At 40.8% G+C, this 141,365-nt stretch overlaps 13 protein-coding genes across 17 annotated transcripts in view; 4 read left to right on the forward strand and 9 right to left on the reverse strand.

Moving 5' to 3' along the window:
- Positions 1-23,662: 23,662 nt before the first annotated feature.
- On the forward strand, positions 23,663-26,436 carry LOC115743334 (receptor like protein kinase S.2). The gene has a single exon (XM_030678066.2). The coding sequence runs from the start codon at positions 23,855-23,857 to the stop codon at positions 26,390-26,392; it is 2,538 nt and encodes an 845-aa protein (XP_030533926.1). The 5' UTR covers positions 23,663-23,854; the 3' UTR covers positions 26,393-26,436.
- Positions 26,437-28,095: 1,659 nt separating this feature from the next.
- LOC115743335 (protein PHR1-LIKE 2) lies at positions 28,096-45,229 on the reverse strand. 2 transcript variants are annotated; one of them, XM_030678068.2, is made up of 7 exons: positions 45,189-45,229; positions 33,195-33,496; positions 30,357-30,433; positions 30,039-30,093; positions 29,459-29,537; positions 29,305-29,374; positions 28,096-28,724 (listed from the first exon to the last, which is right to left on the reverse strand). In XM_030678068.2, exons 2-7 carry the CDS (start codon positions 33,397-33,399, stop codon positions 28,278-28,280), a joined length of 933 nt encoding a protein of 310 aa, XP_030533928.1. In that variant the 5' UTR covers positions 33,400-33,496; positions 45,189-45,229; the 3' UTR covers positions 28,096-28,277. The 2 variants fall into 2 exon arrangements, with proteins under 2 accessions (XP_030533928.1, XP_030533929.1); XM_030678069.2 differs by lacking the exon at positions 45,189-45,229 and having other exon boundaries at positions 29,305-29,371; positions 33,195-33,608.
- On the reverse strand, positions 38,277-41,093 carry LOC115743293 (probable pectinesterase 29). The gene is made up of 5 exons (XM_030678016.2): positions 40,819-41,093; positions 40,559-40,718; positions 40,238-40,444; positions 38,573-38,820; positions 38,277-38,436 (listed from the first exon to the last, which is right to left on the reverse strand). The coding sequence occupies exons 1-5, from the start codon at positions 41,091-41,093 to the stop codon at positions 38,277-38,279; spliced, it is 1,050 nt and encodes a 349-aa protein (XP_030533876.2).
- Positions 42,589-49,365, reverse strand: LOC115743336 (60S ribosomal protein L13a-3). 2 transcript variants are annotated; one of them, XM_030678071.2, is made up of 5 exons: positions 49,355-49,365; positions 44,597-44,887; positions 43,666-43,782; positions 43,441-43,528; positions 42,589-42,927 (listed from the first exon to the last, which is right to left on the reverse strand). In XM_030678071.2, the coding sequence occupies exons 2-5, from the start codon at positions 44,866-44,868 to the stop codon at positions 42,784-42,786; spliced, it is 621 nt and encodes a 206-aa protein (XP_030533931.1). In that variant the 5' UTR covers positions 44,869-44,887; positions 49,355-49,365; the 3' UTR covers positions 42,589-42,783. The 2 variants fall into 2 exon arrangements, with proteins under 2 accessions (XP_030533931.1, XP_030533930.1); XM_030678070.2 differs by lacking the exon at positions 49,355-49,365 and having other exon boundaries at positions 44,597-44,952.
- Positions 49,366-54,348: 4,983 nt separating this feature from the next.
- On the reverse strand, positions 54,349-62,432 carry LOC115743333 (26S proteasome non-ATPase regulatory subunit 1 homolog A). The gene is made up of 13 exons (XM_030678065.2): positions 62,080-62,432; positions 61,121-61,190; positions 59,983-60,088; positions 59,641-59,752; positions 59,393-59,561; positions 57,893-58,365; positions 57,636-57,771; positions 57,295-57,543; positions 56,997-57,217; positions 56,663-56,921; positions 56,320-56,552; positions 55,696-56,221; positions 54,349-55,114 (listed from the first exon to the last, which is right to left on the reverse strand). The coding sequence occupies exons 1-13, from the start codon at positions 62,226-62,228 to the stop codon at positions 54,791-54,793; spliced, it is 3,027 nt and encodes a 1,008-aa protein (XP_030533925.1). The 5' UTR covers positions 62,229-62,432; the 3' UTR covers positions 54,349-54,790.
- Positions 62,433-68,383: 5,951 nt separating this feature from the next.
- LOC115743332 (cytochrome b5) lies at positions 68,384-72,100 on the forward strand. Its single transcript, XM_030678063.2, has 3 exons — positions 68,384-68,731; positions 71,356-71,422; positions 71,679-72,100. The coding sequence occupies exons 1-3, from the start codon at positions 68,645-68,647 to the stop codon at positions 71,927-71,929; spliced, it is 405 nt and encodes a 134-aa protein (XP_030533923.1). The 5' UTR covers positions 68,384-68,644; the 3' UTR covers positions 71,930-72,100.
- A 154-nt stretch (positions 72,101-72,254) lies between these two features.
- On the reverse strand, positions 72,255-74,706 carry LOC115743331 (L-type lectin-domain containing receptor kinase IX.1-like). The gene has a single exon (XM_048284966.1). It carries the CDS (start codon positions 74,405-74,407, stop codon positions 72,413-72,415), a length of 1,995 nt encoding a protein of 664 aa, XP_048140923.1. The 5' UTR covers positions 74,408-74,706; the 3' UTR covers positions 72,255-72,412.
- Positions 74,707-86,443: 11,737 nt separating this feature from the next.
- On the reverse strand, positions 86,444-88,666 carry LOC125316518 (L-type lectin-domain containing receptor kinase IX.1-like). 2 transcript variants are annotated; one of them, XM_048284962.1, is made up of 2 exons: positions 87,708-88,666; positions 86,444-87,665 (listed from the first exon to the last, which is right to left on the reverse strand). In XM_048284962.1, exons 1-2 carry the CDS (start codon positions 88,512-88,514, stop codon positions 86,487-86,489), a joined length of 1,986 nt encoding a protein of 661 aa, XP_048140919.1. In that variant the 5' UTR covers positions 88,515-88,666; the 3' UTR covers positions 86,444-86,486. The 2 variants fall into 2 exon arrangements, with proteins under 2 accessions (XP_048140919.1, XP_048140915.1); XM_048284958.1 differs by having other exon boundaries at positions 86,444-88,666.
- A 4,133-nt stretch (positions 88,667-92,799) lies between these two features.
- Positions 92,800-94,954, reverse strand: LOC115743329 (L-type lectin-domain containing receptor kinase IX.1-like). Its single transcript, XM_030678060.2, has one exon. It carries the CDS (start codon positions 94,825-94,827, stop codon positions 92,800-92,802), a length of 2,028 nt encoding a protein of 675 aa, XP_030533920.1. The 5' UTR covers positions 94,828-94,954.
- A 6,497-nt stretch (positions 94,955-101,451) lies between these two features.
- Positions 101,452-105,501, reverse strand: LOC115743323 (cyclin-dependent kinase inhibitor 5-like). The gene is made up of 3 exons (XM_030678049.2): positions 104,766-105,501; positions 102,328-102,531; positions 101,452-102,218 (listed from the first exon to the last, which is right to left on the reverse strand). Exons 1-3 carry the CDS (start codon positions 105,332-105,334, stop codon positions 102,149-102,151), a joined length of 843 nt encoding a protein of 280 aa, XP_030533909.1. The 5' UTR covers positions 105,335-105,501; the 3' UTR covers positions 101,452-102,148.
- Positions 105,502-112,803: 7,302 nt separating this feature from the next.
- Positions 112,804-121,800, reverse strand: LOC115743321 (transcriptional corepressor LEUNIG_HOMOLOG). Of its 2 annotated transcripts, XM_030678047.2 has the most exons (18): positions 121,547-121,800; positions 121,361-121,436; positions 121,139-121,236; positions 120,225-120,334; positions 119,849-120,144; positions 119,703-119,757; positions 119,495-119,606; positions 118,829-118,878; positions 118,467-118,739; positions 116,207-116,275; positions 115,766-115,993; positions 115,168-115,309; positions 114,990-115,099; positions 114,559-114,708; positions 114,310-114,465; positions 114,111-114,227; positions 113,775-113,972; positions 112,804-113,380 (listed from the first exon to the last, which is right to left on the reverse strand). In XM_030678047.2, the coding sequence occupies exons 2-18, from the start codon at positions 121,396-121,398 to the stop codon at positions 113,237-113,239; spliced, it is 2,346 nt and encodes a 781-aa protein (XP_030533907.1). In that variant the 5' UTR covers positions 121,399-121,436; positions 121,547-121,800; the 3' UTR covers positions 112,804-113,236. The 2 variants fall into 2 exon arrangements, with proteins under 2 accessions (XP_030533907.1, XP_030533908.1); XM_030678048.2 differs by having other exon boundaries at positions 121,361-121,800.
- Positions 121,801-129,717: 7,917 nt separating this feature from the next.
- LOC115743381 (glycine-rich protein 23-like) lies at positions 129,718-131,053 on the forward strand. Its single transcript, XM_030678132.2, has 2 exons — positions 129,718-130,260; positions 130,723-131,053. The coding sequence occupies exons 1-2, from the start codon at positions 129,855-129,857 to the stop codon at positions 130,809-130,811; spliced, it is 495 nt and encodes a 164-aa protein (XP_030533992.1). The 5' UTR covers positions 129,718-129,854; the 3' UTR covers positions 130,812-131,053.
- Positions 131,054-138,184: 7,131 nt separating this feature from the next.
- LOC115743292 (histidine kinase CKI1-like) overlaps positions 138,185-141,365 on the forward strand; it is a 3,876-nt gene continuing 695 nt past the window's right edge. The window contains exons 1-5 of the mRNA XM_030678015.1: positions 138,185-138,427; positions 138,521-139,207; positions 139,329-139,701; positions 139,813-140,387; positions 140,540-141,365. The exon at positions 140,540-141,365 is cut by the window's right edge and continues 305 nt beyond it. Of these exons, the coding sequence (XP_030533875.1) occupies positions 138,185-138,427; positions 138,521-139,207; positions 139,329-139,701; positions 139,813-140,387; positions 140,540-141,365 (2,704 nt within the window). The remainder of the gene's footprint in view (positions 138,428-138,520; positions 139,208-139,328; positions 139,702-139,812; positions 140,388-140,539) is intronic.

Raw genomic sequence — 141,365 nt, forward strand, 5'->3', positions numbered from 1 at the left:
CCCGCGCTCTAGTGTGAGAAAGGAATCTAGTTGCTTGATGGAGGGAAAAGACCCTACAAACTCGATCGGAACCGGAATTCATCCGGATATTCCTCAAAAGGATAACACATTGTCTCCTCGTTCGAAAGAGAAAACTTCTGAAATTTTTCAAAGGCCAGAATTCATCAAGAAGTACGATGGCATTGGATGTTCGCAAACTCATATCAATTACTTTTTGGGAGAGATGACTGATTATGTTTATGATGATGTACTCCTCATTCAGAATTTTCAGTATAGCTTGATTGGTCCCGCTTTATCTTGGTTTCTGTTACTTGACACTGGGAGTATCCAAGAATGGGAAGATCTCACCGACCGGTTTCTGCAACGATATAGATACAACATGAAGGCTAGGCCTACCGGAATGAATCCGAATGATATGAACATGAGAAGAAATGAGACTTTTAGAGAATTCGCACCGAGGTGGAGAGCGAAAGCTGCTCAAGTTCAACCCGCATTGAACGAGGATGAGTTGATGGGATACTTTCTGAAAGCTCTTCCGTACAAGTTCTTTGATCGATTGTATACATCTGGTCGTCAATCATTCTCGCATCCGGTAGACGTTGGTGAAAAGGTAGAATGGGCCATGCGGAATGACAAGTGCAGAAATAAGCAAGGTTATAGAGGATACTCTCAAGCAAATGAAGGATCAACTAACAAGATGAAGATCACATATCAAGGAAAGGCAACCATAACTCAAACTTCTGAATCAAACAAATCCTCTAAAAAGGCATCAAAAATCGTTGAGCATAAGAAAAAGCCACCCCCAAAGCAATTCACTCCACTTTCATATTCACTCTCGGAGCTTTTACCTGTACTTCTTGAGAAACGAATGGTTGCCATGGTGCCATCAAGGAATAATCCTCCTAAATTTGTTGGATATAATGAAGTCAAATCATGCATCTACCATATGGGAGAAAAAGGACACAGTGTTAATAATTGTCGGGCTCTTCAACACAAAGTTCAAGCCCTTATAGACAGTGAGATGTTGAAGTTTGATGAGGTGAGGCCAAGTGTGCGGGAGAACTTCTTATTTGATTAGCAAAGACTAAACTTCATATGGGGTGCCAAAGAAGAGAGGAGATTGGATTTCTTAGTTCGCATCAACAAATTACAAGGTCCGGACGTGAAGCCATCAAGTCTTGGAGGGATCGTTGAAGGAGGTGACCAATTGATATGAGGAAGATATCATATTGGAGCGTGAAGAAACCGGGTCATCTGAGGCTGTCATTCACTTTTCGGAATAAAGCGGTTTATGCTAGTTGTTTGCTTTGTGATTGTTTTCATTCGGTCTTCAAATTCATTACGTAAGAAAGACTCTTTGACACCTTGGATCTTGAGCCGTTGGTCCAAGGTGATCCGCCCTGTAAAACGGCCTTATCATTTGAATTTCGATAAATGCATGTGCACGTTTTATTAAGGACATGCGGGAATATTCCAAACCAGCCCGATGATGATAATTGTCTTTGATTTTTGAAGACTTGAGGCCTGGGTTCCCGCATGCTTCCTAATTTTCAAACGAATTTTAGAGGAACGAGGATATCCGATGACACGAGGATTAGTTCCTATTTCTTGATTTTCTTTTGGGAAATTGCCTTTCATATTCGGATCAAAGGAATGAAAATGTCCGGTGATAGGAAGATTTCATTTTCCTTCATTTTCTTTCATTGAAAACATCTTTCAAAAGGGTTTTTCAAAATTGCATGCATAAACTTTGATGATACTCACATGATGATTTGTGCAGAAGCTACGGAAGAACGATTCTTCAAGACGGTAAACATGATCGTTCCAATAAAAATACCTCATATATGATTTAACTTGCCAACCTATTCCTTTTGACCAAGGTTGAAGATGGTCAATCATTCAAGCTCTTGGAAGAGATGTTTGAAGATTGACAAGAAGGGTTCATTGAAGCAAATCATTCTTGTTCTACCAAAGGAGCATATATGTAAAATGTGTGGGGCAAGCTACCCAAGCGCGACTATGCTCCCAACCAAGAAAAGGAGCAAAACCGGATCATCCGTTTTGGTAAAAAAAGGACGTATCGTTCCTAAATAATTTTCAATCGGATGTGGAAATAATGTTTCCTATCTTTTTTCTCCCAGGCGATAAACAGGGGCAAGGCACCCAAGAAATGATGCATTCAAATGACAAAACAGGGAGTACCCTCTTCATGGCATATCGAACATGCATTTAGGATAAAATGATTTTAAGAGCATTTTTATGGCTCATTTGTGGACAAAATCCTCGAGAAAATCTGAAAAAGTTTTATTTGTCAATTAGAAGCCTCTTTGAAAAGAGCAGTTGAGAAAAAAGAATTCAAACTTTGAAGATTGGCAAACATAGTAAAGAGATGCTTTTTATGAATAGAGTGAAGACTACAAAGCCACCCTTTCGTTGTAAACATGAATTAGCTTAGGTCACTTGCATCACGCATGCATCATTTTTATCCATATTCTTTCTTGAAAGATGTCGACAAGTCAAAGCAGAAGGATCCAAAAGAAAAGGAAAATGCGTAGACTCAAAGGACAAATGCGAAGGGTAAATTGTATCGATTCCTATGGTCCATTTTTTGTGCCATTTAAGACATGAGGTTTCTTTTTTGTGATAGGGAAACGTCAAACACTTCAAGGGCAACTATGATTGAGAGAGTTACCAAGTTGCAATTCCCAAGGTTGCCAAGCTACCAAAGGATAGATGAAAATAATCGGTGACTCGGATGACCGATATAGATAACCGGAATCAACAAAGAAGATCATTGGGAGCAAATCATTCCCTTCCTATTAAGAGATCAAGCTGGAGGCAAAATTCTCATATGACCAAGAGAGCATATTGGAGTAAAGCTATCAAGTCCAAGAGGAGACAAGTATCAAGACACACCCTACTGGGGCAAAAAGTGACGGAAAGGATAATTTCCTCAATCATCGAGAATGCAACAACTCAAAGGGGGTATCATGTTCCTAAAATAGTTCAAATGAAATCGGATATGCGGCGACATTCGTTCCTTCATGTGTAGGTACAAAGACATCCTCAAATTGGATAGGAAATTGCGAGAGAATATGGAAAAGTACTAGACCATTTTGCCAAGACAGACATCGCCCAACCGGGGCAAATGGATTGTTGATGCATGCGAATGTTTTCTCGTGGTCAATACCTTCGAGCATGGATGGAAGGATTTGATAGAGATTGTCAATATCAGCATACAACATTGAAATTGACTCAATAAAAAGGGAAACGTCAACAATCGACGAACGAAGGGTAGTTGGGTATCGTGTCCAATTTACTTCTTTTCCTTACATTTGCTAATACTTCATTTTTTGGCGGAATGTGCCAATAAGATATCATCATGTGTCCAATAAAGGGAAGACGTCATAAGGGAGATGACAAGCGACAAGACACCAGTGGAGGATAATTTTCTCAAACATTGAAGATATAATACCCCAAAGGGAGGTAAACAAGAATAAAGAAATCAAAACTCCAAACAAGGGGTATTCCAAATTGGACAGAAAATGTGGAAAAAAATTAAACCATTTAGTCGGGGCAAGTGTCGCCTAGCTGGGGCAAGTGTCGACTAGCCAGAGCAAGTGAATCGTTTGAGCAACCGGGTGTGAAAGAGAGACATTTCGTTTCTATCAAGTCAATGGATGCGAGAGAAATACATATCCATCAAGCAAACCCGATATAAGTCTTCTCGTATGTAACACCTCTAAAAAGTAGAATGGCTGGATTCAACGGAGGTCGTACACATCAGAGCAAAGTCTCAAAATTGTCAACATATTGACTCAAGTGAATGGATATTATTGGCACTCAAGACAACTCAAAAGAAAGGAACTCGCCGACATGGGCTCAAGGCGAAAAGAAATACTAGTTTCAAAAATCAAGCATTCAAGAAACGATCTTTGATTATAATATTGAGTGGAGGAACTCCGAAGAATGGCATGGAACATGTTCAAAGGGATTCACAACCATCGAGCAGATATAGAACATGCCAAAGGAGTTGCTAAGATGAAAAAGCGACATGCAGTTCCTAACACAACCTGATGAAGGGATCTTTTCCAGATTCATAAGAAAGATTCATTGCCGAACTAAGCAAAGCAATCATCTCCATAGCGGTAAAATAGCAGAAACCCGCCATCATGGTGGACTGATTTCCACAACTCATGCATTCTCCTTTAAATTGGAGCACATAATCAAGAGTAAGGCCGTATCGTTCCAACTTGTTTTGAATTTGGGAACACGAACCGACATTTAATGTTTGAACTTGACGGGGACTCGCCATCACGGTGGACGGGTAAGTGTCATGTTCCTCTAAAATTCGAAAACTTCAAGAAGTTTTAGAATACTTAACAATCCTATCTTGTTGAGTAAATTACAGATTTTCATAATCCATGCATTCTCCTTTAAATTGGAGCGCATAACCGAGGGTGAGTTGTATCGTTCCAATTTTTTTCAAAAATTCATGAACATACACCGACATGTTCCTTTTATATCCCTAGGGATGTTCAGCCATGACAGGCGGGTAAGTATCCACTTCCCCAATCTCTTAAGGTTTAAAGCTTTCAAAGTCTTTTTAGAATGCTAAGACTTCTAGGAATCTATGATGTATTCAATTCTCATATCTAGAAAAGGTATAGAATTCTCGCAATCACTTCATTAGCATTCATGTTTAAAAATTGGAGGTTATTTGAACATGACTGGAGCATGCACTGTGCATCACAAATCCCAATGGGAGGTAAAATTTTGGAGAAAATGAAATGAGCTATTTCAAGAAGAGTTGTTTAAACTATTCATTGGATGTTTCCTCGGACGAGAGGCAAACCCTATCCCAAACACGTCCTATACACACTTGAGAGATGAGTGGAGTGGAAGGGATAGCGAAACCTTGACCTGTGGACATAGGGGTTATTCGCAGCGATTACATAGATTGAGATGACGGAGGCATTCATTTCTCTATCTTAAACACTACAGGTGACCATTGATAACCCCTTTGAACGGCGGTTTCATTCTTTATCCCTGTCAAGAACCACCCCACATTGGGGTTAAATGGAGGTAAATCCGGCAGTATCGGGAGGAAAATGGTTAGAAATTTTCTTGCTTGGACTAACATCAATCTTCGTGTGTTGCTTATACGATAATTCAAGTGCTTTAGGATGACGAAAAGCATTCGTTTCTCTATCCTATACACTTTTATCCTTTGTATAGCCCAATTGAGCCTGCATATTCGTTTCATGAACCCTGTTGGTGATCATTGCATATCTCAATGTGTGAGCGACAACACTCCAAAAACGGAAGAGTTCAAGAGATAGGATTTACGAGAAATTCTAAAACCAATCTTGGGGCATGCTAGAACTCTCAATTGAATATCTAGCACAACCATTGAAAAATCATATTCCCAAAAAGAAAGGAAAAGGCGGGATTTTGAAAAAAGAGCGAGAAAGAAGAAAAAGCCGATCTCGGACATCAAGAAAAAGCAAAGTGCCTGGTAAAAGCAAGGCCAATGCCCATTCAAATACTCGTACACTGGTAAATCATGTGTTCGATCTTGTAAGCATCAAAAGATTCCATAATCTCCAATGAGATTTGGTTGTAAAAGAAAACCCCCGGTGGAGATAGATCACTCTGTAGTTATGTCATTCTCGGATGACCAAAACAGAGATAAAAGTTTGCACCATTCTGATGTGATAGAGGTGCTATCTGAAGACAAATGTATACTTTGAAGACGGCGGATGCTCTCCAAAGAATTTTGGGTATACCTTCAAGATTGAAAACATTCTTCGAGGGATAATCCCTAAGGGCCAGTATCGGTGGTAAAGCTGCAATGATCACCAACGACACACCCATTTACATGTTCTGGGCCAAAAAATAAGCCTTTTTTTCGGTCCCCGATCCATACCTGCGTTATAACCCCGAAAAGTCTTTTCCGATTAAAGCACTTGGATTAACGTAGAAGCTTAGCTCGAAGAAGTACGAGCAAGGTCATTTCTTTCTCATTTTGCAGGTTTCTTGACTTGTAAACCTGGAGCGGATGTTGAAGATTTTCGTTCAAATAGCCTTGACTCACTTATGAGTCCCACTTGGAAACCATTGTCCAAGCCCAACATTACGGTCCTTCAGAAGACCTCCCGATCGATCAAGATGTATGCGCTGCGAATGATCCCGAATCCTAGGCATAGGTTCGATAGGAAATTTGAGCGCTTTCAAAATGAAAAACCATTATCTCAAAATGGTGAGAAGCCCTCCTTGATGAGAATACTCCAATGGATGTTTTAACCAAACTCTTTTGGTAGTTTCGGATCATTGGATTCAAACTTTCCTCACAAGGAATTTTTGATCACTTTAGCATGTTGCAAGATGTTTTGGATAACCTCCGACATCATAATGCATCCATTCAGACTTTTTCATGACTTGGGTTTAAGTCATAAAAATTTTTGTCGGTTCGATAACAGATACCCCATAAAAGATTGATAATCTTCTCTTGTGGAGAAAAATTTTCAGGTGTGAACTTCTGCGGGACTCATGGTAACCCCGGATCCCGGAAGGACATTTCTCTTGTGGAGAAAAATTTTCAGGTTTGAACTTCTGTAGGACTCATGGTAACCCCGGATCCCGGAAGGATATCTCTCTTGATGAGAAAGAGTTTTCGGGTTTGAACTTCTGCAGAATTCCCGGTAACCCCGGATCCCAGAAGAATACCTCTCTTGGTAGGAAAGAGTTTGCGGGTTAAAGCTTCTGCGGGATTCCCGGTATCCCCGGATCTCAGAACGCTACCTCTCGTGGTAAGAAAGAATTTCCATTGCTTGATAAAGAGAAATTTTTAGGTCCAAACTTCTGCAGGATTCATGGTAACCCCAAATCCTAGAAGGACATCTCTCTTGATGAGAAAGAATTTACATGTTTAAACTTCTGCAGGATTCTTGGTAACCCCCGGATCCCGGAATGACACCTCTTTTGATAAGAAAAATTTTCGGGTTTGAACTTCTGCAGGATTCATGGTAACCCCGGATCCGAGAAGGACATTTCTCTTGTGGAGAAAAATTTTTAGGTTTGAACTTCTGCGGGACTCATGGTAACCCCGGATCCCGGAAGGACATCTCTCTTGATGAGAAAGAGTTTTCGGGTTTGAGCTTCTGCGGGACTCATGGTAACCCCGGATCCCGGAAGGACGTCTCTCTTGATGAGAAAGAATTTTCAAGTTTAAATTTCTGCGGGACTCGGGTATCCCCTAAATCCCAGAATAGTCATCATTTAGGTAAACCTTTTAGTAGGTAAGCCTTTCCTAAAGTTTTTCGGCGAGTCCCAAAAGTGGGATAAGTCATCGTTTAGGTAAACCTTTTAGTAGGTGAGCCTTTTCTAAAAATTTTGGGCGAGTCCCGAAAGTGGGATAAGTTATCGTTTAGGTAAACCTTTTAGTAGGTGAACCTTTTCTAAAGATTTTTGACGAGTCCCGAAAGTGGGATAAGTCATCTTACGGGTAAAACCTTTTAGTAGGTGAGCCTTTTTTTCGGACTGATCCACCGGACAGATTAGATCCTCTGACGAATCCCACGGGCGGGATAGGTCGTCTTTAGAATCCCTTTAAGTAGGAATTCTTTTTCCGGATTGATCCACCGGACGGATCGGATCCTTCGACGAATCCCACAGGCGGGATAGGTCGTCTTTAGAATCCCTTTAAGTAGGAATTCTTTTTCTGGGCTGATCCACCATACGGTTCAAATCTCCTGACGAATCCCACAGGCGGGATAGGTCGTCTTTAGAATCCCTTTAAGTAGGAATTCTTTTTCTGGGCTGATCCACCATACGGATCAAATCTCTCGACGAATCCCACGGGCGGGATAGGTCGTCTTTAGAATCCCTTTGAATAGGAATTCTTTTTCTAGGCCGATCCACCATACGGATCAAATCTCCCGACGAATCCCATAGGCGGGATAGGTCGTCTTTAGAATCCTTTTGAATAGGAATTCTTTTTATGGGCTGATCCACCATACGGATCAAATCCTCGGACGAATCCCACAGACGGGATAAGTCACCTTCACATTCCTCTAGTTAGGAATTCCATCATGGTTAGACCTACCATACGGGTCAGAGCTTAACCTCCCTAGGACATTCTGATGATGAATCCCTAGGTATATTCTAGAATTCGTTCACATTCACGGGAAAGCCTCTCGAGTTTCGAGCTGGTGAGTGTCAGGTAAAGCTCTTCCTCCGATCTCTCTCATATCCTTAACAACACAGAATCTGTCTTTTGGAGTTGCCTTGAAACGTAGAGGTGTGGATCAAATGTCATGACTCTTTCTTTTACTTTTTCCCAGTCGAGTCGATTGAAATTCAGGTGTCACCTTATCTTTGGAAGCAACCTCTAACGAGATCACTTCCAAAGAGGGGCAATTGTTGACACTTGATTTTGATCGGTTTTTCTTTTGAAAAAATCTTTAAAAATCCATAAAAATTCATAAAATCGAAAAATCAATTTTGGAAGCCTTGGCCAAGCTTAAGGATCCATTTTTGAACAAAAAATATTTTTCGATATTTTTCACATTTTTTAGTATTTTCCGTATATTAGAAAAATACACAAAATTACGAAAAATAGTATTTTTGGCCTAAAAAATATGGGAAAACATCCAATATTTTTATTTTAATTCCCTCTTCATTTTGGCCATTGAAAAATTGGAAAATTCAACTTGGGGTCACATGAGTCTTCACAAATGTGGACCTAAATTGAGCCAAAAAAAATCATTTGAGGTCTTTCTTTTATTTTTCTTACTTTGAGTCAGTTATGACATTTGATTCTTACACCTTTAATTGCATTTTAGTCCAATCAATTTCAATTTTTGAGCAGATTGCAAATTGTGCTTCTTTGCATTTCCAATTTAGTCCTTGATTTTCAATTAGGGTCAAATTGGTCATTTTAAAGGCGAACCCATACAGAAATGAACGTTGACCCACAAGTTTTTTGGTGTTCTAAACACATTGGTGAGGTTAGATTGACAAAAAATGGTCAATTAGGGCCCTAATTGAGCAGATTTTATGTTCGGGTCGAATTTGAAATTTGGGGCTTTTGCATGAAATTGTACCAATTTGTTTCGAAATTGACATTCATAAAGGGTATCCATATTCTAATGTTCAATTTTGACATTAATTTCATGTGAATTGGTCAAATGGACAGTTAATTGGACCAAAAACTTGAAATCGGGTTGGATTGACCAACCCGGTCAACCCATTGACTTTGTTGACTAAGAGCCAAAGAACTCATTTTGCAGAGTCTTCTTGGCACGCCCAGTTGTTGCAGAAGGAAGACCCAAGCCACAATTTTTCACCAACGGATTACCCATTGACTTTGACGCCGTTGACCGAGAACCACGGAAGCAGCTTTGTTCTGCAAATCTCTCGCGCACACGGGGACAGGAGAGAAAAAACGAAAAAAAATCTGTTGAGGGGGGGTTCACATTTCAGTTGCAACAGATCCACAAGAAAGACAAAAAGGAGAAGATTCGAGGAGAGCTCGGAGACCATGGACGTTCATCAGAGGTCCTTCGCGGACTTTCACTCGAGAACTTCATCGAGAAAGGAAATACGAGACAGAGATCAAGAGGACGGATCATCGTCGCCGTCGCTCGGATGAACACAGATTGGTATTTGGGTGGAGTTAACAGAACAAGGAGGGACTCCAACAACCAGGACATAACAGAAAAGGGGATAAAAAGGGAGCTCGCAAATAAAAGAAAGGGGGAGGACTTCAAGGAGGGGGGAAAAAGAAGACGAGAGAGGGAGTAGTCGCCAGCGAGGGTGGACGGCTCTGCTCAAAGGCGAAGAAGAAGGAGCTCGTCGCTGTCGGGGGACGATCGGCACGAGTTCGAGCAATAAGACCGCTTCTTTCGAGTTCATAGGAAACGCCGGGATCACCGTCGATCGTCGTCAAGCACCGCCATCGCCGCCGTGAAGGTCCGTTCCTTTTGATCTCATCATGCTCTGTTTTTTGTTGGATTTACTGTTCAAATCTGGCCATGAGTTGTTAGATTTGTTTTGGCGTATCTCGCACTTCGTTTAGCATCTAGAACGGCCGCTAAGCTTCTCTATGTCTTCCTTGTTCATTTTTCTTGCATTGAAATGAACCGAACGTCGAGATTGACCTCCGTACGGACTTCGCGGGAGTCGCGATTCGTGAACGTCGATGGACGATAGTCGCTGGCCGAGATCGCTCAGGTAAGTCCTCAAACTCTTTTGTGATGTTAGTTAAGGCTAAAAATTGCGAAACGAACGGTTGAAATGCGAAAACTAGAGCTCGCCGGAAAAGTGCATTCTGGCCGGACCTGTTTGGCCTCTTTTAGGATAGTTCCTACCGTTAGATCCCGCTGATTTTCGGATATGTTATAGATGACGTCGAGACGATTCCGTCGATACCTAGATCGCCCAAATCGGACGAGATTTCACCATTGGATCGTGCCGGGAAGTCGTCGGCCGTCAATCTCGTCGGAGTCTAGAGGTAGGAGACGAGCTGACGTGGCGGTCAGCGGGTCAACGGGCCTATGTGGCACTGACGTGGCGCACACGTGGCGACCACGTCAGCGGGTGGTTACAACAGAAATAACAAAAAAAAACGAAATTGATCCGACGGGTGAAATGATGCCACGTGTCGCGATCTCTTTTTTTTTGAAAAATAAAAATGATTTTTCAAAATATTCAGATTTCAAAATAAAATAAAAAAATCATTTTTGTGATCGCGCGGCCCAGGTTTGGCCACGTGTCACCATTCCGATCGTTGGATCATATTTTTCGAAAATCTGAATAATGAATAAATCATTTTCGGAAAATAAAAAATGCTTAGATCTAACGGTTGATTTTAGTCGCGCTACTTAATCTAGACCGTTGATCTTGGTGTTGAGAACGTGCGGTGGTGATCAAGTCTCCCTTCAATCTAAGCCGTCGATTTTAGTCAACAAATCTGACTGTCATCCTCTCGCCACGTGGCGAATTCCTAAGCGTCGATGGGTTTTTGGGCGGGATTTTGATAATTCGCGCGCGCCGAGACCCAAACGGCGCCGTTTTGGGGAACGCCGGTCCGGGTGCAGGCCCGAACCGGGCGGAGTGTCCGTGGACCGGGTTGACCGGTCCGTTGACCGGGTTGACCCGGTCCGATTAATAAATAAAAAAATAAAAAAATGGAAAAATCATAGAAAATCCAAAATAAATTAGAAAAATTGTAGAAAATTCCCAAAAATTCCAAAAATTCTCAAAAATTGAGGAATGGCTACAATCAACTAGCCAATCCTATTTTTGAGATTTCTTCTCCCGATCTTTCCAAAAATGACAATTTTACCCCTCAAAGGGTAAATTGTCCCCAAAAAATTTCATAAAAAAAAATTTTCCAGAAAATTCCAATAAATGTCGGAAATTAGGAAATGGGTCAGTTTAGGTGGCCAATCCTATTTTCAACATTTCTCACCCCAAATATTTTTCGAAATGACGATTTTGCCCTTTTTGGCAAATCGTCCCCAGATTTTCTCAAAATTACGATTTTGCCCCTCATGGGTGAATCGCTTCCAAATCACTCATGACCCCCTCTTATACTTTGAATACTCTTTCTCTAAGCCAATAGGGCTATATTAGGAATTCTATGCCGATTTGATGCGCTTTATCCGCATGTTTTGGATTCTCCGATTTGCGCATTTACTTTAATTGATTGTGATTTGCTAGGGTAGTCACTCCCATCCGCATGAACTCCTAGATTAGGATCCGTACCCCACTCGTCTGCATGAAATCTAAGGTTAGAAAATTCAGTCAACTTAGGTACCGAAAGGGCGTCAATTAGGATAATTGACGTAACTAAGTCCCCGAACCCACTTCTGCGGTTCTCGCAGAATCGAATAGAAACTCCCGACTATTCGATAGGGTTTCCAATCGTACCTTCCACGAAACGATTGGTGGCGACTCCGAGGCATGCACACGTAGCACATGTCACTAGACCGCACCGTAGGTCGATCACGTTATCCTCCGTTGCGATTTGGGTAATGGGCCTTGGGAGAGGCCCGCGTCCGAAGGTCCACACGCAACGGGGCCGGAAGGGCGACCCATTAGCCCACGATCTCCCGCCGACGAGATCGAGGGTCGCGACAACGGCTTGCCCAAGCCCGAGACTTCTGTGGATTGTTGCCATACTCGTCTCTTGCCGTTGATGGTGAGTTAACCTCTAATCCTTGGTTAGGTCCCTAATTACGTTCGGATTAGTTTATTTAGATTATTAGGTGTTTAGATAGTTCGATTATGGCCGGTTTAGGTTAGAAACTTGGTTTAGGTTCAATTGCTCTAATTGGTTAAGTTAGTCCAATCAACTAGGATTACGTGACTAATTGAAATAAATTGATTGATTGATTGAATGATTGTTATTGCTTGATTGTGAGTGAGCAATAGGTTAGAGACGAGTGTGCGTTCGATTGACGATCGAATTGAGTAATAATAAATTGATGTGTGAATCAAGCCTAAATAAGCGAGATTGGATTGAATTTTCGTATTGATACGCTTGGCCTTTCTTGAATCGATCATCTATATTGGCCGTTTGATTGAATGGGTTGATTATCTATTGACCGATTGGATATTCGATTTGGGGGTTAATCACTTCGCTATGCATGCAAAGTTAAGTGGATAATTCTGCGAACTCGTATGATGACATCCGGCATCAATTGCATGTATTGGCATGAAAACAACTTTAGGCCGAGTCACGAGCATATTGTGTGAGCATATGGCTAAAAATGGAATTATAAAATGATGGATTGCCAAGTGTGCTTGAGTGGTCACATAATGGGTTTCCCGACAATATCGTGTTGTGCCGACCGGAATTCCACGACTTGTTAGATCCACGCTTTTCCGTGACATCGGATTGAGCGGATGCCGGTCGTAGCTTATGACGGATTGAAACCCTTACGGGGATTCCTAGTAGTTCCGTGTCGTGCCGATCGGAATCACACGGATTATTAGATACCGTCGTTGGAAGTAAGGGACAAAGCCTGGTCCCGCTAGTAGACACTGCTAGTCGTAGTGTAAAGTCACACCGGACGTGTGCATTGGGCCTAATGGCCGTTAATAATTGGATTGTATGCAATTGTAACTAGTCATGAGCGAGTGTGTGTGCATCTCAACTACAAAATTTGGTATGGGACGAATTGAGTAGAACAACGGAAGCACATATTCACACATATTCGAGTTATCATTGCATTTTGTGTGGTATTCTAGTTGACAAGTTGCATATGATTGAGATATCTACATTGAGATATGTGATTGATTGATAGGACGTTGTGAACGAGTTGATGTGATCTCTCGCCTATGAACCGATTGATATGACCGTTACGTCATATTTTGCATTACATCATGTGTAGCTTCTAGCGGGTAAGCTCGCATGTAACTGAAATATTCATATTATGATTCTATGATTACTTAGTAGGGGTTTTGGACGAATCATCGCCCTAGTCGGGCTTAGGTGTTGACTCACCGAGATTTATTTCTCACCCCTACGTTATTAAACCATTTTCGGGTTCTAAGTAATAGAGCTAGTAGTTCTTTGAGAAGGCGATGATGACGAGGGTCACGTAGCTTTGTTTGGAGTAGATACAAAGTTGATCCTACCCGCCCCGAAGTGTGGGGCTGATTAGCGTGTTGTTTCAGTTGGCCTAAGACATGTCCGTAAATGAAATGATATTTTTGAATTGACGTGTTCTTGCTTTTCTATCCCCGAGATATGTTACTGTCTGGGAGTATTATACGTTTCCGCATATGCAGTTAATCTCAAGGGTCGGTAGCGTGCCTAGGATGCTATCCTTTATGACTTGAGAGATGGGTTGGCGGGAATGCCGCGTGCTCGAGGATCGGGGCGTGACAGTCACCCCCCGCCGCTAATCATCGACCATCGCGTTGGCCGCCGCCATCAAGTTGTCGTCTCCGACTACCGGAGTAAAAAAATAAATAATAATTTTTATTTTTAAAGATTAAATAATATTTTAATAATTATTATTATTTTTAAAGAAATTTAAAAAGTTCAAAAAATGAAGTAGAATTTCTTAAGCCGCCAATAATAATTTTTCATAGAATATTTTATATTAATAATATTTCAGAAGTAGAAATTTTCAACCATTACCAAATGAATTTCTACGATCAGAAATAATTTTTGGAGTAGGAGTAGAAAAATCAACTTTCGGTCAGAAGTTGATTTTTGAAGCAAAAGTGTTACCATGTGCGCTCTAAGGCGCTCTTTTCTTCCAATTAACTTACCAAAATACCATCCCATCTCTCTCTCTCTCTCTTCAATTTATTATTTCTATTTTTATCTGGCTATTCTACAAAACTTTCTTTATTTCTATTATCTCTCTTAATTTCATAATATAAATACTCCATTACACCAATCAATATATTAATTTACCATATTTCATTATCTTTTTTACTAGGGAATATGTTCAACTGTAATTTGTGGTTTCATATTTTTATTCACAATAAATTTTTATGTATGGTAGCTCATAAACACACAATTAAGTGCATTTTTTCTAGCTAGTGTGAGTGAAACTATGTTTCAAAGTTAAAAATTAAACTCAATTTCATTATTTATCTAATCTTGATAAAAAGATCGAAAAGAACAATTAATTTGTTAAAAGCGTGTTCAAATGTCAAATATACTTATTTTTAGACCATATCTGAATATTAACAAAGGATAAATGCATAATGGAAATAACATGAAACTTCTTATTGCTCAACCCCTAAAGAAAGTAATAAGTAAAGGTAACTCTCTTATTTTTAGAGAGTGCTTCAAGAAATGAAGTATTCCCCAATTGAGATGAAACTTGGTCCCTGATTCTAATCAGTATTATTCTTATTAGAAATTTCCAATTGAAAAAAAATCCATTTCTAAATCAACTATATTTTTATTTTATTTTATTTAGAAACAAGGAAATTAAGTAAATAAGAATTCAATATATTTAAATATATAAAATAGATTGAATAAAGAAAAAAAACAAAAAAAAAGAAATAAAGAATAAATAGAAAAAATGTGAAGTGATACCAAAAAATAAAATAAAATGAACTCTATTCGATTTTTTTTTTTGTTTGTATTTTATCTATAAGAGGAGATCATAATAGTAAGTGGATCAAAACTTTAAACTATGCTTAAAGTTTTCCGCTAAAAAAATCTAACACGAGTTTAAAAGTGTAAAATATGTAAATAATTTTTCAACCCCATATTGCAATTTACATTAAAATGCAAAAAACTCAAAAGAAAGCACAAATCAACGATGTTTAACTTTAAAAACCTACAAATTTATTTCGAAAAATTATCCACAAGGTCAAAATCTTCTATATAATTAGATTGAGTTTGTAATTTTTAACTTTAAAATAAAGTTTCGCTCAAACTATTTCATGAAAAAATAAGCAATTAATCGTGTGTTGATAAGCCGATATAACTAAACATTTCTAACCTTTCATATAAATTTTATAATTTAAAAAATGAGACCATAATTAAAAATAACTAATGTTTCTAGGCAGAGTGATAACATGATGTATGATAAGATAATATTTTGTTGGGTGTAATTTGGCATTTCTATTGTGAAATTGATAATTTAAGAGAGAAAGTAAAAATAAAGGCAGTTATGTTGGTTAGGATGATAAAAAAAAAACAATAAATGGAAGAGAGAAAAGGGTATTTTCGATCTGTTGATTGGAAAAATGAGTGGTTTAGCCAAAATGGGGTGGAAATAGTGCCACCCTTCTTTTATCCATAATTTTCTTTTCGCCTAACTCTAAAATTATTAACTTGTATTTGTATTTAATATTTCAGTACAAACAGAAGGGTGGTGAAGTAATAATGACGAGTACAACAACAATAGGGTGATGTCTTCTTGGGGACTTCTAATGATTTTTTTTCCTTCCTATATATTTTTATTTACCAAATCTGGTTAGATCAATAGAAAATGAAAAAGTAAACTTAGACTCCGTCTATTTTACGAAAAAATGAATATTTTGATAAATATTTTTTTGAAATTAATATTTGGTATCGCTTTAGATAATCGGTGAGCGACAAATGCGTTCGTTATTGACAGCAATTTATGTCTCCAGACCGAACCAACAAATCATTGCGTAGAATCAACCTTCCGCACTTATGGTTTTTACAAAACCTTCGAAGTGAGAGACAACTTTTTAGCGCCAACATTTTTCGTGCTACTTGCTTAGATCGACTATCATGCTACACTAAATTAAAAATAAATTTATCATTTTTTACTTTCATTACTGTTCGCAATGTCATTCACATTGTTCGAGAAATGATCAAATTCTGGGACCCTTCGTGTCCAGGAACTTTTACAAGTTTCTCCATCAGCAGCAATTGAATCTAAGTTCGTCTTCGCTCGGCATAAAGAGCTCTTACCGATCGAAGGCCGCCACGCTGATGGCCTCACATGACAAACGCAGCAACTGCATCAATGATAGTCGACAAGGCTGTCGATTGGCGATCCAAAACAGCGGAGATTCCATACAGACTAGCCTGTGAATTGTCCAGTACACACAGTTCTTCATGGCCGACGGCGACATTCCCAAGATCTGGGCATCCCTGAGGAGGGCACAGAACTCAGGAAATCCGAAATGAGGCCGACAAGGACGGTGCGCGTGCCCGAACAACCGGAGAGAAGGAGCTTGTTGAGGAGCACCGTGAGGGAAGCGCGTGGCTTCTCAATGGTAAAGTAAGGAGGGAAGGATATCTGGAAAGTGGCCGAAGAAGAGCGCCAATTGAGATGGAGGCGAAGACGCGAGACGATCGCGCGCCGACGAGTGAACACGCAACCGAGCAGTGCCGGCAGATGGTGCGTGTACTGAGGAGGCAGAGAGGGAGGAACTCTTTGCTCCCAACGTCACCGTGTCGGCGGTGGTTCCACTGGCGTCAGCCATTGCAAGAGCAGGGAGAGAGCGGAGGGATCCCACAAGGAGTTGTGGCTGGAGCACTGGCATTGCACGGAAATTTTAGAACTTGGAACTCAAGTCAGTTGAAAAACGCGGGAAAAGTGTCGTAAAGAAAAAAAAAAAGTTCTAAATTTACTTTTTTGTATTTGTATTGATTGAGTCAATCCGGCAAATTTTAACCGAAAATCGCTGACATGGATGTCGATTGTCCTACGTGGCACAACCGGCGCTTACCTGGATATTTTTTAATTTTATTTTTAATGTGTTTAAATATTTTTTCATTTTTTTCATTTTTCTCTCTTTTTTGAATAATAATTACCAAAACTATTATTAAAAATATTTTAAAAATATCCAGGTCGGCGTCGGCCATGCCATGTAGGACAACCGACGTACACGTCGGCGATTTCCAGCCAAAATTGGCCGGATTAACTCAATTAACACAAATATAAAAAGGTTCATAACTCGAGTGGCACAAATGCAAAAGATTTATGACCGAATCGACATCAATATAATGTTTATGACTGAATTGACATCAATGCAATAAGTTTAAGACTTTTTTTTGACAATTTTCCTATTATTGTCTAACGAAGCCACGTTTTAATACTCATGGTGGTATTCGATGCGCTTTTACTTTTTTTTATCTATCTCCACAACATTAGTAACGAACAAAAATAACTAGAGTCTAAAATAATAATGAAAAAAAAATTACAGATGAAACAGATGAATCGATGAATCATTGAAAGGTTATAGGCTTTTCGTATTAAATAAAAATAATACCACAAATTTCAATTAATTTTTCTATCTCGAGTGTAATTTATGAAATTCCCCATGTAATTACTTGGGACTAGACAAGTATTTCCTATTGGACCGACTAAAGCTCAAGCTCAACCAAGCTCGGCCCTCTTTGAAACGAGCTATATTCAGTAACGGGAAGGACAAGCCAGGCCCAAAATTCGCGACGACCACTCAATCACTATCTATAAATTATTAAAACAAAGTGGTTAAGCATGTTTAATGAAAATGATTGCTCGTATCGCTTGCAAAAATGACTGAACCAGAGATGTTTTCATCGTCCATCGAAATATTTAGATAGAAGTTTTGCTGTCGATAGTGAGAAAACATTTTCTGTCGGCTAATTATTTTAAGCGATATAAGCAATCGTTTTTTGAAAAATATTTTCCGAATCTTCCGTTTCAACGAAACAAATGGGAGCCTTCGCGTATAAATGATTTCCAACTTAGCAAAGAAAATAACGGGAACGAGTTTCTTGAAACGAGATCGAAGCCCGATCGATAAGAAACGATTTTTACAATTACATTGCCGGCCGCAGAATGACACCCCGTGCTATTATGCTGCTAAACCTAACATTTTTTTTTTCTTTTAAGGAGAGATATGAGTTGCCCGTGAAACTACGCTCTCGCTTACTGATATCGTATATAAGCCAAGTTTGTCAACAAAAACAACGTTTTTTTTTTTCCTATGAAATCGACAAGAAACGATCAACCTTAGCTCCCTAGATAAGTTCTACAATAAGAAAAATTCTTCATTGATTTCATCGTTTACGTTTGATTCCGATGGAGACAACCTTAAAATACTGAGGTTTCGGCATGTCAAGCGCCGCGTGGACCTTTTCATGATTCAGAAGAAAGTTCACACGACGAAGTTGCAAATTGTTGACTTTATAGGGAACTATGGGTGCAATGACTCGATCTTATATAGAACAAAGTTTGAGAATGAATGTCTTCTTCGTCACCAAGTCTTTTTTCTATTTTCTCGCTTTCGAGGGGTTGGAAAGCAAGCAATCATTTTGCATCACTCGTGGGGCCCGACGGCAGGTTTCAATATCACTTGTCGATGTTTCCGATTTCAACTCCGTCTGTTTCGCGAAAATTAAATAATTTGTAAAATATTTGTATAAAATAATCGCTTGTATTGTGTTAATAATTAGCGAACGAAAGATATTTTCATTATCGGCAACAATTTAAATATTCTTATGGACGATGATTTTTTTTTTCTTTCGGATCACTTTTATATGCAATACAAACAATGATTTTTAGGAAAATATTTTTTCAAATTTATTTATTTTTTACAAAATAAACGAAACCTTGTTATCATCTTAATTGAAATTCGGGATTTATGGATGAAAAGTTTGGAACTTAGGCTAGCCTAAGACCAAAGTACATTAATAGCATTCAATGTTATTTATCAACTTCAACAAGAAAAGGTCAAACCCTACTGGAACCAACCAGAGGGGCGCCATAAAGTCTAAGCAGGTGCACGGGCTCACATGACACACACACATATATAGATATATCAGTATGTCATGTGTACTATAGATTAAAAATAGGATCGATTAAATACATAATGTAGAGTGTATAATTGTGTTTCAACTGTATAGTCAATTCTCTTCCTAATTCGCTCCTACTTTCGTCCATTTAAGTTTCCGATATCGATGGTCACTATACTTTATCAATTAAGGTCACTAATGTTTTAGTTCCAATCGGCATGAGATCAGCATCACACATGTTATCGAAAAAAGGTTCGGGCCAAAATTCAACCTTAAATATTATCGTTCTCCGATGCACAAATTGTGAAAAGATCATTGTTCAGGGGCATTTAATGTTTGAAATCGAAATTTGGTGATTCGAGAAATTCAAACTAACAAAACCCTTAACCCAATTCAACTATTTGGAGGAGAAGTCGTAAAAAAAAAAAAAAAACACTTGTAAAAAATAGCAATGATTCATTTGTTTCACAGACAACGAATTATTTGAAAATATTTTTCAAAATATTGATTGCTTGCATCATTTATAAATAAGAATGAATTGAAAATATATTCATCATCCAGGTAAGCCTAAATATTTTGAAAAATAGAATCGGAAACTCTTAAAAAAATCGCAAAAAGTACCATATCAATATCCAAAGATGGAATTTCCAATTTTCTCTATTAATTTATCAGCTCGAGGGTGCCCCAGGGACCCAACTTTTGACATCTCTCTTCTGAGCCGACAACAACGTATTTGATTACCAAACTTTTCTTATGTCCGCACATATAAGCACTGAGGTTTAGGTGATATAAATTATGATTTTGCATGTCAAACTTTCACACACCAAACACCAAAGATAATTTCAACCCCACAAGTCAACATTTTGATAGGGTTCTGGTGCACAGATAGCACGTCTCCATCTCAAAATTTCTGTGGACGATCTCCAACCGTGACCAAAAGTCAAGATTAGAACTGCCCCGGCCTTCATTCGTTAGACCCTAATTCCACTTATCTATCTAGATGGGGTGGGTTTAATTTTCTTTTTGTCGAGTTAATCGCGTTTTGATAAGATGGAAGCTCGCCGCACAAAGAGTTTTAGAGATTCGCACAAGACTTTTTTGGAAGTTGTACGAGATAAAAAAAAAAGTATTTGTGTATATGTATCCAATAAACGTCATACACCACGCCATCACTTGGCATGAGATATAACTTATATTAATAATCACCATAAGCGCGGCAAATAAACATGATCAACACGAATCATAATCAACGGGGTAGGCTTGGCTGGCCTGGCTAGGCCTAGTGACGGGCACGAAAATCCTTCTTAGGCTCTTAAGCCTACATATGCTTAAAAACTATTGACATCTTTACACCATATTGATTGAGACTTAGGCGAATCAAGGTCGGTAGGCAGGGCTAAAGAGGGAAATCGCTAGCCAAGCCAAACCCCTCCAATTTTACCCTCCAAGCATACCTAGCATGGATAGACTTGGCAAGCCGCTCATCCGTGTGATGAAGTTCTAATGTTGATAGGATAGAAGCATATCAAACTTTGGCTACGTAATCTCCGACGCCACGTCGGCCTTTCTTCTCTTTTGAGGGCTTATTCGAAAGCGAATGCAATGCTTATTGATCGTGAAATCTCGGAGTAATACGGAACGAACCGTTCCGTTCGAGAGAGGGCGCGCGTTTTTCAAATTTACCCTCCTTTTCCATAAAACAAAGAGGGGTGGGCAGACCAAATTTACCAAACTCCTGTCCTAGAATTTGGAGGCTACATTAAATATCTCTTGTATCTCAACAACTGTTCCCTCATAATTTCTGGCTACCAAATAAGTGAGTCCCAATCACAGAGAGAGTCCCCGGTCCCCGTCTGCAAGGACTTTGGGGTTTTCTTCTGGCGTTGCCTCTAGAGGATCCATTCAATCTCATTTGATTTCTGATGGGTGTGACATGACATCGCATCATAAATGCATTTTTGTCCTATCCTAAGATTCCCATCTTCATATGAGCCTCATAGAATCATTTCGCCCGTGGGAATAAAACATTAAATCTTGTCTTCCAATTGGGTCGTTTTCAAAATATCAATTCAAATCAGATGCGTTGCCAATGAGGACATCCTAGTGTCCCATCCTGTTCCTCTTCTAATGCCGTTTGGAAAGGGTTGAGGAAAAAAAGAAAAAGACTTTATTTTGGAGTTAAATGTCTTTATTTTTTCCTCTTCATTGAATGATAACGTTAAATTAGTACCTAGCGGAAGAGGGGGTGTGAACACTTTGAGCACGAATAATAATCGTTATGTTTCTCTATGTTTTTATTTTATTTTTATGTTCTCGAGAACATGCTTGAAATAGAAATTCATTTGATAAAATAATTTCATTTTTTTATTTTGGAGATGATCTTTTAGCTCAGAAATAGGTTTGAAACAGAAATGAAAAGTATGAATTTTCTACTTTTCTCTTTCTGGAATAGAAATGGAAATATTTTTTTTTATCATCGCTCGCTTCATCTCTCTCGCGTGTGATCTATGTCTCTCTCTCTCTCTCTCTTTGTCTCTCTCTCTCTCTCTCATGTCCTAGGCTGCCAATCGAGGTCCGATGACCGATAACCGTAGAAATTTTATACTATTATTAATTTTATTTCATTATCAAACACGTTTCTCTGCTCAGAAACTCGTCCGGAGAGTGAGAAAAATAGCTTTTTGGAACAAAATGGTTATCATTCATGCCTTTAAGAGTGGGGGAAGAGAGCATGGAAGGAAAGTTGGTGAACTATTATCATTGATGAAGATGTATAGCGATGGAGGAAGTGTTTGATATTGATATTTATATTTATGATGATGACCTCAAATAATTTCGTCCTCAGAGAATAATCGATCAAATGCAATTGTCAACTTAAATCAAGAGAAGGCCAACAACTTTTGATAACGATTGTTAATGTTGATGCGCACACATTTGGATGTGCTAGGATAGAAAGAGATAGGTAGGAGTTGCTCTGCTTGTTCAGCGAGAGAGAGAGGGAGGGAGTAGGAGGTGGGTAGTGGACTCACTCTTACTAGAGGGTAAAATTTGATAAAGATTGCTAATTAGTGAGTTTTGTGTTTTGTTCAAACTTAGAAAATGGGATGGGATCCTCCCTAGGCGGTCCGTGGACTTTTGTGGCTCTCCACGGCGCTTTCGGACAAATAGGTTTCAATGTGATGTAAATTAAAGGCAAAGAGGAAAGATTACGCGAGACTTTGCTTGGCAAACCAATCGATTGTTTTGGCCGGTGAGTCGAAATATCGAGCATATGATTGACTATTATTAATGCTCTTAGTCAGCAAATTTTTTTTACTATCTCTGTTTTTTTTTTTTGGGTAACACAAATATTTCGAAAACCACTTTTTTTTTTAAAAACTTTTGGTGTCTAAGCCACGTAAAGCAGCCGACGATCTGATCGGAACACGGTGGCCCTTTTACCTACCCTAATCGGATAATTACCGAGGATGGAAGTTCATGGGTTAGCCCAAGAGAAAGGGAACTGGATCCCCTAACATTGCCAAGGGGTGACATGATCGATCCGGGCCGTTCAAATAAAAAATGGACGGTCCGGATTGATCTACATCACTTTTTTAAAAATTTTGAAATTTCCCACCAAAAAATTTCTCCCTTTTTAAAAGATGATGTGGATGAATCCAAATCGTCCATTTTGAAATGGACGGTCCGGATTTCTCAATGTCACCCCTACCTTTGTGGTAGGGGATCCGTATCCAAAAGGAAGTGCCTCCATAAAGATTCAAATCGAGTACAACATTAATTAAATTTGGCTTAAAATTTGACAACCCTTAATTTTTTTTTTTGGGTGCAAATAACAATCCTTAATTAAGAGCCGAAAGAAGAGAGAGATTTCCCAAATCCCAAAAGGGCAATAAATTCAATGAAACTCCATGTAGATGGACCAATCCATCCTAATTCTTCTTTGTAACCTCGTCCAAAGGAAAAGCAAAGAGAAGAAAAGCAAGACGAGAAACGAACAACATTCTTTCCTCGTCCTATCTTGACCTGCCGGATGTCGAAAAGCTAAGACGGCGTTCGCACCGGACCCCTTGATTTCGATCGGCCACGATCGAAGTTCACGTGATCGAACGATCGCGGTGCATTGAGCTCACATGTAATCAGTACGTCAGATGATAGCCGGTGCGGCCAATCACACGTAAAGAAGAATTTTATTTGCAATGCCTCCACGGAATTTTACGTTGTTCTAGAAGCAAATAGGGACAATTCGCAAGGAAAAATATCCTCTCTCTCTCTCTCTCTCTCTAGAGTGACGTCACGTCCGGGCAGGTTCAGATTGGGCCGGTGGCTACCATACAATTCAACCCATGCAAACCTAACAACGTTGAATTGGAACCCAAGCGCACCCTTTTATGCATTTAAACCACACATGATGCGCTCACGCCCGAAAGAAAAATTAAGAAAACGAAGTTCCAAAGTACATTTCAAATTCTCCTTCTGCAGCCGCTTTGTTGTTCTTCTTCTTCTTCAATGTTCACGATACATATCTCATAACCCCGAAAAGGCGGCGACCAGGACCAGGACCAGGACGATAGTAAGGAGCCCAGCGTCTTCCCACTTGACGACGCAGCCATGATGAACCGGGTCTGCTTCGTTCTGCCCGCGGATCAGTCCGGCGAGATCTATCGAAAGCCCGCGAAAGAAGGGCTCGAGAAACAGCGCCATCGGTATTGTGGAGGTCCGGTTCTTGGTTTAATTCGCAAGCAGTTGCATAGGCTGCATGACTCCAGATGGGCGGTGAAGTTTTGCCATCGTCAAGAAGAGGACGGCGGCGATCGGGAAGAAAAGCCCAAGAAGCAACAGTCTGGTGTCTTCTTTGACATGGAAGGAGTCCAATTAGCTGACAAGGTTGGGAAGGAGAATCCCAGGATCTTCAGCTACTCGGAGCTCTACATTGGCTCTAATGGATTCAGTGAGAATGAGGTTCTTGGAAGTGGAGGCTTCGGAAGGGTGTACCGCGCGGTCTTGCCGAGCGATGGAACGGTGGTCGCGGTGAAATGCGTGGTGGAGAGAGGGGAGAGGTTCGAGAAGACCTTCGAGGCGGAGCTCCTGGCAGTGGCCCATCTCCGGCACCGGAATTTGGTCCGGCTCAGAGGGTGGTGTGTCCATGAGGATCAGCTGCTACTTGTCTATGACTACATGCCGAACCGGAGCTTGGACCGAATTCTGTTCCAACGGGCCGCGGAGAGCCCAGCCCCTTCGCCTCTCAGCTGGGAGAGGCGACGGGAGATCGTCCGAGGATTGGCAGCCGCTCTGCATTACCTCCATGAGCAGCTAGAGACGCAGATCATCCACCGTGATGTCAAGACGAGCAACGTGATGCTCGATTCTCACTTCAACGCCCGGCTTGGGGACTTCGGGTTGGCCCGGTGGCTCGAGCACGAGCTCGAGTACCGTGCCGAGGCGGCGCCACCGCCGTCCAAGATCCACAGCCGGTTCCATTTGGCGGAGACCACCAGGATCGGTGGCACTATCGGGTACATGCCACCTGAGAGCTTCCAGAGGCGGAGCGCTGCGACGTCCAAGTCAGATGTCTTCAGCTTCGGGATCGTAGTGCTGGAGGTGACCTCCGGGAGGCGGGCAGTCGACCTCGCGTGCCCGGACGAGCAAATCGTGTTGCTTGATTGGGTCAGGAGGCTATCTGACGAAGGCAGGCTGCTAAAAGCAGGGGACAGTAGGCTATCCGACGGCTCGCACCGCCTCTCAGACATGGAAAACATGATCCATCTCGGCCTGCTCTGCACGCTCCATGACCCGCAGTGGCGGCCGAGCATGAAATGGGTGGTTGAGGTGCTTTCCGGCGACGTTCCGGGGAAGCTGCCCGCCCTCCCTTCCTTCCAGTCATACCCCTTGTACATCTCTCTGGCCTCCCCGACAAGCACAAGTATGAGCAGCACGACCACGGGACTAGGCCGGTCCGGCACCACGTCGACCACCACTACCACGAATGGCACCGCATTTAGCCCGTCCCACTATGTCACTGCTGATGCCGAAACCATATATGCGACAGCCGAAAGAGGAGAGACCAATAGCAATACTGACAATTCCTCCTCCGCTAACGGCGGTGGCCGTCCCCGAGCGAATGCTTTCTTCTCGGTCGAAACCCCGCGCGAGATATCATACAAAGAGCTCGTCGCTGCCACAGAAAATTTCTCCGAGTCGCGGAGGGTTGCAGAGCTAGACTTTGGGACGGCTTACCGCGGGTTCCTCGATAACCGGCAGCACATCCTGGTCAAGAGGCTCGGCATGAACAAGTGCCCTGCACTACGAGCCCGGTTCTCGAATGAGTTGCACAATTTGGGCAGGCTCCGGCATCGCAACCTAGTGCAGCTCCGTGGATGGTGCACCGAGCAAGGAGAGATGCTCGTAGTGTACGACTACTCGACGAACTGCCTCCTGAGCCATCTCCTGTTCCATCATGAGGATCCACGGAGGGGCCGCCCCGTCTTGCGATGGCGTCAAAGGTACAACATCATCAGGTCGCTCGCTTCTGCGATTCTTTACCTTCATGAAGATTGGGACGAGCAAGTGATTCACAGAAACATCACCTCTTCCGCCATCGTTCTCGATCCAGACATGAACCCGCGGCTTAGCTGTTTTGCCCTTGCCGAATTCTTGACAAGAAACGATCAAGGGCATCGCGCAGCGCAAAGTGCAAACAGATCGGTTCGAGGGATCTTCGGCTACATGTCGCCTGAGTATATTGAATCAGGGGAAGCAAACACGATGACAGACATATACAGCTTCGGTGTCGTGATACTTGAGGTGGTCACAGGATGTATGGCGGTCGATTTTCGGAGGCCTGAAGCGTTCCTAGTGAGAAGGGTGTCTGAATTAGAGGCACAGATGAAAGCAATAGACGAATTGGTTGACATGAGACTGAACGGCGAGTATGATCCTAGAGAACTGATGAGATTGGTCAAATTGGGAATGGCATGCACGAGATCCGACCCGGGATCAAGACCGAGCATCAGGCAGATTGTGAGCATCCTCGACGGGAATGATCGGTGCTTCTTACGATGTCAGAACGAGAGCGTGAATGAGTGGAAGCAAAGGAATGCCACTTCTTTGTCAATGATTAGAAGTATGCAAGCTCTAGGAATTCAATAGGATCTGCCAAACCAGTATGAGATTTTATAAGAGAAGAAACTTGACACCGTCATCAAATCGTCGAGAGCGATCTGCGGATCATTCCTTGCGCTATAGAGTACGGAGAGAATGTAATAGGATGAATGGTAGTATGCATGTACGGAGATTATTATAGTCACTGGAGTGTCACTATGGACTGTATACAGTACCTCCACATTGCAATTTTTATGAGTGCTTGTGTATGTATTCGGTTCAGCGCACGCATGTATAGACATTGCCCGAGTTTCGGTTCTTATGCGAAGTTCTGTCCATCTCTATGTGTGGCAGAATAAGCAGACACTTCCTCAAGGAATGTTTGACATGTCCTAGGGATGGAGAGACTGTATAGGTCCACTACTAGCTAATCTCTACGACAGAGGAAGCAAACACTTTTGGAAGAAAAAGACTTGGAAAACGAAAGATCCTGCAGAGCGCTTCTCTCAACTATCTGTCCATTATAAACAAGAAGATATGTCTGTTTGAGCTTCTAATAGATATGCATACTCGATGTGCAAGAAGTAAGTGCCGTGATCCTATTCAGGCAAATATAGTGTTAGCAAGTGCAGCTCTGAACTAAAATGAGAAGAGAAACAGACTCACAGTAGAACCTTTCGTCTCTGCAAAGCTTGCCGTAGTTTCTCGAAGGAGCTTTAGCATGAAATTCCGGAGAGCTTCTGCAGCATAACATCAATTCTGAGCTGCAAGTGAAAACAGAGTAGAGGTAAAAGCAGAATATTAGAAGGAAAGTCATCAATGTTAGTCTGCCCTGCAAATTCTTCCATCCATTTACAACAGGACAAAAGCTTCATACTGAGCTTGAGTTGGAGATATCACAGATCTGCCTAGTTCCAACCGAGAATCGCCAGAACTCGGTATAAAACTGGGTATGCCACCATAAATAGGAACAAAGTTTGATTGATTCTTTGTAAGACACTTGCAGCTTTGACCGGTTATTGGATGGAATAATGGACCAAACACAGGGCTAATGCCACTATGCATATTCATAAGACAAAAAACAGTGATAATGAAGTCGGTATTTCCGATACACCAAATATATTCTGTTCCTAATAAGATCGATCCCCAAATGACAAGCGGGTTGCTGGTTTTAGAGGTTGATTAATTATAACCAATAATGAACAAATTGCATCATGTTATGGTTAGATAATAATACGGACGATGAAGGAACAATCAAAGAGACGAGGAAGATGGTAGGGAAGAAATCATGATACTTTCAAGCCAGTTTTCAGGTGGCTAAACATGATGTATGCACCCAAGGCAAACCATACCATGAGTACACCATTTTGTCACCAAACGCCAAAGGGTAGCGTTATAGCAGTTGAGCCTATTAAATTAATCCCACTTTGGCATTAGTTCCAGTATTCTGCCCTTATAACAAAACCAAGACAAGGTAAATCTTTTTAACAAGAGAAAAGACAACGTAAAGTCTTGCTACGGGCTGCTGACAGTAAATAGCGTGCGAGGCCATTACCACTGAAGGCCTTATCCAGATAGTATCAACTTCTCCTCCAATGTCGAAGTAGATTTCAGAAACTCTACCGTGAAGCATTTGGTAAATGGTAGGCAAATCGAAACAGTTTTTGATGGTTTAAGTATTGTGTTAATGATATATCCCATCGGTGATGGATCTCCACATAGGTAGTGCAAGCTTTCCATCAACACAAGAATTATGCTAGAAACCTCAATTATACCATTAATGTGCGCCAATTCCGAATATCTACTTTCAAGATATACAGACTACAGTTTCTACAATTGACATTGCCAGTTGGATCAACCAAACAGGAAACCATGATGTCAAGGACAAATAATGATGATGGTGTTATGTTCGCTGGAGGCACATGCTCATACTTCATCCAATATTATTCATCGTCCAGTCTACTTGCTTTTGTGTGCTGCTTTCCATTGGCAATAGTTCCCGGTTATCAAACACCGGCCTTAGTCTCTTCTTCATGGAAATAACATGCAAACCTAAAGTATTTGGCGAAATTGAGCTGTCCAATGATGTCAAGCAGCTTTTCGCTGACGGGTCACCAAACCGAGATGGCAAACCAGATTGTGAGTTGCTATCTAGAGCAGCTGCTAGTTCGGAGAAACAAGGCATCTTCAGAGTTTCAACAGGCTTTAGTGCAGGACAGTCATTAGAGACCTTAATAGCTAGTTCAGAGAGCTCATCTCTGGCTTCTTCAAGCCCAGCAGGGACAGCAACTTGATCATTGAGAACTTTACAAGCTTTCTCAAGTATTGATTGTAGATACTTCCCTTGGGCTTCAATCCGCAGTTGGAGATGGCGCTGGACCTGGGCAGCACAAATGCTTTAACAAAGTATAGTCGTAATTCCACAAGAGCATCCTATAACGGTCAAGACCAATGATGGTTTATTCCTTCTAATGCGCCATGAGTTTGCACCTTTAATTCTTTTGTGCTAGGATATGAGATATTTATATTTTATTGGTCCTTAAAGAATTTGAATCTTGAGTGTTGATAATACTGGCGTTGGATAAAAAGATTAGTAAATGATTGAAGGAAAAAGTATAAAGAAATTTTCTCTGATGTGATGAATGGTTTAAATATTCTCTTTTCATTATACCATCATCAGCTAAAAGCATAAATCAAGCACATCTCTCACTTTTTGTTATCAAGAAAGAACTTTCCACCAGCAAAGTTTATTCGATGCATGAGAACCAGGTTCATTCAGTACCACTTTCTCCTCTAAGCATACAGCAGCTAAGCCGAACATTTACTAGTTTCTGTCCGCACATACTTGGTAATGCATCTTAATGACCAAAAGCTGATATGTAGGAACAGATCTGCTATTTCCCGAGAGTTTAAACATTTGATGCCATTTCTATTCACACCAAATAAGAAAAGAAACCAACCTCCAGCTGCTCATGAAGCCTTCGTTGGACTTCCATTTGGACACGCAAAGCTTCGGTAACTCCGTAACTGCTGTTTGAAAGATAAAAAACAGCCATCACTTAAAAGCAGATGGGCACGAAAAGCTTTATTATCATGAAAGGAATAGAAACATACTCATTAAGTTCCTGGGAGAGGATTCTTGATGAAGACGTAGCCGATGAGCCTGTGTTCAGACTCTCCGTATCACCTGGGGCTGCAGCATCAACAATAAACAGTTAGTGCGGCTAGTTGCTACTCTTTCTGTGCACATATATGTATGCAAAAAAAAAAAAAAAAAAACAAAACCTAAACAGAAAACTTTCTGCCAACATCTTAATAAGGGCATGGTTTTGCCAATGCAAATAGAACTTGCTTCTCTAAATGAAAAGATATAAAGGATGTGGTAACTAATTTAGTAATGTACATCGAAGGTGCAAGCGAACCTTCCTACTGAAGATGGAATGCCCACTAGATCCAAAGGGGATGTTAATTTCATTTGAGGAGATATTGATTTAACTGGGAGGATATAAAACATAATGAACAAGAATGCATGTAGAAATGCCCCATTTCCTTGCATTTCTAATTCTATATTATCCTAGTCTAGGATCATCCAGCGAAGTTTCAGAGCGGAGGTTCTTTTCAAACTAGTCTAGCCATGAATCTACACTATCTTTGCGAGGAAAAATAGAAGTAGTCAAGGTGATAGAGAGCAGACCATCCTTGGAGTTGCCACTTGAATCTTTGCCCGACTGTTTCCCTAAACGGTATTTCTGCAAGAACGAGATACCAATTTGACGTGCAGAGTACATGGAGCAATAATTACATGATAAAAGCTGGCTTAGAAAACTCCAACCCTTTCAAGTCTCTCATATGATTGTTTCTGTACCTCTTGACTTCAAATTTCTGAAGCTCTCGACTTCAAATTACATTAAAAAAAATAAAGGACCGTAGAACAAGACAAAACCAGACAACTATGCAGTGGAAGTAAAAATTGGTAAAAGCAACCAAATTATGCTTCACTTTAGCAACAAACCTGAAGATGAGACTTCAAGTGATACAAAGTAAGGCCTTTTACACCCATGGTTCTCAAAATAGTCTTTGGGGTTGCTTCTGCAAAGTCATATGAAGGCAGACATGAAAAAGTAAGATACAAAACCTCAAGTACGAAATTCAGTAAAAAGGCATCAATAAAACACAAAAGAAAACTGAAATTTCCAGATGAGAAAAATCAGTGACGAAACTAGTTATTGCCTTCAAAAGAACATTTCTGCCCTCATAAGTCACCATTCTGGAGAAAATTGTCAGGATGGATGGCCAGTGCTTTTAACCACTACATAAAAAGAATTGATAACTGCTAAAATGCATTTACGTTGGAGAGTTGGTTCATTATGCTGAAACAAAATCATGCGGCATGAATGCATAATAAGTATTTAAATGAGTTCACTAGTCATAGTAGTTACACTAAAAAAAGATTCGGAATTATCACGAAACAAACTTCCTTTAGCTTCCACAAGAATTAAATCACCCGAAGTTTCTGGCAGGCCAGAACATAGAAAAGTAGCAGCAAAAGAGAAAAAGAAGAAGGAAGCAATGACAGAAAGTAAAACCAACTAAACTTGTGACAATCAAATGCATCACTGCATATTGAGATCCTTGTCGATGAAAGACAACATCAGATCTGGCAATATGATCAGGGGAAAGAAGTTATTCACAGATCGAAGAAAAAACAAGCAAATGTCTCAGAGAAAGACATTGCAGCTTTAGCATTCAAGAAAGCAATTCTTCATTGGAGAGTCTGGAGATTAAAGGAAAGAAGAGAGTTGCAACGAATGGCCGTGATTCACAAGTAAAAGCATTCTTCAATGACAGCTGTCCATGAGCATGGTCATGACCCTGCACTTGTAACATGCATGTTGTCTTCCGAAGTCTTACACTAGTTTGGGTTAAGAAGAACTAATGTCAACCACACTGTCACTACTTTCAGTCAAATCCAAAAGTTTATGATCGGATCAATTGCATAAAGCCCGCTGTAAGGCTTAAGTTTAGAAGAAAGCAAACTCTACCCATCTCTTCAACAACAAGCAGGTACATGGTTATACAAAATAAGTGCATACGTATCTATATAAAATATGCCCATACGTCAGAACAAGCTAGAGCAAATGGTTGCAAGCTAAATAAAACCCAATTTCAGCTCCTAAAACTTCAAGATTTAGACATCACAAACCAACTTATATTGGCGCCTTCAGTTTGTTTCTCTCAACATGCACACCAAAACTCATGAACTAAACTTGGGAAACAAAGTACCAGTAGTTGCAAATGACATGAAGTAGGTATAGGAAGAGCAATTAAGCAACACAGAAAGCTTTAGAACATGGTCGAAGATAATTGTTTGATGGCTCTAACAGTAGAGTGCCTACGATCCTTTTAATTCCTGGGAGTCACCTTGCTGTAAATTAAGATTCAAACTATTTGAAAGTTTAGAAATGGCCCTCTATTCGCAAATTTGTGGAAATATTTGGAAACAGAAAACTATAGTGTTAAGAATTGATTTGATAGTTACATTTCCATCAATATAGTCAACCTTGTTCTCTTGCCATATCTTCTATTTGATTTGTTCATTGGAAACATGAAATTATCATGAAGATTATAAACCGATCAGACTATTTGAAATTGCAGTGCATACAAAAATTTTGCGCTGTACAAAGTCTAATTGACTGCTTGAAAACTAGGTTCTTATTTCCTATTGGACGTCAGTATAACAGGTTTCACTCTTTTAATTATTGCATTTTTCTCAAGCTTCTTAATTATTCAAACTGATAGGGAGAACTCGGGATAAAGTAAGCCTGACAGGAAGGAAATCCTCGCTGTTCATTGTGGACATTCTCAACATCTATGTAAAAATTGTCCAGCAAATTATTCTTCTCTCTCATGGTACATTAGGTTCCAACAACACAACTGATAAAGATGGTATTCTAAGTAGTGCAATGATTCGGCATCTGATAATTTATTAAAAACTCAATAACTTGTAAGTAAACAGCAGGTTCTCACTTGCACAAGCGGAGGATCCAGATAATTGAATTGACGTTCACTCCTGAAAGCAGGCAACGAAGCCGACGAGAAGCTTACTTCCATAACAAACCCAGGAAGCCCTCTTAAGAAGATGAGGTTCCCAATTTTCTGAGTCTAGGGATTGATCATAGTCTACCTAGTATCAGAGTATAGGATTCAGTATCCGAATCTTCAAACCCTTCATTTGTCACCCTATTAAAATCGATCCCCACAGTCCAGATTTATGAAGAGTGCTAGCCAACACGGGAGAGAGAGGGGAGTGTTGAACAGCTTGGAAATTCACATGTCCGAATTGTTTACTTTTTGCAAGGAAGTCGCCCCGAATGCAGAGACCAATAGTTCTTTTGAGTGTGGAATCTCCCTCCTGATTGCAAATAATTTGCTAGATCTACATGGAGCACAAATAAGTAGTCTGCCCTTGTCGTACAGAGTTTCAAATAGGGCAGTCATCTCCTTGAAAGAGAAGATTTTTCCGCTCTTCCCCTACTAAAAATCGGCTACCGGGTAGCTCGAGACAGTTAACAAGCTTCATCAGCATGAATTTTCTATTGATTAATTAAATCTTGCGTATTATTAGGAATGACATTAAGAGGCAAGCGTTTAGTGAAACAACGAATAGTACATCGTGCTGTAATTCAGTCCAGTTGGGCTTGCATTTCAGAATCCGACACTAGAATCATCCAGAACTCCACAGAAACAGGAACTAACACAACCAAATCAAGTCAAACGAGAAACCTACATCCACTCAGGACCTGGGAAACCTCAAGAACCACAAAGTGAGGCACACAAAATCAGGACTTACTGTCGGAACCACCTAGCTGGGCGACGGCATCGACGAAGCGCTCGTGGAGCTCGGCGGTCCAGCGGAGGCGGGGCTTGGGGTCGGCGGTGAGTACGAGGCAGGAGTCGCCGGGCAGACTGGCGCCGTCGAGGGAGCCGTGGAAGTCGCCGCTGCTCTGGCTGACGCACCCGCCGTCGAGCGGCAGCGAGTGAAGCGCCGAGTACATTATGCCCTCTGAAACGGCGAACGGAAATGGCGGGTCTTGGGCAGCGAGGACGGCGAGCGCTTGCGTGTTAGAGAATCGATCGCGGGTCGAGAATGTGTTAGAGAGAGAGAGAGAGAGAGAGCATGTGAAGGAGAGAGAGAGAGAGGAGAGATATTTGAGTTCTATTCAGACAGAGAAAGGCATGCAGCAACCCAACACACTCGATCCGGAGAAGTGACAGCTCGGCTTTTTGTCCCGTCTCTGTCGCGAGCAAGTATTGCGTACGCGCAGGCGTACATGAGCTCGAACGTCGCGTGGTGCCCACGCTAACGATACGATTACGATGGAATGAGCTCACATGCGTCGCCATCGCCGGCCCCATCGGAGCACGACTAGAAATTCAAGCCTAGTCAATCCATTCTCGAGCTTGATTCTATCGATGCTCAAGATCGAACCGATCCTGTCAAGTCGAGCTCAAACTCGCCCCAATGCCAGTATTCATAGTACTTGTGTGATCTGCTCGCCATGTAGAGAGAACCCTCGAATGCTTAAGTTAGAAGCTAGGAAAACGTAAGAGAACAAAAAAAAATTTGCGAAAGTGAGCCGGAGTTTGTAGGACACATTGGTGTTAGGGATATGGTCATGTTACTAGCAAACTAGGCACGTTAGAAGTTTGCCATGACCATCCTAGGGCAAAGTGCTCTGCTCATCAGGTGGCACAAGAAATTGTCTAAACTTTCCCTTTTCCACATGCCAAATTTGGTATGGTTTCTCCCTCTTTGTAATCCATGGTCGCAAAATAAAAAAAATTAGAAAAAAAAGGTGAAGTCTCATTAAGCAACTTAGCTATAATGGGGGGGCAAAGCCCATAGTTTCATCATCAAATACATGAGGTTAGAAAAGAAAAAAAGAAACAGAGTAGACTTGAAGATTATCCTTGAACCATTGATTGGACTTATGTGTCTTGGACTCATCTATCTTTTTGATTTGTCATGTTATGGTACTTTCATAGTCACATAAAATAATGTTCACGCGTATGCGCCTTCTCGTTGTCGTGACGTTAATTTGTTGTGCAATTTATCTTTGGTTCGTGTTCGTAGGCCATGCAGATAGATCAAATCGATGTCCGAAACCTTTTTCTGATTCCACCGTAACTTAAACCTACATTTTACCGATTTTTACCCATTTAAATGAATTGACTAGCCATACTTGAAACTTTCGTGAAACTTTTGACCTAAAATCTCACATTTCGATAAGTAATGATCATCACCATTATGTCACATTCCACAAAAAAGAACAAGAAGAGGAAAAAAAAAAAAGGAGAGAGAGAGACATCAGGTATTTCATCAATTTTAAAAATCCAAAATTCATTATTTTGTAACGGTTTTGAAATTTTGGATTTGATTTATTTTCTCTTTTTCATTAATCCGCTCCTTCATTTACCTATAAAGAGAATCTCCAATTCACAATTAATTTATTAAAAATAAGAAAATCTCTCTCTCTCTCTCTCTCTCTCTCTCTCTCTCTCTTCTTTCTATTTATTTGTTGGGCTTTATATATAATGCTTTTCTTATTCTCTATTTTTATTCCGTGCGGAGAAAAGAGAAAAATATGTTGTATCGTGAGAGAATAGCTGTTAGATTCTGTCGCACTGAGTTTGGTATTTCGAGATTTTCCTAACAAGTGTGGCACACGGGACGATATTGTCATGTCAATTATCAGGACCAATGGGTACATGAATTGATGACCAATATTCAGAGAGAATAGAAATAGGTGGATAAGGACTGGAGGTAGACAAAGCCAGTCCAATGAGATAGGAGGCCATCAAGTCTCAAGACAAGGTCGGCCACTTACCACCACCACCACCACCTTGCCTCTTACATATTTTTATGCTAAAAATTATTGCCCAACAGGAAAAAAAAAAAACAACTTTTTTGTTAAAAATTAATAAATTAAAGTACATTAAAAATTGAGAAGCTGACACTGAACTCCCAGACAAAGTGTCTTCCAATTTTGCAGCCCTGGTCCTGCTAAACAGTAAGTGTTTGATTCTGTTTTTGACAAGACTCTGCCCATTGTTGGAAATGCATTTACCGTAGCAGAAGGAAAAGACCTTCACTTTCTTTCTTCCTTATTTGATTACACTTGTATTGTTATTTAACTTCGAATTTCTAATCATGTCATCCACACACGTTTCGCGTTTGTTATAGTTGCTTTTCTTATTCTTCTATTCTTTCGAAGATCTCATAATCTTAAGCGATACATTAGTACGAGCGTGATTTCCATAATATTATTAACATACGATCCAAATCAAAGTTGGAGTTGTTACTTGCTTGATAACAATTTTCATCGTGCTTGTATTATATCGAGTCATGTCACGCCACGTTAAAATAAATCAGAAACTACTCCACTAAAGCGAAGGAAGAGCCGCTAGCTTTGGTTAAGAAAATCAGTTGGAATAAGTCAATAGTTCATAGAAGTAATTAAGCTTATGTTATATTCTAAAATGGGCCGATATTTATTTTCTAATAGGAGCATGGCAATTAATTAACTACTTGTGCTCTTCTTGAGATATGACTGGAAAACACCGAAATAAAAAAAAAAAAATCCTTGTTATTAGTTTAATGTGTTTATTGGCAGATGGGGTTGGAAAGTCACATGGCACGTAATAAGAAAAACAAGTCCTTGCTGGCAAGCGCATGTAAACCAAGCCCTAATCACCGTTTTTGAATGATTAGACCTTGACTAATTCACTTCTAGTTCTTTCCCAAGGGAGTGATAGGGGAAAACCCAATATGAAAAGAAAAATCATGACAATTAATATGGACAAACCACTACTTTACCGCGAGGAAAAGCAAGGCATTGAGATAATCCAAACGGGTTCTTTTAGTAAAAAAAATAGACGAGAAGTAAAGACATCCTACCATAAAATCTCACAAGTTCGATCGATGTGATACATGTCTATATGATCATGGGAAAAGATCGACAAAGCTCGTAATCAGAACCCATAGAGCTTTATTACGTAATCGATTTCTTGAACACGGTTCCCGACTACCTGGTCACAAACATCATCACGTAGCTGTATAAACCCAATTCGACAAAAAAAGTTAGTTCATTTTATTTGCTAATAGTTGTTCCTAACCTATCATCACATGCATATTTTTAACATGGAGATGTGATCTTCATGGAGATACTGTCTGGAATAATGCATCTAAAGTCAAACTATTGTCTCGAAATGTGCATTTCCTTTTCTCAAAGTGTTGGCCCCTTCACCTAATAATAATTCAAACCATGTTAACTCAAGGGGAAAAAATAGAATAATAAACCAAATGTAAATAAACATTATCTTTTTTCTAATCAAAATTTGAAAAAAGAAAAGACATATTGCATTAGGTCCCCTCCACTCAATCAAATTCTCTCTCATGAACATGACATCAAGCAATATGAATGGACATTGCCTTCTTCTTTTCCTTGCCAATTGCACTTAAAATAAAGACATAAATAAGGTTTTTGCCTTTCATCTATTGGGCAGGTCAACACCAACAAATTGCAAGGACCACCTTTTTAAAAGCTAAAGTAATCTTTGGCCCAACTCAGCATGCCTTCCCAAAAGCAGAATCGCATTCAATTGAAATCCAACCTTAAGAGAGTCAACCACATGCCATAACCAATCAGCCATATTGATAAACACAACAATGATTGATCAAAAACATCAATTTAATCATGACCGTGGTCTTGGAATTTTGTTTTATTACTTCATATTTGAGATAACATGAACTCACCACCAACCATTCCTTCCATTGGTCACCATCATCTACCACATCATTGTCATGGTCTTTTTGATTTTATAATATTTACTCCTTGTTTTTATATATGGCAGGATTCCACTCAAAACAATTACCGCTTTTTTTTTTGGTGGGGGAAAACAATCATCTTTACAAAGTGATTTTCTCACAAAAATTTCCCCAACACCCACTTAGCAAATAAAAACATATACAAATTTCGTGTTAAAATATCATTGAATTTTCTTTGCGTCCGCGTCAACAATTTTTGGTCAAAATTAGTCGAATGGACTCAATTGGTAAAACATGAAAACCTTTACAACGCAATTGGCAAAATAAATATTTATGACTACTACATTGATAAAACTGTAATGGATTTACAATTTTCCGGACAAATTTACCTATAAAAAGGAAAAAAAGGAGCACCCCATTTGACCATTCAATTTAGACGAGCGTGGATTTTAGTCTCCACACATTTGCAATTCTGAGTCTCTTATTGCTTCGGCACCCCTTTATTCCCATCTCAAATTTGATTTGAAGGTGAACAGCAAACGAATCTCCCTCCAAAAACATGATTTTTCAAGTAGAGAGGACCGCAGTGACATCCCATAACAAGAACACAAGGATCAAAACACGAGGATTAAATCGAGGGACGCCTAATGAGTAATGACAACGAATGGCCTTAGGCGGCACCGAAATCACATCCCATGGACTAAAATGCGCAATTTCGCGAAAATTCGAGGACAAAGGTAAAATTCAGCCCCAAAATCACATAGACCAAAAGAATAATCCTTCTCCCATAAAATTAAGAAAAAAAAAAAAAAAGATACAAGGGGCATTAAATAGTTGACAAATAAAGAGAGACTAAAATCCAACATTGCCAAAAGGAGATCTTGGCCCAATGGGCCCTGAAAAAAGTTGGGTTATTTGCGCAAACCTTTTTTTTAGCATTTTGATTGTGAAATTTCATCACCACCGATTGGAAAACAACTCTACCTAGGGTAAAAAAAGACCTAAGAGCTTGGGGGTAAAAAAAGGAAGAAGAAATGACAGTGCGCATAATAAGATGGGACTCAATTGAAAAATAACAAATTTTCTCAATTTCTCAAACTTCTTCTAAAACGGGGCGCTTGCGATCCATCCTTGAGAATCAACGAAGCTTAAGCTTGTCAAGCGCTCCACCGACAACACATCGAGGTTCCTCAGCCAGCTCACCCGGCCGTTCACGGCGGCGCCAGGTCCGTAGCAGCCATACTCGGCAAAAGTCAACTGCTCCCTATTGACATAACATTGCACTTTCATTTGTCATTCGAACTCTCTATGATAGGCAGAGATTTACAAATTATAACAAATTAAAGTCGGATATGCGTTTCCGGGACGAAAAAAAAGAGAGAGGGTGTATGGGAACTTACTCGTGGCCGGTGGCAAGCCAGGCGTCCCACCCCTGGGGATTGACGACGTCGGTGAAGTTGGAATAGTAGAACAAGACTCGTGCGTACTCCCGCCATGGCCTTCCCAAGTAGGCTGAGCCGTAGCCGAACACGTTGCAGTTCTTGAACACGAACCCGTTCATGTCGTGCTGGTTATTCCTCCCCTGCGCCGTGATGAACCCCGGCAGCCCCGGCGCCAGGGCATTCCCCAACACCGATATGGAGCAACCCTAAACATGTACAACCATCAAGACGAAAGGCGAATAATCGAGTTTTTCTTAATTAGAAAATTAAAGAAAGGGTTATGTCAGTCATAACAGAGTGACCAAATCCATTGAGTGTCAATGTTCATTCTCTATAAAATTTCACCTCTTTCATTTGTTTCGCGAAAAATAAAATGTTTGAGAAATATTTTCTTAAAATATTGCTTGTATCGTTTGGAATAATTAGTGAATGAAAAATATTTTACTATCGAAAATAATTTATATATAAATATTATTATATATAATAAAAATATTTTTCACTTATTCATTCTTGTAAGCAATATAAAGGAAGGATTCTCCAAATCATTAATCTATGCAAAACAAATGTATTACATTTTTTCACGTTTGCAAAAAGAAATGACATAGTTTTTGTTAGGGGTGTATAAGAATTGATAACTACTCGAAATCGGACCGGAACGGCCTAGAACCGGTGGTTCCTAGTTCCAAGTGTGGAACCGTCCACCTGTCCACTCGGACCGGATCATTAATGTATATTAATTTATAATTTTTTTAAAAAAAATGAAAAATGAAAAATTCTTAATCTGAAAGCCACTTATCTATGTCTCAAACTTTCACTCCCATCTTGGTCCCCACTCTCTCTCGTCTCAGACTCTCAATGCCTCAATCTCACCTCAGTCTATTCAGCTTCGTCTCCGTCTCCTTCTCTCGACTCCCATTGACAAATGGCCTCGACTCCCATCGACACCTTGCCTTGACTCCTCGCGGCCACGCCTTCGGCCGTTCATCACCTCCCTCTCTAACTCTCGGTCGCCTCCATTTGCTATAAGTTTGAATCCCTAATCTTCAATCTACTCACCAAATCCATAATTTTCGATCTCCATTTCGTCGATGAAGCTTGGTGGGACCGGTTCCATGGACCTACTCGGAACATGCTCACCCTTAGTTTTTGCATTGCCGTTACTTTAATTTTTCTACATTATCATCTAAAATATTGATAAGTTATTTTCCTCCCCAAAAGAATACTACAAGACGGTCCGAGGACATAAATTATGTTAGATAGACAACGCTAGAACAAACGGAAATGTATTCATGAATCATGTCCCCGCAAAGATCATATCTTGAGCACAAACATTGCAAGACAACTTAGGTAAATTCCAACATACTTTCATTACCAAAATGGCACTTTCATTCCATTTATTTTAATAGTGTCCAGCAACTGATTATTGCCCCAATAATAACATTATTCCCATTTTTATACCGAATCAAGTAATCCCACATTCCCCGATAATGTGGTCAACTTTGCCATCTTTGAACCCACACTAATGGTAAGAAAATCCGATCTAATTTAGGAAATCTAATTGTATCATGCAAATCAAATAAAGAAATGATTTCAAGAAAAAAGACCATAGTCAAAGCCACAAACCTCGTAAATGGACTGGCCTTCCCCGAAGATGAAATCGACCGCCCCTTGAATCGTGCAACTCTTGAAGTAATGCCTGCCATGCACGTCCCACAGCGTGTCCTGCAAACCCCAGAACCCGACCCGGTGGAAGTAGGACTTGTCGCCGGCGACCATCGCTGCCACCGCCGGGGTCCTCGGGTTATCGTTCGACGGGTTGTTGTACGAGTTCTGTGCCACCCCCGGTGAACACCGCGACCGAAGCCCGGCACAGGCCAAAAAAGACCGACATCAGAAAGCTAAGACAACCAAGGATAAACGACGCTAAAATCAACTTCTTCCTACCCTGAAACTCATGCTCTTGACAACAATGTTATCTGCTAAAGAAGCGAAAGTGGGGCTTTGAAGGACGGTCTCGTGATCGTCCCAGACGATCTCCGTCTTCCTCTTCCCTCGCCCTTTGAGGATGATGAACGGCTTCTCGAAAGGAATCACCACCTTCTCTCTGCACGTGAGAATCACACAAAAGAGACGAAAAGAATTTCGCGTTTCTCAGCATGATCTACTGAACGCACCGAAGCATCTAGGCTGAAGACAAAACTCACCTGTAGGTACCTTCCATGACGTAAATGCAGACCCAGCGCTGGTTCTGGGAGGGGACCCAGTCGATGGCGGCCTGGACCCTGGTGAAGTTCCCGGATCGGCCCGACGGGTCGACGCGGATGACCGGCAGAGCCGCGGCCCCGGGGCGAGCTCTACCGTGCCAGTCGCATTGGTCTTGCCCTGCCGCGAAGCCGGCGCAGAGCAGGAGGAGGAGGAGGAGGAAGTGGGGAGGAGGAGGAGAATGAGCTCTGGTGGGTCTGAGGCCAAGAGAAGCCATCAAAGAAATTTTGGAGATGAAACTGAAACTCCTTAGAAGTGAAACTGTCAAAGCTCAAACAATGAGAGGCACGTTTCTTAGTCGATTCCTGCTAATTAAAAAGAGAGAAAAAAAATCAGATTTTTTTTTTTTTTTTTGGAGGGAGGGAAACCTGGCGATTTTATGTAATGCAAGGCAACTCATCTAATTGGCACTAATTTTGGAATGTCCAAGATTTTTTTCTAGGTGGGGATTTTTCATTCCATAGTTTCCCATTTCTACTTTCCGGGTCAATAAGAGATTGTCCAATTAATTGGCATAAGCTTAATTTGGGCATGAAATTTGTATCTACATGGCACAAAAGGGGAAGGATATGTGCCATATTTTATAGTAAGAATGGTGGCTGCTTTTGGCCCTTTTCTTCCCGAGTTATATAAATTAAGGTCCCGTTTGTTTCGCAGCACATATATATATATATATAATTCTGGATAATGAACTATTGTATCACATGAAATAATTAGTTAGTGAAAAACATTTTCATAATCGACAACAATTTATGTCTAAAACTTTTAAGCGATGATGAAATTTTTTTTTTCATTTATTTGTGTAAATAATTACGAACGATCATTTTTAGGAGAATATTTTTCAAATCATTTATTTTTTGCGAAATAAATTGAGCCTAATAGTAAGATGATTTGCAAGCTAGTGTGCGTGTGAAGAGGGACTGTCTGACCCTATTTGAATTGTTAGGATGATCAACGAGCCCCGAATACCTATTGGTATAATAAGGATAACTTATGAGTGGGAAGATTGTTGTTTATCGATACCACGTATCATGTCCGAGTTCTATAACTTGTGCTGAATAGCCAAATTTGGTTTGGGTATACATGGAATTTTTTAGATTATTGCTTCATTCGTTTCATGAAAAATAATCAATTTAAAAAATATTTTCTTAAAAATAATTGTTTATGTCATTTAAAATAATTAATAAATAAAAAATATTTTTCGTTCATTCATTTTTATAAACGATACAAATGATCGTTTTTAAAAAATATTTTTAAAATCATTCATTTTTCACGGAATAAATATAACTTCAACTTCCATTATTTTCTCGACTCTTGGTTGTAATGAATCTTGCTGATTCCAAAAGAAGAAAAAGATCATGTGGAAAGTTTGTCGTGCTTTTCTGAAATCCGGACATTCTGCCCCTTCTCGAACTAATTACATTTAAAAAGGCAGGATATCTTAACTTTCCTTCCTCAGAGAAAATAGTCGACGAACCTTCCAAATTTAACAACACGTGCTGTTGTTACAGTCAACTTCTCCATCCGTCTCTAACCATGCTTGTCCTCTATGATATTCTACCAAGACAACCGTAGATAATAACCATTATTTTCATTTTCCTTTTCCTCGTGACGATCTTCACTTCCTCTAAGAATAATTTGCATATACTAGAATTGATCAAAGGAAAGTAAAGAGGAAGACGCTAATTATTCCCGTCATCCTTCGTCTCGCCTTTGCCATAATCAATCGAACTTTAAATTAAGGTAGAAATAAGCAAGGTCTTTTATCCAAAAACAACAATTTTGCAAGCTCTGTAACTAAGGTGTGGCTGAAAAGCAAGAACCAGGACCGAAACAATCCTCTCCATATTGCGTAATTTAATGATGACCAAAATAAAGGTGGCGGAAAAGAGTAGTAGATCCTGATATCAATATTTTATGGGTGCGATGACTTCCATCTGGGCACCGAGCTTCTCTTCGGCAGCCTTCTCGGCCTTAACCCTCAGCTTGGTCAACTGCTTCTTCCTCTCATATACGAGCTGCGATTTCTCCTTCCTCTTTCTCTCAAGCTCCTGCACAACACGTTAGCGGGACATGAGAATTGTAAATCAAACAGTTATAAATCACCCGCAAATGACAGCCTTTAAACTCCCTAAACCATGAGAATGAGTCACAGAGGCAGCTTCAGATCAAAACACGGCTGGGAATGTCAAGCACAGCAAGGCGAACTCAGAGAGCAACTTCTTGGACAGATGAAGGATATTGGTAACTCTGGCATTCGATCACATTTTTCCGACCAAACAAACAAACTGATAGTTCACAAATTGTCCTGGACATGACCGCAGGAAAATAACACCAACACAACCATTGAAGAGATAAGACAGGAAAAAAATTGCAGTGACAAAGGAAGATCAACATAAAGGGCAATGTAAAAATAGTTGTGCAATTGTTGCAGAAACAGAGGAGAATAGTCAGACTCTGTAGAACACAGCCATCGGAACATCTATGTTCTTTAACATCAGGTAACAGACCCGTAGCTAGCCACCCACTAAAACATATAACAAGAAATGGCACTCATATCTCACCTTAATAGTTTCATAGTGATTCCATCCCACTTCAGATGAAAGCCTGCCCAGCAAGCAGTATTTGTGACCAGCCTGGAGCCTCAACACCCTGATTGATGTTAAAAAACCAAAAGTAAAAAAGAGAAAAAAATAGAAATAGTCAATACGTGATGCAGATCGAAGAAGGTATACACCAGAAATTAAAAATAGAAGGAGACACATTATATGCCTGTCAAACAAACTCACTTGAGTGCATCAGGGATGACCATTCTCTTAACCTTGTCATATGGCGGGGGAACACCCTCAAAGGTTTTCAAGCGGGCAAGCGCTGCTGCTCCTCGCTTAGTCTTGTGAGGAATCATCCTGCATTTGGTTCGATTTAGGTTGCGCAGTTTTGTTAAAAGGAAGGAGAGCTCTTTAAAAAGATAGTTGTCTCAGCTTGAGCAGATACTAAATGTTGACAAACCGAAAGCAAACCAATCAACCAACTAAATGGAAAACCCAACATCATCCTAGTGACTAAGGAATCAAAACATTTGCATATGTAAATAGAAGTAGCTAGGTGAAAGAACAAAAAAAAAAAAAAAACAGAAGGGGAAAAGACAAAGATTATACACATTTCAGCCAAAGCCAGACAATATAGGATGAAGACAGTACAGACCCCAAAGTCAAGTTGATAACACATCACACAAAGAAGGATCTTTATCTCATCATTTGCTATTTCCTCTCTGCTTATTTGTGATAACACTCGAGTGCGAATTTTGTCAATTTACTCCTAATCTGGGAGAATCAAATCCAAGTCCAATCATGCAGGGTCCTAGTCCCAATACAGTCAAGTTACTTACTAAGCTCCAAGATCCCTTCAACAACACCAGTCCTTGGGCCAAACCTAAAGCAGATGACTTTGCCAATGAACAACAAGAACACAACGGGTAGCAGTGTCCTCTCACCAGGAAAAACAACCACTGATCACCAAATTAGCACAAAACGTTCCATCTATAACAACAAGATCAAGCATCAACATTCCATCTCCCATTTCCTAACACCTTTCCCTCCAATCCCTCCCAACTCAAAAGCTAAAGCTTTAAGCGACTAAACAAAACAAGAGTGAAACTGATCAAACCCACGGAAAAATCAAACGCGAGAGTGAAAACAAGAGAGAGATTATCGTCTGTACCCACGGATGGTGCGCCACAGGATCTTCGCAGGGGCTCTGAAGTGGATGGGGCCATGAGAGGGCTTGGTGTTCATGCGCTTCCTGAGGAACCGCATGTACTTCATCTTCTGCCTCACGAGCCCGCCCGAGAGGCAAATCTCGTCGCAACGGACCACGACCACCCTCTGGCCGTTCAGGAGCTCCTTCGCCAGCACAGACGCCAGCCGCCCCAGCATGTGGTGGCGGCCGTCCACCACCACCCGCTTCGCGCACAACCCCGACCCCGACACCATTTTCACTCTCTCTTTCTCTCTCTCTCGATCGATGGACCGCCGCCGCACAAATGCTCTCTGGGGGGCAGTGTTCTCAGAGAAGAAGATGACGAGGAGTTGGAACGGCTAGGGTTTTTGAGAATGTGCGCTTGGAAGCTGAGGATTTGATGGTTGGGCTCAATTGTGGATTGGGCCTTACGCATCCTCCACCTCGTCGGCCCAAGAACTAGTGGGCTTCGACTTCGATTGTTAATGTTGTCGGGCTATATAAATGCATTGACATTTGAAGTCACGACATGCTCAATGGGATCCTTACATCACGAGACAGTGACACGTAAAAAAAAGAGAGAGAGAGAGAGAGAGAGAGAGAGAGAGAGAGAGAGAGAGAGACGAGATTTAACAAAATTCAAAATATGAATTAGATTGAGATTGAAATGCATATTAGGTGGGCATTGTCATTTTTATTCGTTATTAGATCGTATCGGCCATGTAGTCGATCCATAAAATGCTTACACTGAAAATAAGCAACTTTATTTATCTCATTAACTAAAACAAAAGAAGGAAAACATTTATGACGAGAATACTACTTCATGTCGTGACAATAATTGGTCATTTATCTGGTGGACTATTTCGTGATTAAAAAAATTATAGTGTTCCAAACTTCATTATCAAGCAACGACCCCTCCCACGTGCGGACCGGATTAGAAATGACACGTGAAATTTGACTAACAAGGGGCGAAGGCATATGCAAAAAGAGAGAGGCAAAATCAGATTGCAATACCATGCTAAAAAGGTAAACCCGAAAGCTTAAGCTGAACTTTTATGATGGATACATATAAACCCCATTTTCAAGCGACGTGATATTTTCAACACCCCTCTCTCTCTCTCTCTCTCTCTCTCTCTCTCTCTCTCTCTCAAATCAAACGGTAGAGATGTAACCTGGAATTTGACTGTTCATAAGCGAAATGATAGAACTTGACCCTAACACCATATTAAAAAGTCCAACTCACGCACCCATCATCAACTAGGGTTGTTAATATGGGCCCATGACCCATTTTTTAACTCGTATTTTGTACAATGGGTTGTAAGTTTTTGAATTGTCGAATGAAAATATGTTCAAAAAGTTAAAATTGAATCATATAGGTCAAAAATGGGTCACATAACTAAACCCACCCATATGAAAAATTAAGTCATCGGTTGCATTGTACTTGGGTCACGTAGCTTCCACAAGCAACACCATCGTCTTGCACTCGCAACACGCAAGCAACCTCGGCCGTCGCCCGCCTCTGTCGCATCTCTCTTCCGCTCATTCGGGTTTGATCTAAGTAAGCAATCTCCATCTCTCTGTCTTTGTTTTATTCCTCATCTGCGTCTTTCGAATGCGGTTCCAGAGATTGTTATTTCTTCCGCTCCGAGCTGTTTAGTTCAGCGTTTGTGGGTTTAATTCTAGGGTTTCTGATGAGGGTGTGGTTTCAATTGAGTTCGCGCAGCTCTAGAATTGATTTTGGGACGTTTCTTGATCGCAGGGGTTTGCTTTGGAGATGTTGGGCCCATTGATCCATTCGTGAGGCCTTATGAGTAGTACATTTCTTACGATTTTCAAGTTCCTATTTAAAGTGTTTTGAATATGTTGGTGATTTTTGTTTGCTGAGGTGGGGTTTGGGATGATGCGTGACTGTGTGTGTTCATTTGGGTGGTATGATGTAAGGTATCTCTGGCGGTTTGGTCGGTTTGATAGTGCTACATTTGAGAGAAAAGAAGGGAATGGTTTCTCTTGACAAGCATTTTTGCAATTTCAGGCTTGTGATAGTAACATGCAAACTAAGGTTGACTTGTATTAGATTGAAGCAAACGACTGTAATTTTAGTTTTTGAGATTTTTCACTCGATCATCGCTGCTTGTTTTGGTTGCATGTTTTCTCTCCCTATATTTTTACTTTTAAAGGGGAATGAAAATTGAAGATGTCATATTTTCTTTCAGTTTTTACAACTTGTTCTGATTCATGTCTTTTTTTTTTTTTTATCTAATTAGTTGACATGTGAAGATTTAACGAGGATCCGGAAGAATATTCAACTACGTAACGATCCAAGAGACGTAGAATTGCATCCTTAGTTCATGAGCGTGAGGCAAATAACTCTATTTTCGAAAAGATGCACTTTTACTGTATGGTCTAACTTCGAAAAATGAGAAAAAGCCACCAAAAATCCTAAACTATGCCGGTTGTGACGCATTTACCCCAACATTTTCTTCATGACACAAAAAATCCTAAACTTGTACCAATGTGACACATTTATCCCAAACTTATGCCCGTACAACACATTTACCCCAAACTTTTTATTGTGACACCAAAAATCCCAAACTTGTAGACATATGACACATTTATCCCAAATTTTGAGATGAATGAGTCACACGGATATAAGTTTAAGATTTTTTATGTCACAAAAAAATAATTTACTGTAAATATGTCACATGGGTATAAGTTTAGGGTTTTCGATGTCATGAGAAAAAGTTTGGGGTAAATGTGTCATATGAGTAAAAGTTTGGGATTTTTGATGTCGCAAAAAAAAGTTTAGGGTAAATGTGTCGCAGTTGACATAGTTTAGGATTTTCGGTTTAAGCATTTGACAGATGAGGATGGTAAGGAAAATGTTAAGTGTAAGTGGTACGAACAAACTTACATGGCTAGCCATGGGACAAAAAATATGTTTTGTCATTTAAATAATTGTCCCAATCGCGAGGCCAATGTTAATGGTTCCACGCAACTATTTGATCAAGCCGTGTTTAGAGACAAGTTAGCAAAAGCGATGATCAAACACAATTACACCTACCCTTTTGTGGAGCACGAGGCTGTTAGAGAGATGCTTAGTTACCTTAACCCTAATGTGAAGCACATATCAAGAAATAAAATAAGAAGTGATGTCACAAAAGTTTATGAGAAGAGAAGAGAAATTTGAAATCAAATTAGGGATATTTTCGAGCAAAATATGTTTGACTTCTAATCTATTATGGCTATCACTACCCATTACATTGATGAGAATTGAGAATTAAATACAAAGATTTTGTGCTTCTCCTATTTGCCACCTCCATGCAGTAGTTCCATTCTATTAGAAAAATTGTTGACTTTGTAGAGTGAGTGGGGCATTGAGAGGAAGATTGTTAGTATTTCATTGGATAATACATCATACAATGATAATATGGTTGGTATTTGGAAAAATACACCTATGAGATCCTCTTTGTTATGTGATGGTCAATTTTTTCATGTGCATTGTCGTGCACATATTTTGAATCTCATTGTACAAGAAGGTCAAAAAGTGATTGATGGATCATTGCAAACTATTAGAGAATTTGTCAACTATGTGAGAGTTACACAAGGGAGGGGAGTAAAATTTGTTCAGTGTATGTCACAATCATGCTTGAACACGGGGGTAAAAAGGTCTTTCAAGAAACTTGCATTATTGTTAATTTAAATTTCTTACATACCCATCATTTGAGGATTGGGTCACAATCATGCTTGAACACGTAGATGAAACTAAGTTAATTAATAATAAATTTCTTACATACTCATCATCCGAGGATTGGGTCAGAGCCAAGAAAATTGCATTCTTGTTACAACCTCTTTACGATATTTCTACTTTCTTCTCTAGAGTTAGATATCCCACGGCGAGTTTATGTTTCTATAGAATATGACAGATCTAGTTTCGTTTAATAAAAGCGAGTAGTAGTGAGGATGTAACTATTAGTTTTATGGCTAAGGCAATTTTAAATAAGTTTGAAAAATATTGGAAGTGTTGTAGTATTATCTTATCTTTTGCTGCTATATTAGATCATTGCCATAAGCTACATTTGTTAGCTTTTTGTTATTCAAAGTTGGACATGGATGATCATGTGGAATTGGTACGGAGCATTCGAGAGAGGATGCATTTGTTTTTTGATGAATATGTAAACTCTACGTCGAGAGATGATTGCTTTATATCTTCAAGTAGTCGAGGTAACATTTCAGTTGAGGACATTGTTGAGAACATTGAGGACAATTTTATGATGCATTCGAGACTGGACACTTTGGCTCACAATCTAGTGAGTACAATTAGATTTCTATTTGAAGGAGAGTAGGCTAGATAGAAAAAAATATCCGGATATCAATTTCCTTGATTATTGAAAATCACATCCACAGCATATCTTGAGTTGTTTCTTATGGCATATGATATATTGAGCAATCCTATCACGTCCGTTGCCTCCGAGTCGGCCTTTAGCATTGGAGGATGCATTTTCAATAAATACCATAGTTCTCTTTTGCCAAAAAATGTAGAGGCTGAGCTGTGCACTAGAGATTGGTTATTTGAAGTTCCGCTCGAGGAAGATTTTGAGTCTCCCATTGTCGACTTTCAATACTAATTGCATTAGGTACTTTCTTTTATCTCGTTCTCCTCATGATTTTATTTTATTTTTTGGACGTGAAACTCCTCCTGGTTTACTCACATGATTTTATGCATCTAATTGGTTAGAAGATGTGTGTGTGTGTGTGTATTAGTTTCTATAATTGATGATTATTTGAATTTTTTAGTTTATTACTCATATTAATGACGGGCCTTCTCTTATGGCAGCCTATGTTACACGTAGAGGTGTCAAACGGGTCGGGTTGGGTCGAATATGGTCCAACCCATATTGACTCATTTAACCTGTTTTGACCCATTTTCATGCAGTATAAATTTTATGACCTATACTCGACCCCGTATTATTTAAGTACTTATATATTTAACCAAATTATAAAATATTTATTTCATAAAATTAAAAAAATATAAAAAGCATTTCGCCAACCATCCCCCTTGTCGCCCCCCACCGCCTATCGCCTCCACTACGGCCCACCAGTCGGTCGCCACCGCCCCGCCACCGTGCTACCCCTGTAAACCAATCGCAGCGGGGGGAAATTCTTGGAATGGTGATTGCTAAGAATTCCAAGTTTGTTGCTCTCGTGTGGATGACTTCCCTCCCCCCCAAAATATATGCAAGAGATGTTGCTTACTTTTGATAGTGCGTGGTTCATGCGGGGTACATGCATCCTCTGATCCTTCAACTCTTTTGTTTGCTTATATTTATCGATCAAGACGTGGGATGGGGTCGTGAATAACGAAGAGTGGAGTACACGTGGTGAAGAATAAGATGGTGGTGGCATCAAGGTATCAATGGCTCGAGCGGTGAACCCATCCCCCTCCATGACGCCGTTCTCTTAGTTTGGTAGTTGCATGGACGACTTGTCCAAGCGGCGGCGGTCGGGTGGGCCGCGTTGGTGGGAGGTAGTGGCGGCGGCGGGCCATGGCGAGGGTGGGCGGGCCATGGTGGCGAGGAGTGAGCGGCGGCGGCGGCCGGGCGGTGGGGGGCGACGGGCGATGACGACAGGCGGGCGGTGGGTGGAGATTTACAAGTGAATAATAGTGATCTTGCGAAGTTATAAGTCACAGGTCGAAAATGGGTTGAGTTAAAATCCATATTTGAATAGGCTTTATAAACCTCAACCCATATTTGACCTATTTTTTAAAATTTGTTGAACCCATATTTGACTCAAATGAATAAAAGTAGGTTAAAATGTGGGTCAAAGACTCACATTAACACCTCTAGTTACACGGACACGTTTCTTAGGGAAAATTTGGCGTGTTGGACACGTATTGGTGTGTGATATGCGTCGGACACGTCCAAACACGCGGTCAACGTGTGTTCGGTCAATCGAATGGACACAGGAGGGACTCGCGTATCCGGGAATAAGGCGAGTCAGAGAGAGAGAGAGAGAGAGAGAGAGAAACGAGAGGTAAGAAGAAAGTAAGAGTGGGTGTAAATGGGATGAAGTAGAAGGCGATGAGCCCCAACACAAGGATCAGCCAATTGAACCGGTGTAGCTTTTACACGGACATTGTCGACTGGTACAATCGGTGGTGGTGCGACAGCGTGGCGTTGCCGTTGCGAGGGCGGTGGTGGTGCGGCAAAGGCGGAGATCGCATGTTGCTGTTGCTGATGATGTTGAGTCATGAGGGAGAGATAGAAATTAGTGGGAATGGGAATTATGGGGATGAGATAGAAAAGGGAGTTGCAGTAGACATGGTGAGACTTCCATGAGAGAGAGAGAAGGTTCTCAAAATGGAGAAAAGATGAGAGAGAATGGGGGAAAGGAAAAATAAAGTTGGGGGATGTACTCATCCACTCTTTCTCACTCGTCCACTCACTTGCACACGCCATTTCTGCCCACACACATGCACAAGAGAGCAGATTTTGGGGGAGGTAAGAGTTGACTGAGTCAAGATAAGAAGAGGGAAAAGAAAGAGTTTTGTGGCTTTTTTTTTCAAATTAATTTTTTTTTAAAATATTTACAAAATTATTTTTTTAAAAAAATATTTACGAATTTGGGCCTCTCTCGGCAATTGGGGTGCCGAGCAAGGCCACACCCACTCGGCAGCCCAGCCGCCAACCGGGCTGGTTTTTTTTTTTTTTAATTATTGATACTTATAATATTTAATGAGTTTGGCATGGAAAGATTGAAAGAGGAAAGAGGAAAGAGTGAAAGGAGAGTTCATTCAATATCGAGAAGTGGCACCAGAGGGAGAAAATGTAAAATTGACAAGGAAAACGACATTTTTTGGGGAAAAAGCCGGGCCAAACCGCCTACGGCAGTTGCCAATGGATTTCTCTCAAACAAATAACGTGAAATCAAAAAAAAATTTCGTCCCAAACGGACGCCCGAGCGATGAGATATCCTCTTCCAAAGTTTTCCCATTTCTTTACTTGTTCCACTCTTTTGCTGCGGTTTTTTATCTTTCTATGAAGTTTTTAACTCTTTTGTTGTGGTTTCCCATATATCTATTACTGTGGTTTCCAACATATTTCTGCGGCTATGTTATATTATAGCACCACCCTTTGTTCCGTGATGTGATGGATGGGATGGACAGAAATGCTGCCATGTGAAAACCATTTCTGAGGGTTCATCAAAATTCATTTCTTCTCGTAGGGGAGAGAGTACGCATGTCCAAAAATGTTTGACTAAACCTGTACCTGGCGTGAATGATCTCAACGGTGCTCTTCAATCTAACGCTTCACTCTCTATGCATTCCGAATGAGCAATTAAGGGTAAGACGATGTTCATTACGAAGTACATTGAATCTTGGACGAATTAATTTGGATGTTGCCCAATAGCTTGAAAATGCCTATAGAACTTTTCGTTAATAAATTAAGTAAATATCTCAATAAATTTTTATATTAATTATTGCTAATTATGTTATAAAGATAAGCTTCACAAGAAAAAAATTATAAATAAATTAAATATTATAATTATCAATAATTAAAAAAAATATGAAATTTACAACAAAAAAAAAAAATTGGCCCAGTGCTGCCTTGCTCACCAACCCAAGCGCCGAGCGAGGGGCGGGGCCCACCCCAGCTCCTTGCTCGACAGTTGGGGCGTCGAGCGGCTCTAGCTCGGCGACCTAGTTGCCGAGCGGGCCTCGCTCGGCACCTCGATCGCCGAGCGAGGCCTAAATCCATAAATATTTTTTTTTTAAAAATTATTTTGGAAAAAAATCCAAGTTTTGTATGGAGGAAAAAAAGTTGAGCAAGGAGAGGCCGGAATTTTTATTTCTATTCTTTATAATGATATTATTACTATTAAAATCATAAAAATAATAATTATATAATATATAATGTGTCTCAACGTGTTGAAATTTTCTATTTTTTGAGAATTCACGTGTCAACATATTGTGTCGTATCATGTTGCGTATCGCGTATCGTGCCCTTGCAACATAGATGGCAGCTAAGGGTCCTACTTCAACAGAAGAAACAGAAAGCAAGAAGTGCTTAGTGAGATGGAAAGGACACAAGAAGATTAACCGGATTTATGGCAACTGGCTCAATGATTTGCCGTGGTGCAAAACTCATCGAGCAAAGTCGAGAGTTGATACTCCTTCGCATGGATCTCTGTGCCGTAAAAAGTACTTCTTTGCAAACACTTGTGTCTGGACTAGACTAGTATTCAAGTGTGTGAAAAATGCAGAATATAATTTGTACATCACACACTCTATTCTAGGAATTTAGTTTTTCTGTTTCAAACGACGAATTGTAGATCCTATGGATGTCTCAGTCTTGTGAGATTTGCCCTACGATGTGCCCCTACACAAACTGTTTAGTATTGTAGTTGTTCATCATTTGCAATAGCAATAGTGGATCCGTCCAGTTGAACTTCTTCATACATTCCATATTATAAGCATGAGAGACTAAAAGCATACATGGTAACATTTCTGCTGTAAAAATCAACTTTTGGTCAGGAGTTGATTTTTCTACTTTTAATTCTCATTAGAATTTGATTTTCTATTCTGAGAAGTAATTTTTTTTTTTAAATTCTTCAAGTAGCTCTAGAAGTAAAAAAATAAAGTCGTGTAACAAAATGAATTTCTGCTCTAAAAGTGTTGTCATGTGCGCCGTAATGTCCCACTTGAATCAAGGTGGAGGAATCTTGAAATCATCGTTACCGTGATTGTAGTGATTAGCTTTCCATTTCATCTCGGCTTGCAAATGGAAGATCATTTACCTTTGTATTTGTGGAAAGATGACGAGTGAACTTTTAGAAATATGTGACAGTGACATGCACATATATGTGTGTTTTGGGTCTCATTAAATATGTGACAGTGAGCATGTATATCTGCTTTTAAAAAACGAGTATCACGTGCGAAACTGAACTCATTAAATATGAGTCACAACCCATTTTGTCAATCCCAAATTCTTTATAAGTATTTTGATTTACAAATTTTTTGCAATTTTTATTCTATTTATTAATTTTTTTATTTTTTAAATTTGATGTGAAGTTTTTATTCAAATAACATGCATGTGAAAAGCTTAAAGTGGATTAAATGGATTGTGTAGGTTCTCTAAAATATTAATATGTTTTGATTATATGGATCGAATCGAATATGAATCATTAAATTTACATTGAATGAAAATATGTCAAAACGGTGGGTCAATATGAGTTGGACAATATTTAGCCCGACCTAACTCACCCATTTGGCGTTCGACCAAACAAAATAAAATAAAATAACTCACCCATTTGGCACCTCTATCCTCAACCAATATCTTACAGGGCATCAAATACACCTCCAGATGTCACATGACAATACTCCGGTAAAGTAGCCAGAAAGCTCCCAACAAGAGAGGGAAAAACAAGAAGAACGCGATAGCACACGTACTACTCCCCATTGAATGACATCGAAAACCTGAAAATTTGCGCAGAACCTCCATTGAGATTGGGTCAACACAAGTTCAATGGAAGACCGGTTGCATCCGCGGGTAAGAAAACATACCAGAAAACAGGCAATTTATGAAAGTCGTGAAACTATACCAAGATGATCCCATGGTCACCGTGACAGACCTTGAATAATATAAAAAAAACCAGTATCACTCCTGACGGCAATAACAACTAAAAACAGAAAGAGCTGAACTACATAACTTTTTTTTTTTTTTTTGGGTCAGAAGCTACATAACTTGGAAGCAGTAAAGGTTTGGCAAATTTCATGTTCTGCGATTGTGCTTAGAGCTTCAGCTCATACAGGAAGCTCCCCACGGTTCCGGCAAATGTCTTGTGAATGCTCACAGGGAGCCAGAAAATGAACTAAACAGAGTCTGCTTTTAAGACTTGACTTCAATGTCCAGTCCCCTCTCCCCAAGTAAAAACAGTTGAAATCCACCCATTTTCTTTCTATTGGGGTCTTTGCTACAAAGCATAAAGCCACAAATTTGCCAGGACCAACGGAGATTGATCAAAGACGTTGGACACCTTGCAAGGAGATATGGCTCAACGTATACAGACCCAGAATCAGAAGCCAGTTTACCTCCAGTTCGAGCATTAAATTGCAAGGCTGCTATCTCCATCAAAAGCAAGCCAATCACCAAGCAAAGATATAAATCAACATTGCAATCATGAGGTGTACTCGAAAGGCTGAGGCGGCTGTGGCTCTTCATCAACAGCCATGGCTGAAGAAGGGGCCTGCTGTCCCGTTGCAGATCCACCGGTATTTGTTGCAGCAGAAGATGGTGAATCAGTCAGAGAGAAGACCTCGGGTTCTGTCGGCCGCAAGTCTCTCAAAAGAACAAACCCTGAGGGAGTCAACTTCACAGGCACATATCTGCTTTCCTCAAGGAATTTAATAAATTTCTCTTGGGCAGGTACAACCCGAGCAGGGTTGGTCAGTATTTCGAATGAAGGCTCGGGCTCAACTTTCTTTTCTTGGGGACTATCGACCTGCAGTGACATTACAGGATGCAGTATTTTATCACATCAGATGTCTAAAAAGAAAACTGAAAGCAAACCATGCCCCTCATCCATAGACAAAATGGAGCCATAACATGTGTGCATATGCATATCTTTACCCACAATGAACCTACAAACATATACATACATGAATACATGCATTCATCCACATTTGAGTAGATGAGCGACAATGAAGATGTAGCCACCAATTTCAGATGATGTAAGAAGTGACCAGATCAATATAACTTCCACAGAAGTCATATTAAGAGAATACGGAAAGTCAACCATGGACAAAATTATGAAGACACTTCAGTTGAAAAGCCTACCTACTGCTCTGATTAAAGTCCAGTGCCTTTTGACCCAAAAAAAAAAAAAAAAAGCCCAGCGCTTAGATAGATTCTTGAGCTGTTCAAAATCTCACAACTACTACCTTAACCAGAATGCAACGTGCGAGTATCAATATAGATCATTTTCATCCAAATGAAACAGGATGCGCTGATTCTTCTTACAAACAGTGATACTCTTATTATAACAGAATCATGATTAAACTAACTAGCAGAAGAAGCTTGTACCTGCATAGAATCTCCGTCCTTGTCACTAACTGATTTTCCTTTCCCAGCATTTGAACCAGCAGAACTTGCCTCTGCCCCAGACCCAGATGATTTTTCAGCATTGGCTTTTTGCTCAGCTTCTTTCTTAGCCCTAGATTTGGCCTTGGCTGACGTTGATAAGACTGCAGTTGGTAGCTTTACAGCAGAAGTAGTTGTGGGCACGGTAGTAGGTTTTGGATATTCAAAAAGTGAAGGTTTTGCATGTGATAAAAACTCAAACCTTGGAACTTTGAGGTCATAATTCAGTCCAAGAAATGCTGTAGGAGAAAATGCCAGGCTAATGAAATAGATAAGGGGATACCAATACCAAAACTGGCTAAACACGGCAAGTCCAACAACTGCAGTTACTTTATCGTGCTTTGTCTTAGAAAGCAACCTAATAGTAACATTCCTTCCACCAGCATCAAGAATTCCAGAGGCCAAAATAGCTCCCATCTTGCTCATGGTATCTTCATGCTTATCCAATATAATTTTTTCCAATTGCCGCCTACATGTGGATTCAAATGTGAATAATGCAGCTCTTAATGACACCACTGAAGAAGACAGGACAGTCATTTATTCTGTTTATAATAGACTATACAATACCTGAAAGCTCCAACACGAGAATCACTTGCTTCACTTGTCTGGGCCATGACCATGGCCATGGCAATGAGGGCACCTTGACGAACAAAATCAACGACATCTGATGTCAGAGGCTCCAGCAAAGATATAGCCTCACTTAAGCCAGTCCCCGCACAGGATATGCCCACAGCAAGAGCCGCACCATATCGAACATGTGGATTATAAGATTCAGACAGCAGTGAAACAATTCTGGGAGTCTGCATAGGAAGTCGGATTCAGATTTAAAATTTCCAATATTTGATAAATCACTCAAAAAAGGAAAAATGAACACAACAGAAAAGTAATAAAGGGAAGGAAAATAACCAACCTGTTCTGGCTCTGAGTAAAGCACAAATCCAAGTGCTAGAACGGCAGTCCTCCTGACGTCGTCACTCACGTCTGAGACGGCAAAGTGTAGCAGTTGACGGATGGCTTTGTTATTTGCTGTACCCCTGTATGCCAGGGCCAGTGCATACATACCACCATAACGAAGAATAGGATCCTGATCACGAGTCATTTGCTCGATTAGCGTATCTGCTTCTTCTTCCCTTCCATAAACCATGAGGGCGATACCTAATGCTAATCCCCTGTAATAGGAGTACCCAGTGAACAATAGAGAACAAAACAGCTCAAGCAAGAAATGGGCCAAAGTCCAATTTTACCTAATGATCTTCTCATGTTGAGTCTCATGGGCATAGGCAAGCATCTCACTCGCCTTCTCACTTGCAGTTCCCACCATGAGCAAACCCATACTGATACCTGCAGCTTCGCCAGCGACAGCACTGTCCGTATATAGGACACTTTTGATGTCATCATATATATCCTCATCAGCGGTTCCCAGAGCAGCCAATCCAAGACCTAAACATGCTCCGTGTTGTATGACCTGCATAATAACAATGCAAGTGAGCATTTGTGAAATTGACGCTCCAAATAGCTGTCATTAATTTTATAGAGTTGCACCTCCACATTAGTACTGCGCAGGCTATCGCGCAAGAATTGCTTGATGCCCTCTCCGTGGTTTGCGTGAATGAGACCGAGCGCATAGAGGGCACCACCCTCAGAGTATGGACTGCCTCCACCACCAGCCCCTCCTTGAGGTAAGTAAGGAGCCATTAATGACCTCCCCTGCTGCAAGTGGCCTCTGTGAATAACACCTAGGCCTGCGGTAGCACTAAATTTAGCCCAATTGGTGGCTCTGCTCAACCAATCCTGAGAAGTGTTGTAGCAAGGGTCCGTGAGAATCTTGTCTAGAAAGCCAAAAAAACCATGGAAACATTAGAGGAATAGATGGTCCGCCTTACCAAATTTTCCCTCAGAAAAGTGTCCACAGTTGTACCAGCATGCATAATTGCATTAGCGTATATGGTCGCACTGTGGCAAACACTATTTCTCATCTCAACGGATTGCTTAATCGTCTTCAGAATAAGCAGATCCGATCTACATAAATTATAATTCAGAAGCATAAGGTTCCAAAAATGAATTATAAATCTTATAGAAATCAATGAAGATGAAAGCGGTGAAGAAGATGACAAAGACGAAGAAAGGCGTGTAGTCATACTTATTATGACTGTAGAGAAACTGCAAGGTCAACTGAATTGATGTTTCTCCAGACAAAATTCCCCTGATTTTCTTAAAACTCTCAGCATATATGCCTTCACTTTGATCAACTTGTTGAACAGTACCATCAGAAGTATGAGTCCCCTCAGTCATGGCAACATCCTCTGATGCAGCAGGACTTTCATTTTGAGCAGCATCAGCTTCGTTATGTCCTGGTTGCCCAGATTCCTGAGAGCGAGATGTCGAAACTGACAGACGATCTCTTACATTTAACAGAAAAGCTTGGTGCTCATTCTCCACAAGATCAAAGGCTATTTGAAACGCGAGCAAAGCATCATCCTTATTAGATCTCAGGAGCTTTTCCAATATCCGTGCAACTTCCTCAGGCTCATCCAAGAACATTAGGCACTGGCAAATGCTCAAATAGTCGGGAGAAGGCAGCTTTTGATACACGTTCACAAGAAGACGAAGAACCTGTAGTGTAAACCAGGGTCAAACAATGGGCCAAGTCCCTCCGATAATTTTGCATAGTTCAGTCCACGTCAGATCTATTTTCACGACAATAGACATTTTTGTCCTAGCATCCAATTTAGAGGACTTAAAAATTCAATATACCACCGCACTGATAGAAAATTACGACAAAAAAGGAAAAGAATGATTGGAAAGCATTTCCAACGTAAGCTTTGGGATAAGTAGACTTAAACCTAGGATCTTGTGAACAAGAACCCCTCAGGCATTCGTTAACCATACTTAGAAAAGAAAGGATTGGATTTCCAATAAATTGATCACACATAACATGAGGAAGACATTGCACTGGATATCACAGAATTCCTTTATATAGGTATTTAACAAGTGCCCTGATACTTGTTAACAAAATCCTAAAATAATAGTTACAGGCCAAAATAGAAAGAAGACATTGGCTAAAGATGACGTAGGACTCACGGAAATTATTAAAAGTGGCTTAAGAATTTATTCCCTTGAAACACTGTGACTTAACATGACTTTGACATTGCAACCAACTTTTCTGAAGCAACACAAAATGATAAACAAAACTACATAACAGGTTGAACAATAATGCATATCAAACCAAGACTTTAAAATTGGAGTGACACAATCACAGCCATAACCTCAGGAGTCAGACAATGGAACTGGGTGAATGTAAATGTAACTATTTCCTCTCCAAGCAAGAAAACATTAGGAGAAATAGCAAAACCAGGTCAGGAAAATTTTCAAGCCCATTTCAAGAAACTTCAACATGAAGGCTTCATGTTAAACCAACCTAATTCACACTCAACAAAATAAAAACACATATTGCACACAATTTTGGAAACCCCAAGCCCCGATAAAAAAGATTATAATGTAAAGAAATTGGTCACTGCTCACATCTCAACCAATATCAAGTGCCAATTTAACTGTAGACCTAAATGTTTCAGTCAAGGATTCCAGTGATCCTATCATCTCGAAAGCTTACGAATTTTTGAAACCCAGAAAAAACCCTTACCTCATGACGATATTCTCTACGATAAACGAAGGAATGTGAGATATTGATACAATAAGAGAGAGATCCATGCACATTATCACTCCTTGTAACCGCTTCCTCTAGTTTATCCAACCTTCGGCATTCAATTGCGATACCCATGGCTTGTTGGTACTTTCCATCATTGATACACCTAAATCAAGTAACCGTAAGAAGGCGACAACAATAAAATCATTAGATCAAATCGAAAAAGGAATTGCACAGGATCATACTTATCAAGCATTCTCTCCACTATAGCCTCCAGCCTATGATCCACTTCAACTGCTTCATTATTCGATTCTGCCGCCTTAGTCTTAAGGCTTGCATATTCATCAATAGCTTTGGCTGAAAGTACAAGAAAAAAGGGGATCGAGTAAGTTCCAAATCTTGGTCCAAAGGACCAAAGCACAACCACCAGAATAGCTGGAACGTAAACTGACAGGATGGTCATACACATGAATAAAGTAGAAAACAAAGTGCCGCTGTTCTCCCATGCCCCTTCCCCCACACCCAAAAAGAAAAAAACCCACCAACTAAATAAAAAAGAGAACACGAGCCAAGGTTGCTATTCTTACATAGCAAAGTGTGAACATAATCAGAGTCTTCCGAAACGTCAAACAGAGAACCAGCTCCAAGTGCATAAGATAGTGAATCATTAAGTTCACCCAAATAGTAGAAAACCTGAAAAAAAAAGTAGACCAGAAGGGGTGGAGACATGTCAAGAAAACAGCAGAACTAAAAACTCCAGATTCCACAATCAAAGGCAAGGGATGCTACAAGAATGAAGGAATTTGTAAGGTCAAACCATGTGAACCAAAAAAAAATAGAATCAGATGGGGACAAGCCAGCATCAACAGCAGAACCATGTCAAGAGAACACCAAAACCAAATGCAGATTCCAAAATCTAAAATAAGAGAGGCTATTGGATTGCAGTAATAGTAAGATTGACTCATGCGCATCAATAAGACATGCACTCATCAACTTAGATTTTGTGGGCATAATATTCCAAGATGCTACAAGGAAGCTTGCAAAGATAACAAGCTAAAAGGAAAATGAACCTCAAAACTTAACTTTCCCTAAAGATTTTGAACCTCTATCAGGACAATGTACAAACACAAACAAGAACTGAATAATACATGCTATGCTACTCAAGCACATCCTCAAACTTAACTTTCCCTGAAGATTTTGAACCTCTATCAGGACAATGTACAAACACAAACAAGAACTGAATAAAAAACCACTACATGTAATGATTCAAAAGAGAACACCCCATCAACCCATAAATACGTCGCATGCAATTAACGGGTTGGCAACTCTAAGAATAGAGTCGATGAAATCATTCAACAGCAATGGGTAAATTCATGCAGCAATAAGTGAGTATAAATATATGATCCTTTAAGCGACTTTATGAAGGCCTCCTTTATATACTATTAATGTTGATTGCAAGGAACCCAAAACCACAACCAAGTTTAGATGAAATATATGGTTGTCAGCAAAAAATGCTCGAGTAATATCTGCAGTGACAGTTGCCATTAGCTATATCATATAAGAAATGAGAAACTGTGAAGCATCTAAGTTGTGACAATGCGCATAATGCTCTCCTTCATAAAACACGAACAAGTAATCAAGACAACAGTTAATGACAGAGATGCAATCTAGACTGACCCAAAAGAATCATGCAAGGGAGTAATCATGTAATGAGCTGCAGATCACCTTTGAGACGAGCAGTGCAGCAAGTTGCCTCTGATGCTGATCAAACTCTTCATCTTCGTAAAGACTCTCTCTGAAGAGAAATTATAATAAGAGTATAATCAATCAAATCAATCAGAAACTTCTTTAAAATTGAACATAACATTGTCGAATCACAATGTTTTTCCTGAACCAGTCTAACTTGTATGTAAATTGCAAATCATCCCTCCTCAACCAAATTGTACAGTTAAATCAGAAGCAGTTCAGGTTTGGAGTGTTCCTCAAAGTCTAAAAGGGACGAGATTGCATTTAAGCAGTTAAACACAGCCAATAGGAAAACTAATTTCAAAGCAAATTGCAGACTCCAGAAACACCACCTTAGAGCGCAATATAAAGGTGCTAGCATAACCACAATTATAGTAAAATCATGTTTGATGCCAGAAATAGAAGGTGTAAATCACCAATTCCAGCCAAACACCTCATTCGTTGCGTTGCTCCCAGAAGACTTCAACGTGCGCTCAAACTTGTTCGGACAAAAAAAAAACTATAATGCCATAACCTAATTCTTGTTTCCAAACATCGACTCCTCAATTATATCTCAATCTCAAATCCTCCACCCTTGCAGAAAAGATAACAAAATTCAGCAAAGGAAAGCAAATGCAACAACAAACATCTTACTCACATTCCCCGAATTCACTACTCCAAAACCTACAAAGAAGTAAATCAGTCAACAAGAAACTACCGCCACTGCTTAACTCACTTCAGCATATCTCATTTTCACCTGAAGAGAACAAACAAACAAAAAACCCAAAATTCCGTCTCAAAATAATATCTTTCTTCAGCCAAGCAGCTCAGAACCCGCAGAAACCCAAGAACTGCCAATCCAACCAGAGGCAAAACAACCTAAACCGCATCGAAACTGAAGATAACTCGAGAGAGAGAGAGAGAGAGAGAGAGAGGGAGGGAGGGAAGGTCCGGCTCACATCATGGGGACGCTGGTGGAGATCTCGGGCCAGTAGTAGTCGACGCACTTGTTGAGGTTAGAGAGGGCGTGGAGCTTCAGCCGCGGGTGGTTCTCGTTCAGCATCGCCAGCAAACCCCCGGCCGAGCTAACCATCGTCGCCACCGCCATTGCTTCGCAACCCGAGCTAGGGCCTTCTCGTTCGATTCGGATCCCTCAAGAATGATCTTGGTCGGCAATCGGGATTGCGATTTGGGTTACAGTCGAGAGATTCTCGAATTCGAAACCCTAATTTCAAAAGGCAAAGGTCAGACAGAGAGAGAGAGCGAGAGAACAATTTGGTTGCTTTCTGAGACGCGTTTGCTTTCCAGACTTACTGATACTGGGCTGCCTTACCCTCCAAGCCAGCTAAGTGAAAATGGATCAATCAATGCAATTTAACTTAAACCCTAAATAGATCTTAAGTAATTTAATCATGTAAAATAATATTATCTATCTACAAATAATAAATGATTCGTCATTTTACGATAATACATGGACGTACGTGACTTTGTAGTAATATTTTCTTCTCTTTATGGTAACTAAACTAAAAAATAAAATACCTCTTATTTTGCACTTTGAAACGAGTTATACACGTGCGGACCATTGCCCAAGTAAAACTGATTTCGTTATTATCAAATTCTATATTCTTTCGTTAGTTAATTAATGACTTGAAATGTCAATTATTATTTACGTTTAAGGAATATCATGTATAATATTACGTTCACGGAATAAAACATTTTCATTTTAACTTCTCATCGGATAGTTAGAAGCAATAATATTAAGTTATTAGGTCCGGCATGTCTTCAAAATCCCGTGATTTAAACGATCTTCTATAATTTATAATTGCTTGTCTATTTCAATCTTTCTAGATTTCTGCTTTCTCCAAATCTTGCGGTTCATGTATTTTAACTATTTTGAAATTCAAAATCCCTGAAATTTTTGCAATATCCAAAATTTGACCCTTAGATCCACATATAATTTTTCGAAGTTTCCAAGAATTATAAAAACACGTCATCTGATGCAAAAAAATTATTAAAAAAAAGGAGTATTCTCATTATATTTCCTTTCAAAATTTAAAATATTCCTCAACATTACAAAAAAAAAAAAAAAAAAAAAACTATGATCAATGTACTTGCCAGTCAAAGCACATAAACAAGAATGGGGTCGGTGAACTTTGCTTCCATAGCTTTTGCTTTATGGTTTATGTGGAATCACAACTCGAACATGTCTTGCCTAAAGAAGGGATTAACCGAAGAGTATTTTTGTCCTTTACTATTTTAATTTTTTAAATTTTTTTATTTTGCCTTTTCTTTTCTGTTTTTCTTTTTCTTTTCCCCCCTCACCTCCGGTAGAGATGGCCAAAATGAACCGGGCCCATGGTTCCATAATTGTCGGAACCGGCCCGGAACCGCCGGTTTCGGGCCGATTTTTTTAATAAAAAAAAGGGAGGAGGCCCGGGGAAAAATAACCATTGGGCCTAGGAACCGGCGGTTTCGAACCGGAACCGGAACCGGGCCGGAACCGGCGGTTCCACCTTTTTCAGGAATCGGAACCGGCCACCCCTACCTCCGGCCTCCCCTCTGTTCATCATCTCCCCCCGCACGCCTTCTTCTTGGGGACGTTGCCGAAACACCTGCACCAACGCCTTTACCCTGTCGGAGCCGCCTTTTCCCGCTGTCGAAGCCGGTCACCATGGCCAGAAAAGCCTTTACCTGGGTGGCATCCGGCGAGGGCCCTCTCGGCTTGCCGGTGACGATGAAAGGTCACCGGCATGGGAACTCATGTTGCTGGCGACGAAGGAGGCCGAAGGCGGCAGAGGATGCCATGGATTGTAGTCGCGGTTAGAGCTAATGCAGCGTCGTGGAGAGAGATGAAATAGAGGCGGCGGGATGGGATTTGGAGGAAATGAGATCGTGAGATGGAGAGGAGAAGAAGGATTTGTACTCGTGCGAAGCTGCAACTTCTTTGTTTTTATCTTTTTTTCCTTTTTTTGTGTCTGAAAATTAGGATGGAGCTGGTGAGTCCGCCATGGGCGAGTGTGGTGGTCGACCAGGTGACTCGGGCCTGACCATACTGGGATGGACGACGAAAGTTGCGTGTTGGGGGAAGGCGCCAATGACGGCTGCGCGACGACGACCAAAGAAAGAGTCCAATGGCGTTGTTGGTGAAAAACAGCTGGGGGGAGTTTCGGTGCTCACCTGTGCTCGCTCCCTATCCGAGTTTCAACCTATCGCTGTCATTGCCACTCACTGTAGAGCCGGTCCGGCCCGTCCTCTCTCGTCTCTTTTAGCCAAGAAACTAGGGGGTTCAGCGCAGAGTTGAGCGAAACGAAAGAGAGAGCAAAAGCTCCGGCGTAGGTCGCGATGCAAGGATCATGGCTGGAGGTGGTGTCGTCGTTGGGCAGCAAGAAGCGTCGCGGCTCATACGGGTCACCGGGATTCGTCATAGCGGCTTAGTCAACATAGAGCAGCCACCAGAGCCCAACGTCGAGGACGACAGCCGCGGCGAAGCTAACAGACTTTCTCAGCGTCCAGGCAGCAACTAGGAGGTGTTGGTCTCGCCTAGACTTGGCCGGTTCGTCCGAACGGCCAGTTCCGGTTCCTAGAAAAGGTGGAATCGGAACCGCCGGTTCCCGGGCACAACGGCTCTTTTCCCCCGAACCTCCTCTTTTTTTTTTTTAAAACAAAACCAGGCCAGTTCCGACAATTTAGAAGGCCAGTTTCAGTTTCGATTCCGGTTCCGGGTCGGAACCGTGGGCCCGGTCAACGGGACCGGTTCCGGGCCCCCGGTTTCATTTAAGCCTTCATTTGAGAAAACGAGCACACTTCGGGCTCTTTTTTGAAAATTTCCCAACTTTGGTTAATGTCTAGAACGAATGGTGTGTCCGTCGTCTCTTGAACAACATAATCTCATTTACGCCAAATTCACTCCGGACTAGGTTGTTTTTTAGCCATTCCGTTTGAAGGATGCTGCAAGATCTCTGACTTAAGCCTTTCCTGTTGCATCTGCAATGATAAAAGGCATGATACTAACGGAAACCAGCAAAACAGGACATCTGATGCATTTTTCCTTTTCCCCTTTTTGCTCCAAAAAGTGATGTTCATGTTCGGTTCGATTTATCAGATACTCTCTGTATCAGAGCAGCAAGGAATGTAGTGCAAAGTTGACATTCTACTCCCGGAAAATAGTTCTCTAGGATTATGTTGTTCTCTTCGAAACCCGTCCTAATTCGTGGAAATATGAGACGATTTGTTAGGCGGGGTTCGGCTTATTCGTATATGTTGCGACGGGTTTAGGATGTGACCAAGTTCCTGGAAGAGACTCCTGGTGGCGATGAGGCTTTGTTGCCGGCAACAAGTAATGTTTTTCCGAACGTTGTCAATTGAAACTCCACCACTTGAGCCCTCCGTCAGGAAAAGCCCCCACACCGTGTCCTGTCCAAAGATCTTCAATGACATGACTCCATTTTTCGCTTATCTTGAACTTGGATTGTGACCGATTGGAGAATTATCGAGACATCGACCGCAGCAGCAGCACTACAACGACTGTGGATGAGGGCTACTAGGTTGGGAACACCGACTTGTCGACCGTCCTAGCAAAAAGAGCGAGAGCGTACGCACATCTGTAGCTCCTCAGGTTCCTCGTTCCCCTCACAATGTTGGGTCTAGCCGGCAGTATCCGCTTCTACGCCAGATCGAGCTAAAGTTCGACGAAACTAAATGATGACAAATTTCAAATTTAAAGGCATTCGAAATGAGCTCAAAATCTGGTTCCTTTTGATAATCTGAAGGGTCTGAGTTGGTGATGCTAGAAATTTTAAGCTTAGTGCAAGTTCGTGCTCTCTCTCGTTGAAGTGACCCAATTCTATCTTTGTATTTAACCATCTCTTCGAAAAAAAATCAGCTTAAAATGAAATTTCAAAGGACTATAAAAGCAAGCTTAAGAAATAATCTTGTTCTAATGAAAATGTAATGTCGCGAATGTATGCAAGTATAGACTAAATCTTGTGTTGGATTTATCGGTGCCCTCATTTCATTCCGATCCGCAACAATTAAAAAAAAAATGATGATTCTATTCCATTCTCACAATTTACAAAGCAAGAGATTGAATTCCTTGTTCAATTCCAATTATTCCCTCCGTATTCCATTCGATTTTTTTATACTAAAACGCAACATTAGATTTGGCAACAAAAGACAAGAATTTAGGAAATAAGATATAGTTATCCAATTATTCCCAGCACCCTTCACTATGGACTGCGTTTGTTTCGCTGAAATTTCATGACAAAAAAAAATATTTTCTATGAAAATTCATTTCTTAAGAAAAGTTATTACTTTTTTTTTATTTTTTTGGTGATTTAAGAAAAATCGTTTTTCCTCGATCTAAACTTGTTGTTTTTAGTTGAAAATATTTTCTACGGATCTATTAGCTTTTCGTGATGCAAACACCGAAACGTCAAATTTTTTTCTTCTCAAAAATAGTTTTTCGTCAAACAAACGAATCCGGACGAAGGGCGGATATAATACGAGAGAAGTGTAAAAAAAAATCCTAAACCTATTGCATTTGTGCCAATTTAGTCATAAGCCTTTTTTTTGTGCTAATTCAATCATAAACCTTTTGCATTAGTGACAATTCAGTCCTAAACCTTTTTATTGGTACGAATTTAATCCTAAACCTTTTGCATTTGTGCTAATTCAGTCTTAAATCTTTGTATTTGTACTAATTCAATTGGCTGATTTAGGACTGAATTTGTACTAATGCAAAATGTTTATGACTAAATTGGCACCAATAAAAGGTTTAGGACCGAATTGGCACTAATGCAAAAGGTTTAGGACTAAATCGGCATAAAAAAATGTTTAAGACTGAACTAGCACTAATACTATAAGTTTATGACTTTTTTTATACTTTTCTCGATATAATACCCATAGTATGCTAAACATGTTGTAATAACTTTGCTAAAGGTCATATGTATCTATAGCCTAATTTTGTTGTCACCGTTTTAAGTGTACATATTCTTTTTTTCTCGAGAAAATAATACAATTGGTTCCCGAACTTTGACCCCATATGCAACGTAGCTCCTGAACTTTTAATTTATTCAATATTATTCATAAACGTTAACCTAATGTGCAATGTAGTCCTGAATTTTTAATGTGTTCAAAGCTATCCTGAACTTTGGGTACACATTCAGTGTAGTCCCTACATTATGTAGAAATGTTGGACGTTTTCCTTTCATTAATTCAACTTCGGAGACAATATCAAATATTTTTATATAATTCAAGAATTATATAAAATATGTACAAAAAGTTTAGGGATTCTATGAAACACATTGGAAGTTCAAGGACTAAATTGCATATTAGAGTAGAGTTCGGGAATAATATTGAATAGATTAAAAATTCAGGACTACTTTATACATAGGGTTAAAGTTTAGAGAACATTGTGTAATTATCCCTTTTTTACCTTACATAGTACATGGGAACATAAATTCCATGGTGGACAGATGGGAATTCAAATATGGAAGAAGAAATGGAAAAGGAAAGAAATACTAATGTCAACGCTCGATTTGATGGACACTACCCAACCTAGTCTCCACCTACTCGCCACCTACCATACATCGCTTCAATAGCCGTGCAACAAAACTAAAAAAAAAAAAAAAACCATATCACCCTTGATAAACATGTTTAATAATTTTTTTTTACTTTTTAATATATTTATTGTGCATATCACGAATAGATAATATATTGGAGATAGTAGGACGCGCATGACAACACTTGTATAGTAGAATTTCTACTCTAAGAATTCTTTTGGAACGGAGAAATTCGTTTGGTAATGTAATTTATAAAATAGAAATCCATTTGGTTATGCAGCTTTATTATTCTACTTCTGGAGCATTTTTTGCTCTAAAAGTAGAAAAATCAATTTATGCCCAGGAGTTGATTTCTAAAATAGAAGTATTGCCACGTGCGTCCTATTATTACTTTATGCTCGTTAACGGAATATTTCAAGGACACTTTTTAAGAAAGATTTTGTCGATAGTTTACACGTTAAATATCTGAATAAGAAAGTTTGTCGTATCTGGAAAGACTATTTTTCTCCACGATGCACAAAGTATTGAAAATATGGTTGTTATTTTGCTAGATCATAATACACATTTTAAATGGACCGTTTTAAGAAAATAAAAGAAAGACAGAAAGCACGATTAATGACGTAATAAATCTCTCGATCTACGTGCGCGCAACTTGATAATGCAAGACAATTTAATAGTGCAATAAGACTCTCTGTCTCTGTCTCAGCCTCCGTCTCGTTTCTCGCTCGCTTCCGTTACTTTGATCGAGTACTTCGCTTTTTCTCCTCATACCCATCATAGCAACGGGCACTTCCGGAGTGGGTGAGAGAGGCCACGGTTGGATCGACCAAGTCGGTGAATTTAAAGCCTGCTCCTTTCTCGCGGATTGACCACTCTGTTTCTGCCGCTTCTCACAGAGCCAAAAACCCACAGAAGAAGTAGAAGAAGAGAAGGAGAGGAGGAGGAGGAAGAAGGGGAAATCGAAATGGGTGAGGCTAAGAAGGTCTTCGCTTTGGCCGAAGTGGCCGAGCATAACAATTCCCAGGACTGCTGGCTCGTAATTGGTGGAAAAGTAATCTCCTTTTTAGCGTTCTTCTTGCTCTGTGCTTTTATTCATTGCAGTTCCGTTTCACATATCTTTCTTAAGATGTGACTTCTGTTCTTTCTTTTTTCCCTTTTGGCGAATTTGGGTGAGATTGAAGGTGTCAGCAGGCGATTGGTTGATGGGTTTGATTCCGATAATCAGAGTTGCTGTCTGCAAAATTTCTTCATGTCCTCCTTTATGTCGGATTCGATTCTCTTGACCAAATTGGGCATCGAGAATAGAAAGTACTAATACATGGTTCTTGTGATGATTCAAAAATCCACAGAACAATGTAGCAGTACGTGATTATAACTCATGTCGATAATAATTGGAAATTATGATGCTGGCATTTGATGAATTTGCTTGTGTTTTCGATACGACCTTGTAGATCTTTGCAGGCGTATATTAAGCAAATGCAATGTCATACAGGAAATCAGGTAAACATAAGTCGAATGCTAATGGTATGTTCTTTCACTTTCCCCTTTATTGATCGACCTTCAAGAGATAATCAATACCAAACGAGTCAACGAATGCTGTATCAGATAGCTAAAGTTACATGCAGGTTTTGTGCAAATTTTTGCGGCCTTTAGGTTCTTTAAGCAATTCCTTTGCCAATGTACCCTTCTGTATTTGGATCTTGCAACCCAAGAAAATTATTTGCTGTATCATCTCCTGAGTTTAGGCAATCTCAGCGCCCTTGATTTTATCAAGGTTCATACTTGAGCACAGTTAGAAAAGTAGTTGGTCTTCTTTGTTTGATTTCTATCTGAAATGGCTTCTATGAAGGTTTTTTTTTTTGTCATTGGAATTGACTCATATAAGGATCCAGCTTTCGATCTTTAATTTCTATGACTCAATCGAACTCTCCAACTTCTGATTACTCTGAGCCTAATGTTGCCGATTCAGGTAGTTGTTTGAAAAGTATGAGGAGTTTCAATTGCCTTATCCATCAGCAATAGCTCATTCTAGAGGTTTATCAACGTACGTTTGGGTAACCAATTCAAAACAGTTTCATGGGTTGAATTTTACTCTAAGCTTTTGCTTTGGAGTTTTCTCCATGATGTGGCTGTGAATGTTCTGTATATGTTGGTGGGGTTTCTGTTGAATTGCAACTTTTAAGCACAAGTAAGCCACAGTAAGCTGTAGAAGTCATCATAATATGGAAGCCAAAAGTGCACACCAAAACCGCAAAGTAACAACTCATGGGTTTTGTATGTGAGAAACCTTGATCACACCTCCAATTAAGCCCATAGTCGATGACAACAACTTCAGTGCTTGATTCTTTTCGAGGAAAATAAGGACAACCCAGTTGTTATTTCTAAAATGGGGAACTTTGGTTTCAGTCGCATGTGGGTTCCAACATTTTGACTTTGTCCTTGGACATGTTGCTGTGCTAGAGACACATTTTTAGCATATTAGATAGGCAGATTATTTTACCAATCGAAAGGAAAAAAGTGAAAAAAGATTTTTCATTGTTATAGGATAGTACTTGAGGGGTTTACTGTACCTGACTTCAGTTAGCATGAAGTGCTTAGTTTACTTCCCATGGTGATTGCTTTTGATAATCTCTGTTAGACCATGCTTTGCAACTTGAGCACTGAAAAGAGCTTTGCCGAAAATGGAAAGTTGACAATTGCTTAGTTTGGCTTATGAGATTCACTTCTGACATGTAGGAATAAATGTTTTGTCAAAGCAGGCATGTCTTTATCTGTTGAAAAGATGAGATCATGAAACCCTCTGTGTCTAGTATGAACTACATGCCCATGATCTCTTGAGCAATTTACTTATTTCATTTACTTTTTGGGTCAGACATTTATGCCAAATTCACTTGGCTATTTGTCAGTTATTCCATTTCTAAGAGTTGGCTAGGTCCCTCACGACTTATGTCTTACTGTAGGTCTAGTAGCTGCCCTGTTTCATCTGCAATGCTCTGGATGCCTTTTTTCATTTCAAGCTATTGTTGAGACGCTTTGCGCTATCGTTCGCATGAAAACGGATTCTTTGGATTTCTCATGTCTCTAGACACTGATCGAATTAATACAGTCAGTCTGCAATTGATTCCTTGGAAAATCTATTTGAGATAAACTAGAAACTTGTTGTAAAAATTCCACTGATACTTAATATATCTTACTGGAAGTCGAAACATGTCATGATTCCATAATACATCATACTAGAATGTTTTACTTATCTGGGGTTCAGCCAATTAAATTTTCCCTGTATTACAGCTGCAACTACTGCAGTAATAAAAATGTCATTTTACCATTTCGCTTAATAATATTCATGACTTACACATTGTTGTCGTTAACTTTAATCGTCTATGGGTTAACATCATGACGAATTTAAACCCACAGTCTATTGGAGAAAAGTCAATACTTTTCTTCTTCATTTTGTATCTCAGAGAAGCGCAGTAAGTGGCGGATGACGTACCAAATTTGCTTTCCATTAAACTTATGAGATGATTTTAATGTTGTGGTCCAACATTATTCGATCTGGGGGGACGTTACCTGGATATGGTTGGTCGAACAAGCTTTGTGATTAAAGATACTTGTTTCTGTGAGAGTCTTATTACCTTATTTCTGCACTACTGGGCTTACCCGTTCACATCGCGACAGGTTTATGATGTGACCAAGTTCCTGGAAGACCATCCCGGTGGCGATGAGGTTTTGTTGTCTGCAACAGGTATACCTTCCGGTGTCCTTCATTGAGCATTAGGGACAATTATCAGGCGCATTAGTTCATTCTAATTTCCAACTAAATCACTTACGCGCTCTGTTAGAAAGACCCACACCATTTAATAGGGGAAGAATACGTATCTTTTTATGCCTGTGCAATTTAGTAAAACCACAGGGTTTGGGCTGTGATTATTGTCCCACAAATTCTTTGCTTTCTTTGAGATCAAGCGAGCTCAAAATGGGAAGGTTTTTCTTTTTTTCAGGGAAAGATGCCACTGATGATTTCGAAGATGTCGGCCATAGCAGCAGTGCCAGAGCAATGATGGACGAGTACCTTCTCGGGGACATCGACTCTTCAACTATCCCCACGACAAGAGCCTACACACCTCCGAAGCAGCCTCACTACAACCAAGACAAGACGTCGGAGTTCATCATAAAGCTCCTCCAGTTCCTCGTTCCCCTCGCGATCTTGGGTCTGGCTTTCGGTATCCGGTTCTACACCAAATCGACCTAAATTGAAGTCTAGATGGCACTAAATCATGTCAGAGTTAGACATTCCAAAATCAGCTAAAGAACTGCTCTGGTTGCCTTCCCGAATGGTCCCGATCACTGTGGTGCATTGGTAGTGTTAAGTGTACTTTTGAATGTTGCTTTCCGTCTTAGTGAAGTGAGAAAATTACCATTTCATCTGTTGTTGTTGTTCTTCTTCTTCTTATTTTTTCCTGACGTGATGAATGGGCTTGTTTTATTGGATCTTTAATATGAAGAGGGATACAGGTAACTAAACTGAAAATTTTCTTTTCGTAGTGTCTTGTTCGTGCCAATGCAAGCAGTGTATGTTGAGCGATACTAAGTCCGCATGATGTACTCAATTTCAAATCACCAATTTGGGCAAGGGAAAGTAGATTGTAACCAAAATACAGTTGATGCAGCAGGATGAGCAGATTAAGTCAACATATGTTGCGGCATGACTTTAGGAGAGCCAGGATTGTCTTGCTCAATAGGCAGATTCTTGAGTAGGAGGAGGAGATGGAGATTCCATCATTCCTAATTGAGAAGCTGATGGCCGGTATGAAACTGGTCCGTCAAAAGCGTCGCGGGGGAGCTCTGGAACCGAGTCCTCAAGCCGGAGGAACCTGATCACTTGCCCTGCCCTTGGCCGTCTCGCGGGGTCTGGGTGCACGCACCACAGCCCCACCATCATCAGGCACTCCACCTCCTCCCTCCGGAACCCCAAGCCCAAAGCTTCATCCACCGCACCGAGGATGTTCTCGGCGAGGTAGAGTTGCCAGACCCACTTGTTCAGCAGGACTCGGATCCCTCCGTCCTCGTAGCTCCTCCGTCCACATGCGATCTCCAGGGCCACAACGCCGAAGCTGAACATGTCGGACTCCTTCGTGGCCTTCCCTCCGATCAAGTACTCGGGCGCCAGATACCCAAAAGTCCCAACCACGTCTGTCATTTGAGTCCTGAACCGGGGGTCAACAAGCTTGGCCACTCCGAAGTCGCCAAGCTTGGTGCTGAAATTGGTGTCGAGCAGCACGTTGGCTGCCTTTATGTCCCGGTGGAGCACGCATTGCTCGAGCTCCTCGTGGAGGTAGTTGAGGGCGGATGCGAGACCGAGCGCTACGCTGTACCGCACATCCCATGGCAGGCTTCTCCGGGCCCCGAAGAGATGGTGGTCGAGGCTGCCATTGGGCATGTACTCGTAGACGAGCAAGAACTCGCCTTCCTCTTGACACCACCCGACGAACGGCATCAGGTTTCTGTGGATTGTACGGCTTATGATCTTCACCTCATTGACAAAGACCTTCTCCGAGTGGCGGGACTCCGCGAAGATCCTCTTGACGGCTACCATACGGTCTGAATGGCTCAAGAACCCTTTATAGACTTGGCCAGATCCGCCTTGGCCGAGCCTGTGATCATCTGCGAAGCCATTGGTCGCCGTGAGCAAATCCTGATAAGTGAACTTCGCAGGCAATGCGCCGATCTCTTTGTCGATGTCGGTGAGGGCGCCATAACCATGCTTTTCGCCCCTCTTGCCCGCGATAAAGCAATAACGTGCTGAGATCACCAGTAAAAAACATGCCACGGGAACCACGACCAGTATCCTCAACTGGCGAGGTTTCGAGTTCTCCCCCTTTGACGGCGATTTATCTGGCGGCGGCGGCGGCAGATCTACATCGTCCAAATTCGAAGTGAACTCCCATGAATTGATGCTGTGTCTCTCTGCGAAGAAGCCAAAAGAAGCTGAAAACCCGATCACAACTGATTCGGGAAGGACTCTTGCAAGATCTACTTGGCAAGAAAGCGAGGAATCGCTCTTATCCTGGGAAACCGGTTTGTCGTCGAACGACCAGAACACGCTAAGGTTTTTGCTCGTAGAATTGTAGGTCACGAGAACATCCGTTGCTTTCCCGCTGTGCAATGCGGGATCCCAACCGGCATAAACGAGCGACGAGAGCCTGTTCGTATTGATTCCTATGTGATGCATCGTGGGATCAAACTCTGGGTTCACATAAGTGTCGAACTCGACCATGACAATCTGGTTCCGAGGCCCTTCATTGGCCGTGCTCGCGTTGAACAATCCCAGGAATCCGCCGGCCGAGTTGGGCGGGATCGGGATCCCCACAGGAGCGAGGAAAAAGGCAATGCCGTCGCTGTACCGAGCAGAGCCATCGGTCTCGATGGTGAATGAGAAACGGGTGGAGAAGTCCGCTTGCCGCCCCGTGATAGGATCCCACATGTGGACGGGCTTCGAATACTGAATCCGGCCCACCTGGAAGTGCGGTGGAGTAACGCCTGTGGTGAGATCGACATATCCATACGCGAGTTTCGCGACACCCTCGAACAGTATGTCGGTCAAATCCGTGTCGAAGCTGCCTATATTGAAGGACAGAGGAGCAACAGAGGGGATCAAAGGACAACAAACAAGGCAGAACAAGAACAAGCGAGCGCGCAACAAATGAGAACGGGAAGCCGCGCGCGGCATTACTGAATACGGGCTTTGGTCGGAGTCGGATCGCCCAAACTGCGAGATCAATGTGTTACATTAGGGTGCTTTATAACGAACCCGAGCATACCTAACCGTTTACCGGACACAGCGAGCGATCACAGACCAAGCAGCTTCTACGATGTTTCATCGTGTTCTGCTAAAGTCAACTGGACAAATTAGTCACAAGGAGGGATAGTCATGTGGTGGGGGTGGTGTTGATTGCTATCTTCCAACGAAACGTTGTCAAACTTCTACGATGGTTCACCGTGTCCTGCCAAAGTCAATGGCATAGATTAGTCACGAAGGGAGAGTCATGTGGGGGGGTATAATTGCTATCTTCTGATAAAAAGTGGTCAAACTTGGGGTTTCTTGGGCGTGTCAATCTCAATGTGAAAATGATACTAAAAGCGTTAAACATCCTCAATTAGTATCTTGATGATATGTCTATGCCAAAACCTGTCTTACGAAAAAATTTAAACCGAAACCTCCATGATGCATTTATCCAATACTATTTTTCGTTTCACGAAATATCTCATATTTATATACATTATTAAAAAAAACGCCCTCCTTTTGCAGTTTGGGATCCGATGTGAAAGTTGATTTTAGCCTAAAGATTTTAAGTGAAATAAATTGGTTTTACGGTGGAAAGTGTAGTTCGGTGCGATTATTAGAGAAACCACGAAAATTGAAGAGTTGATTCACTTTTTTTTTTTTGTTGAATGTGTTGATTCACTTGAGTAAGAGTTGATTCACTTGAATGTTCGCAAGTTGTCGAGATTTCCTTCGAGGAAAAGTGCCAGATTTATGCTAACAAGTTGTGAATAACTACTCGAGGAAGACTGTTGTGTTTATGCTAAGGCACAAGTTCGACACTATTGTCGGGATCATGTAGTTGAGAGTTTTGATCGAAAAGGAAATTAGTAAAATAATCAAACATGTGTGAACCGACAGTAGCATGGAATTTTTCTTTGAACTGTTAAACGAATTCTAAATGAAGGAAGGCATAATGAGACACCGCACTAGTGCCAATGAACTACAACGTGTTACAAATTTAATGATCAAAACATTACTACAATCGACACCGAAAACATTCTCTAGTGCTGATATGGTTAGGAGATTCTTGGCAAACACAATTACTACTACGAGCTACCTGGTGAGTATATCCCATCGATTGCGACCGGGTGTTGGACTCTCGAAGAAGTGTGGTAAGATAATGTTGCTGATTATTCATTTCTTAGAACATTTGGTTGCTCATGTTATGTTTGATTTGGTGATAGTTAGCTCGATGGAAGGACAATAAAGTGCATGTTCCTAGGTTGTGCAAAAGGTGAGTGGGATTACTAGTTATGTTGCTCGGAATTAAATTCATCCATGATCAACAGAGAAGTTACATTCTGCGAATCTCCAGTGCTTTTGGGTAGGAGTGTTTGTGGCAATGCTTATACGGATTTGGAAGATGTTCGGCTCGAGCTGAAGTTGCAATAAAAAACTCCCGTAGTAGTGGGTACTAGCGAAGTAATTAATACATATGGTGCTTGCAGTAAGATGGAGCCTGTATAGCCAACAAATGCTTTAACTACTGATATTTTTTGTTGGCTCAAAAACTACCGATACCGACAAGGTGCTTGTTTGATATCCTAACGGATATGGATGCAATAATTGTTTTGCTTTACTTTTGATAGATGAGATTGTGTCGGAAAATCCATGTAGAGTAATTAAAGATGCTAGTGGAATTGGTGTACTGATGAGGTCAATGGTTATGACAAAGTTCAAATGAGGCTTGGACTTGGAAGATATCTATGGCGATTGAGCCCATTAGGAGTTGTGAGAGAGTAGCAGTGAAATTCAGATTATGGCAAAGAGATTGTAGCTTAAATGTCAAGCCAAGGTAGAGATTATTGGAATATATCTCGAATTTGAGCCTAAAAAAGAAAACTTTCCTCCTTTCCTAAATCAAGTTGGTTTCTAGTTGGAATATGTTTTCTATTTTAGATCCAATTCAGCATTTTTATTTACATAAAAAGCTGAACCCCTCCAAGGAGACCGACTTTTAATAAGGATCTGCAAAAATCCTTAGGAAAAGAAATTTTCATACTAGAAGAGGTACAATCCCCTTCTCCTTTGAAAACAAAAAATATTTCTAGTGAGGTGGTTCTTTGGTCAAAGAAGAGGAGTTTTGTAATAACAGTGGAAAAGATATTCCACAAGAATATCCAAATAATAATCAAAATAATCTATGAAATCACAAACAAGTTCTATAATGAACTGTATGCAATGTATCTTGGCGACTATTATGAAACTATGAAAACAAATAGTTGCTATGAAAAGTAACAAGATCTAGAACATATATGCAAGGGGAGGAAATCCGGTGAATTTTACGACCTTGGATCGGGTCGGTGAGATAGTGCAATGTGAGGAATATGATATGGATCGCCGGTAGGAGGCTCGGCCTTCCGATTCTGGAGTATGTTGAAAGTAAATAAATTACAAATATGAAAAGTAGACGGACAAAGCCTTGAACACCACGAGCGGTAAAACCCGTCGATTGTGGGATATGTAGGCGATATCTTCAAATATGTATGTTTTATTGAAAGAAATCGAAAGATTACAGTACGAAAGGTTGCACAAATACAAAAGATCCGCAGATCTAGTGTGTACAATTGCAAATAAAAACCCTTAAAAGCCACAGACCAATATGCAGATCCGGAACTTTGGGATATCGTACTTCCAACCTTGGAAGCCTTCGATTCCCACTTCCTACCTTAGTGAAATGTCTCCTCTTCTTTCATAACCCATACATTTTGTACTTCCAACCTCGGAAGGCTTCCATACCCACTTCCTACCTTGGAAGCCCTTTATATCTACTTCCTGGACCTAGATCCCGTAAGTATCTTGAATATCCCTGTTCTTACCCTAAAGTTCTAGATCTGCATATTGGTCTGTCGATTTTAAGGGTTTTTATATTTGCAATTGTACGCACCAGATCTGCAGATCTTTTGTATTTGTGCAACCTTTCATACTGTAATCTTTCGATTTAAAGACCTTTCGAAATTTCGATTCTTCATAGATCCGATCATATTTAACTTTTGGAATTTTCCAATTTTTTTATGGATTTGTTGAAATCTTCAATAGTTATCTCTTCTCTATGCAAAGGATCTTTAGATCGAGAAAACTTAGATATGGAGCTATTTGAAGAAGAATTGGTTCTTCTCAAAAGATTCATTTTTAATAAAAACCTTTTTATTCGCACGATCGATTCCTCGGGTTATTAGCCCCGCCGACCAACTAACTTACGCACCTCTCTTGGGACCGCAACGGTTAAAATGAGGTAGCCTCTTTTGGGCAAATAAACTCGGAATTTATATAAGATGTATCGGATAAGAACAATCATTCCTTCCCCCCATGGCTCTGATACCATATGCACGCGGGATCTGTCGTTCTATTCAAGAGAGAATGAAATTACTATCGATGAGGAGTTTTGTAAGTGATAGCCAACATGGCCATTTGATTGAGAACTTTTATGAGGTTCTGTTCGGAGATTCCATCTATATTCTACTCGTAGATGGCATCTGCAGAATATTTGTTTTAGACTCTTTGGAAACTTCTTTAGAAATAATATCGGGAGGAGTGGCTCGAGAATAATATAATTTCTGAGGTTCTTTCCAAATTATCCTATTTAACTCAAGGGTTTCTTCTTTATCCAAAACATGAAGTTGGCTTTTCTAAGTAGATAGTTTATCGTCTCTAGGGGTATCTAATATCAAAGGTCTTTCAGGTTTTTCTTCTCTTGTTTAATTTTTTTCCTTTTTTTCTTGCAAAGCTTTAGTAAATTCTTTACTAAATTTTCTTGGCATTTCAAAAGGTTTAAATAGAGGAGTTGCAAAGTATTCAAAATGAGTGGAGGAGGCTGGATTTGAAATATAGAAGTAGAGGCACCACTTATGGATGATTTTATCCTATCCAATTGAACTCCTATGATATGGATATGTTGATTGGTGAAATTATTTTGCTCTATGATTTTCTGGATTCCTTGATCTTCAAATTTAGATGGGATCTTGAAAGGAGAAGCTGGAATTTCACAATTTCGATGAACAATTTTTATCTTTCAAAGAGGTGGATGATTAGATTCAATGACTTGGCCATCATCTAATTGCCACTTGTATTGTTTATCTAAAACAAATATTTCTTTATGTTTAAGAAAATATTTTTCAAACCAATCGAAGAAAAATATATGAGCTCCAATTTGGTCAAGGAATTCATAATATTTTTCCTTGACCCTTTTGGCTTGAGTTTTGAATTTATCAAAAAACCAATTTCAAATATTAGTATTTTCTATAGAATTAAACTTTTTGTTTACAAAAATCCAATTAGCTACACAATCTTTTTCCAAAACGAAGCATTCTCGATCCGGGACATTGCACTCTGAACCATCATCTTCCATTTGGGATTGAGTGGGTTCGAGCGACCTTGGATCCCGCCATTGATAATAAACAGGTCTAGAGATTCCCGAGTTAGTTTCAATGCCACTCAAATTCAAGGGTGGAGCACTAGGACTATGAAGTCTTTGTACAGAGATATTGATACTACCTTGACTACTTATTGGCAAAGTAATGACAGGACGTATATTTGGATGAAGATCTACGGATCTTCGCGAAGAGGAGACATCGAAGGATGGCCTTGATTTGATATCAAAAGATCGGCGAGAGAATTGGATGGTTACTCTTCCCTCCGGATGTTGAATGATATTGGTTGGATCATTATTCTGAACAACGGTTTGGGGTATTAGATTTTCTATTTCCCATTGTTCGGGAAGAACCACGTCATTCCAACCGATCGACTTTGGAATTATAGCATTAGATCTCAAAATATCAGTTTGTAAAAGGAGGGTTTCCCCTTTAGGAGCTTTATTCAATGTATGGATATCAAAAGCAGAGGACATGGCTTTGTAATGAACTTTCTATATGAGAGAGAGAGGTATTGATCCTTCAGCTACACCATAATTATGAGTTTTGATTTGTAAGACAAGGGATTTGAGAATATTATTGTCTTTCAAGGATATAGAAAAATTTGAATAATAATCAAAATGAATGTGGCCATTGCAGTGACTTGTTTCTACAGTGGCGAGTATGGAATCTCCATATCTAAAGAGTCTTGCCTTTCTTAAGACAAGAAGTAAAGAAGTATTCAAACCTTCCTTGAGGAGTGGTTTAATCCCTGTTTAAATCATTCCAAAATGAAAAATAATTATACTTTTGACTATGCTTTTTTAAAGATTCTTTATTCAAGAGATGTGTCAAAGAATACGAAGAAGAGAGAGGGATGTCAGAGCCATATGCATGTAGGTTGTTCTTAACTGAACAATTTGTTCTCTATCATCTTTCTTTTGTTTAAGGATTCCGCCATAACTGATTTTTAAAGCATCTGTTTCAACAATTTTGGAAGCATAAGGATCAGCAAGATGTAGACAATGAATTTTCTTAACAATGGATTTTATCTTCTTGACAGTATTAGTATGTAAAGAGGTCCATGGGACCGGATTTTTCTTTAACCTTTGGTGTAAAGGTTTGCAAATGATATTGATATTGGGTATGAAATCAATCACATAATTGAGACTTCCTAGGAATCGTTGTAATTGAGTCTTGTCTTTCAATTCGTCAGGAAATTTTTCCACAAATTGGATAGATCTCTCGATTGGTACAACAGTACCCAAGTGTATATAATGTCCCAAAAATCTGATTTTGGTTTTGAAGAGCAAAATCTTGGAATGGGATGATGCTAATCCATTCTTTTTTGCAATATTGAAGAAATGATTGATATGTTTGAAATGAGAATCCATATTTGGAGAATATATCAAGACATCATCAACATATACAATTATGAAATTGGAGCAATGATTAAAAATGTCATTCATCATTCTTTGGAATTCCGAAGGAACATTTTTTAATTCAAAAGGCATTACATTCCATTCATCTCGGCCAAAAGGAACAGTGAATCCCGTTTTGTATTTGTCTTTTTCAGCTATTTGAATTTGCCAAAATCCAAATTTCATATCAAATTTAGAAAAGACTTTTGAGTTATGCAATTTGTTCAAAAGATCTTTCTTATTGGGAATCGGATAAGTATGTATGTGTGTGTGTATATATATATATATATATAAGAAATAGATGTTCTACGGCAAGAGTATCAAAGATGCTAATTCTTGTGAATTGCACCCTAAAGTAATTTGAGTGTCTTGAAGCAAATTAAATACTGTCAAGAAGATTTTTGAATTCTTTCACGAGAAATTATAGGGCTAAGCACTGTGTGAGTTTTTCAGTGTAATTGGGACTTGGGAACATCGAGAGTATTTGAATATGATTTTAATATCCTTTGTAACGCTTGATCTATAATGAAATTCTTAATTGCTGCTTTTTCCGTGAACATAAGTCTCCCGACCGAACTGCATAAATCTGATGTCCGGTTTATTTTATTGTTCTATCTATATTATTGTTCGATCTCTTGCTTCCGCAACATTTAAGACAATTCGTGAAATTAATCTAAAAGGGGGCAAAATATCATTTTGTTTGCCAATAAAGGACCCAGGAGAATAGGAAGCGGTGGTGAGACAAAGGTAAGAGCTTTCCAAGCACTATTGTATTTCTCTGGTCATTGAGGCAATTGGTCGGAGTGTCTTGTTCATGCCAAAGTAAGCAATGCATGTTGAGCGATACTAAGTCCCCATGTACTATATAGTTGATGCGGCAGTATGTGCAGATTTTAGTCAACATGTATTGCTGTATGACTTTAGTAGCCACGATTTATCTAGCTTCATTGATACAGATTTTTGAATAGGAGGAGATGGAGATTCCAGTATTCTTAATTGCGAAGCTGATGGCTGGTATGAAACAGGGCGGTCGAATGGCCGTGCGGCACCTCGCGGACCGAGTCCTCGAGCCGGAGGAACTAGATCACCTGCCCCGCCCTTGGCCGTCTCGTGCGGTCTGGGTGCACGCACCACAGCCTCACCATCATCAGGCACTCCATCTCCTCCCACTGGAACACCAAGCCCAATGCCTCGTCGGCTGCGCTGAGGACCTTGCCGGTGGGGTAGAGTTGCCAGACCCACTTGTGCAGCGGGACCGGATCTCTCCGGTGAAGGATAGGTCTTATCCTGGGGAAGCGGTTTATCGTCGAACGACCAGAACACGCTGAGGTTCTTGCTTCCAGAATTGTAGGTCACGACAACATCGGTTGCTTTCCCGCTGTGCAATGCCGGATCCCATCCGGCATAAATGAGAGACTCAGAGCCGGTTCTTATTGATTCCTATGTGATGCACCGGGGGATCAAACTCCAGGTTCACAAAAGTGTCGAACTCGACCATGACGATCCGGTTCGGAGGCCCCTCATTAGCCGTGCTAGCGTTGAACAATCCCAGGAATCTACCAGCCAAGTTGGGCGGGATCGGGATCCCGACAGGAGCAAGGAAAAAGGCAATGCCATCGCTGTAATGAGCAGAGCCGTCAGTCCGGATGGTGAACGAGAAATGGGTCGAGAAGTCCGCTTGGCGCCCCGTGAGAGGATCCCATCTGCGGACGGGCTTGGCGTACTGAATCCGGCCGACCTGGTAGCAATGCGGATGGCCCGTGGTGAGATCTACGTGTCCGTACGCGGGCATCGCTCCTCCCTCATACAGTATGTCTGTCGTATCCGTGTCGAAGCTGTCTATGTTGAAGGACAGGGGAGCAACAGAGGGGATCCAATGGCAGCAGACAAGGCAGAACAATAACAAGCGAGCGCGCAACGAAAGAGAACGGGGAGAACTGGGAGTCGGCATACTTAACCACCCCGGCTTCGGCCGGAATCGGATAGCCCCAAACTGAGAGATCAATATGTTACAATTAGGGTGCTTTATAATGAACCCGAGCACACCCAACGGCGAGCGATCACAGATCAAGCAGCTTCTACGATGTTTCATCGTACTCTGCTAAAGTCAATGGGACAAATTAGTCACGAAGGGGGACAGTAATGTGGTGGGACCGTGGGGGTGGTGTCGATTGCTATCTTCCAACGAAACGTTGTCAAACTTCTACGACGGTTCACCGTGTTCTGCTGAAGTCAATGGAATAGAATAGTTACGAGGTGGACAGTCATGTTGGGAGCGTACTTGCTGTCTTCCAGTGAAATGTGGTCAAACTTGGGGTTACTTGGGTGTGTCCCATCTAAATCTGAAAATGATACTTTCGTTTCTAACAGCGGTAATACCGGTAGATACCGCAGATTCGTACCTTAATAACACGTTTATCCCAGATCAATTTACAGAAAATTTCAAACTGAAACATCCATGATGCATCTGCTCAACGCTACCCTCCTTTAGCAAAATCTGATGTGGAAGTTGATTTGAGCTAATATATATTGGTTTGAGATTTTTCATGAGACGAACATGAGCTTGGAATTGATGCGTTAGGGATTTTAGGGATATACAATTTATTTAGATAGTGGGCTTGATATAGAGCTAATTTCCTAAGATGGTGAGATTAAAATCTATTGCTGCCGTTATTTGTCAATTGGAGGAAAAATTGCTAGTGTTCTAGAGAACCATGAATGGTCGTTGTGGAGATGGAAACTGACTGATCGATGAGCCCAAGTTGAGCGGCTTTCGATTACATAAAGCAAGCGAACGAGCGAGCGAGCAACTATGGATGAATATATTGTCAATTTGAGGTTACATAAGTGATATATATTGCCTTCCTTGTTCGAAGATGCGAGATGAATCAAATTTATAACATTTGTGGAAAATAAAAAAGGATTGAGGAAAGATCTAAAAGTGAAAACAACTGAAAACGTTCCCTTAATTATTTTCAATCTTTCCACCCGGCCACGCCAAAAATCAAAACATGGTTTCGACGAAAAATATTCTTTTGATTTAAGTATTTAATGGACACGTGACGCAAATCTCTAACATGAGATGAGTGCAAGGTGTGACAACATTACCTTCGGGGTCTTACTGGGTTAATTGGCACGACACAAAACGAACATCTAGGTCTAAGCAGCTACGATGTTGATAATTTTGAAAAAAAACTAGCGGCGATACTTGGACGCGTGGGCGGATTTAGGACTAGGGTGAAAGATTTTTTTTTTTTAAGACAAAAAATAGGCCGGGGTGAATTTGGTAGTGTTTTTTTTTAAGGAACTAGGCTTATTTGAAAATAAAATTTCGAAGGATACAGACATATAATAGTATTAGTAAATCAAAATCGTAACAATGAATTACTTTGAAATAGGCGATTATGTTTTTCATTATACAATTATAACCTTATGCTCTCCACGCTTAAATTATCAAAGAGAAAGTCGGCCCCAACTCAATTTTTTCTATCTTCCTATAATTATTGCATGTTCTATATAAGTGCGTTTAGGCAACTTCACAAGACATACTTGGAACTCACATAAAGGGCCTATCTAGAGTGATTTTTACTCTTAAGTTTCTCGAATTCACATGAATTGATTGAAAACTTTTCAAAATATTTACGGACACATAGTATAGAGTTTTTTCATGATCTTTTCTAACCTAAGAGCAAAAAAAAAAAAACCTTTTATCGGGCCGCTCTCTGAAACGATGAAGGCATGTTAGGCCTTTATTTGAAACAAGTCTATTTCAGGCTCTTGAGAAAATAAGGGCACTTCGGACCATTAGATGGAATTTTCCCGTTAGTTTTTTGACATTTCGAATAATCTCTCTTTAGCACCAAGAGAGAGATAGGGAAGAAAAATAAAAAAAATAAACACAAAATGGAGACCAACCTTGAATTTAATAATCTGTTAATGGGAATGATATGCTGAAAGGCGAGACCCATAAGGGATATTATTGTCAAAACACTAATTCGGAGAGAGTGGTAGCCAAAGAGGGAGTGGAAAAAGCGTGACAAAAAAAAAACCCCCACTTTTAGTGAACTTCGGACTCATCAGAGGCCCTCACTAATCTCATGAATCGAACAAGACGCGAATGGCCCCCCAAAAAAAAAAACAAATTGCTTGTACTCGGTCGTCTGGAGGATCGAACCCGACACGCATAACCCATTCCTTGACCTCTCTCTAAGTCATCCCCGCGGGGTATACTTCTACATGAGCATATTTGACGGTCCCTTGATTTTGCATTAGCCACGGTATGCGTTCGTGGATGAAAACTCACTAATTTTATGTAGCTAACTCAAAACAAAAGAGAAATCAAACTGCTGGCCCTTAGTGTAACGTCCTTTCCCTAAACAGCCATAATACTTTAATTAGCAAGGAAGCTCTCCCACAATTCCTTCATTACAATGCAATTGTTTCCTGCGAAAACATCAAAACAGACAAAGGTAAAACCGGCAAAATGAAATGGCTCGAGGGTTGCTCTCACGAAGGCGTGCAGGAACGAGACCCATCTGGGAAAGACACCGTGGTTAATAATAATCTGCATAACATTACATAGATTATTACCTCAATCTTTTAGACTTTAACTGATCGAGAAGACGAGGAAGATGTCAATGGTTATATGCATTGTTGTTGCTGCTTCTCTTTGCGGTTGTGAGTATTGGATATAGCGTCTAATTTGATCTGCTTCTTTATCAACCCTCTCCTTCCTTTGCCCATGAAGATAATCTCCAATTCATGATCAAAACATGCCAAAAAAAAAGAATTCTCTCTCTTCTTTTTATTTATTTGTTGGATTTTATACATAACGATGTTGTCCATTTTTCCTCTATTTATTTTGTACAAAGTAAAGATGAAGATCTGTTGTATCTTGGGAGGACAACCGCTAAAGTCGTCGCATCGAGTTTTGCACTTCAAGTGCAGAATTATCTTCGGCGATTATTATGGGACCTGAAGTCCATGAATAGACACACATAGCTCATGATCCTTTCGGTCCAACTTTTGAAATTGGATGTCATGTAAGCAAGTTTCTGGTGAATTCTTGCCGTGCGTGTTCTCTTCAAATTTGATTGATCAAATCGAACATTTTTGAAATAATTTTTGCGAAATCTGTACAAAAATACACTAATAGTTCAGAGAGCAAAAAGAAAAAAAAAATATTCTAACTCATCGCTTTCCTATTTTGTGAAATTGATAAGTATTTGAGAAAAGAAAAAATTTATACGATTTACTATCTACAATATCTCCTTTACTTAATCGGAAAATTCATGGCATTCCGTTTATTAACTTTCGCCATTGGATCTCATGTGTTACGTCCGTTCATGAATTTTCTTGGCCAAGATGTTATTTTCTTTGCCAAGAGAATTGGAAATTGTGGAAGACAAAAGTCAGAGATTTTCAAGAAACGGTGTATTTATCCGGTCATTCAGGCAATAATTCCTTGGAAGGGCCCGGTCACTCTCATATGTGCGAGCCTTTAATGCCGGATTAAGACCGAAGAAGATGTTCTTGGGTGCACTGAGTTCATGTGAATTTAGTGCATCTCAGCCTTTAAGATCAAGCAAATTCAAAAGGGGAGTGTTTCATTTTCAGGAAAAGATGCCACGGACGATTTCAAAGGTGTCGGCCATAGCAGCAGCGCCGGAGCGGTGATGGATGAGTACATCGTCCGGGACGTTGACACTTAGACTATTCCGGCGGGAAGAGCCGAAGCAGCCTCACTACGACCAAGACAAGACATTGGAGTTCATTACAGAACTCCTCCTGGACCTCGGACCCCTCACGATATTGGGTGCGGCTGTCGGCATTCGCTTCTCCTCCACCAAATCGACCTAAATTAAAGCCCGAATGACACTAAATTTTGTCACAGGTAGACATTTGGAAATCAGCTAAAGAACAAGTTCTAGATGCCTTCCCAAATGGTCCCGACCGCTGTGGTGGATTAGGGTTCTGTATACTTCTGGATGTTGCTTTCGGTCTCATTGTAAGTGAGAAAATTGCCTTCTCATCTGTTTTTTTTTTTTTTTTTCTCGAAGTGATGAATGCGCTTGTCCTTTTGGATCGGTAATTCGGACATGGTAATTCGGACAAAGATGGGTAACAAACTGAAATTTTATTTTCGTGGGATCGGTAATTCGGACAAAGATTGTAACCGAAGTAAAGTATATGCAGTAGTATGTGCAGATCAATTCAACATGTGTTGCGGGATGACTTTAGGAGGCAGGATTTGTCTTGCTTAATAGACACAGACTCTTGAATTGGAGGAGATGGAGATTCCATCGTTCCTAATTGCGAAGCCGATGGCCAGTACGAAAGTGGGCCGTCAAGAGCTCCACGTGGGAGCTCCGGGACCGGGTCCTCGAGCCGGAGGAACCTGATTGCTTGCCCCGCCCTTGGTCGTCTCGCGGGGTCTGGGTGCACACACCACAGCCCCACCATCATCAGGCACTCCACCTCCTCCCTCCGGAACCCCGAGCACAATGCTTCATCTGCCGCCGTGAGGATGTTGCCGGCAAGGTAGAGTTGCCAGACCCACTTGTGCAACGGGACCTGGATCCCTCCATCCTCGTAGCTCCTCCGGCCACAGGCGATCTCCAGGGCCACAACGCCGAAGCTGAACATGTCGGACTCCTTCGTGGCCTTCCCTCCGATCAAGTACTCCGGCGCCAGATACCCAAAAGTCCCGACCACGTCTGTCGTCTGAGTCCTGAACCGGGGGTCAACGAGCTTGGCCACTCCGAAGTCGCCAAGCTTGGTGCTAAAGTTGGTGTCCAGCAGCACGTTGGCTGCCTTAATGTCCCGGTGGAGCACCCATTGCTCAAGCTCCTCGTGGAGGTAGTTGAGGGCGGACGCAAGGCCGAGCGCCACACCGTACCGCACGTCCCACGGCAGGCATCTCCGGGCCCCAAAGAGGTGGTGGTCGAGGCTGCCGTTGGGCATGTACTCGTAGACGAGCAAGAACTCGCCTTCCTCTTGGCACCACCCGACAAACGGCACCAGGTTTCTGTGTATCGTTCGGCTTATGATCTTCACCTCGTTGACAAAGACCTTCTCAGAGTGTCGGGATTCCGCAAAGATCCTTTTGACGGCAACCAGGCGATCTGAATCGCTCAAGAACCCTTTATAGACTTGGCCAGACCCGCCTCGTCCCAGCCTTCTATCCTCTGCGAAGCCGTTGGTCGCGGCGAGCAATTCCTGATAAGTGAACTTCGCAGGCAATGTGCTGATCTCGATGTCAGTAAGGGCAACATAACCATGCTTTTCACTCTTCTTGACCAAGAAAGAGCAAGACCCTGCAGAGATCACCAGTGAAAAAAATGCGACGGCAACCACGACCAGTATCCTTGACCGGTGAGGTTTCCAGTTCACCTCCTTTGGCCATGATCTATCCAACGGCGGCGGATCTACGACGTCCAGATTCGAAGTGAACTTCCATGAATTGATGCTGTGTCTCTCTGGATGAAGGCCGGAAGAAGCTGAAAACCCGATTGCTACATATTCGGGCACGACTTCCGCAAGATCGATGTGGCAAGAAAGCGAAGGATATGTCTTATCCTGAGAAAGAGGTTTGTCATCGAACGACCAGGACACGCTGAGGTTCTTGGTCGTAGAATTGTAGGTCACGAGAACATCGGTCGCTTTACCGCTGTGCGACGCGGGATCCCAGGGGGCATAAACGATGGGCCTGAGCACGTTCTTATTGATTCCAATGTGATGCACTGGTGGATCGAACGCCTCGTTCACATAAGTGTCGAACTCGACCATGACGATCTGGTTCTGAGGCCCCTCATCATCCGTGCTACCGTCGAACAATCCCAGGAATCCACCGGCTGAGTTGGGCGGGATCGGGATCCCGACAGGAGTGAGGAAAAAGGCCAGGCCAGAGCTGTACTCAGCAGAGCCGCCAGTATCGATGGTGAACGAGAAATGGGTCGAGAAGTTTGCTAGGCGCCCCGTGTGAGGATCCCGTATGCAGACGGGCTTGGCATACTTAATCCGTCCCACCTGGTAGCGATGCGGAGGATTGAGTGTGGTGAGATCGACGTACCCGTATGCGGGCGTCGCGACTCCCTCGTACAATATGTCCCTCATACCCTTGTCGAAGCTCTCTATGTTGAAGGACTGAGGAGTAACGGAGGGGATCAAAGGAGAGCAGACAAGGCAGAACAAGAACAAGCGAGCGCGCGACGAAAGAGAACCGAGCGTCACGGCCGGCATCCTAAAATCGGGCTTCGGTTGGAATCGGATCACCCCAAACTGCGAGATGAATATGTCACAGTAGGGTGCCTTATAACGAACTCGAGCTTTCCTAACTGCTTACGGGACACGGCAAAGCAATCACAGACCAAAGCAGCTTCGACGATGTTTCATCGGATTCTGCCAAAGTCAAAGGGACAAATTAGTCACGAAGTGGGACAGTCCTGTGGTGGGACCGTGGGGGTGGTGTTGATTGCTATCTTCCAACGAAACGTTGTCAAACTTCTACGACGTTTCACCGTGTTCTGCTAAAGTCAGTGGAATAGATTAGTTACGAAGTGGACAGTCATGTTGGGAGCGAACTTGCTGTCTTCCAATGAAATGTGGTCAAACTTGGGGTTACTTGGGTGTGTCCCATCCAAATCTGAAAATGATACTTTCGTCCCTAACAGCGATAATATCGGGAGATACCGCAGATTCGTACCTCAATAATACTTTATCCCAGATCATTTTATAGAAAATTTCAAACTAAAATATTCATGACGCATCTGCCCAACGCTACCCTCCTTTAGCAAAATCTAATGTGGAAGTCGATTTGAGCTAATATACACCGGCTTGAGATTTTTTCTTGAGACGAGCATGAGCTTGGGGTTGATGTGTTAGGGATTTTAGGGATGTACAATTTATTTAGATAGCAGGCTTGATCTAGAGCTAATTTCCTAAGACGGTGAGATTAGAATCTATTGCTGCTGTTATTTGTCAATTGGAGGAAAAATTGCAAGTGTTCTAGAGAACCATGAACGATCGTTGCGAAGATGGAAACTAATTGATCGATGAGCCCAAGTTGAGCGGCTTTCGATAACATAAAGCGAGCAAGCAACTATGGATGAATATATTGCCAATTTGAGGTTACATAAGTGATATATATTGCCTTCCTTGTTCGAAGATGCGAGATGAATCAAATTTATAACATTTGTGGAAAATAAAAAAGGATTGAAGAAAGATCTAAAAGTGAAAACAACTGAAAACGTTCCCTTAATTATTTTCAATCTTTCCACACGGACCACGCCAAAAATCAAAACATGGTTTCGACGAAAAATATATTTTTTTTATTTAAGTATTTAATGGACATGTGACGCAAATCTCGAACATGAGATGAGTGCAAGGTGTGACAACAATACCTCCGGGTCTTTCTGGGTTAATTGGAATGACACAAAATGAACATCTAAGTCTAAGTGGCTCTGATGTTGATAATTTTGAAAAAAAACCAGCGACGACACTAGGGCGCATGGGCAGATTTAGGATTAGGGTGAAAGATGATTTTTTTTTAAGACAAAAAATAGGCCCGGACGAATTTGGGAGTTTTTTTTTTAAGGAACTAGGCTTATTTGAAAATGACATTTCGATGGATACAATCATATAATAGTATTAGTAAATCAAAATCGGAACAATGAATTACTTTGAAATAGACGATTATGTTTTTCATTATACAATTATAACCTTATGCTCTCCACGCTTAAATTATCAAAGAGAAAAGTCGGCCCCAACTCAATTTTTTCTATCTTCCTATAATTATTGCATGTTCTATATAAGTGCGTTTAGGCAACTTCACAAGACATACTTGGAACTCACATAAAGGGCCTATCTAGAGTGATTTTTACTCTTAACTTTCTACTCTGCGTAAGTTTCTCGAATTCACATGAATTGATTGAAAACTTTTCAAAATATTTACGGACACATAGTATAGAGTTTTTTCATGATCTTTTCTAACCTAAGAGCAAAAAAAAAAACCTTTTATCGGGCCGCTCTTCGAAACGATGAAGGCATGTTAGGCCTTTATTTGAAACAAGTCTATTTTAGGCTCTTGAGAAAATAAAGGCACTTCGGACCATTAGATGGAATTTTCCCGTTAGTTTTTTGACATTTCCAATAATCTCTCTTTAGCACCAAGAGAGAGATAGGGAAGAAAAATAAAAAAAAATAAACACAAAATGGAGACCAACCTTGAATTTAATAATCTGTTAATGGGAATGATATGCTGAAAGGCGAGACCCACAAGGGATATTATTGTCAAAACACTAATTCGGAGAGAGTGGTAGCCAAAGAGGGAGTGGAAAAAGCGTGACAAAAAAAAACCCACTTTTAGTGAACTTCGGACTCATCGGAGGCCCTCACTAATCTCATGAATCGAACAAGACGCGAATGGCCCAAAAAAAAAAACAAATCACTTGTACTCGGTCATCTGGAGGATCGAACCCGACACGCATAACCCATTCCTTGACCTCTCTCTAAGTCATCCCCGCGGGGTGTACTGCTACATGAGCATATTTGACGGTCCCTTGATTTTGCATTGGCCACGGTATGGGTTCGTGGATGAAAACTAAGTAATTTTATGTAGCTAACTCAAAACAAAAGAGAAATCAAACTGCTGGCCCTTAGTGTAACGTCCTTTCCCTAAACAGCCATAATACTTTAATTAGCAAGGAAGCTCTCCCACAATTCCTTCATTACAATGCAATTGTTTCCTGCGAAAACATCAAAACAGACAAAGGTAAAACCGGCAAAAGGATATGGCTCGAGGGTCGCTCTCACGAAGGCGTACGGGAACGAGACCCCTCTGCGAAAGACACCGCGGTTAATAATAATCTGCATAGCATTACATAGATTATTACCTCAATCTTTTAGACTTTAACTGATCGAGGAGACGAGGAAGATGTCAATGGTTATATGCATTGTTGTTGCTGCTTCTCTTTGCGGTTGTGAGTATTGGATATAGCGTCTAATTTGATCTGCTTCTTTATCAACCCTCTCCTTCCTTTGCCCATGAAGATAATCTCCAAATCATGATCAAAACATGCCCAAAAAAAATGAATTCTTTCTCTTCTTTTTATTTATTTGTTGGGTTTTATACATAACGATGTTGTCCACTTTTCCTCTATTTATTTTGTACAAAGTAAAGATGAAGATCTGTTGTATCTTGGGAGGACAACCGTTAAAGTCTTCGCATCGAGTTTTGCACTTCAAGTGCAGAATTATCTTAGGCGATTATTATGGGACCTGAAGTCCATGAATAGACACACATAGCTCATGATCCTTTCGGTCCAACTTTTGAAATTGGATGTCATGTAAGCAAGTTTCTGGTGAATTCTTGCCGTGCGTGTTCTCTTCAAATTTGATTGATCAAATTGAACATTTTTGAAATAATTTTTGCAAAATCTGTACAAAAATACACTAATAGTTCGGAGTGCAAAAAAAAAAAAAAAATATTCTAACTCATCGCTTTCCTATTTTGTGAAATTGAAAAGTATTTGAGAAAAGAAAAAAATTATACGATTTATTACATACAATATCTCCCTTTCTTAATCGGAAAATTCGTGCATTCCGTTTATTAACTTTAGTCTTTCGCCATAGGATCTCATGTGTTACGTCCGTTCATGAATTTTCTTGGCCAAGATATTATTTTCTTTGCGAAGAGATTTGGAAATTGTGGGGAGACAAAAGTAGGAGATTTTCAAGAAACAGTGCATTTATCCGGCCATTCAGGCAATAACTCCTTGGAAGGGCCCGGTCACTCTCATATGTGCGAGCCTTTAATGCCGGATTAAGACCGAAGAAGATGTTCTTGGGTGCACCGAGTTCATGTGAATTTAGCGCATCGCAGCCTCTAAGATCAAGCAAATTCAAAAGGGGAGTGTTTTATTTTCAGGAAAAGATGCCACGGACGATTTCAAAGGTGTCGGCCATAGCAGCAGCGCCGGAGCGGTGATGGATGAGTACATTGTCCGGGACGTTGACACTTAGACTATTCCGGCGGGAAGAGCCGAAGCAGCCTCACTACAACCAAGACAAGACATTGGAGTTCATCACAGAACTCCTCCTGGACCTCGGACCCCTCACGATATTGGGTGCGGCTGTCGGCATTCGCTTCTCCTCCACCAAATCAACCTAAATTAAAGCCCGAATGACACAAAATTTTGTCACAGGTAGACATTTGGAAATCAGCTAAAGAACAAGTTCTAGTTGCCTTCCCAAATGGTCCCGACCGCTGTGGTGGATTAGGGTTCTGTATACTTCTGGATGTTGCTTTCGGTCTCATTGTAAGTGAGAAAATTGCCTTCTCATCTGTTTTTTTTTTTTTTTTTTTCTCGAAGTGATGAATGGGCTTGTCCTTTTGGATCGGTAATTCGGACATGGTAATTCGGACAAAGATGGGTAACAAAACTGAAATTTTATTTTCGTGGGATCGGTAATTCGGACAAAGATTGTAACCGAAGAAAAGTATATGCAGTAGTATGTGCAGATCAACTCAACATGTGTTGCGGGATGACTTTAGGAGGCAGGATTTGTCTTGCTTAATAGACACAGACTCTTGAATTGGAGGAGATGGAGATTCCGTCGTTCCTAATTGCGAAGCCGATGGCCGGTACGAAAGTGGGCCGTCAAGAGCTCCACGTGGGAGCTCCGGGACCGGGTCCTCGAGCCGGAGGAACCTGATCGCTTGCCCCGCCTTTGGTCGTCTCGCGGGGTCTGGATGCACACACCACAGCCCCACCATCATCAGGCACTCCACCTCCTCCCTCCGGAACCCAGAGCACAACGCTTCATCTGCCGCTGTGAGGATGTTGCCGGCAAGGTAGAGTTGCCAGACCCACTTGTGCAGCGGGACCCGGATTCCCCCATCCTCGTAGCTCCTCTGGCCACATGCGATCTCCAGGGCCACAACGCCGAAGCTGAACATGTCGGACTCCTTCGTGGCCCTCCCTTCGAACAAGTACTCGGGCGCTAGATACCCAAAAGTCCCAACCACGTCTGTCGTCGGAGTCCTGAACCGGGGGTCAACGAGCTTGGCCACTCCGAAGTCGCCAAGCTTGGTGCTAAAGTTGGTGTCCAGCAGCACGTTGGCTGCCTTAATGTCCCGGTGGAGCACCCATTGCTCAAGCTCCTCGTGGAGGTAGTTGAGGGCGGACGCAAGGCCGAGCGCCACGCTGTACCGCACGTCCCACGGCAGGCATCTTCGGGCCCCAAAGAGGTGGTGGTCGAGGCTGCCGTTGGGCATGTACTTGTAGACGAGCAAGAACTCACCTTCCTCTTGGCACCACCCAACAAACGGCACCAGGTTTCTGTGTATCGTTCGGCTTATGATCTTCACCTCGTTGGCAAAGACCTTCTCAGAGTGTCGGGATTCCGCAAAGATCCTTTTGACGGCGACCAGGCGATCTGAATTGCTCAAGAACCCTTTATAGACTTGGCCAGACCCGCCTCGTCCCAGCCTTCTATCCTCTGCGAAGCCGTTGGTCGCGGCGAGCAATTCCTGATAAGTGAACTTCGCAGGCAATGTGCTGATCTCGATGTCGGTAAGGGCGCCATAACCATGCTTTTCACTCTTCTTGACCAAGAAAGAGCCAGACCCCGCAGAGATTACCAGTAAAAAAAATGCGACGGCAACCACGACCAGTATCCTTGACCGGTGAGGTTTTGAGTTCACCCCCTTTGGCCGCGATCTATCCAGCGGCGGCGGATCTACGACGTCGAGATTCGAAGTGAAATTCCATGAATTGATGCTGTGTCTCTCTGGATGAAGGCCGAAAGAAGCTGAAAACCCGATTGCTACATATTCGGGAAGGACTTCCGCAAGATCGATGGGGTAAGAAATCGAAGGATATGTCTTATCCTGGGAAAGAGGTTTGTTGTCGAACGACCAGGACACGCTGAGGTTCTTGGTCGTAGAATTGTAGGTCACGAGAACATCGGTCGCTTTACCGCTGTGCGATGCGGGATCCCAGGGGGCAGAAACGAGGGACTTGAGCACGTTCTTATTGATTCCGATGTGACGCACTGGTGGATCGAACGCCTCGTTCACATAAGTGTCGAACTCGACCATGACGATCTGGTTCTGAGGCCCCTCATCATCCGTGCTACCGTCGAACAATCCCAGGAATTGACCGGCCGAGTTGGGCGGGATCGGGATCCCGACAGGAGTGAGGAAAAAGGCCAGGCCATCGCTGTACTCAGCAGAGCCGCCAGTCTCGATGGTGAACGAGAAATGGGTCCTGAAGTCCGCTTGGCGCCCCGTCTGAGGATCTCGTATGCAGACGGGCTTGGCATACTTAATCCGTCCCACCTGGTAGCGATGCGGAGGATTGCGTGTGGTGAGATCAACGTACCCGTATGCGGGCGTCGCGACTCCCTCGTACAGTATGTCCCTCATACCCTTGTGGAAGCTCTCTACGTTGAAGGACAGAGGAGTAACAGAGGGGATCAAAGGAGAGCAGACAAGGCAGAACAAGAACAAGCGAGCGCGCGACGAAAGAGAACCGAGCATCGCGGCCGGCATCCTAAAATTGGGCTTCGGTCGGAATCGGATCACCCCAAACTGCGAGATGAATATGTCACAGTAGGGTGCCTTATAACGAACTCGAGCTTTCCTAACTGCTTACGAGACACGGCAAAGCAATCACAGACCAAAGCAGCTTCTACGATGTTCATCGGATTCTGCCAACGTCAATGGAATAGATGAGTCAACGAAGAGGAACATAATGGCTATCTTCCAATGAAACGGGGTCAAACTTGGGGTTATCTGGCCCATCTTAATCTGACGGTGACATCTTTGTTTTTAAAAGTGTCAATACCATTAGACAACCCTAATTGGTGTCTAACTAATACAATTATCCCATATGGTTTCACGCAAAATTTCAAACCGAAACATCCATAACGCGTTTACCCAATACTACACACTCCTTTAGCACTTTAAGATCTGATGTGGAAGTTGATTTGGGTTAGCATACACAGGTTTGAGATTTTTCATGAGATGACAATTAGCTTCCGGTTATTGTGGCATGGATATTAGCTTGGAAGTTTTCGTGAGACGAAAATTCATTTGGGTAAGAGGCTTGAATCTTGAGCTAATTTCCATTGACGATGTGACTGGGATCTATTGCTACTGTTATTTGTCAATTGAAGGAAAAATTGCAAGCGTTCTGGAGAACCACGAATAATCACTGTGGGGATGGAAATTAACTGATCGATCGGCCAGAGTTGAGCGGCTATCGACAATAAAAAGCGAGTGAGCGAGCGAGCCACTGCGGATTGTAGTTTTGCAATAGCTAGGAGAGTTTGTATGGTTCCCCCCTTGTACAAAAATTATCAGACCACTCAATGTGTCTGTCTACACTTGTGAAGGAAAGGAGTGCAAGCCATGGTCAAGATGAATTGCAATTTGCAGACTTGAAGAGTGACTGAGAGTCCATTGGTTGAAAACCACTCATTATGATGAACACTATGTACACCAACAAGCTGAGCCAATACGGGATGTTGCATTTGCCTCGACCTTAGGTATTAGATCTTGAAGTTACTTGCTACAATAAATACATCTAAACTAATCTCATGAATCAAATAAGACGCAAATCAAAGCCCGAGCAAATGACCCCCCCAAAAAAAAAAATCGTTTATACTTGGTCATATGGAGAACCAAACCTATTGAAGTATTGGCTCCCATCACTTGACAGCTAATCCTAAATGTACTTTATATTCTTGTGGTCTTCCTCCATCTATAAGCTTAAACTTTTGAGTTGGATTTTCTTACATGGCATTAGAGCCGGTGCTATCCCTTTCGCAAAATTACACGGGCCGCTCGTATTCCGGCTTCCACGCTTAAGCTTTTAAGTTGGGCTATCTTACGGAGCCCGACAAGCATAATCAAGAATACCTTGATTTCGCATTAGCCACGGTATTCGTTAGTGGATGGAAACTGTGTAATCATATAGCACTACCCAAACATACAAAGAAGTATTCCATTACAATGCAATTGTTTCCTGTGAAACAAAAAATCGAGCAACATCGAAACAGGTAAACATAAAACTTAAAAATGATGTTGCTCTTTGGTCGTTCTCAGGTGAGGCCAGTGGGAATGAGACCCATCTGGGAAAGACAGCCACGCACACGAGCAATTTCCAAGCAGCTACGCACTTGGTAATCTGTGTAAGCATATCCCTTCAATCTTCAGACTAACTGACTAAGAAGACCAGGAAGATGTTGATCCTCGAAGTTTCGAACTACTCTCGTTTTGGTTAAATAGTGATGTACATGCTTCAGATATACTAGATTACTACCTATTGTTGCTGTACATTTTTTTTAATATAGTGGATTCATGGCTACGTATTATGTCCATGCTTAGAACTTGCTGAGTTCCTCATCAAAATTGCTGTCCATGCCTTGAATTGGTTGGATTCATGCTTATATGAGTTGCTCATGGTTTGAACTTGTTTGATAGGTTTTCATGCTTGTTGTTCGTATGCATTTTTGCTCAAATAATGAACAGGAAAATTACCGAAAATGTCATAAATCAATTGCAGTTATGCCAATTCAGTCATAATTTTTTTTTTTTGCCAATTCAGTCCCAAACCTTTTGAAATTATGCCATTTCAATCCATCCGGCGAATTTTGACGAGTCGGCGCCGACATGGACGTTGGATGAATTGAAATGACACAATTACAAAAAATTTAGGATTGAATAGAAAAAAAAAGAGTTTAGGACTGAATTAGCACGATTGCAATTGGTTTAGGACTTTTTTGGTAATTTTCCCAATAATGAAAACATGAAAAAGGACGCATTTTCTAGGACCACATCCACTCCAAAAAACCCTTGTATATGCAGGCCATTGAGATATAGTCAGTATTAATCGCTAGGGCGCCCCGTGAGAGGATCCCATATGCGGACGGGCTTGGCATACTTGATCCGTCCCACCTGGTAGCGAAGTGGAGGATTGAGTGTGGTGAGATCAACATATCCGTATGCGGGCGTCGCGACTCTCTCGTACAATATATCCCTCGTGTCCATGTCGAAGCTCTCTATGTCGAAGGACAAAGGAGGAACAGAAGGGATCAGAGGACAGCAGACAAGGCAGAACAAGAACAAGCGGGGACGAAACGAAAGAGAACGGGGAGTCGCGCCCGGCATACTTAACCCCGGCTTTGGTTGGAACCGGATAGCCCAATCTGAGAGATCGGTATGTTACATTATGGTGCCTTATACTGAACACGAGTGTATACTTAATGGCGGACCGGACACGGCTAGCAATCCTAAAGATCAAGCAGCTTCTATGATGATGGGTACCATTGCTATCTTCCCAACAAGAAATGTCAACACGGTTTGACTTGGAATCTATTGCTCCTGTTATTTACCAATCGGTGGAAAATTTTGCAGGTGTTCTGGAAGGCCTCAGACAAATGACTGTCGAGATGGAAACTGATCGATGAATGGCCCCGAATTGCCCGGCTTTCGCGCAATATGAAGCGAGTGAGCGAGCGACAGCAGACCAAAGATTAGGATTTGCTGGAAGAGCTTGTATGGTTCGCCATTTTTACAGACATGATAGGACCACTCAATGTCTCTGTCCACGATTGCGTTGGAAAGGAGAGAAGGCTTTGGTTAAGTCAAGAGACTTAAAAGAGCGGTTGAGAGTCCGTTGCTTGAGAATTCCTTTCATGTTTATCGTAGCACGAGAGACATGGTCAAGTTCAATCAAACTCCTATTGATCCTCGTTTCACAGCTTGCCCGGCCCATCAACAACATTACAGGCCCATTTGGTTCTTGAGATATTTAAGTTTCATTCAGTGCGAACGTGTGTGGTTGGTAATACTTTGGAAATTAACATGGATGCAGAATCTTGACACATCTTGCAAAATCTTGATCTCAAGAATCCAACATCAAGAAGATTATGCAATTGACATAGTATGTCCTTAATGACTAGCACCAAACACCTGATGGCCCAAGCATCGATGGGGCGATTGCTGCATACACGATGCATTAGATCATATACATGTAATCTGTAGGATCATTTTGGTCTCACTTAGAGTTCATATGATCGGAAAAATCTCGTGATCCGGGTCTATGCAATCCGGCTGCCCCCTTTTGAGTTTGCTCCTGCACTATCAAGGTTGAGAATTTCATTGTTTAAACTTCACAATCAACCTCAAAAGTTACGGGCATTATCTTTCTTGATGGGTATCGGTCGGGTACTTAAAGAGTCTCAAGCAATCCCTACCTGGCAAAAATAGAATTTGAAAAAAGACAAGGGGATCTTTGAGTAAAAACAACTGAAAATGTTCCTTTTATTTCTTTCACTCTTTCCACCCGGACCACGTCAAAATCATAACAAGGTTTTGACAAAAATGGAACTGCATTTCTCGATTAAAAAACATGTCTTTCTCTCATATATACGAAAGTAGAAACAAGAAATTTATTCTCATTTTGTTATACGCGTTTTGAGAAATCACATGTAATCTATATGAAAAAATTAAAACAATATTTGATGTTGAATCCGCCTTGATCTGAGCTATTACGCCTTAACGGAACTTATTTCAAAAAACCCACTTTGAATAAATCCCGGACTCATCAAATGTCCTAGCTAATCACAGTGATCAAATAAGACACGAATCAAAGTCTAAGCAGATGGCCCCCAAAAAAAAAAAAAAAAGTTTTGTGCTGGTGATATGGATAATCAAAGCGGACATGAATGATCCATTCTTTAACCTCTCTCTAAGACACCCTGGCGGGTTTTATTTATGGTTCTGCTCCTAAAACTTAGAACTAGAGCTTCATTAAACAAATAATGTTGTTTTGTTCATAACTTATGTTTGATTTGCTTCACACAAATTTTCCAACCAACAAAAGAAAAAGAAAAAAAAGAGGATCTCCCTCCTCCCATGACAGTTTCTGACTCCAATCCTTTTTTCATGTCCCTGAACAAAGAAAAAGTGAGCATTGCATGTACTGCAACGCTAGTGATGATGATGCTGAACATTAACCTGAAGAGTCAATGACACATGCAAAGGACACATTTTCTAGGACCACACAAACATACACACAACCCCTCCAAAAGGGCACATGAAGATACATGTCACTGAGATCTAGTGAGTATTAATTGGGGCTCATGGGAGGGCTCATTGAAAGCTACTCTTTCTAGTCCCCCTCAAAAGGGCCCAAGTTGGCAGACAGTGACTGAAGCTTCCAGGATTTCTTTGCAGTTAACATTTTTCCTCACAAGCCATCCAAAATAGCTTGTAAAAGTCCATAGAAATTATTCACCAATTTGGGGGGAGGGGTCGACATGTCCACCCCTTCTTCAGCTTCAGGACACCACATTTTTGTGCTTTGTGCAAAAAAATAAGAAGAAGGTAATAATTCTGCTTTTCTCTCTTTAGGGTGGGTCGATTTGGGGGGGCCAATTTCGTTTTCTGAGAGAGATGTAGGGTAACCCTTGCTGTGGAAGTCTATTTTGGTCCTATCTGTGCTCTCTCTTTGGCTCCAGTAATAACATAAAAATAAATAAAATTGAACAGACATCAACAGTTGCAGCAATTCAAATGTGTTCTCTTGTCAAAAGTCATGCAACCCAACTAAAACAATGTAGCAATTTAAGGTGTACGCAAGCATGAGACTAGTGAGATGAGTCGGGTCACATTATCGCATCAGCACGAAGCGCATAACGATGGTAGGTAAGGTTTTTTTGGGATCGCGTCAATCTTCGCATGTTTTGGTGCCAATAACTTCGGGGGTTCAAAGTCAGGCCTACCGAGACGCGGCATTGCGGAAGGGGTTAATTGAATGACATTTAAATGGGAAATAAAGGTTGAGATTCAAGTTCAACCAAAGTTTTTTTTTTTTTTTTGGTGGGGGGCAAGGGGAAAATAATTGCTGAGTGGGGTTTGAATGCAAAACATGTTTGATGGGTGTTATCAGATGTGCTGCCATATGCAATATGCGTAGTAGTGCCGGTGCCAAGTAAATGGAAAAGACAAGACAAGAAGCTCCCACTTTTGCCAGGGCCTTGAGTGCATTAATTTCACCAAATCCAATACCCTTCATGGAATTCCCATTTTAAATCTTTTTCACATTCCACAGAGCATATCACCATCTTCTTAATACTGCAGATTACAGTCAAAAATCACTTGCAAACAGTCTTCCATTGGCCAAAAGCACAATGAGTGCTAATTTTGAAACTTTTTGTGTGTGTCTCTCTCTTCTCTTCTCTTCTCCTCTTTCCTTGCATCAGAGGTTTTGAAAAGAAGCGGTTCATTGGAAATTGAAGATTCCTTAATTTCAGCCAATACCTTTTCCTCTTAAGCAACACCCACATCCACTTCAACAACCACTATCTCCACTTCTCCCTTTTCCTTTTCTTTTTTTGGTTTTATTCCTCACCACCTGGCTAGAGCTGCTTGTGCTAGGAAAAAATTGCCATTACATAAATAGGAAAAACGATTTTCCTCTCCATTCAGCAGAATCGAGGAGTGCTTTTGTCAAGATTTTCCAATGATACTTGTGGATTCACACTTCCTAGGTAAGCAAGAGGAGGAATCTTCCACTCTCCACAAGCAAACAAGAAGCATCAACCCTCCTCGCGAGAATATATGGCATAGCCAAAAGAAAGTGACCCCAGCACGGAAAAAATCTTTCCGCTAACTTCCCCAGTTGAATCATTTTGAAATCTACCATGATTCATATCTCTGGCCACCAAGAAAGCACCAGTGGAAATAAGCCTACAAGTGAAATAGAGGGTTAAAAAACAGAGGAGTAAATGCGAGGGTTTGACATCCATGTAAAAGCCTTCGCTGATGTGGTTTTCACTCGCGGATTTCCATTTTTTCCAGCCAACGGTTTTGCTCACTGATTGAAGAAGTGGAAGCCGAGACCGCCCTACCGGTTTTCTTTCTTTTGTCTGTTTGTCCCTTTTACCCTTTGCCGTCAAAGGCCGGTACAAAATTTGCAATTATGATGTAAGAGTAGGTTTGCAGAACACACAGTTCGACATACAGAGACATAATAAGAGAGGAACGAGATTCTCCAACGTCCAACCCCACCACCGCCCAATAATGGGCAACCCCACGCAATTCAATTCACCCATTAGCGAAGCCCAAACACCAACCATTCCTATATTTATGCCTATTGTTTGCATCTCCAACAAGAACGGCAGGAATCACGTAGTAATCTAGATCATGCACTCATCTCAAAGGCAAACAAGAAGAGGCCAAAGCTCTTTCTAACAGTTGAAGAGCCGAAGATGATGGAACAAACGACAAGAGAAACATGAGAGAAGGGAGGGGGGGCAAATATGGGTCATGTTTATTCCAAAGGAGCTTCTTTTAGGGTTCCATCAGTACAAGTATGGACAAACAAAGAGAGAAAAAAGAGATACATTACAAGAGAGAAGAAGAAGAAAAGAGAAAACAAGGAAGAGCAAATTTTGGAGACTTCTGTACCAAAAGAGAATAGAGAGAGAGAGAGAGAGAGAGAGAGAGAGAAGACCTAGTTGACTAAAAAGGTTTACCCTGAAGCTTACACCTAACAAGGTTCCCACATCCCCTTCCCCTATCACATGGATGATCTGTTAGCCAAAGGACTTTGGATTTGTTTTTTCTTTTGTTACGAGTCTGCACTCATAACCCTCTGTTATGTTACAGATCATTAGTCTACACAATCTTCGCGTCCTACTTCTTTTCTTTACAAAGTAAAAAAGAAGGGGGCGATGGAAAATGGAAATTAACGCCACCGCATTCACCGACTAAACTTACTTCCTGCTACTTCTCGAGCCCTAGAGCTAAACAATGGCCTAGAATTCACAGGATGATTACTACTGAAGAGTTGCAGCATCTCCTATGGATCCAATTTCTGCCACTCAAAGCGTCCTGGCAGTGGTTTGTCATTCACCGGGTCAAAGTTGTATCTGCAGAACACGAAACGAAAGCAGCTTAAAAATGCAACTAAACCTCAGAGAATAACGGTAATATCAGAAATACTAAATGAGCAACTGAAGAGGTAAATGTTGTTTATACTTCTCAATAAAATTTCTCTGCTGATCTTCTGCTGCACCAGCAAAGAACTCATCCATTTCATGTGTCGTCGGGATATGTCTGCCGCCAACGTTATGTATTCTTCGGTTAGTCTCAGTTAAGGTGGTGGGCCGGGTAGTAGAACTAGGAGTTTTCACAACTTCAGGGTCTCTAATCAAACTGCAGGGTGTCGATTCCCTAGTACTCCTGCAAGAAAGATCCCTAAGTTAAAATCTAATCTGAATTAACATCAGATCATGTATCCGACTTGCTGATACCTTGAAAAAGAATTGTGATAAAACTTTTACAGAGATCAGCACTTGGTAAAAATGAGTCATACAAGCACTATCCAGAATTGTTCTTACTCGCTGTCATCTCCCCTCTCTGCTTTTTCTGAGCATAATTTCCTGTTCTTAAATAAATTTCAAGTACCTATGGCATAAAAAATAATTAATGAACAGTTCCCCCACTCTTCTCTGATGCGTCAATCATGCAGAGGACAGTCGGCAGGCACATATATGAATATTGCAGGACCCTACCAATCATGCATCCAATAATAGCCACAGACAAAGGGGGGTTGTGTTTTCAATACATTCCATTCCAGAAGACAGAACCACTTTCACCATACTAACCCGCATATGAAAACAAGAAAGGTCAAGCAGTTAAAAAAGCAAGAGGCGAACCCCCAGTTATTTGTTGCCAGTATATGGAAGAAAAGGGCATAAGAACTATAATCAATATTCAACTTAACAGTCTCTCAGCTTCAAGAATAGAACTGTATCAAGTTCAACACAATAATTCCATACTAGTGCAGATAGCTAGTCAATTATTCCAAAGAAGCCAATGCACGGTCAATAGAAAGTTCTCCTGCGCTGTTCTAGTCCTAACCAGTTATCGCACGTGTTTCTATATCAACTTCACTGTCCATGAAGGAAGTACAAAGTCAGTTTACTCGATCCGAGTGCTTGTAGTAGAAACAAATGCATCAATTCACAAAAAGAGCTATGCAATTACTAACTCTATAACACAAGATTTAAGCTCTGACCCAAATTTCTTTAACAGATGATATGTACTGTGATAATACAGAGTAACTATTAAACATGATTTACCATGTTAAAGAAGTCTGACATCAACTAAAGGACTTACAAACACTGGCAGGAGGAGAAAACTCATGGCGATACAAACGCTTTGTCCATATATCACCAAAGATCAAAACGACAAACTACAAACCATGAAAAAAACTTTACAGCTAAAGTGTAATTTCCAAAAGAACATCAAAGAATTCCACCTAAGCAATCTATACTTCTCTTTCCTTTTTCCCCCCACAATTCCGACATGTTAGCACATTCAAAAACCTGACGATCAACACATTCATATCTTCTCATTATCCCTATCAATCTTCTTTCTGATCGTTTTGCTTCCTTTTGTGGAATAGCAGTGCCATGTCCGAATATACAATTGTCCCTTAATCAAAAGTTCCAAAAAGAGAAGACTAACTATGATGAACATAAACATAAGTACGACGTATGGTCAATAATATACTCAGGCTGGTATGTAAAATTGGAAAAGGAAATTCCCCAATCACTAAATCCTTTTCTATTCCTTCACTAAGCAAACTGAGAAGACTAACAAGAAAGAACCTTCCGCAATCACCTCTAAGTTCATTTCCTTCATTCTGTTGGAACAGAGCACAATAACAACTTGTTGTTTGGTGCAAGAAAAAATTCCAAGTGAAATTACCTATGTTTGTCAAAAGAGCAGATACTTTTCTATACTTTGTGGGTCTTGTTTTTCACAAATTAACTAATGATCTTTACTCGGGGCCGCGGAAAAAATTTCCAAGCCCCAGCATATGCTCTAAAAACTTACAACTTTCCGTTTATTCTGTGCTTTTTTTATTTTCAGCTTAGCAAGCAGAGGAGGATGGTATCAAGATACTGACCACCCTCACTAGAGAACGTACCTTCATCTCACCTAGAATTCTATAATTCTAGACTATTAAACGTACACAAATATCTAAGGATTCCCTCAAATTGTAGAATCTAAGATCCCCCAACAAGGTGACTCCAAAAATTCCACAAAATTTACGGGGAAAAGGGGGAAATAGAGAAAGAATTCAAAATAGAAAAAGAAAAACTGGAAGTTGAAGAAAGCACCAAAAGAAGGCCCTCTAGAAGTTACAGGTCTTTCCCTGCATCATAAATTAATTATCAATCACATGAATTGTGCAAAAACGTTTAGTACTCCCCTTTGCCCTAAACTTTGGCCGCAACCAAAACAGAGACTGAAAAATCTTCATTTTGATCAATTTCCTATCCCTTTTCCCCATCTACCAAACAGAGAATCACAATCCAGACCAAAACAAAAATCTTGTAATGCAAAAGGAAAAAAAAAAAATTAAAAGAACCAAAATTGAGAGAGAGACAGAGACAGAGACTTACCTTTCTCTGCCTTCAAACTCCAAAACGTTGTCGCCGAAAGAAGCCTCTCCAACCCCCAAATCAGCATTACTGCTACACTCGTTGTCGTTCCCCACCGCATTTTCCTCCCTGGGAATCCCATCCTTGGCCTCCTCGCCGCTCTTGTCCTTGTTCCCACCCGCGCTGTTGCTCAAGTAAGACCCGACCGACTCCATCGGGCCGACTCTCAACCTCGAGCGCGCTCTAGGGTTAGGGCTCGAGCCGGGGCTAGGGCTCTTGGCCGAGGAGGCTCCACAGCCGACCTTCCTCTGCCGCCTCGAGTAGTGGCTCCGGACGAGGATCGGCGGCTTCGGGAGCCGCCGGCTCCGGAGCTGGAGGTAGGAGCCGGAGCTGGCCGTCGCGGGAGGCGCCGGCGGGGGCGGCGGAGGAGGAGTAGCCTGAGGATTCGCCGCCGCCGCCGCCGGGGGAGACTTCTGGAGGCGCTGGGAGGCTAGGGTTTTGGCGCGAGTGCGGACGCCGAGGGAGGACTGCGTGGCCTCCATGACGGCGAGCTCGCCCGCCGCCTTCCCCTTGCGAATGTACTTGCCCATGTCCTCTCTCCCTCTCCGCCTGCAGCAGCTACCTAGCACGAATCGCTCATGTGAGAGAGAGAGAGAGAGGAGGATGAAGGAGGAGAAGTTGGTTTGATTTGCAGTTGAAGGTTAAAGAGAGAGAGAGAGAGAAATGGAGGAGCGACTGTTAAAAAGTAGGGTTGGGAAGGGGGGGATTGTATTCATTCAGTTTCAGGCTCGAAACGGAGGAGGCGATCGAGAGTGTCTCTCTCCAAAGTTGCGTACTTCAATTTCTCGCGACATTTTGCGCCCCCTCCCCGAATATCCCGAGTTCCTCTTTCTTGTCTATTTAAATTATTTTCACAAAAAAAAAATCTCATTACATATTTTCGTAATAGCCGCAAAATATCCTGTGAATCAGCTGTCGGAATTGCTATAATCATGACCACGATTGTTAAAAAAAAACATCTTATTTTTTCCAATTTCTGACTAGCCAGCGGCGATCTTGTCTTTTGAATTTGTGCGTTTAGCCGCCAGCGCCATATCGATCCGATTGCGCGCCCCGCGAGATTACTAAAAAAGAAACGACTCGCCGCCGCACCGCACCGATAATAGAATGTATCGGGCATTCGCAATTATGATCCATTTTCTCGAATTTGGGCGTGAGTTAATAATGAACACGAGAAATGGGCGAATCTCTCGTACCTGCTCGCTTGACATGTATTTTAATTATAGAAAGGGTATACGATAGCGGCTGTTCGGAGATCGCGAGAAAAAAAGAAGGTCGTCGGTTCCGAATAGGGTGGAGGACCAAAATAGTAAGAGGTAAACTTCACGACGGATCATCGATGCATAGAACAATTTCAATTCTTGCCGATAAAGTTATGTAGTCGTGTTGCGTACCCATAAAAGGGTGTGATTATTCATGCTAGCAGTGCAAAGCCTAATGAGATTTCGATTACGTCTGTTTCGTGAAAAGTGAGTGATTTGTAAAATATTTTCTTAAAAATGATCATTTATATTGCTTCCAAAAATAAATGAACGAAAAATATTTTTATCGTCAACCAAATTACTTAGACATAAATTGTTGCCAACAACGAAAACATCTTCACCGATTAATTATTTCAAGTAATACAAGTGATCATTTTTTGAAAAATATTTTTCAAATTCTTCATTTTCTCCACTATTATGTTTCGAACTAGTATGAAAGGAAATCTTAGTAGTTAGGTTTATAATTTCTTTTTGCCGTAAATTTAGGTTTATAATTCAAATATTTTTTTATAACATATTTTTGGACTTCCAAACAAGTTGACATTTCTATCTTTTATTTTCATCTCAATTATCGCAAAATATATCCGAAAAAATATAATAACAAGATCCTGGGTGCTAAAAGAAAATAATCATTCTAAAGAAGTCATCGCTTTTATGTTGCGTTAACACCGCCAAAAATCCCAAACCGGCACACCCGTGCCACATTTACCCAAAACTAATCCATGTGTCGCAAAAACTTCCAAACCAGTATATTCACGCCACATTTTACTCGAAAATTGGTTTGCTTGTTCTAATTTTTTGTGTCATAAAAAAAAAATCTCAGAGTAGTACATATGTGCCATATTTACCCCCGATTGATATGTAGTTTGGGATAAGTCGGGATAAATGTGTAAATGTGGTATGTGTGTATTAATTTGAGTTATTTAATGGTGTTAACCCTTCTTCTTCTTCTTTTTTCTATGAGCCTTATACTGACAAAAGGGGTAAGAATTTCAAATTTTTATCAGGTTTACTATCCATAGTATCTCCGTAAATCGGGATAAATGTGGCATGTGTGTACCAATTTGAAGTATTTAATGGTATTAACCCTTCTTATTTTTTTCTATTAGCCTTATATTGACAAAAGGGTAAGGATTTCAAATTTTTATCAGGTTTACTATCCACAATATCTCCTTCTCTTAATTCACAAAAACTTGTTGCTTCTTCGTTAGTCAACTTTCGCAATTGTAAGTGATAGTTTTTCAAGCGCAATCGCATCCATCTTAGTCATTCAGGCAAGTGCTCGTCGGAAGGAAGGCTCGGCCAAAACCACTATACTCACTCTCGCACGTGCGGGGCCTCTAACGTGACGACAATTATCCCAAAAAAAAAAAAAAAATTCTGATCCTGTTGCCTCTAACTCCGGCAAACATTTACTTTACAAGACGTTGAAATAGTGGCTACTCATAATTATTTAAAAAATGAAAAAAAAGTATTTCGATTTTCAAAAGCCTCTATTAAAGTCTCGAGGCATTCGCTAACAAGGCCATGTACACACGGTTAAAAAAAAAAAAAACATGAAGGCGCAGCTCCTTATAACAAGGGAAAATTTCAAAAAATGGCCTCAAATGCTCTAATTTTCTTAAATAATGGTTTGAAGTGAAATTTGTTTTAAATAAGGGTCTGAAGTGCCCTAATTGTGTCAAAGAAAGGCCTGGAGTAGTTATAATTGTTTCAAATAAGGATCCGGCTTTACCGGGTCGGCCGGCCACCAAATTTTTTGATCGGTCAAGGGTATTTTGGTAAAAATATAAATTTAATCTAACTTTTTGTTAAATTAAAAAAATTAAAAACAAAAACAAAAACACAGGCAGGAGGTCAAACCTCCTGCCTGTGTTCTTCCTTTCTTTTTTCTTTTTAATTTTTTTTATTGTTTTTCAAAATTTCTTAAAAATTAGAAAAATAAAAAAATAAAATAAAATAGTAAATAACCAAAATGTCCCCAGCTAAAATGACTCAAGCCCTTTTTTTAGACTAATATAGTCACTTTAGGCCCTTAGTTAAAATAATATTCACTTTAGGCCATCTTTTGACACAATCAAGACACTTCGGACCCTTAGTTGAAACAATGTTCACTTCAAACCCTTATTTGAAATAAGATTCACTTCAAGCTCTTATTTGAGAAAATAAGGGCACTTAAAGTCCTTTTTTGAAATTTTCCCTTATAATAATAAACTCGCCGACGAACGTAAGATAAGAGTTAAGACTATTTTATCATATATATTTTTATTAATCAATAGTTCCTTTTGTTGCTCTCTTATGCTATTGAAATTTCGTTATCTAATTAAAGGCAAAAGCCCATTAAGTTTTAAACGGTTTCAATCTGACGAGGTCAAGCCATTCCGGCGGCTACACGCTTAATTTTGCCGAGCGCGGCATGCCGGTTGGCGTTTTTCGATAGCTCCCAAGACGCGTGGTGCCGACGTGGCATTGGCCCAATGTTTAGGACATAGTTTCCTCTTCCAACAAATGAGGGAAAAAAAATAAATATCGCCCGTGTATATTCGGGGAAATTAGAAAAAATTCTCGTGTGGAAAAAAAAAATTAAGCAATTTCAAAAATAAGATTTCTTAATATTGGCCCGGGCGCAATGCTTCCTTCCTCAGTAGAACGGGGCTGCTGACGCCATGTTGATTTCACCCTTTTCAATTTATCGCGATACGAGAAGAATGAGACGAGAACTCGAGCGAACTGCGACGGCTTAAGGACATTGGATTCCTTTCCTAAGTGGCCAGGTGGAAAGTGCACTTTTTTTTTCCTTTTTTCTTTTATTCTAAAATTCGCGGGATTTTTATTTTATTTTTCCTTTTCTTCTCTAGATAAGATTTTCGGGGAGTAATTGCCCACGCGCTCCGTGTGGGGGTTGCGATCCACGCTCCTGGTTGTGCTGGCTGATGAAGAGCATCTTATGCCAATTGTCAGAAAAAGAGAAAGAAAATAGAAAATAAGAGAAATTATCCCATTGGCTGAGAGATTTCCCCACTGCGAATTCTTTTTTACCTCTTATTGTTCTTTATGGCAATACGTTTTACTCATTCGATAATTACCTTTCCTAAAAATTACTAATGATGATTTACTTGATTATCTTAATCACCTTTCAATCTAAAATATATTGGAATGCGATGGATTTTTTCTGCGAGGGGACACTAAGCGAAGTTTGATCAGCAAATTGAATAAGCGATGTCTACCTATCAGTTTTCTTCGACTAAATAAGTTTCGGGTGCCCTTAGGAACATGCTTAACAAGAAATCCTTCGATTTTTGAAACGCCTGTTGTACATTAGAAAGTGGTTGGATTTCCTTATTTGATTGCTCGACGAGTTTTCCTCGAGGATATTTTCTAATAAGATCCATGAGATGATAGCCGTAACATTCAGCCAATCTATTATGGTACATATATCACTTAATATAAGATGGTTTTATAATGTCCTTTACGACATTATGGGGATGCAAAGTTGTTTCAAAGGTTACGGGCATCTGGCGTTGGGAAAATTGGCCAAAAAGTTATAAATCTATTGTACTTTGGTCAATTTAATCCTAAACTGTTTAATCTTGTCATTTCAATCCTAAACATTTTCACGTTTTGTCAATTGAGTTTATCCAACTAATTTTAGCCTGAAATCGCTAATATGGACGCTATCGATGTAATAGATTTAGAATGCCGATAGTCCTAAACTGGAAAAGCTGGTTGAAGTTTTGGGTGCAGCTGTTGGATATTTCAACGGCTTTTGCGTTATTGCAATTGATTTGTAATGGCTCTAATTTGATTTATTTCTTCAATAAAATTGTAACGGCTCTAATTTGATTTATTTCTTTATTAACTCCCTTCTTTATTTGCCTATGAGGAGAACTACCTATTGCAATAAAAGCATACCAAAACAAGAAATCCTTTATGATTTCTTTCCCTCGAGTAGCTGCGCTTTATGTGAATGTTATTATTTATGTTCCCTCTATTATTCTGTGTGGAAAAAGATTGTATCCCGGGAAGATAGCCGCTAGAAGTCTAGGCATACTTCGAGGGACGGAATTATCCGTAACAGTGATTGCACGCCTCATAATTATTTTTACTTTCTCTTCTTTTCTAAATAGATTTCTAATTATTCTTATTTTTTCTGTTATCTAATATTTTTTTTTTTCAAAAGGAGCTAAATTACATCTGATGATGGCTTGGAAAACTGGAATTATTGTCACAGCAATGCCGGTTTTGTTTCTGACCATACCCATCAGCGAAATCAATTTTTTCTTCTCTTGGACAACATGTACAGATATATAATGCCACCAAATAGCAGTGGAGTAATAAATAAAATGCAGAAGATGCAATTATTTGACAAGCTATATAACTTGTCCGACCATCCAACATTATAATGTCAACTTCTTGGCACACAACTAAATGTGTGTTTTCATTCCAATGCCCATAGCTTCATAATGGTCATCTTGTACCTCCCTCTCCCTTCCATGGACCAGGAAAGGTCAGAATCATAATATTCCGTTCATTCTCAGCAGCCGTCCTTTTCCCTTCTTCTTTTGAATTTAATCACTTCAAGAACAGAAACCCCATGTTTTCAAAGTTGGAACCCCACCTAGCAAACGTATCAAACTGTTGGAAATTCAAAGAATAATACTAAATAGCCTTCAAGCTGCGGCTTTTCCCATGAAATTAGACAATATGCCACTGAATGTACATGAATTGCTAGGGCAGAAATGATGAAATTTGTTTCTTTTGTTTGGGGTGGGGGTTGCTTTTCCCATGTCTTTTCACTCATCTGAAGTCTGCTCTCATGTCTCAAAGCCACTGGTTCAGCATGACAGCAATGATGGTTTGCCTGTTGCTACACATGAACAGACTTCTAAGCCATCATTTCCCAGGATTTATACTACTGGACAACCCCTTTTACTTAATTGCATTGACTCTTTGGCCTCTCTTTTGCATTCCCGCTACGTTTGTTGCATTTATTTGGTCAACGCATTTAGTGGTATTTCATTTGTTGTAAGTGGGTCGGGGAGCACTTATTAAGCAACTATTTTGCAGTTTTTTTTATGTATTAACTGCCCTCGTTTCATGAAAATCGAGTCATTCCAAATTAAGCGTACTTAATAAGGTCAACATAACCCTTGTGACATACATCAAAGATGACAATTTTCTAAGTTCGAACCCATGAAATTATTTAAGGAAAAAGCGTAGTTGTCTCCCTCTCACTCGAGGCGAGTCACCACGCTCACATACTCTCTTGAGATCAAGCTATAGATATATAGAAAAGAGGGTAACTTTTGGGACACCGCAAGTGCTATGACCTCCGTACGGCATTAACTTTCACAAAGCTTCGTAAAATAAAAAAGATTAAAAAAATTGACCATATCTAAATCATTAGTATCTAAGTAGGTGAATATGGGTGTTCTTGCGCAGATAATATACCAATCAAATGATTGTGTTTTTGGGGCGATAAAGCAAAAGGGCAAATCACAAATTTAGTTCTCCAAGTTTTATCCCCTCACTCTCTCTTTCTCTCTCTATCTCGTCTTGGATTTTTTTTTTTTTTTTGACTTTGGGTGTTTCTAGGATTGAAAAACACTTGAGTGCAAACATTCGAACGACTTTATTGGAGATGTAATTTAACATTGCTCTTGGACGATTATATACAATTTATCTCTCGCACCTTATCCACGTACGTAATTGTTTCGAACCATTAAACCAATCTCATGAGTTTAAAATTTGATTGAAATAGGGGACGAATTGAAGAGGTGGGAACTTCTACAAAGGGGAATGACACAACGCTTTTCAAGGGGTCTTTTCGTGACTCCACTACTATTGATGAGGGCTGCTAGCCTCTTGTGAGCCGCATCTTATGTACCATTGAGAATAAAAGTAATTCAAGTTTAAGATAACACAGGCCATGCACATCTGTAAATTTGAGATTTCTTAATAGCATACATAAACCTCTTTTTTTTTGTTTACTGTGGCGACATGGATGTGAGTCCTTTCGTAGGAAAGCAACTTCGATTTCGTTTCCAGCTTTGTCAGAGAATTTGCAGTGAAAGAGCCCTCGGTGTGTGTCCTGTAAACATCAAAGACTCTCTCCATGAAAAGAAAATATTCTGAATATTCCCACTTCTGAACTCTCGTTTTCTCTCTATTTTTTTTCTTCCCACTCTGCCAAGATCCCCCCTTCCAAAGAAGGATTGGCAGTTGGGCGTGGGGTGGCTCCTTTTTGCAATTGTTATACAAGTTCTTTCTTCTTTTGACCGCGGTTTAATGTTTGGCTTATTCGGGGATCTTTAGTTGTTAATTTAGTAAAGTTATGACAGCAGAACTGAGGAAAAAGAAAGGCAGGAGTCAACCTGAGGTCACCCCAAACATTCCATTTTCCTTTGCTTTCCACCCCCACATTTTCAAACATGCAAAATGGAAATTTCATATTATATCCGTCAATGTTAGCGTAAGTATCTATTAACTATTAAATCATGCCTTCGTCGAATTGTGAACTTTTAAAAGAGCTCGAGAAGGTTTCGCTCTCTCTTCCTATACCTCGTTTTGGGAAGAGATTTGAAATCCTTGCAAGACCTCTGTGCTCCGAGACAGAACATAAAATGATCAAGTTTCACAATTCCTCTTTTTACCCAAGAAAGCCAATCAACAATGTAATCTCCACGAGATAGAAAAGCCCGCAGGATGCTTTGGTTGGTGTACGTACATCCAACAACAAACAGAACTGAAAAGAGCGTACAAGGAACTCCATTAATGTCATCAGGACAACTAAATAGGCAAATTCTGAGAATTTTAAAGGCGAGAAAAAACAAGTTCTTGTAAACTAGCAAAGTCCGACACCTTTTTAACGGACAATTTTGATAGACGAGAAATTATGATTCCGACGATGATAAATAGAGATCTTGCACGTTCCCAATAGAAACGCAAGTGACAATCATAGTGTTACAGGTAACAGGGTGGCCCTTAATTACGACAAAGCCGAGCGAGATCCTGCTTCAACCTTATTAAATGGATAGACTTTATGGTGGTGAGGAAGTGTGGGTGACAACCAACAGTGGGGTTTTGGCTCCTTCGTGACTCCTCCTCAGCTCTTGAAACACGCTCAAATCGAAGGCTTGTAAAGAAGCAAGAAAAGCAGGGGTGTAACTTTCACTTCCAAATCTTAACCGACTTGTCATGACTGGTCGAGGCAATCATTTCCGTCACCGGCGACTGCGCCAACGCCGAAATAACACACTCGTGAGCTGCGACCGTCAGACACTTGTTCTCTACCATGTTCCACAATTCCAACGACTGCAGGGGATAAAGCGTACATCAAACAATTCAGTACTCAGGCTGAGAAACTAAAATGTAAGGATTGATAACAGCTAAAATTCCCACAAATCATTCAGTCCAAAGAAATCCATGTGATGTGCAACATCCACGGCAAGGAGTTGTAATTCCTTTTTAAAGCCCCTTCATGCCCAAAAAAGAATCTAAAATAGACTATCATTGCAAAAAGATCTGGAAAACACTTCTAGGGAGTAATTTATCCAACCAATTCTTTCTTAAGTACAAATCGGTTCCACAGGATAAGAAATGCACCCTAAATGTGATGGAAACGTCCTACAACGGAATTGCATTCTCAAAGTGAAATAAAAGCAATCATGTGCAGCGCATGTACCAACAATAGTAAGCCAATTATTACCTGGTAACAGCCAATAACCAAAAGATTGGAATATGTTGGATGGAACACGCATGAGTGAAACTTGTTTCCGCTGGAATTGAGTTCGTGAACACATTCACCAGAGGACAGTCGCCACACTCGAACAGTTTCCGGGCAGACAGATGCCAAATAATCTCCATTGGTGTCCCAGCTTAGAGAATGTACTTCTGACGGGTGCCCCTGGAAAAGTAAGAGTTTTCCCACTACAATTAGCGAACCGATTAGAATGTCCGCCACACTCTTGGAACCTATATACACAATTTTCTTTTATGACAAATTCAGAGCTCCCTTTCACTCTAGTGAAATACATATTGGTACCTTCAACAAGTGAGTCAGTCTGTCTGTCTCAACATCAAAGACGGACACCACATTAGTTGCTGCTGCAGCAAGCAGCTGCCCTATCCTGGGTTGAAATCTCACCTGCGCAATACCTCCCTGAACATCCAACAATGAAGTACTTCAAAACAGCTGCAGTCAGGTCTGAGAATTAAAATATCGGTCAAGATTTGTTTGCAACCTTGGAGACATGGGTGCATGAGTATTGATTGATACTCCAGAAGCGAATCTCACTGTTACTGTCGCAAGAGCAGAAAAGATCATTCTTCTTAGGGTGGAAGTCGAGGGACATCACTTGGGAGGCGTGTCCAGTAAATGACTTTAAGGAAAAGCTTGGCTGCAACACCCAAAGATCATAAGCACAATTCATTTTTGACCTATTTAGAGTGAAAGATGTTAGACAAGTAATAAAACGAGATAGAGACTATACTTGCGCTGCATCCCAAACCCGGACGGTGGTATCAAATGAAGACGTTGCCAATTGTGTCGTGTTTGGTCTGAAACGCACATCAGTGATTATGTGAGTATGTTCTTCTGGAGTGCTCTCAGTTTGAAATGTTTCCATATTCCAAAGGATAACCTATTGATGTCACGCAGTTAAGCATCTAATATCATCATATAATCAACATAACCATCTGACATTATGGACTAGGCAAAGTTTTCAGTACTTTGCACAACCCTCAAACACTACTGCAGACCTTAAATGCAGAAATTTTCACGCAGCACCAAGCTCTACAAACCAAGAACTTGAAGGAAGCATAATGTACAAACATTTAAAAAAAAAATTTATGATCCAGTGCCATTCGTCGCCTAGAAGCAAATGATGCTCAGTATCAATCTTTTTCCCAGGATAGTACTTGCCTTCTTGTCATGACCAGCACTTGCCAAATACTTCCCATCCGAAGAAAAATGACAGCAGACAACTTTGCTTTTGCTCTTGCGAATGGAACTAACTTCACTGAAGGAAAACTCTGAAAACGAAAAATAGAATCAGCTATCAACGTCTACTACACATAGAAGGAAGGAGTCGGCCAATTACCTTTTGAAGAATCTGCAGCATGTTCAGCAGCGTTCTGCTTTAGCTTTCCAAACATGTCTCTTCCATCACCAGCATCATGTGAGAGAAAAGACTCTACATTATCATCTAAAGAGCCAACATCGCCAAAATGATCTATGTCATCCTGCAATCCAGATGGAATGATAAACAAGGTCTGTGCCAATGACTTATAAGAGCGATGAGTTATCTAAAGGTGTTTCCCACACAAGATGCAGGTGCAACAATATATGCAGACCAAAAAGTGCAAAAGATAAATGTACTATGAGACTGGACACTCGTAGTTACATTCTTGCACGGATATTTCACCCATCTAAATAGGAATCTAGGCAGATTTTTTGTTCCTGAAATGACCACTTATGGTAGCATTCCAGCATCACCACTCCGGGAAATTAAACTAGCAGAGAATGCCTTCATAATTAAACAACTGGTTGGCACATTATAATTAGTTTGATTACTAAGGTGCACATTTACACGGTCGGACACTTGTGAAATGGAAAATCAGGTAACTGAGGACAATAATGACATTGCTACTGACAATAAGAAAGCAGAAGCCACAAGGATCACGAGCTAAAACAAGTACCAGCTGGTTTGCGGAAGATGTAAGACCGGCCAATCCATTTGAACCATACATCATCAAACCTTTCGACATACTGCCAGCTTGTTGCACATTGCTTGCCATGGAAACTCCATCACCAGGTGTATGAGTTGAAGGAGTAGATGGTTGTGAGTTAGGGGCTCCAACCGTAGTTCCTGTGCCTGTACTGTTAGCAGGTCCAGAAGATGACAGCCCCTTCCTCTTCCTGTTGTTCTGTTACATTAAATGCGAAAGTCATCACTTTGTCATTCAGAACAAAGATCCTATCTGAAAAGTACTGTCAATATTTTGAATAAGATTTTGGTCCAGTGAGTATTACTCAAAAGACATCCTGCAGTTAATCTGAAATTCGATTTCTAACATAGCTAAGGGTTTTCTTAATAGGAAAAGACAGAAATCATCTCTATGTAAGAGAAGGAGCCAAACCTGTTGCATTTGCTGTGACTGCAATGGATCCTGCTGCTGCTGAGATGAAGACTGTTGCGGCATATTCATCTGCAAAGGGTTGAAATTTGGCTTGGACAAAAAGCTCAAAGTGATATTGTAAAGCACTTAATGCTGGCGATGCACGTAAACCACTGAGTCAACAAACAGCATAAACTGTCTAATCTTGATGGCCTCCTCACGAGCACTTCTATTATTCTGATCTCAGAAAATGTCCTCAGGCAGAAACAAATTGAAAATGCCCTTTCAAGTAGATGCCTCACATTTCATGCAAAAGGATCAATCTAGACAAGGGGAAGGCACCATCTGTCTTGCTGGAAGTTAAAACATGAACCTTTTATTTTGGGTTTAATGTCACTGATGGTCCATGTACTTTTACTAGAAGATCCAAATCATTCCTTTACTTTTCAGAACGTGTCATACTTCCACAGTCACTTTTTCTCTTGCTGGTCGATTTTGCTGACATGGACCATCGGATTGCTGAAATGGACCCCGATTACATGTGTCGTATAATGGTTTGCTCAAAATATTTGTGGAGCGCCAAATAGCCGCCACATCAGGCAACATAAAACCTTAGAGAAAAAAAGTAAAACAGAGAGAGAGAGAGAGAGAGAGAGAGAGAGAGAGACACACACACACACACACACACACAGGTCGTCCATCAGGGTTGCCATGGCCACTAGCTCAAGTTCTAACTCACGGCAGCCATTGGCTGTTCGTGCTCAAGCTTAAGACTGCCATGGCCAAATCTAGGGCTGACAATAACTCGACCTCTTGGCAACAGCCACTCGATTTGAGTTTGAAACGGCATTGGCTGCTCGAGCTTCGAGCTTGTGGCAGTGGCCGCGAGAGCTCAAGGCTCGCAGCCATGGACACGTGATCAAGAGCTCGTGGCTGTGAACGGCTCGCTATGGCCATGCCCACTCGACCGCCAGATCTCGAGCTCTTGGCCCTGTGGTAACGATTCCTTTGGCATTACGACCTTTACTACAACGATGTTTCCTATGTACTAGGGTGTATATGCGACTCATTCAGATCGCCATTGGTCCAAAGAAGGGAAGAAGGAGGTGTTTCCATGACTCTACCACTCAGTCAATTCTGTTCCACTTAATCCCTATGGCCGCTCGAGCTCGAGCTTGTCTCATGACCATGGCTACTAGATCTCGAGCTTGAGGCTATCATGCCTCTTAAGCTCAAACTCTGGGTTTGTGGCTGCCATGGCCTTTCGAGCTCGAGTCTCCTGGTCATGGCCGCAAGTGGTGGTCATGAGTGCACAAGAACACGTCCGGGCTTCTTGTCCAAGAGGCTTGGGTTCGAAGACCTCAATTTGACAATTTGGGTGATGGTGTCGCCCTCTGTCACTTCACCTCTACCTGCTCGCTCAAGGAAACAAAAGTAACAATTGGGCATGAACTGTCGTGGTAGCTTTTAGTGGGCCTGTGGCTATGGAGGTTGTACTTGATTTTGTCAAGATGAGAGGGAAGAGAACAAAGGATAAAGGAAGAAGGTGAAGGGAAAATAACTGTAGATATATATATGTATACATATATACGTATACATATGTATGTATATATTTGTATGTATACGTATATACATATGTATATATATGTACATATGTATACATATGCATATATATAGAGAGTCGAGTCGACTTTGGTTTGAACAACAAAAAGACAAAGAAAACAAAATTTCCACCTTTGGTTTAAAAAAAGATAAAGAAAATCCATGACACTCTAATATTTAACTGCATTAACACCACTTTAACATATTCCACCACTGAACAGACATAGGGATGACAGGTGACACTTTCTGAAAAGTAGAGGCATGCTTTTGAACAGAAAAAAAAGAAAAAAAAAAAAGTAGAGGAGAGATTTGATTTTTTGGGCAAAAATGCAGGGACCGCTGATGACATTAACCCTTCTCTTTTCAATTTATTGCTGGAAGCAAAATATATACTCACAGCATCATGTCTTTTCCATTTTTCTCGTAACAAAATTGTATTTTACAAGAACGTCAACAATTGAAGCAAAACATTATTGATAGCATGACGACTTCTCCATTTTTCTTTTTGGTTACAAAATTTATCTCTTAGAAGCATACAATAAAGTTTCAGAATCATTCTGGCAAATAAATCAACACTGAAACCAATAACCATTCAGCAACAAAATGAAAAACTAGAAAGTGCCTCGTGCATGTACAACTATAGTAGAGCTTCACCCACGCGTTCAGAAACTGATATTACCTTTGATGAAGTAGATTGCATTGGAGAGCCTACAGATCCATCATTCGCAACCACCTGGCCTTCTTTTGCATTTAAAGTTCCCCTGGGTAGTCCTCTAAAGACTCGAGGATCCATGTCGCCAAAGATAGGTGAGTTATTGATGTTTCCATGTGTCTGAACTTGAGCTAAAAGCTGTTGCTGCTGTGGCTGTGGCAACAGCTGAAACTGATTTGGACTCTGTAAAAATGGTTTTTGGACCTGTGCACCTATACCTGGTCGAATCTGCTCAATACCCTGAAAAGAGATATTGGCCCGGCAAGATTTTAAGACAACACAATATGAATGCATGAACTTTCACCAGATAAACAGCGTACTCAACTCACCGTCAGAGGCCATCCTTTCAGTGGTAAATCACCTGCTCCAGGGTTCAATCCTTAATAATACAATAAGAGAAAAAGTTTGAATAAACAACAGAACACATAATGTGAACGGGAAGTGACTTTTGCTTAAAAATTAAGGTTGTCCACTCGATTATAGCAGAAAAGAGCCTAACTAAATGGGCGAGTTTCACACAAAGTTATCTTGTTCTTATAAGTTTAACTTGCTAAATGCTATAAGACTAAAATGAGGTTTGAATCTTTTGACTATATCTAGGGAATACGAAATGGCTCTAATCTTGCAATTGATTTAATGACCTAATAGGAGTCAATTGAATCCATTGCAATCACATTGAATCGATCAAGATGGAAAAATTGCATGTTCTTTATTTCTCATTGTAGAAAACTATTCAGAATTTCAAACATCAACAGGGAGCTCTATAGGAACAGTTTTTCACTGATATATTGCACATCCTTAGCTCATGAACCAAGTCCATTAATTTGATAACCATCCAATGTCTCATAACTTAACTGTGTTTTTGGAGAAAGACACGTGAATGGTAAGCTGAGGGCAATGTAAGGGACAATTACAAAGCTGAAGAAGGGAAAAAGCTTTGTAGCCATTCAGCTCAATTGAAATGCAGGCCTCTATCAATGAACAACTTAATTTACCTGCATTCCCAATTCCAGGTCTTGGCTGCATGACTCCCTGGCTGTAGATTGAAGAAGGGTTCATAGGCAATGACCTCGGAGTTCCACCCATGTTAACTTCACCTTTGATGTCCTACATGCCAGGAGCAAATGAAAATTAAGTGAAGAAAATAAGGGACAGAAAGTTAAAGGATTAGGTACTGCAGCTATGAACTGTCTGTCCTCTTGCCTGGATTTGTTGCAGTGCTGCCGTTACACTGCCAGAATTTCCTTGCACCAATTGACTGCAACAGGAAGATCAAGTTATCAGTTGCTATGTCCACAAGAGAATAAGAGTATCAAGAAAATGCATGCCATTTGACATGCAAAATTTACCCAGGATGACTTGATGTTGACTTTAGGAGGGCCAATCTAGCATCAAGAAGCGGTTGGGAAACCTGGGAATCCATTGGATTAGATAGTTTTAAGCGCTCCTCATACATTTTTGCTGCCAGTGCGCTGGCAGTAGGTTGCCCTAACATTCCTTCAGAGTTGACGGCATTTGCAGGACCTCCAAGTGAAGACTGAGCAGAGTCTCTTCTTTGCAGGTGGGCTGCTTGGCGCATGAACTGCAATTGTTGCATCTGCAGCTGCTGCTGCTGCTGCTGTTCTCTTGCTTTACCTTGTTGTGCCTACAAAATCACAGATCATACACTAAAGAAAATAACCTTCCAGATAACTTTAGATAAAGTCCCAATAAATATGAAGCCACCTCAATATATGCTGCAGCAGCTTCAGAATGTTTCTCGTTAGTCCTTGCAATAAATATATCCCAAAAGACTGACCACCACTCGAAAAGAAACCCCCCAGGAGCATCAATCGCTGCATGGACAGAAAACAAATTATTCCAAAACGGAGAATTAACCACGATACTCAACTTGAATGAACAATAGAGACACCAATTCAACTAATCGATACAAATTCCATCAACTGATTCACCAAGACTAAACATGAGAATTGTGAATTAGCCAGTATAATTCACAGGTCCTAATTCTTTTTACAAGCTCAAACTACAATCTTTGCGAGAAAAAAATGAGCACCTTTGACATAATGGGCTCTTACCCATCTATTAGAAAAGGAAAAGCGTGAGCTTCATTGAGTTGGACAGTCCTAGTTCCAATGTTTGTCTATGCATTATGAGGAAAAATATTAATTTGACAAAATCTGATTCCCTAATTCATGGAGTGAACTCTGCATCGGATTGGATTTTTTTTTTTTTTTGTACGCAAGTTAACTAAATCTCCCATCCACCTTCATCCCACAACAAATTAACCCATAAATTTATGCTGACTAAGCACTCAAGTAAACATTTAGCTCAACTGAATAATTTGAGTATGCGAGACAGTATTCAGTTTACTCATTGGAAAAATCAAACATGTTTAATTGACAGTGAGCAATTCTGAACCACACCAAAACGTAGAAACCATCATGAAGTTCCAAGAATGGCTAGCAATCCAGCGACCTTTCAGCTCCCTTTTGAGTTACCCAACCATGCACCTAAGCACAGCCTTAGGCTAAGTCCTACTTCATTTAGGCTCAAACTATGACTAAAAAAGTTCAGCATTGCTAAATAAATAATAAATAAACAGAAAAAACCCAAGTTTAGCGTCATCAATTCTGTCTTACCAACAGGATCTGGTGACACCTTCCCTTCAGTCATGAATGACTTCGCAGTGTTGTGCAGCTTCTTCTTAATTAAATAATCATAGATGTAAACGTCAAGCCTGCATAACCATAAAACCCGCAAAGAACAAGAGCGGAAAATTCTTAAGCCACACAATCCTCAGCAAAAATAAAGCTGAAAAAAGGAATCGACGAACTATCCCAAGATGAATTGCAGTAACACACATCTTATCCGCTTCCCAGTTGCTCTGATTCTGCGCCATTGTAGCTCTCCGACGCTGAATAACCAGCTCAAGAGCAGCTGAAACGGAAGCGCAAGCAATTTCAGCACATGCAATGAGGCGATCGGCCACAGTCCGATTCGGAATTGCAATTCACCATCGCGAATTGCCCATCCAGCTGGAATTGAACCACCAATCGAGCTCCTTCCGACTGGATTGAAACCTAAAACCGCGACGCCAATTCGATCTCCATTCAGAAAAGCCCCGAGATCGACAAAACTAAAAACCTCGACGACCGATTCGAATTCAGAGAAAATTTCGAGAATTTAATCACGCGATTATCTGCCACGCATTATTGCTCGGAGAGATCATCGAGAGTTGTTCTTCAGAATCTGGAAATTATGCTCAGGATTTTTTTTGGAAGAGTGAGAGTCTCACTTTCATCGTAGAAGGAGAAGGTAGCCTTTTGTAGGAGGTGGAGGTTCGGATATGGAGGCTCGGATCCGAAGCTCAGGTTCGATGGAGGGGTTAGCGATGACTTCAAACTTGGGTTGCTTCGGGTGTTTTGACACAGAGAGACAGAGAGAGGAGCGCCGTTGGATTGTCCGACGTGGAAGATTGGTCGGAAGGCAAGAGGCTCTTCAAAACAAGAAACCGTTGTGGGCAGGGAAAAAGCCACTGTTTAGATATATCCAGAAAATGACATAATGCACCCTCAATTTCTAATTTATTTAATATGATGTCTGGATTTTGGTTCAATGTTAACATCTCTAAATCACGTTAAACAAAGTAAAACTTCAAAAATAATACCATACATTAAACCAAAATTTATGAATCACATTGCACGAATAAAAAAAATTTAGGGACAACTCTGCATCATCGATATTACGGTTGTGTTGGGCGTTCGAATACCGGTTAGAACGGAATAGGATAAGGTGAGATTAGAAATCTTCTGAATATCCTCCGGTCGTTAGAGAATCTCAACCATTGGGATGATGTCTACTTCTCTCGATCGCTTGTTCTATATAGGCCATGGAAAACACTCCGACTAATGATATTCATGCACCATCCCCGATGTAGTCATCGATTTTGGCTTCTTGACACGACCTAAGGTCTCGTGATCAGAAGTGACGGCATCATCTTTGGGCTCCTTTTCAACCTAAGTCGACGGAACACGATTAGCTAGCTAGTGATGGCAATCGGCGAGGGCGGGAGGCGACGAAGATCACGCGATGGTCGAAAGTGACGACGATTGGGTGTCGCGGCGGCGGCCCTCGCATGGTGGCCGACAAAGCAAATATTCGAGCTACCAAACGTAGCTTAATGGTGTGTTTGTTTTATGAAAAATTTTACGTTGAAGGAAGTGATTTTACTCGAAATTTATTTTTAAGGAAAGTGGTTGACTTTTCTTATTTGGTTGTGTACATGAAATTGAGAGGGAAGTAGTAGTAGTAGTAGTAGTGGAGAGAGGTGTGTGCTTCCTAGTTTTGGATTGGTGTCTCTTTGGGGAAAATGATGTCCCCTTTCATGTGAGGGCAATTCATTTTCCAAGGACTTAGCATGCCAATTTTGATAGGTGGGAAACATTTTCGGTTGACCATTTTATTTTCTGGCATCCAAATAGGTGAAAAGTCGAAAAATATTTTCTTGAAAATAGTTATACTCCAAACAAACGTACCCCGAGATTGATATACGAAATTGATTTTTGTTGAGCGACGGGGTCTACATTTATTCCGGACATCATATTTGGTATGCATCGAGCGCAAATAAAGTATCCATGTCTGATTCGTAGTAGCAATTTCATGTATTTTGATTGGTGATGTTTTCTCTCCCATCTCAGCACACGGATGATTCTCGGGTTGCAGTACAACAACATGTGATTTAACGCGTGATTTCGAATTTCAACAAAGCTATTAGGGTGGAGAATTCATACCAAAAGGCTTTATAAGTTTCAAAAGTTGGGTTGGTCGTATCAAGTCATTGTCAGAGACATAGACTAGCGTGCTTCTATACTTTCTTCATAGAAGACCACAAAAATGTTCAGCCGGCAATCTAGGGATGCTATTGCATGTGGTTTTTACCTTAGTGAGAGAATATCATTCACAATATCTTCGTGCAAGAGAAATGGGCTTTCGTGAGTTGGGCTTAGAATATTTTCATGTGGGCTTGTCCATATATCGGACCCACTATAAAATCTAAACGATTTTGAAATTGCATAAACACAGCTGGGCGAAACCTAGGTTGGAATCAATGTGTGGTACATGAAATCAGTCGTTTTACCAACGGTTTTGGGTCGAAGGAACAGGGAAAGTGGCAAAGGATTTTTTTAACTTCTGAATTTCCGGGACATGTCGGTTAGAAACTCAATTTCCGGGCAAGTGAGCGCGCGCCCGAACCTTCGTGTCCGGGCTCTCGGCCTCTATTTGGCTACAAATTAGAAGCTTTTTTTGTACTCACGTTTTCTCTTGTAAGGAACCGGTAAGGTCAAGAAGCCTAAGATTTAGCATGCTCACTCATTCATATGTACATTGCCGAGTTTGCAAGGATATTCAAGAAATCTCTCAAAGTAAGGAATTTCGAATAGAATGATTCAAATTGGCAAAAAAGAACGTAAATGCTATGAATGCAATAAGGTGGGTCACTTTGAGAAATGAGTGCGCAAAAGCCCAATCAAAAGAAGAATGCTCTAGCCACATCTTGGACCCGACCAATCATCAAAGCGACGAAGAGGTAGCTAATCTGTGACTCAACATGAAGAGGACGAGGTAATCTTTGATGATATTCTTGTTGAGAGTAAGAAAATTTGATGAATTGCAAAGTGATTTTTAATGATTTTCTTGTCGAGAGTAAGAAAATTTCTAACGAAAGTTTCGTTGATTTAGTGAATCCATAAAGGAGAAATAACGTTGATTTAGAAAATAGGATTTGAATCTTTCAAAGTAAGTTTGAAAATTGAAATCACGGTTTGGAAAAAAAGAAGAAGAAGGGAAAATGATGAGCTGAGTTCCTCCTTTCAAAAAGGTTGAATGAAGCAAGAATGGAAGAAAAATTATGCTTGTTGGACATAATGTGACTCATGGAAATGATTGTGTTCACAGGCATGTTCAGTCCAAAAAGTGTTTGCATCTCTATCTGTATTTGTGCCATTGTGTTTTGGCAAATTTGGACGTGGGGCAAGAAATAATTTCTTCAAAGGAAATGTCTTTTTTCTGCTAAGGTTGAGGAGATTCCCATTGTAAGGAAATTTTGTATGGATCCAAAGTTGTCTAGAAATGAAGGAGCATACCATTTTATGGTCGAGGAATTAGCCGGTCGCCCTAAACAACATGCCCGGAAGTAAAACTCATTTTCTTGGCAGGTTAGCAGGTCCAGGCTCTCGGCTAGACCTCTGTTTTGGCCCCTTTTCTGAAGACTAATCGGGCGACCGGAAGCAGAAGAGCGGTTGCCCGTAAGTCTCACGGTCGAAGATTTTAGCCCTTCGGAGTGTGTCCGGTGGCCGGTCTTGTTTGGTTTTTGTATGGATAAAACCTGTAAGGTCTTACATGGGTCAGGTGGTGCATCGTATCAGTCACATGCAAAGCCACAAGTATTTCACGTGAAAAAAGAAAGGGCATATTTGCGCTATACCACACAAGTTCATGTATAGTGATATTTGAAAAAACATGCCTATTTTATTTTGGTGAATATGAAAAAAAAAAAAAAATCTAAGTTGTTTGAGAGTTTTGAGTTGATGAATGCTATATGCGCCTTTTTTCTTCATTTTGTTACTCATTTGACCATATGTAGGTAAAAATTTCAATTCAAGGATTGCAATTGGAACATGGTCGATCTAGAAGTTTCTGATGTCGGTATCTATGTTTTCCCTTGAAAAAAAGATCGTTTCATCAATTTAAACTCTATGTGAAAATTACCAAAAAAGTTCTAAATCTATTGCAATCGTGTCAATTCAGTTCTAAATTATTTTTTTGCCAATTCACTCCTAAATTTTTTGCAATTGTGCCGATTTAGTCTATCCAGCCAATTTTGGCCGACCGGTCTTGACGTGGATGCTAGTCAGAACTTCTTGTTCAACTATATAATATTTTAATATTTTTCAATTTTTTCTTTTATTTTTCTCTTTTGATCGTTTGCCGGAGGAAGAAGAAAAGACAGAGAAAAAAAAGTAATCTTTCTATGTCTATCAAAGGTGAAACAACATTACCCATGATACCGGCGAGGCCAAGCCTCGCCATCCCAAATTTGGCGAGGCTCGACCTCACCGTCGTCGAACGAGATCGGTCGAGACCTTGCCGGATCGCTATTTTTGTCTTAAATAAATGCTAGATTGCGGAGCGAAGAAAAAAAATGAGACACCTCCATCATCTTTCTCTCTGTGTTCCACGATGAACATTACAGGAACGATGACGAAGCGGGTGTTCCGGTCATCCGTGGGCCGTGAGAATAGTCGGCTTGACCACTATCCTCCTCCGTGTGCGGACCCGGGAGGAGGACGATGGTGTGCTACACCTCTTGGATCAGAGCTTCCCACTCATGGGCCTCGGGGTCGGTCGATATCGATTGCAATAGCGCGGTATAAGTAGATAATAGATATAGCCCTCTTGCTCCTCGTCCGCCGTCTGTGATTCAAAACATCTTCATTCTTTGTCTTTGTATCTCTCCCTCTCCAAGAAACGAAGAAACCTGCAAATTCGTTCAACCCCTCTCTCTCTCTCTCTCTCTCTCTCTCTCTCTCTCTCTCTCTCTCTCTCTCCAAGAAAATCAAGAACCCAGTGACTGAAATAGCCAAGATCGTTGACCCGATCTCACTAGTGACCGGCGGGGGTGAGCTTCGCCTGAGCCCGGTGAGTTCGACCTCGCCGGCCGGAGGAAGAAGAGGAGAAAAGAAAAGAAAAGAAAAGAATAAAAAATAAAATAAAAAAGTAAAAAATTTAAGAATTTAGAAATATTAAAATATTATGTTGCTGGATGGGTGGCGCTAGCCGACGTCCATGCTAGCATCGATCGGTCAAAATTAGAAGGATAGACTGAATTGACACAATTGCAAAAGGTTTAAGACTGAATCGGCAAAAAAAAGTTTAACAATGAATTGGCATAATAACATTAGGTTTATGACTTTTTATGTAATTCTCCCTATATTTTAAATATTTGGGCTCTCCAAAAAACACAACTGAAACAATGAGGTCATGCCACATATACAAAATGATTTTTTTTTCTATTAGAAAAGTTCGTCACTATTTCCCGCTAAGAAAATAAAAGTTAGTGTCACCATTCTCTTTCAAGATTAAGAAGTACTTTAATCCCTATGTGGAACCTAAATTTCATACTTTTCTCCGTCCTTTCGATCTTTTGTTACATCAACAAGGACTTCTTTTCAACAATACCATAGGAGAGTTTATACTAATCATATGATGGGTTGTTGCTTCTTGGGTCATATGCTACCGTGTGATCCAAGCACACACAATCACTTCTATCCATCTCTTAAACATGATGATCCCGATGATTGAAAAAAAAGACAAAAAGACAAAAAGAAACCCTATATCCTAATGAAACTTATGAGTTATAAAATACTGACTAGAACAGTTTTACCATGAGGAAGTTCGCCATGCTCGAAAGAATGCAACAAACACCTGTCTTTATTACAATCTATGGTGCTGGGATAGATAACCGGCTCAATGCGAACACTAGATTGCCTTACCCCAGCGTATGTTGCATGGCCATGAGCACCAGCGCCACCATTGTGTCTGATGGCCAACCGGTGCCGACGTGGACGCCGGTCAGAACCGACTATTTAGCTATATATTATTTTAATAATTTTCATTTTTTTTTCTCTTTTTCTTCGTCTGCTAGAGGAAGAAGAAAAGAGAGGAAAAGAAAGAAAGAAATCTTTCTATGTCTATCAAAGGTGAAACAACGTTAGCCATGATGTCGACGAGGCCAAGCCTCGCCATCCCAAATCCGGCAAGGGTCGACCTCACCGCTGTCGAGCGAGATCGGTCGAGACCTTGCTAGATCGCGGAGCAGAAGAAAAAAACAAGACACCTCCATCATCTTTCTCTCTATGTTCCACGATGAACATTGCAAGAACGGTGACGAAGCTGGTGTTTCAATTGTCCGTGTGCAGACCCGGGAGGAGGACGATGGTGTGCTACACCTGCTAGACCGGAGTTTTCCACTCGGGGGCCTCGGGGTTGGTCGATATCGATTACAATAGCGCGGTATAAGTAGATAATAGATATGGCCCTCCCGCTCCTCGCCCGCCGTATGCAATTCAAAACATCTTCATTCTTTGTCTTTGTCTCTCTCCCTCTCCAAGAAACGAAGAAACCGGCAAATTCATTCAACCCCAGTCTCTCTCTCTAAAAAAATAAAGAACGCAGCGACATATACTTACGAACTCCGTCATTGATGGCTAGGCGTCGGCAAACAGAAATAGCCAAGATCGCTGACCCGATCTCGCTAGTTGCCAATGGGGGTAAGCTTCGCCCGAGCTCGGTGAGGTCGACCTTGTTGGCTAGAGGAAGAGGAGGAGAAAAAAAAAAGAATAAAAAATAAAATAAAAATGTAAAAAATATTAAAATGTTATGTTGCTAGACGGGTGGTGCTAGCCGACATCCATGCAAGCACCGGTCTGCCGAAATTGGTTGGATAGACTGAATTAACACAATTACAAAAGGTTTATGACTGAATCGGCAAAAAAAAAAATATATTTAGTAATGAATTGACATAATTGCAATAGGTTTAGGACTTTTTAGGTAATTTTCCCTAGATTTTAAATATTTAGGCTCTCCAAAAAACACAACTCACACAATGAGGTCGTGCCACATATACAAAAATGATTTGTTGTTTCTATTAGGAAAGTTCGTCACTAATTCCCGTTAAGAAAATAAAAATTAGTTTAAGGACACGTGGATTTTTCCACACAAGTTTTATATATATATATATATATATATACACACACACACACACACATGTGTGTGTGTGTTTCTTGACATGGCCTTTTCTTTTTGTTTAATCACTATGCAATTGAATTTTTTTTCAAAAAAGCTCTAAATCTATTGTACTTTTGTCAATTCAATCCGAAACTTTTCGATTTTGGCAATTGAGTCATGAACCTTTTCACATTTTGACAGTTGAGTCCATCGATCCAATTTTGGCTGAAAATTATTGACATGGATGTTGGTTGTCTTACGTGGACTAATGATGACGGGGACAATTTTTAATTGTCTATTTTCCTTGCTTTTTTCTGTGCTAGCAAGGGTCACTAGCGATTGCCGGCCGCAGGCAAGATGATCCTCACCTAGATCTAGCGAGAGTCTTTGCGCCCTCGGCCATGGCCGACAGGGCCGGGAAGTCCTTACCTAGGGCCATTGCAGCCCTTCTAGAATTGGGCGATGGCTGCCTCGCCTGCGATCATCCCTGCGGGCGAGATCTTTGCGGCCGGCGAGGGTCCCCAGTAATCCTCGCCGGCACGGAAAATAATCACCGAATAAAAGCAAGGAAAATAAAGATAAAAAATTTCAAAAAAAATTATTAAAAAATTATCCGCGTCGCCGACGACCTTGTCACGTAGGATGATCGACTTCCACATAAGTGATTTCAGGTCAAAATTAGCTGAATAGACTCAATTGATAAAATTTGAAAAGATTTAAGATTGAATTAGCAAAAATACAATATGTTTAGGACTTTTTGGATAATTTTCCTCGTCCAATGCGTCTCATAGTGAATACGTTCGTAGTCTTTTTTTTTTTTTTCTGAGATAAATTCCGAGGTAAAAGACATCATGTATTGATGTGTAAACTAAAACATCTACCGGTCCCGTGCATCTGCACGCATTAGATTCTACTTCCTTTCTTAATCAGGGCAATTCATCCCATCCAGGTAGGTGGCACGCTGTAAACTGATCTTCTTCTCTTGCCAAGCAAAGATATAGAGAGAGGGGGGACAGTACGCAGGGTTTTTTTTTTTGGATCGGAAGAGACAGTACACAGTTTGGTTGATCCCATAAATGGAATTTAAAAGCTCCCATTGAATGAGCTCACGTAACAAAAGCAAAAAGCAAAAAGCAAAAGCGAAAAGCCTTCCTCTTCAAAACGATCAGCTGTCCGAAAGATTCGGCAGCCCCGCCAGCTCACGAAGCCTGTGAATCGGGAAACCAAGCTGAGCCATTTCCGGATAAGAAACAAGAAGCCCCGCCCCGAAAGTCAAAACCCTAAGTCGAACTGCATTAACTTCGATGGCGATGGAGCGCGAGTGAAGAAGACAGTTGGGTGGGGCTGGGAATGAATTGGATGGCCAATGGGGCAGATGAGACTCATTAACTCGAAGCAGCGTGGCGGTTGGCTCGTCGTGGGGCCATCTCTTTTAAAACAGAGAGAGCTCGTAACGCAGCGAAACGACATGGAGTCTTCGGCTATATTAAGGTTTGCCCTATAGCTGAACGCTGGCATGTGCAGTGAGCTCCTGAGCTTTCTTTGACCTCTCTTCGAGTTTGAGCGACGATGGGGTTTGGTTCACGTTGTGCCGTGGTTGCGCTCTTTTCTGCATTGCTGGTTGGTGCCGTCGTCGGAGACGCCGATGGCGTCAGAGACGGGAAGGGCTTGTTTCCTCACCCGCGTTTCTTTAAACGAGGGGGTCTAGGGCGTGGGATTTACAGGAAGGGTTTTAGGCACGGGAAGTTTGGTGGAGGCGGTCTTGGAGGAGGTGGGGGCTTAGGGGGTGGAGGTGGACTTGGAGGTGGGGCTGGCGGGGGTGCTGGAGGAGGCTTTGGCGGCGGGGGCGGTCTAGGAGGCGGGGGTGGTTTAGGAGGTGGAGCGGGTGGTGGGTTAGGAGGTGGGGCTGGTGGAGGTGGTGGGTTAGGCCATGGTGGAGGTCTTGGTGGAGGTGGTGGTCTCGGCGGTGGTGGGGGTTTAGGCCATGGAGGCGGTCTTGGTGGCGGTGGCGGTTTAGGTCATGGTGGTGGTATTGGAGGTGGAGCGGGTGGAGGGATAGGCCATGGAGGCGGCCTGGGAGGTGGCGGTGGACTTGGTGGTGGGGGAGGAGTAGGTGGAGGTGCTGGAGCCGGAGGTGGTCTCGGAGGCGGAGCAGGTGGTGGAGGTGGACTCGGAGGAGGAGCTGGAGGAGGCGGCGGCCTTGGTGGCGGTGGTGGTGGAGGCTTAGGTGGAGGGGGTGGTGCAGGAGGTGGCTTCGGTGGTGGTGCAGGAGGTGGTGGAGGTCTTGGCGGTGGTGCGGGCGGCGGAGGTGGATTTGGTGGTGGCGGGGGCGCCGGTGGAGGTGCTGGAGGAGGATTTGGTGCCGGCGGTGGGTTTGGCAAAGGCGGAGGTGTTGGTGGAGGAGTAGGCGGAGGAGGGGGCGGCGGCTTTGGTGGAGGAGGTGGTTTAGGGGGCGGCGGCGGAGCCGGATACGGCGGGGGCGCTGGGTTCGGAGCAGGGGGAGGTCACAAAAAATTGCATCCATGAGCTTTACGTGGTGTAATATGAAGGTGGCAGCATGCAATGACGCATGGGAAATTTGTGTTCCTTTTTCTTTTTCCCCACTTCGAATTTGCTTTCGTTATCTAATTAAGGAAGTGTCGTATGAAGAGAGAATTCTTCAATCAAGTCAGTTGCTTTCAGAACCGTCCTTATCATCTTCTTGCCTATGGATAAATTTAAATGTTCAACCTTAATCAACTTGTATATGCACGTGATTTGAAGGTGAATTTCTTGTAAATTAGCACTGTCCTTCTGTTAATTAAAATCTATCTCCTTTTAAAAGACATGTTGACTCCATCATGATTCAGATAGAGCAATTCATAATCATAAACAACGTGTTACGAGTGCTCTAAGCACAATGCTTAAGGGGACACAGATCAATTTTTCAAGTACCGACTACACGTATCGTATGGAAAATACGGGCTTGAAAGAGTTGACATTCTCCGTTTTCAACGAAACCAGTGCTTGGAAAGTCGTCGTTCACAAAGTCCATCTTCTCCTCCGCCGGCGGACGACAGTGGTTACGCCGGTAAGGGCGGTGGAGAGAGAGATGAAGGCAACACGCTCTGATGGATGGTGTCCGAAGATTTCAGGGAATTTGTTTTTCTCGTTTACTACTCTTGTTTTTGAAATTGGGATGAATCCGATCAAATCAAGCAGTGCTTTTTTTTCTTCCCCTCAAAAGTCTGATCGTCTTGGTTTAACTCAACTTCAATTCGCTGGCTTATCGCCAACTCGTGAACTTAGCTGATTAGATTAGATTATATAAGAGAGATAAAGGGATTGCTTGAGTTTAATGTCCATCCTAGAAAACAATACAATTACCCTTGAAACATATCTATGTCGCGACCTAAAAATCAGTGTTTCCAATTTTAGGTTAATGGATTACCAGATTAATTAATTAAATTAACTAACTTAGCTCGAACTCTCTCAAGTTCTACCAAATCGTGATTTATGATTCAAGTGATTATCTTGCAAAAGATTTTTTTTAAATTTCTCGGAGCCGCCACTAATAATTTCTTAATAGGTTGATTAGAATCCTAAATAAAATAGCGGGAGAAAACTTTTTTATTTCTATGAACTAGATATTTTAAGTACGGGGGCTTGGTTATATTGTTTTTTTAAAATTAATGCTCTTTCGGTATTAATTTCATGAAAAAAAGTTCAGTTTGGCAATTTGATGAATTTTGACTTAGAGTTCAAAGATGCAATTTTTTGGGTTTTCTTTTTATGATTTTTTTTTTGTATTTTTGATATATTTTCGAAATTAAAAATTAATGAAAAATGAGCATGAATCAATTTAAGATTATCTTAAAGTTTTCGGATTTAATTTGCATTAAGCCCAAAATTTTTAAGAAAATCTTTTTACCCTATGTCTACATCTTTTAAAAAAAAGAATGGATTAAAAAAGATTTTATACATTGAAATGCAATCCATCAGATAGGATTTCTAGAAAATCCTATCTTTCTAAAGATGAAGAGATGTGGTTGTTAAGAAACTATATCTTGCTATGTCCTTTTCCTTTTTCTGAGATTTTGAGAGAGGAATTAAAGATGAGCCATGGGGATTTTTTTTAAAAATTTTCGAATTTTCTGGATGTTTTTTTGTTGTTGTGATTTTCAGTTTTTATGAATGAACTTAAATTCAAATTGCTAATCTTTTAGTTGAAAGATAATAACCGCTAAATCTTTCGAACTAAGTTTCGATCTAAAGGCGATCCTAAAAATTCGAAATTCCCGCTATGGAAATAATTCCATCTAAAGCCCGATAGATAGACTTATTCTCATGTGTGCGGTTGCGAATTAGGAGATTTTCCTAATCGATCAAATTTTGAGAGATTTTTGATATTTTGAGTATCTCGGATATATTCAATTTTTTTTTCCCGAATTAACCAGATTATTAGCAAGACTCCAAAAAAATCTCAATCAAATCACAAATTTTCAAATTAGGCAAGTCATATATTGCGCTATCCTAACCAAACGACAAAAATCTCGAGATATTCAACTTAGGTACGCAATCCATCAATTCAGTAAATCAAATACTGCATTTTTCTAAATCGAGGAACGGCATTTTCAAGACATGCAATGGAACGTACAATTCATGCAAAACAGGTAACTAAATTATCAAAAGTAACCAAATCAGGAAATGTACCTAATATTGCAAGATTACACTTCCAATTCGGCTCGCAACGAAACTTGCTCCAAGGACCCAATGACCGGGGGAAGGTTCGTTGGGCGAGGGACTGCTGCAACGCGGCCAGGGCACTTCGGGTTCGGGACCACTCCTCGTGATCAGGGACAATAACCTCGGCGACACCACCTCGGAATAGCGCCGCTTCAGCTCGGGGATCCACCGGCTCGAACAGGCAAACACCGAGGGATGGCCTCGGCTTACTTTCTCCGACGGAACAGCGACTGCACCACAACCGCTAGGGCGACTGCAGCTTCTCGAGCCTGTGTTGGGTCGGATTGAACAGGAAAAGAACAGCAGGTGCTCGAGCAAAACCTCCAAATGATGGACGTGTGGGCTGGCGTTGGTTCGTCACCTGTCGAAGATGATACCTTCATCACCTCTCGTGAACGTGAATGCCGTTTTTTTTGGATAAAACAACTGGATCCGGATCACCTAACATTGGGATTTTCGTGATATGTATGGCATTACTCAAATCAGGCCATCCAAATAAAAATGGAAGGCTTGATTTGAGCCATGTTTGGGATTCAAAATTTTTCAAACCCTAAAAAAATTCCTACCCACATTTTTTCCCTCCCTTTCAACACATGACGTGGCTCAAATTAAGCCTTTCATTTTCATTTGCACCGCCCGATTTGAGTAATGTCATGCATATTACGGAAATCCTAATATTAGGCGATCCAAATCCAAAACAGCTAGTGTTTTGTTTATCCTTTAATCTGATTGTGGGCCCAATATTTTGCTAATTCAATTCTCCACTTGTCCACGTGCTCTTAATTTCTCGTATCTACACAGGCTTGACCAAAATATATGCTCCTATCCGCTTAATTAGGGCCTTTCTTCGATTAATGGGCAATTTACAATTAAAATATTTTCTCTATAATTAATCATTCATGGGCTGAATCAAAGCTCAAATTAAACCCAGAGGCCTTCTAACTTTCGGCGCCGCACAATTGGTTTTTGGCCCAGTCCACGTGTCGATTTCGGTTCGCTTTTGTCGCCGATCAAATGCAAAATGTATGAACGCATGAATGCTGAAATTAAATATGAAAAATGACTCAATTATTTTTTTTTATAGGAATTACAATTTAACTCCTGATTTTTATGCAAAATAAATCATATTAGGAAAAATCAAAATTTAGGTGTCAACGATCTACAAAAGTTTTCAAAAACAATATATATTTCATACTTTCCCTTTTTACATATTTTGAAGTTGCAATGTTACTCTTATTGATTATCAATGAATTTTGTCAATTAAAGAGAATTAGTTATGAACTTGTTCGTCTACCAATCAACTGCAATTAGTGAGGGAGTACCCAAAGAGCCCTCAGTTAGAGGAATGGCAAGTTTCATGGTCTAATTTTGAGAACAAATGGAGCCACCGGTCTTTTTTAAGAAACCCGTGAGAGACGTTACGTGACGCTTACAACCTCACGTCGAATGGGAGATGGCTCTGTAAAGCGATCCCCAAGCAAAATTCATCTCCAAACGATCATTGCCCCTGCGAAGTCAGGCGGGATCGCGCCGCCAATGGACATGCGTCGTCCAGTGGGAGTGTAATCCGCGCCGCGACATGTAATGATATCTAAGTTTGTCGCCAAAATGGAGTTGATAAGATTCATTAAAGTGAGCCAATGCATAATTTCTTTCGGATGGAAAAAGACAAACGCATTAGTCAACAAATTTGGAGAGAATCCGAATTAATTCGACCCGGCTCACCAGGATATATTTCCTTAGAAAGACTCAGTACCCCAGATTCTTAGACTTCGCTTATAAGGAAACCAATTGATTACAATCTTGGACTTTCATGTCAAAGAACAACTAATGAGGTTGTCCATTAGCCCACTGTTTGGTGATGGAATCGGATTGAGAATTGACCTAACTCAATCATCTTCTATGTGTAGCATTTCTTCGGTTCCGGGGCATTCAGAAGATCTCTCCATAATCGATGCATTCGACACCCAAAATACTCTCTTCGCAAAACGAAGTTACGAAAGCTAACTTAATCTATGTCGAGCTTTTTTGTTTTTACTTTTATTTATGCATTTCCCAGACCATGCATGATCAAATTGATTATGATTTTTGTACTAATCTTATACCCGACTATCTATCAACTTCTATGGAACTTCTTGATTGGTAGAGACATGTATTATCCGCAAGTAATCTGTTGTCATTAATGACTAAGCAAGGATACTTGGCATAGTGGCACCAGTCCTAGAGACAAATAAAAATCCACTGGAAAGGGTAATCACGTTAATTACCGACTAATCCATTTCGAATTTGTGGATGTTTACATTGGCCGTCTCAAGGTAAATAGAAAGGCGTCAAAATGTCATGCCCTTTAATCTAAAATCTCGAACCAAAGATCGTTGCTGTTGCGCGCAATCGATCATCAATCAAAATGTGGCAAGTTTTAGAAATTTACTCTTGGATAATAGGTCGTACGTCCGACGGGTAGATAGAGGGTGCTCATAAAGTTTGCCTCGCTTGTGTTCTTCTCCAAACTTCAAATGATATATGACTAACATAACCTGTGACGCTCACAACGTTCGCCTGGCTATAATACTAATTTGTCTTTTATCTTCCTCTTTAATTAATATTACTAAACACAATCTGAACTTTTTCTCCATAATTTAATGCTATTAAGATCGCGTTTACTAAAACCCAATGTAGGAAAGTGGGGGGAGTTCCATGCCTTCTCATAAACTAAAATTTTTCTCTAGAGCCAAGGAGTTGCACTGCTGAAACCAAAGTGATAGAAGAAGGGAGTCTACACTTCCTTCCACAATCCCTAGACTGGAATTTTTCCACAGATCCTCCAGTTCTCTGCACCTTTTTCCTTTTTGGTTGTGAACATTTATTTTTTTTAGAAAGATTTGATTTTTTTTTTGTTATTATTACTAATCTGTTTGCCTTTTCTCTCTGGATCAGGCAGGAGAAAGAGATTTTAGACACCTAAAGCAAGTATCTGAAAAGGGGATTAAAGATCATACTTTGTGAAAGCAGATTTTGTTTCTTTTTTCGTTCTTTTTTTCGGGTTTCATTCTGATTTATGCAGGTTTTATGAGGTTAGTTGTTCCGAAGAGTACTTTTTCTTTTTTAGAATCTGGGAGGAAAATAATTTGGAGATGGCATTGGTGACAATTTTACCATTTATTACTTACCGAATATCTATTCTAATCTATCCAGGAATTCAGAAAAATAACGAACACAGAACAAGATAGACCAAGAATAGGCCGGAATCTTACCTAGGGCACTTTTCTAAAACCATCATTGACGTGATAGATTTTAAGATTTGATTAGCTGACTAGCTAGTAGTTCCTCATGAAGATCGAAAGGTACGAGAATCTTATTCAGCATGTCTTTAAGCAAACACTAAAAATACAATTTCTTCATAAAGAATTTGATCAAACGCGTTCCGGTTATCTTCTTGCGATAACTGTTTTTCTTTTTGGACCACGCTACCTTCTTGCGATTAAAAGTAGTGCTCTTTAGCTGCATGAAATCCATGGACAATCAAGTAATTAAGATAACTAGGATGAAGTTTTATTCTCTGTTGATTTTTTACCTTTTTAGGACATCTATTCTTAATTTCTTGAGTTCATATGGAAGTGCAAAGTTGACAGATCTTGTACCCTAAACGGAGTTCAAGAAACCTAATGCATACGAACAATCAATCATTTATGTTTGTCTAAGTTTGATTTTAATCACGTTGGCTGCTAATTTTCAATCAAATCATGTCAAAATTTTGTCCCAAAACAAAATCTTCTATCTTTTCAAAGTCTATATTTATAATTATTTATAAAACTAGTCGATCAGCAAGTTTTTCGTAAGGTCTATTCATCTTGGATCCATATGCATTTTTTCATACTTCTTTGCAAAAGAATAATGTATGTTTCTGCCATAATCCAATGTAAATATAACCATACTCGAATTTTCAAAATATTGTTGCTGCCTTTTTGTTATTGTCATGAAGTGTAATGAGTAGTCGACAAAAAATAAAATATTGATTAATATTAAGTAGACAATGATATGCTTCATCCTATTCATACCCTCAATTTGATGTCCTTCCAAAGAACCTTTAAAAAGGATATCTTGACAGGGAAGCAATTAACCATATATATATATATTTATATTTATTTATTTATGAGTATATCTAGCAGCATATAGAAGATCTTCAATATATATATTCCTTGTTGAGTCATAAATTCAACAATATATTCCCTTACTGCATCATTCTATATGTATGCTTCTTGTGTAATCCCTCGCAGGTTATGTAAGTTATCCGATTCTCGTACCCTTCTTTCGATCGGAAGTTCAAAATTTTGGGGATTTAAATTCGTTTTACTTACCAGCAATGGTCATTTTCATTGAAATTGGCCTTGCCAATTATGGGTTATTGAGTTTCATGCATCAGGATAATTGTTTTTGTCAAACCATTCCGTAGTTCTAATATTAGCTGAGCTGACTATTTCTTATGCATCAGGAAAATATTTCACTATGCTTAACAGATGCTTTATACGGTACAGTAATGGAACTTCCTATATATACTTCAGTTTATAAAACTTAACCTAATGTTTCATGTGAGAGACAAAATTTCCATATCATGTCCTAGGTTCTTGACATGAAAAAATCCTCAAAGAACTCTAAATAGGAAACAAATTAAAAAGGCATGATCTAGACAGCTATTCTGCTGAAAACTTATGAAATAGTGTCGTTATTCTGAGAAATTAGGAAAGATTTAGTTAGGAAATGACTTATTCTGATTTTATGCCTTAAATAAAGTAAGCATGTATCCAAAGCATATCTTTTGTGTTATTTTTTCCGCTCTCTGAACAACCATGCAGAAATTTTCCTTGTCATAGCAGGAAGATCGGATGAAACATAGCTCAGCTTCGATGTTGCGGCTCGATCACTACTTCGTTATTCTGGTGATTCCTGGAAACTTGCTTTAAATTTGTCATTTTATGATTTTGAGAGACTAATAATAGTATGCGCTAATATAGTATTCAAAGGTTGAACATGTTATGTAACATGCAAAAGATCCTGGCAGTGCTGTTCTCGTGGTCTCAATGCAAAGGAGTGAAAAATTGCGTCAAAATCGTGCTTTTACAAACTTTTCCCCTTCCCTTTCACAATTTTCGCTCTGGTGAAATCGCAAATTTCCAATGCAGGCGGTCGTGAATCTGATTCTTGCTGCTTTACTCATTCCGAGCTGGATAAGTATGATGAGGCATGTTGAGGATGACTTGAAATTGAAATCTGAGAGCTTCAGCTCCCGAATGAAATCAGAAGTCGAGCACACAGCAGAAATCATACACTCGATGAACTTGAAAGCTACAGCTTTAGCCCGAATTCTGCATTCATCTCTAAGCAGCACAAATTTTTCTTTCGTGGATGTCGAAACTAAGGTACAAGCTCATTATCAGTGTTCTATAAAAAGTGTTATGTCCAACCTTAGCATTTAACAGTTAAACAAGTAATTGAGCTTACAATTTTCACAGGTTGCTCCGTCAATGTTTCAAGCATTATTAGGGGTTCCGCACATCACTCAAATTTCTTATGCCAGAGTAGACGGCCTCTTCTTCTCCTACTATATCGATCGCAACCAAATCGTCATGCTGTATGCCAACTCTTCCCTCTATGCCAATTCAAGTTCGCCTGATGCCAACAAGTACACTTGGTATAAACAGCCGGTGGACCCTAACACAGGAAAGCGCCGCGGAGATGCAACCATATCTCATCCTCAATCTCTTGTTAGTTCTACTTGGTTCCGAGAAGCCTTGAATAGCACAAATGGGGTAGCCTCATTAGACATCGGATGGAACCACAAGCAGGACCATGTGTTGCTTAATGCTGCCAGTGTCGATGCAAGAGGAGTAGTCTCGGTTGGGATTCTTGTCAAGCAAGTAACTGATTTCTTCTCCGATATTAACTCAGGGGGAAGCAGCTTGTATTTGGTTGGTGAAGATGGGGAAGTACTTCTACATGGCCTTCCGAACACCCATATGTCTATAACTGATGATTCTGTTTCCATTCAAGTAATGGGTCGAGATGGTGTCATGGCAGGTCATATTGGTAAATTCTCCTGCAATTTCAGTGACGCCAATTCAGGAACATCTGCAATGAATTATCAGGAAACGAAGTATACGCTTCACTGTGCACCGGTTAATATATTGGGGAAGCAATCTGTAAGGACTAATTGCTTCCTGTTCATCACCTATTGAAAGAGTTCCATAGTTGACATTTTCATATATTTTCTCTAGTAATTATAAGTAGTAGCAATAATAGGATTCTGTTCTTGCATATCAGGTGTACATATTGGCAGTCCCTGACCAGACACCGATCGGTTTTGCTCATCAGAAGCACACATCGTTGTCACTTCTCCTAGCATTGCTCAGCATGGAGGTCATCACCAATTTGAGTTTCGTGTTCTTGGCTGCAGGGGCTTTGAGAAGAGAGATGCACTTGCGTGCCACACTTATAAAGCAAATGGAGGCGACTTGGCAAGCTGAGAGTAAGAGCACGAGCAGGAGCAATGCATTTGCTCAAGTGAGTCATGACATTCGAGCGTCTCTAGCCGGAATTACTGGCCTTATAGAGATAAGTTACAACGAAGTTTCTCCAGGCTCTGAGCTAGCGAAAAATCTGAAGCAGATGGAAGCTTGTGCAAAGGACCTGCTGGGTAAGATACCAGTTTGTAGATTTTCGTGATCGGTTGAGAAAAAAAGATGAATTTGTTATGGGGGCAAGTTTTAATGAAGGGAGTTAAAGTTCATGCATTTCTGGTTTGCAGCTTTGTTAAATTCCATTCTCGATACCAGTAAAATCGAGGCCGGGAAAATGCAGCTGGAAGAAGAAGAATTCAATTTGGCTCAACTTCTCGAAGATGTGGTTGATCTATATCACCCGGTGGCTATGAGAAAAGGCGTAGACGTGGTCCTAGACCTGAGTGATGGCTCGGTGCTCAAGCAATCTCTTGTTAAGGGTGATCGGGGAAAGCTCAAACAGATCCTGTCTAATCTGTTAAGCAATGCCGTTAAATTCACGGATGATGGTCATATATCTGTTCGAGCATGGGTACAAGAACCCCGCTTCGAAAATCCGATACAGGCTTCTGCTCGGAACAGCTGGCTCACACGCTTGTCATGCTTGTTCTCTGAGAAAGATGATAACGACAATGGCGATGAAGCAGCGAGTGAAGTCCGGCAAAATCCCGGTTCTGCAGAACTTGTATTTGAGGTAAATGATACGGGCAAAGGAATCCCCAAAGAGAAGCGGAAGTCGGTCTTTGAAAACTATACTCAGGTGAAAGAAACGGCTCAAGGACAAGGAGGCACCGGTTTGGGCCTCGGCATCGTTCAGTCTCTGGTATGTCCCCCCTTTTCTGTATCTGAAAGTTACTTCCTTTACCCTGTCTCTCTGCTTAAGATCAAGTGTTTTGATTAGTTTAAGGAAGCAAGTTATCATCTTCGATAGTAATGAGGAATCTCTCTCCTCTGCCGACTAATACTCGGTGCCAGGTTCGCCTCATGGGCGGAGACATAGAGATAGCAGATAAGGACGTTGGCGAGAGAGGGACATGCTTCAGGTTCAATGTTTTTCTCATTCCATGTGAAGCCGGCGCCGAGAAATCATCAGACAGAGACTTTGAGCCCGGAGGTAACAGCATGGCATGTAGTCTTGGGTTAACTGTCCACACTCCTAATCCTGGCCACAATCCTAGTGCTGCCCTGAGCTTTCATAGCTCTCGACAAGCCTTTCGTCCTAAATCAGAAGGGTCTCGTGTCGTGTTACTGATCCAGAGTGAAAAGCGGAGGAGAATTTGTGGGAGTTTCATGGAAGGACTCGGGATAAAAGTACTCATGGCCAGCCAGTGGCAGGATCTTCGTGTAATTCTCAAGAAGGTGCGAACAAAGGTCAACCTCTCGCAACATAGCTCCTCCGGAGAATCGGACACGAGTTTAAGGAGCGGTTCCAGTGACAAGTCCCACGGCAAGGCCAGGGATGTGGCTCTAAGTTTCCGGGATGATGCAGACTGTATCCTCCCTGCCTACTACGAGAGGAATAGTCGCAAAAATGAAGCGGGCTTCGTGCTACTTATAATAGACGCAAGCTCCGAGTCTTTTCAAGAGCTATGTGAGACCGTGGCTGAATTTAGACAATTTATGCTGAGCAATTGCTATAAGGTCATTTGGTTGGATAAGCCGACAATGAGGAATATCGACCAGAGGGCCATTAGAGACGGCAAGATAGACCCCCGTGACATCATCATGTCAAAGCCCCTTCACGGGACCCGTCTGCTCCAAGTGATAAGGCTTCTACCGGAGTTTGGGGGTTCGGTGCTAA

This window comes from Rhodamnia argentea, chromosome 1, assembly GCF_020921035.1.
Source record: "Rhodamnia argentea isolate NSW1041297 chromosome 1, ASM2092103v1, whole genome shotgun sequence".
NCBI classification, from domain to species: Eukaryota; Viridiplantae; Streptophyta; class Magnoliopsida; order Myrtales; family Myrtaceae; genus Rhodamnia; species Rhodamnia argentea.

Coding starts and splice junctions, on each gene's coding strand:
- LOC115743323 (XM_030678049.2), bottom strand. CDS start 105,334: ATGGGCAAGTACATTCGCAAGGGGAAGGCGGCGGGCGAGCTCGCCGTC. Junction 102,532..104,765: donor GAGTTTGAAGGCAGAGAAAG/GTAAGTCTCTGT, acceptor TCTTTCTTGCAG/GAGTACTAGGGAATCGACAC. Junction 102,219..102,327: donor CAGAGAAATTTTATTGAGAA/GTATAAACAACA, acceptor CGTGTTCTGCAG/ATACAACTTTGACCCGGTGA.
- LOC115743334 (XM_030678066.2), top strand. CDS start 23,855: ATGATGAACCGGGTCTGCTTCGTTCTGCCCGCGGATCAGTCCGGCGAG.
- LOC115743335 (XM_030678068.2), bottom strand. CDS start 33,399: ATGTACTCGGCGCTTCACTCGCTGCCGCTCGACGGCGGGTGCGTCAGC. Junction 30,434..33,194: donor CCAGCTAGGTGGTTCCGACA/GTAAGTCCTGAT, acceptor ATGACTTTGCAG/AAGCAACCCCAAAGACTATT. Junction 29,375..29,458: donor CTCTCCCAGGAACTTAATGA/GTATGTTTCTAT, acceptor TCTTTCAAACAG/CAGTTACGGAGTTACCGAAG.
- LOC115743333 (XM_030678065.2), bottom strand. CDS start 62,228: ATGGCGGTGGCGACGATGGTTAGCTCGGCCGGGGGTTTGCTGGCGATG. Junction 59,562..59,640: donor GTGGAGAGAATGCTTGATAA/GTATGATCCTGT, acceptor TACTTGATTTAG/GTGTATCAATGATGGAAAGT. Junction 56,922..56,996: donor CAACATGAGAAGATCATTAG/GTAAAATTGGAC, acceptor CTCCTATTACAG/GGGATTAGCATTAGGTATCG.
- LOC115743381 (XM_030678132.2), top strand. CDS start 129,855: ATGGGGTTTGGTTCACGTTGTGCCGTGGTTGCGCTCTTTTCTGCATTG. Junction 130,261..130,722: donor TGGTCTCGGCGGTGGTGGGG/GTTTAGGCCATG, acceptor GCTTTGGTGGAG/GAGGTGGTTTAGGGGGCGGC.
- LOC115743293 (XM_030678016.2), bottom strand. CDS start 41,093: ATGGCTTCTCTTGGCCTCAGACCCACCAGAGCTCATTCTCCTCCTCCT. Junction 40,719..40,818: donor GTCATGGAAGGTACCTACAG/GTGAGTTTTGTC, acceptor TCTCACGTGCAG/AGAGAAGGTGGTGATTCCTT. Junction 38,437..38,572: donor TGGCTTGCCACCGGCCACGA/GTAAGTTCCCAT, acceptor TTATGTCAATAG/GGAGCAGTTGACTTTTGCCG.
- LOC115743332 (XM_030678063.2), top strand. CDS start 68,645: ATGGGTGAGGCTAAGAAGGTCTTCGCTTTGGCCGAAGTGGCCGAGCAT. Junction 68,732..71,355: donor GGCTCGTAATTGGTGGAAAA/GTAATCTCCTTT, acceptor ACATCGCGACAG/GTTTATGATGTGACCAAGTT. Junction 71,423..71,678: donor GGTTTTGTTGTCTGCAACAG/GTATACCTTCCG, acceptor TCTTTTTTTCAG/GGAAAGATGCCACTGATGAT.
- LOC115743321 (XM_030678047.2), bottom strand. CDS start 121,398: ATGGCGCAGAATCAGAGCAACTGGGAAGCGGATAAGAT. Junction 114,228..114,309: donor CATGCACCCATGTCTCCAAG/GTTGCAAACAAA, acceptor TTGGATGTTCAG/GGAGGTATTGCGCAGGTGAG. Junction 113,973..114,110: donor GACTGACTCACTTGTTGAAG/GTACCAATATGT, acceptor TTACTTTTCCAG/GGGCACCCGTCAGAAGTACA.
- LOC125316518 (XM_048284958.1), bottom strand. CDS start 88,514: ATGCCGGCCGTGACGCTCGGTTCTCTTTCGTCGCGCGCTCGCTTGTTC.
- LOC115743329 (XM_030678060.2), bottom strand. CDS start 94,827: ATGCCGGCCGCGATGCTCGGTTCTCTTTCGTCGCGCGCTCGCTTGTTC.
- LOC115743331 (XM_048284966.1), bottom strand. CDS start 74,407: ATGCCGCGCGCGGCTTCCCGTTCTCATTTGTTGCGCGCTCGCTTGTTC.
- LOC115743336 (XM_030678071.2), bottom strand. CDS start 44,868: ATGGTGTCGGGGTCGGGGTTGTGCGCGAAGCGGGTGGTGGTGGACGGC. Junction 43,783..44,596: donor CTGTGGCGCACCATCCGTGG/GTACAGACGATA, acceptor AACCAAATGCAG/GATGATTCCTCACAAGACTA. Junction 42,928..43,440: donor ATCACTATGAAACTATTAAG/GTGAGATATGAG, acceptor CGTGTTGTGCAG/GAGCTTGAGAGAAAGAGGAA.